The sequence below is a fragment of the Chlorocebus sabaeus genome, chromosome 11 (assembly GCF_047675955.1).
Source record: "Chlorocebus sabaeus isolate Y175 chromosome 11, mChlSab1.0.hap1, whole genome shotgun sequence".
In the NCBI taxonomy this organism is placed as follows: domain Eukaryota; kingdom Metazoa; phylum Chordata; class Mammalia; order Primates; family Cercopithecidae; genus Chlorocebus; species Chlorocebus sabaeus.
This window is the reverse complement of record NC_132914.1, coordinates 100,496,615-100,640,793: the sequence shown is the minus strand read 5'-3', so window position 1 is coordinate 100,640,793 and position 144,179 is coordinate 100,496,615. Positions and strand designations below refer to the sequence as shown.

General features: G+C 37.6%; 1 protein-coding gene across 1 annotated transcript; it reads left to right on the top strand.

The window, feature by feature from the left end:
- Positions 1 to 33,717: 33,717 nt before the first annotated feature.
- Positions 33,718 to 95,708, top strand: C11H12orf42 (chromosome 11 C12orf42 homolog). Its single transcript, XM_037996623.2, has 3 exons — positions 33,718 to 33,790; positions 90,727 to 91,098; positions 94,536 to 95,708. Exons 1-3 carry the CDS (start codon positions 33,733 to 33,735, stop codon positions 94,982 to 94,984), a joined length of 879 nt encoding a protein of 292 aa, XP_037852551.2. The 5' UTR covers positions 33,718 to 33,732; the 3' UTR covers positions 94,985 to 95,708.
- The last annotated feature ends 48,471 nt before the right edge of the window (positions 95,709 to 144,179 follow it).

Genomic DNA, 144,179 nt, shown 5'->3' with positions numbered 1-144,179 from the left:
CCAATCTTAACAGACTGGTTTTAGCAAATATTGGGCAACAGAAAGTCAAAGACCTTGAGGAGCATAACTAACTAAATAAAAAGCACTGAATTGAAAACCAGAAGTATGAAAACAAATCCTGATATTATCTTATTAAGGTTTGGTATTTTAAGTAAAATTGCAAGTAAGTTTCAAATCAAATGTCTGGTTTGATAGTTAAGTAAATGTGTTCTCTTCCATTGTGAGATCCTCAGGGGTTACCTCTTCTGACCTCCCTGAGTATATCTGTTGTATGTTTTGTATATTTGTTTCAGTCACAGGTATCTACAGTGATAATTCTGCATGCCAAGCAACTCCAAATAGGTGACTTTCAACAAGAAACATTCATTTCTTACTTATGTTCATGAACCTGTGGGTTGACTATGGCTGCATTGGGCTCAGCTGGGATGGGCTTCAGGCTATGGGAGGTACAGCAAAGTCACATGGCAAAGGGTGTAAATGTTTAATTCTATTTCATCCCAATATATCACCATATTTTCAAAATACTTTGTCCCTCTCTTTCATCACATGTATCAGAGTTAAAATTTTACATTTATTTGTGTGATTATTTCGTTACTACCCGTGGCTTCCTCTGGATTCTTGAGGATGGGAACTGTGTTTTGGGCTCACCGTTGTTCCCAAAGCACCTGGGACAGTGCTGTGGGCAATATCGGGTGCTCAGTGAATGAACAGCCATTGTTTGAAAGAATTAGCTTCTGATCTGCCTAGAAACCATCACAGGAATGGAAATGTTTCTTTCTAAGAATTACTGAAGTGATACTAAATGCCTTGTTTCTAATGTTTCAGAAATCCCCTTGCTACATTCCCATTGTGAGCAGTGCCACCCTGTGGGATAGAAGCACACCCCATGCAAAGGTGAGTCAGTGGAGTGTTATGTGCAGGGCTGCTCCATAGTGCCGACCTTTTGGCTTCAGTTGCTTTACATGTAAGCAGATTTGTTCCTTTGTATTTTTGACTTTATAACTAGTAAAGGATTTTTTACATTTTAAAATAAGAAGGATGTTAAAAGACATTTCCTAGAAAACCTTGGATCTCTGTTTGAGAGTCATGCTACCTCCTTATTCTTTACACACAGATATGTACACCTAGAAAAACCTGTATCATCCACTGATGTCCAAGAATAGAAATCACAGTACATTAGAGGTCTTTTCAGTGCATTTATGTGACCAACATACAGAAACTAGGGCAATAATTTTATCTTACCATCATCCATAAAAATTTACAGCTGAGTTCACTAGACAAAAAGTTGACTTGTTAGTAGTGTTCCTCTCCTGTACCATCTTCTACTAATTGGTTGCTAATGCTCTTTTTCTTGGTGAGAGCCAAAGTGAATGTTTGTCCCTACGATGTGCATATGCATGGCTATAAATGACTACGATGTGAACATGGAGATGGTCACCATGGCTGGCTAGTCCAGTTGTCATGGAGCTGTGGTAGCTTTCCAGATTCAGTCCCACCAGAGCTTTGTTTACAAAAGCAGGATTGGGATAAAAAGAACCTTTCGGCCAACACTGAAATTTACATCCTAAGGGCTTTAATCACCTTCATTTCCTTCCTATTTACCATGAAGGGAATTGCAACTTCCTCTAAAAAGGAACACACGGTCCAGCAACACTGATGAAATCACAACATCCCAAGCACATGAGGAGGAGAGAGTTTTCTCTTCTGTGGATTCCCTTTTTCAAAATTTGTGAGCAATATTGGCTTAAATTACAGCTTGCAGAAAAGTAGCATATGGTGACTGGAAATAAAATTCAAGAGTAGAAATCAAAGATGTAGAAAATCACATTTTAAGATTAATGGAAAAGGCCAATAATAGTAGAAAACATGAAAAATATGAAGTAGTTGAAAAACATGACCTAGTTTTCTCCCTGTTCTTACTTTGCACTAAAGCAGAGGAATGTATCTAAGTAAGGCACCTCCAATATGCTGTTTCATTAGTTATATGTCCATTTGGACTTCAAGGATCTGTGCAACTGAAGGATTCCATGACTCCCAGAATGGACTGTGTTGGAAAGGAAACAGGCCCCAGTAAAGTCCCTTTATTACTACTATTCCACAACTAGCATGTCAAGGCTCTTAGAAGACAACACTTCATGAAAAGGGACCACAGATCCATTCTCTCATCAAGGAGTAGTGCAGGTGACAATGAGAGTTGGCATTTAGCTCATACCGCAGCAAGATGATGCCTCTGGAACTCACAGACCAGTGCCCCCTTGGTGCCACTCCTTTCCTCTGACACCTTAAGTTAGATCGGGGAAGCGAGTGCAGTCCTATGTAGAGCAGGGCTTGGCATCAGCTAGATCCTCTTTCAAATTGCATCATCTCTTCCTCTCTCTTTCTTCTCTCTCTCTTCCTCTCTGTGTTTTTGTGGCTTTGGAGGAATTATAGAAGTAAGACTAAAAAATTTTAAGATGTATATCTTTAAAATACTTTCATATTATGTTGCATATAGTATATACTGTATATTGACTGCTATATACTTTATTACATATTATACATTGTATATTATGCACTGTACATCAGATGTTGTATAGCACATGTATATGAAACATATACTATGTATAACATACTATCATATATGTTAGATAACCTGTATTGTGTATGTGTGTGTGTGTCTTTGTGTGCCTCTGTGTCTGTGGCTGTGTGTATGTGTTCCAGTATTATACCTTATATATTGTATTTACTGACCACCTAGCAATAGTCAGATTCTAACAGCAACAGTAAAGAAAAAAGTATTTGCTTTTTAGGAGACTATCAATAGTGAAGAACATAAATAATGGGAAATTATCAGATAAATAATTCAAGTAATTCCAGAAAACTGCTTTGTTATGAAAACTGTAGATTGGAGGTAATGAGGTTGAGTGTCTCTTGGGGTGGGAGGAGGGTGCTGCTTTTCTACGGTAAGGTGGTCACGGAAGGCTCTTCTTCTTCTTCTTTCTTCTTTCTTCTTCTTCTTTCTTCTTCTTCTTCTTTCTTCTTCTTCTCTTTTTTCTTCTCTCTTCTTCCTCCTCCTGTCTTCTTCCTCCTCCTTTCTTCTTCCTCCTCCTCCTTTCTTCTTCCTTCTCCTCCTTTCTTCCTCCTCCTCCTCCTCTTTTCTTCTTCCTCCTCCTCCGTTCTTCTTCCTCCTCCTCCTCCTCCTTTCTTCTTCCTCCTCCTCCTCCTTTCTTCTTCCTCCTCCTCCTTTCTTCTTCCTCCTCCTCTTCCTCCTTTCTTCTTCCTACTCCTCCTTTCTTCTTCCTTCTCCTCCTCCTCCTTTCTTCTTCCTACTCCTCCTTTCTTCTTCCTTCTCCTCCTCCTCCTTTCTTCTTCCTCCTCCTCCTTTCTTCTTCCTCCTCCTCCTCCTTTCTTCTTCCTCCTCCTCCTTTCTTCTTCTTCTTCCTCCTCCTTTCATCTTCTTCTCCTCCTCCTCTTCCTTCTCCTCCCCCTCCTCCCCCTTCCCCTCCCTCTCCCTCTCCTTCCTTCTTCTCCTCCTCCTTCCTTCTTCTCCTCCTCCTTCCTTCTCCTTCCTTCTCCTTCTTCTCCTTCCTTCTCCTTCTTTCTTTTTCTTTTTTCTTTTTTTTGAGTTTGCTCGATCATATAGTAATTCTACTTGAACCCGGGAGGTGGAGATGGCAGTGAGCCAAGATTGCACCATTTCACTCCAGACTGGGTGATGGAATAAGAATGTCTCAAACAAACAAACAAACAACAACAACAAAAATAGACTTAATAGCCTTTAGAAGCATTTTCATTAACATAAAGAAAAACGCCAATGACTACTATTATTATGTCTGTTCAAAAATGTCCTCAGGGTTCAAAGCAATAATATACAGGGAAAATGTATAAGAACTGGGGGGAAAAGATAATGTTTATTATCTACCTGGAAATTCTAAAATTATCTCAAAATTATTAAAATATATAAATTATTAAAACCAAAACTATAAATTACTTTGGAATAAATTTAAAAAATTATAAGACATATATGGAGAAAAGTATAAAATATTATTTAAGGATACAAAAGAGGGTGCCCAAATAAATGAAGAGATAGTATGTATGTGAATGAGATGTCCATCTTAGTCTTTTTGGGGAAGTTAAAAGAAGACTGATCCTACAAGTTAAATGAAAGACCATAACTTGATCTTTCAATTATGAAGAAGAAAAAAATATGGGAACTTGTTTTTACCAGATATCAAGACTTTTTATAAAGCCTTAGTAATTAAACAGCATGCTGTGTGCTCAAGCGTAGGCCTGTGGAACTGAACAGAATATATAAATCTGATATACAAAAGAAAGGATATTAGATACTGATGGGGAAAGGAAGGACTACTCAGTAAATGGGGTAGGGACAGCTGGCTATTCCTGCAGGAAAAAAAAGGTAATATTATTTATCTATTCACACTAAATAGAAAAGTAAACTTTGGGCAGGTTTAAGAAAACAGTAACTTTTAGAGAAAATACAAAATATATTTTATGACCTGAGGGGTATAAAGGGATTTCCCAAGGTATAAATATCATAAACTTTCAAGATATATTGATAAATTTTACTACATTATAGATTAAAAAGTTTCCTTTACCAAGCTTTATAACAAAAATAAAGACAGGTTACAAGTTAACAACAAATATTTGGAGAGCAAATACTAACAAGTAATTTATTTCTATAATTTACATGGAATTCCCACCAATTTGTAAGAGAAAGATAGTTAACTGGGCAGAAAAATGAGCAAAGGATATGAATTGACAATTCACGAAGAGGAAACCTGAATATTCAATAAAAGTATAAATAAAAGTTTTAGCTTATTAGTGTCAAGGGAAATGCAGATAAAAACTGTAATGAAAGATGATTTCATACTTGTAAGTTGACACAAATGAAAAAGTCAGATGATAAAACATGTTGACAATGGTATAGAGAAATGGAGAGTCTCACAAAAGCTGCTGCAGAATCACGTTAGAGAGAATTTTCATGATCTAAAACAGTTGTAGAATGTAAACACCTTTTATTTTATTTTTGATACAAATATTTGTACATATTTATGGGGTACATATGTGATATTCAGTTTAATGCACTGACTATATAATGATCAAGTCAGGGTGTTTGGGGTGTCCGCCACCTTGAGTATTTATCATTTCTATGTGTTGGGATCATTTCAGGTCCTTTCTTCTGGCTATTTTGAAATATATAATACATTGTTGTTATTGATAGTCACCATACTCTGGTATTGAACATTAGAATGTATTCCTTCTATCTAAATGCATGTTTGTACCCATTAGCCAATCTTTCTTTATCCTTGCTCCCACCCTGATATGCTTCCCTGCCTCTAGTATTCATCATTCTGAAATGAAAACACATTTGACTCAACAATTTCCATCAAGGTGTGAATTAGAGACTTTGTACTCAATGAAGACACATAGACCAGCAGTCCCCAACCTTTTTGCGTTTTGTGGAAGATCATTTTTTCCACGGACCAGGAGGGGTTTGGAGGAGATGGTGTCTGGATGAAACTGTTCCACCTTAGAAGATCATCAGACATTAGTTAGATTCTCATAAGGAGCGTGCAACCTAGATCCCTCACAGTTCACGATAGGGTTCGAGCTCCTGTGATAATCTCGTGCCACCACTGGTCTTACAGGAGGCAGAGATCAGGTGATAACACTTGCTCCAAGCCTGCCACTCACCACCTGTTGTGCCTTCTGGTTCCTAATGGTCTGGGGCTTGGGAACCCCTGACATAGAGGACTGTTTTCTGATGCATTGATTTATAATGGAAAATTAAAAAGCACGTGTTCATTAACAGTAGAGTAGATAAATACATTGTGGCCTAATTTATGCAATGGTCTGTTGCAACTAGTTTAAAGGAATAAATTGACGCTGTACAGACCATCAAGGATAAATCTCAATAATCTGATGGTGATTGAAAGTATCAAGTTATAGAATTACTTACATATTTGGTATGACAGATACTGTCACTTAGAAGGTAAAGTTATACACCTTTGCTTTTCCCTCCCAGTTTGGAGCCATTTGAGATGTAGACACACAGATCAGAAAGATGGTGGTAAAAATATATTCCGGGTCAAAGCTGGATTGAAGAACTTAGTAATGTTTCCAAAAATATAAACAGATCATATTCTTCTGCTCACAAATTTCCAATGGGCTTTGATTTTACTCACAATAAAATCTGAAGTCTTTATCATGGTTCCAAGACTCTACATAACCTGGACCCCACTACCCTACTGGTCTCTTCACTTATATTTTACTCTCCAGCCCCTTCCTCTGCTCAGTCCTCCAGGCACGCTTCCCTCCTAGGTCCTTTGCATTTACTGTTTTGTCTACTAACAATGCACCTTCTTTCAGGTCCTGAGCCCCACTTGCCTCAGAACGAGTAGATCTGGTGTGGTTGTACTCAGAACCAGTACATCTGGGGTTGGTACTCTCCTAAGCAACTTGCCAACTAATGACCAAGGATCTAAATAATGGTGTCCAAATTTTAATGGCAAAAATCTAGCAATGATAAAAAATTTAGTGCCCATATCTCATATACATATATTTAGATAGATATGTACTACTCCATTCATTAAAAATGTTAGAAGTTATATTATAATGTATTTATGTTAGTATTAGTCTGCTTCCACACTGCTATAAAGATACTACCTGAGACTTGTGAGACTGGGTAATTTATAAACAAAAAAGGCTTAGTTGACTGACAGTTCTGCATGGCTGGGGAGGCCTCAGGAAACTTACAATCATGGTGAAAGGTGAAGGAGGAGCAAGTACCTCTTCACAGGGTGTCAGGAGAGACAGTGCAAGGGAAACTGCCACTTTTAAATCATCAGATCTTACAAGAACCCCCTCACTATCATGAGAACACCATGGGGGAAAAGACCCCCATGATCCAGTCACCTCCCACCAGGTCCCTCCCCTGATTACAATTCAAGTTGAAATTTGGGTGGAGACACAGAGCCAAACCATATCAACTATTATGTTATAACTATATAATATAACAAAAGTTATAACATAATAGTTGATATATGTGTATTATATATAGTATATATATTATGTTGTAACTATGTTTTATATATATAACTATGTTGTACCATAACAATATATAAACACTATACAATATGTAATGTATGTCTACATACTATATATAAGACATAATGCATTTATAGTATATATTGTTATGAATAGCATATATATAGTGTGTATTTTTATGACTATGTTATAACTGGACTACTATTTTATAACTATTATGTTATATATTTATGTTAATGTATATGGTATATGGTATAAAATAGTACTTTATATCTCATTTATTCAGTGGGATGTCCCGTTGAATTTAAACATAAAAGAGATCCATTATAAATGATTATCCTTTCATGTCTAATCAGATGCTTTCATACTATTTTTAATGAATATGCCAAGAAACATTACACACATTGTAAGGATAATGGGTCTAAAGCCACATTTCTACTAGTCTTCTTATTACATTTCAAATATTGTGACCAACTTCTTGAAAATTTATTTGAGATCATCATTCTTTTTACTTTGTAATGTGGCAGAGAAAGATATCATATTAGAAAAAAGGAAGTATGTTGGCTCAATCATTTTCTTCAGTTGATCAGTTCAACAAATATTTATTCAGTACCTACTGAATGATAGAACGTAAGCTCCTTTAGGGCATGTACTAGTCTGTCTTACTTTTTGTGGTGTCCTTAGCTCCCAGGAGGATGGCGGTACATTGTAGATGTTCACTTGATATTTATTGAATAAATGAATAAATGAGTGAGTGAGCACTTTGCAGGTACTAGAGGTACTCTGGTAAGCCTCTGTTCCTGCTTTTCTATTGCTGTGTTTAGTTGCTGTTCCTGGAATGACCTTGCTTTTCTCTGGAAGCTCCCACATTGTTATCATATCTCCCACCTGTCTTCCCCTTGTTCTCAGCATGCAGCCCCACACTGGATGGAATTTCTCTGCCACAATTTGGAGTCAGTCTCAGTTATCAGGCCTCTCCTTGGGGAATAGGAGTGGAAAGGGGACCCTATCTGTGCTTCCCAATGAACTGCCCACTAAAGCCACCCCTCCAGTGCTTGCTTTCCTGCTGCTCTGCAGGAACCCTTCTTGATAGAACTGTTCGGAAACAATTGTTAGTATTTGTGGAAAAAGTAAATTGCTTTCTGAAAAGTGTGTTCAATGGTTTTGTGTTTCAAACACATAACCAAATCAGTGATCCTATGTTAAACATGTATTTTAAAATTATATAGTGTACAAACCAAGGTTTGTATGGCTTAGCATGGAGGAGACACAGGAGAGTTGGTTGTAAACAGGTTAGTAACCTTGGACTGCATCTTTCCCACAGCAAGTGCTAAAGTGGACCTTTTAAAGAACAAGCCAGAATGCATCTAGGCCATGCGTGACCTGAGGACTCTAAGAAGTCAGGTAAACGTAGGGCAGGACAGACAACCTGTGGCCTAGAAAAGAGCATCATTTTCTCAGCAGGTGTGAGTTAGATTTATGCCGAAAGGCATTTTAAGATGTTTTATAAGAGAGTAATTTGAGAAATAGAGTGTCTTCATCTCAGCATGACATGGCGCTGAACTCATTCTCAATCTCCTTTCTGACTTTAGCGGGGATTAACTCCTGCTGTTTCTGAGATGGTCTGGAGATACCTTTTATATTCAACTAGGTGCTTCTTTGGCCATTTATATATGAGCATGGGAAGATTTTAGAAATGTTTGCTTTTTCTAATATCCAGTATGAATACCTGAAAGAAAAAGCGTCCGTTCACTTTGGCAAAACTACTAATAATTGGCCCAGAGGATAGCTCGCAAGTCAATGTCCTATGGAAATGATTTGAGGATCATATCAGCAAACCTGGGGAAGGTTCCCCTAGGGATTTCTCTGACTTCCAGGAATTTGCTCTGCCTAGAGTCATAGAGCATAAAACTAGAAAGAGTTGCTTTTCAGAGCTGAAATCATGGCACAGAGTTATGAATAAACACCATAGGTTTTGATTTCTAACAGATGTGTATTGTTGTCTGGGGTAAATTAATAATAATTAGGTGTTTCATTCATTCAATAAATTGTATTAAGTACTATATAGACTAGGCATTAACTTAGTCATATAGCAGTGAACAAAAAACCCTGACCTCATGGAGTTTTCCTTCCAGTGCGGCAGTGTGGGAATCAGACAATAAACAGATGATCCAGATAGTGTTAGTAATACTATCGAGAAAAAACAGGGTAAGGGAATGGAAGCATGTGTCATTGTTGATATTTGCCATGTAAGAGTCTTATTTGCAAGCAACAGAAGCTAGTATAGTTTGGCTGTCTCTTCCAAATCTCATGTTGAGATATAATCCCCAATCTTGGAGTTGGGGACTGGTGGGAGGTGTTTGGGTTATGCGGATGGATCTCTCATGGCTTGGTACTCTTCTTGTGATAGTGCGTTCTCGCGAGATCTGATTGTTGTAAAGTGTGGCACCTCCCCACCCCTACTTTTTCTCCTTCTTGCTCCCACTTCTACCATGTGAGAAGATTGCTCCCTCTTCCCCTTCCCACTGAAATGGGAGAAAACAGTTGTAAATCATATATATATACACACATACACATCATATATACTATTTTATGTATATAATTAAATATGATTATTATATATGATATGTATGGTTAATATCCAGAATATGTGATGAATTAAAAGTTATCATCACCAACAAAATACCAGCCCATTAAAAATGGGCAAAGGACTTGAATAGAAATTTCTCCAAGGAAGATGTACAAATGGCCAATAAACACATGAAAACATGTTCAACACCATTAGAGAAATGTAAATAAAACCACAATAAAACCCATCATAATGGTTGTTATTTAAAACATGAAAAATGATATGTTTTGGCAAAAATGTGCGGAAATTGAAACTCATGCATTGCTGGTGGGAATGTAAAATGTTATAGCCATTGTAAATACAGTTTAGTGGTTCCTCAGAAAGTGAAACATAGAATTACCATGTAACTCAGCAATTTTATTCCTAAATAATTGAAAACAGAGAAACGGATACTTGTATATCAATGTTCATAACAGCATTATTCAAAATGGCTAAAAAAAATAGTGCCATCAATAGGTGAATGGATAAATATAATGTGGTGTGTTTGTGTGTGTGTGTATATATATATACACACACACATATATATACACACACACACACACACACCTGCACACCCCTGTGAGCCAGTTAAACCTCATTTCTTATAAACTACCCTGTCTCAGCTATTTCTTTATAGCAATGCAAGAATGGACCAACATAGAAACCAATTCTGGTTGATTGACCAAAAAAGGAATTAAATAAAAATAACAATGAATGCTTTACAAGATCATCAGGAGGAGCAGAGAAGAACAGCCACGGATGGACTTCCGTTTTGTGGCTATATGCAATATATAGCCTTTGTACTGAAAGGCATTTTAAGATGTTTTATAAGAGAGTTATTTGAGAAATAGAGTGTCTTCACTCTATTTTCTCTGGAAGCTCCCACCTTTGTAACGTATCTCCCACCTGTCTTCCCCTTGTTCTCAGCATGCAGCCCCACACTGGATGGAATTTCTCTGCCACATCACCTACAAATGTGATGCTAAGGCTGCTGGTACCTGCTTTCAGGTGGCTACTGCATGAGTGTGTGACAAACACAAACAGAATAATTGGTTGAGGATAGTGATTATGCAGACAGACCCTAGAATCAGACAGCCTGAGTTCAGATCCTGGCTTTGCCAATTTATGTCCTGGGATTTTGTGAGAAATGTCTTATCTTTCTGCAACTCAGCTTTCTCATCTGCCTATGTGGTAATAATAGCACCAACCTAATAAGGTTGTTGTGGGAATCAAGTGAGTTAGATGTAAAATGCCTAGAACCGTACTGCCAGTCATGCTAGCTGTTACTATTATTTCCTTTGACCAATGTTGTTTATATTTGTGACTCTTTTTAATGAAGCTGACCCTTTTTGATCACAGTGATCAGCGTGCTATAGTCTTTCTGGTTGGGAAGTAGGTGAATAATTTTCTTTGAGGTTCTCTTTAAATCCATCAGCAAAGGTTGATTTTAAGCAAAGTGTGAGGGTAGCTTCCATGGCAAGTTTAGCCTTTGTCTCAAGTTACCATTCTCCTTACAAGTATGAAAAAAAAAAATCAAAATTAAACTTGGGTCAAATTTCAAAGTAAGATTTTATTTTTAAGATTTAAATCTGATTAGGCAAGTGAAAGTTAGAATTGTGGTAAACAAAAATGGATCATTCGCAGAAAAATAAGGTGAGATTCTCCAATAAAGAAGAGGATATCATTGCAATTTATTACCATTTAAAAACTTTATTGAGTATTATATGGATGTATTTATGAATATTTTACCTGAGAAGCTTTCATATGCTACTAATGGGTTACTTTTAACACAAGAATGAGTACATCTCAAGGAAGACCATATCTGGATTCATTACTCATCATAAGTATAATTATTGTTTAACAATATTATGAAGGGCTGGTGATGAGATGCAGGTGTTTAAACATGCAGTGCCAATAGATTTGACACGGTATTCAGTTCCAGGCGTATACATTTTTAAAGATTTCTATTCACCAAGGGGACAATAAAACCCCACACAATGGTAAGTATGTTTGCTAAAAACATGAAGTGGCTGGTTAATTTTAGTCTTTAGATTTTAAAATGGGATATTTCTTTTTTCAGCAGCAGTATTTCTTAACTTACTAGTCCATACACTATATTTTAGGGTAAAAAAAAAATGAAACGTGGATGTATTGATCAAGTCCACCAGTTTGGGGGTTTCAAACCATCTCTGGGTTTTGGAACAAACCGTATGCAGTTCAATTTCAGATGGAGCAAATGAAATACAAAGTGGAGGCTTTGACAAGCATTGTTACCTGAAATTATTGGTACTTAGGAAAGATGTACCCCAACCCTCTAGCTTCCCAGATGAGAAGACTGAGGCTACAGAAGACCATGATTTGCATGATTTGCTCAAGAAAATTTGGCTGGTGGTTCAGACTCCTTAGACACGAACTTGGATTTCCTAATTTTTATGTCTGAACTCTTCCCAGTGTGTTACATTGCCTCCTGTTAACCCTGAGGCTCTGATTGTTTGAATTCTTGATTCACTATATCCAGTCAATAGACATCTTTGCATACGTGTTGTGTGTTAGGTTCTGTGCATGTTCTAGCTCTGGGATAAGTGTGTAATTCCTTCACTTGATTGGATGTAACTATTCTGCTCTTTAGTCTCTGATTGGTTCATGCTTTCTTTGATGTATGCATGTTAATGTTTTAATGTTTGTGTCCTGTCTTGAATGGTTAGCCCTTAGTCAAGAAGGAGTGGGAAAAACCATCATTTACTTAATACTGCTGTGTATTTTACATGTGTTACCTTTATAAAAAGATTGTGAAGCTGGTACTTCACCCTAGAAAGATAAGCTAAATCACTTGATAAGGTTAAACATCTTTTAAGTGACAATGTGGTAGACTGGTTCACCCACCACTTAATGTAGTGACTGGTATACAAACCACTTTAATTGTGTTGAATGAATGCTGGGCTTTAAATCAGATCTAGGTGGCTCCAGTGTTCTTTTCACTATATTTAGGTGCCTTTTTGTTTCTCCTAGGGTCAGGAACACCCCACTTTTGTTTTTGAATGTCATTTAGCATGTAAGCGGTCATTTAATAAATACCTTTTGCTTACGATGATGTATAAATTCCTCAGTGCTTACATAGCTGCTATTACAGTTTTTAGAGAAGAAATCATGTACCTGTAAAATTAATTTTTGAAGTTGTCTTTGGAAGATCAAGACAAATAACAACACTTTGAATAGTGCTATGAATACCATTCAAAACAATGGAGCCATGAAAATCTACCCACTACATCCCTGTAACCACTGCTCTGGGTTTGAGACAGTTCTTTCTGCCTTGTGGCTCTCACACACTTTGGGTGATTTTCCTTGTCCATGATATGATCAGAGCACCTAGGCTCTGCTTATTTAAACAATTTACATGGATAAGTGATTTTAGCCCAATCATGATAGCTTACATTGCTCTGGACTAGGCACCTTATTGATATTATCTCATTTTAGTCCTTTCAACAGTTTTTCAAAATACTTTGTTATTTTATAGGCAAGGAAAGTTGAGTTCAAGAATGGTTAAGTATAGGCAAACTTCTATACTTAGCAGTTTGAACTGAGCAGGCTGAACTACTATGTCATTTATGTGGGCTGTGGTTTATTGCCACACTCCCAGTTATTTGCTCACTTATTCATTGATTTTCAAAAATGTGTATTAGTTGTTATTATATGATGGTGAGCCAGAGGAACACAAATCAATGTTTGCCAAGAGTGTATTTATACTCTCTCACATGTAAAGATATGCATGTACAAAATTTATTAATTGCAGCATTCTTTATCATAGTAATAAACCAGAAGCAACCTATATATTTAACAGCTGGGGATTGGTTCAATGCATTCTTAATATTATAGAATACTATGCCCTTTTTAAAAAGGACATTCTTTTAAAACAATGAGGCCAGGCACAGTGGCTCACACCTGTAATCCCAGCACTTTGGGAGGCCAAAACAGGTGGATCACCTGAGGTTAGGAGTTCGAGACCACCCTGACCAACATGGTGAAATCCCGTCTCTACTAAAAATACAAAACAATTAGCCAAGCATGGTGGTGGGCACCTGTAATTTCAGCTACTTGAGTGGCTGAGGCAAGAGAATTGCAGTGAGCCAAGATTGCACCAATGCACTCCAGCCTGGGCAACAGAGCGAGACTCCATCTAAAAAAAAAAAAAAAAGAGTCAGAATGCTATATCCTGAGGAACAAATTTATAAATACAAGAAACATGGCATAGACGGTAAGTATCATATTGTGACAAGGACAGTGTACAGGTGCGTATTCCTGATCTTGACCTCTCTGGATCTTGACTGGTCTTTGAAGAGCAAAGTGCCTTTGCTGCTTGGGCCAGCCATGTCAGGTTGGTTTGTTGGGTTAGTCAGTGATGGGTATAGAGAAGAAGTGAAAGAACTCTAGAAAGGCTAGTGATTTTGGAGTGAACTTAAGTGACTAAGGAAAAAGATATACACATAGGAAAGGCAGGAGGAAAGAGGGGGAAAGACTAGAACTAGAATGGATTGAATTTTGAAGAGACAGCTTTTTGGGATGGAAGAGAGAGAGAGGTAGGAAGAGACAGGAGAATGAGTAACTTTCCTTTGACAAGTTTAGCCACCTACTCTCAGCTATAATTTCTGCACCCGTGAAATAGGCACTGTACTCTTTATTTCATGGTATTGTAGCAAGCATTTGGTGAGTTGATTTAAACATCTAGCTCAGTGCCATGGAGGCTTAGGTCTATTTCTACTATATTTGGTCTTCTTCCTTAGTAGATCTCATTAGGGTCAAAGCAAAAGCATATGGGTTAAGGCCAGGGGTTTTGGGGCAGGAAATACACTGCTCATCTGCTCCACTTTTTTTCCGCTTTGTGTCTGCTACTGACTTGACTCTTTAGTCCTCTGCGACTATTGCCTTAGCATCTTTATAAACATAATCTCCATGAATCTCCAAAGTCCTAATAATCTAACATGGTTCTATAATACGGAAGTGGACATTTTGTTACTAAACTATGAAAGCGATGGGAAGTAGATGAAATCAGTCGCAGAAATTGTGAAGCACAATTTTCTGTTCTAGTCATTTGGCCAAAGTAGAAAGAGAATTACTAATTTTTGATGAGGATAGAAAATAGAAGAAAAAAAAAACCATGATTCCATCTTTTAGTTTGCTAGTACAATAACCAATGGATTGGCGGCACCTGCTACTCACAGCTCTCAATTGTATATATTTAGTGGTGATTCTGTCAGGCTACTCTAAATTCTCTATGAATATTGTCATTTAATTGTCATAACTATGCAATCAAGTAGAGACTATTATTGTCTTCACTGTACAGATGAGGAGAGGCAGAGAAAGATAAAGCAGTTTGCCCAAGTGCCAGATCCAGGATCCAATCTGGGCAGTCTAGCTCCAACATCTGTGCTTTGGTTCACTGCACACATTGCTTCTCAGTGCTGATGAGTACACCTATTTATTATTGTTGTTGTTGTCGTCATCAACAATATTTTCCCCTTTCTTTCCCCTCCCTCAAATAAACCTCGGCTACAAGTAAGAGCTCAAGAGAAGAGTAGGGAAAGGTGGGAAGTGTACTAGTTACCGATTCTGAGAGCTTTGCTTGGGACGCCTTCACCCTGTGCTTTCATCCTTTGGCAATTGCATTGTCCTGTCAATGTGCTCAGCTCTACAGAGCATTCCATACTTCTCAGAGATCTTTTGGACTCTCCATACTGTCTCAAGAACCATGAGAAGTAGGCAGGGAAGGGAACATTGTTCCTGTTTGACTGGTGTTCAGTTTAGTGATTTGCTGAAGGCTGGGGAGTTGTTAGTGCCTGAACCAGCAGTGTAACTACTCTGATGAGTCCTAATACATTTCCTTTTGCTTCAGGATGATGTCAGAATGAATATTGCTGTAATACAAGCAGATTGAGAAATATCACACAGAATAAGTTTTCTGAGAACCCAGAGGGGAAACATTATTTGTATTAGAGGTAAGAAGTTTGAGAGATAAAATGAACTCAAATTTTGAGGATGAATAAAATCAGTCACCCTATATATACAATTTGGAGTGATGGGAGCCAGATGGACAAGTTATTTAACCTCTCTGTCACTTGTTTTCCACATCTGTAGGCTGGGGATAATAAAGTACCGATTGCTTAAGGTTATTGTGAGGATTTGATGAGTTAAAATAGTCTAAAGTGTTTAGAACAATGCCTGGTCTGTAGCAGGTACTCAATAACATGTTAGTTGCTGTTAGTATATAATAAGCAAGAAAATAAAATGTACTTTTAAATAAAAAAATATACTTAAGGACAATAATGTTATTTTTTCTCTTTCAAAAGCATTTACTTCTTTATGGTTTGGAGAATCTCAGCCAACTTACCTAGCAAATTTTACAACTTGATTTTATTCATCCTTATAATTAGATTTGGTTTTATATAACAAAGTTCTAACTCCTTGTTTAAATAATTCCCCCACTCTGGGTTTCCAGCATTTATTCTTTGTGATACATACTGACATTACTTGTATTCAGCAATGAGCATTCTGACACCATCCTGCTTTGGCCAAGAAGTGCTTTTCAAATTTCAGATTTTTCCTGCAGCATAAGATTAAGAAATAACAGTTTACAAAAAAAAAAAAAAAAAAAAAAAAAAAAAAACTCACTACAGAAGCTTAACATCTGTTTATGCAATGACCTCGATAGGTAACTTTGAGTCCCCTTTAGTAAATTTTCTATGAAAATTCTGGCTGATCTACTTCTTATTTGTTAGAAATAACTTTCGCCGAAGGAAATCAGGCCAAAAACCTTGCCAGCATATTTAACTTCTTGTCCTTTAAGAAATTATACTTTGATTTTAGAGGTTCAACTTTGCTAGATAATGAAATTATCATGGTGGAACAAGCCATAGAAATAATAAATACAGTAATTCTTCTTTGCCTATTGTGTGCTTTTGCTATTCATAAATTTTAGGGTCTTAGATATTAGATACACTTACGTAAGGCCTCACTAACGGTAATTATCTTTTGGCCAAAGAAAAAGCCCAAACGAATGCTAAGCTGCATTATCGCTTGGCTTCTGACATGAGCTGATAATCAGATTTTCTTGCTTAAATCCATGGTGCTCGAACAATGCTACCCACTGTCTGTGCTTCCCGATATTACCCTTAATTAGAAAGAACAGAAACACAAATCTGAATTATTTCAAAATCTGGTTTCCATGGTCAGTGGTTTGAAGGGCTTAACTTTATTATAAATAAACCTGGCTTTATTGGCTAATGAAATCTGAAATGCGAAGCCTGGGATGGAAGGGAGGGTAATACTCTGATGTTTACACATCCAAATATCCAGTGTGGGCAAAGTGTATTGTAATAAATCATTGGATAATTGAATTATGATTCCTTTGTCCAAGCATGATCCAAACTCCATCACTACAGAGAACCTGGAAGGAACTTGAATTTATGTTTTCTTGAGAAGGAACATCTTTAGGTCTAGTAATATGTCTATCAATAGCTGTCAAGGAGATGTTGATCAATTTTATATTTTCTCCCAAGTTAGTATTTTTTTTTCCTTTGACACCTTAGGGCACATAGTTAGAAGCATGTAATGGTCTGGCCTTGTATCCATATGCATCTTCAATGTATCATTCTCAAATATTCACAATGAGCTCTTTTTGCAGCATAAAATAATGTGTGGGCTTGTGTCTTAGGGAGGCAGATAATGAGATGGGACATCAGTTGTATTTTTATTTATGGTCTTGTAAAAAGAAAGCTAACAATAGGTGAGGATGCCTGATCCCATTTGGGTGGATAATTAATAACTAAGTGGAGATAGTAACTTTGTGCTTCCCCTGGAAGACAACTTCACAAAGCTAATTTCTGGAACCATGATCACATATAAAACCTCAGATGATATTGAGAATTGTGATTTTTGTGTATATTTATATCTATATATCTATGTATCTCCTTCTTCTCTGTGGATGGTAGGGACCTAAGTGTCTATATGTATGTGTGTAAACTGTACCCTTGACCTTTTTTATTCACTGTTTAATTTTTTTAACACCGTATCTTTTCTTCATCTTCAAACATTATCTTTTCCCTTTCAATTTTCATTGATAATTTCTTTCCATTCATTTGCTTTCTACTTCTGTGGTTGCTTTTCCACTTAAACATTCACAGCAACAATTGTTACTCTTAAATCTCGTTTTCCAGATCAAGCTATTGAAGCTTAGGGAGGTGAAGTAATTTTCCTGGGATCACATAGCCAGTAGATGGTAGAGGCAGGATTCCAACTCAGGTATGAATTCCAAATCCCACAATCTAGAGCATATGTTATAATGCTCCAACAAGCTGTGTGTTAACTACTTTTAGATTATTCCCTTTGTCTTTATCACAATTCTGTTTTATTGGCTGAGGTAGAATCCCCTCTCTCTCCAGTGACTAGAGACCAGGCTGAATGTGTCTGAGGTCCAGGTACCTGCAACTTAAGTGATTCTTCATGGGGTCCAGGATTTGTCTTGGATGGGGATAGTGAGGTAAGAAGCATGGCAGTTACTACTTTCAGGGAGAATAATCATAGAGACAAGTTAGTGCCTATGGTTATCCTGGTAAAAAGAATTGGGAGGATGCCTTTTGAAGAAGCTGGTTGGATACTGCAGGACCACAAGATGGATAGCCATAGGAAAAAAAAAAATCATCCAAACCTAGACAGTGTAGACGAGTGAGCAATGAGGGTATCTGGTCAAACATGGTAGACTGGCCACACTTATTCATATCCCTTTCCCTAAACTCTGTAAAATTTGTGGTGAAACAGAGCCTCTAAATGGTATGCTGCAAATAGGCTGCATGTGGGCAGAAATATAAATTTATTGAGCCCTTTTGGTGGTCATGTAGAAGCTGGAGTAGCCAGGTCAGCTCAGGCTAGTTCCCCCTGGCTTTGAGTAGCTTCTTCCATTTGCCCCAGCATTCCCTACAACTATTATCCATTTTTAATGTCACGTGATTTTGAAAGATTGAAATACCCTGCTTTAAAACAAAATGCATTCACACACAAAGACAAAGACAAAGAGAGAAGACTATACTAGGTGAGGAATTTCAACAATTTTTGGAAAGCTATAAAGTTGGTTAAAAAGTGATAACTGAGTTAACAGAATGAAGTGACTCCCAACTTCAGTCTACACAGGGGCCTGATGAGGAGAAGTGAGTCAATTCATGCTATCCCCCAGAAAAACCTGGATCCTGAAGGTTCTCCATATCTTCTAAATCAGGGAGTGCACACAGGGCTTGGAACAGGGGCCTGGTAAGGGACTGGATGCAGAGTTCTATTTCCTCTTGGCTCACCCTGCAGAGTTGGGACAAATACTTATTATCTGGCAAAATAAGGCTAGGACTCCCAACTCATGGATGAGGTGGGGGCTCCAAGTAGGGATTTCTTGAAGTTTTATATCACGCAGGGCTTAGAACAGGGGCCTGGTGAGGGGCTGGATGCAGAGTTCTATTTCCTCTTGGCTCACCCTGCAGAGTTGGTACAAAGATTTATTCTCTGGCAAAATTAGGCTAGAAGGACTCCCAACTCAGGGATGAGGTGGGGGCTCCGAGTAGGGGTTTCTTGAAGTTTTAGATAGTGGCCTGTGGAACACTCAGGCCGTTTCCTCCTGCTCTCTTCCCAGAATGCTACCGGTCTGGTAAATACATTCTTGGGCTGGTGCTTGGAGGAAATACCAGGGGAAAGCCTTTCCCATTCTGATGGTGAGGGACCTGTCATTGGGAAGGTAGGCTGGCTACCCCATCATGCTTCAGGGAAGCCCACTGGTCATAAGCCCTACCTGAGTGAATCCAGAGCTGCAGTCAGCTTTTTAGTGCCTTTCTGTTATATATGAATGGCAGTCAAGGCTCTCAAGGATCCTTGAGGAAGGCTTTTAACATGAGATAAATGAAAACAAGCAGAAGAGAGAAGCTCAGACGACACTGAAACAACCCAGGGAACCAAACAATATGAACACAAATCTAACACTACTAAGGCAAACCCAGACCCTAAGATCAAAACACTCAGGAATAAGGGAAGAGAGAACATCCGTTAAATAAGAATAGGATGCCATATTTTAAAAAGTGACAACAACAAGAAGAAATAGACAGGAATTATATGTGTGAAAACCAAGATTTTTGAAAAGAGCAGCATAAGAGTGAAAAGATAAGTTAAAGGAAGCCCTTAGAAAGTAGAAAGGAAAAGCTTTAAAAATGGAAGACAGAGTGAAAGAGGGGAGAGAGCGAGAGCGAGAGAGAATAACACAGGGGAGAAAATTATTTCTAAAAAAGAAAAAATATTTATAGAATTGCAAGACAGGAATTTCCAGATTGTTACGGCTTACTCGAGTGCCCAGTATAATGAAAGAAAACCCACACTAAGACACTTTGTTATAACATTATGTCAATAGTCACAAAGAGATCATAAAAGTTTTCAGAGATGTAAGAACAAAGAATACAAATAAAACAAATATCTCCCAGATAGATCACAAACAAAGGAACATAATGGTATCAGACTACATCAGCTTTTGATGCTAAAAGACAGAGAAATTTTCTTCTTTTAAGTATTATTTTAAGTTCTGGGATGCATGTACAGAATGTGCAGGTTTGTTACATAGGTATACATGTGCCATGTCGGTTTGCTGCACCTGTCAACCCATCATCTAGGTTTTAAGCCCCGTGTGCATTAGGTATTTGTCCTAATGCTTTCTCTCCCCTTGCCTCCAACCCCCCTACAGGTCCTGGTGTGTGATGTTCCCCTCCCTGTGTTCATGTGTTTTCATTGTTCAACTCCCACTCTTATGAGTGAGAACATGTGGTGTTTGGTTTTCTGTTCCTGTGTTAGTTTGCTGAGAACAATGGCTTCCAGCTTCATCCATGTCCCTGCAAAGGACATGAACTCGTTATTTTTAATGGCTGCATATTATTCCATGGTCTATATCTGCCACATTTTCTTTATCCAGTCTATCATTGATGGGTATTTTGGTTGGTTCCAAGTCTTTGCTATTGTAAATAGTGCTGCACTAAACATATGTGTGTAAGATGGAATTTTCAAAAATACATGTGCACTTGTATAAACAATCTTCTGTCTAACTTGAGGCAATATATGGCCAACTGAATACACTCAGTAGATGGTAAATATTATTTTCTTTCAAAGTGGCAAGATATCGGTCTCATATTTTAAGCTTTGGTACGAAGTGATCTTGCAGCATAGGAGAAGGGCCACCTCCAAATGTCATGTGTGAGAAATATAGAGTTCCGTCATCTTTCTGACAGCCTTTGACCTTGTCCATTTGACTATGAGAATGTAAGGCTTAGCCTGAAAAATTGTATAGATACAGTCAGGGCAAGCTACACAATTTGTGGAGCCCAGTGTGAAATGAAAGCAGGAGAAAGGGTGGTTAATAATACTAAAATATAAAACATTTTTCTTTATAACTATGTTATTAATTATAAAATGTAATAGGGGTAATAGCAATACATGAATGACAATCTTAACCTACAACATGAACAAATTAACATTTTGGTGTTATAATTTTTTATGATGCAATAAATAATAGTATGTTGCTATGTGATATCTTAATTGATCATAAGCTGTGTTTCGGGGCTTGCTTTCTACACATTCTTTTACTAGGTCATTATATGTTATACTTTCAGCAATTTCATCTTTAAGATTGCAAATCTTTTTTGATGATTTTTACTTTGAGAAGAATCTTTTTCCTGATACAGCTGTCCCTAAAACTGCTGAGTATTTTACAGACTCCAACAACACTGGGATGCATTTCTGATAAATTATTCTGAAATGTAAATTAGTACATCTAGAGCTGATGATTCTTACCAAATAATTTTTCTAAAAGGATTTAAATTTTCCTCCAAATCAGTTTTGGATAACTCTGAATTTAAATTTAAATTTATAAAAGGTCATTTTTATGTTTCTTCTGACATTTCCTATAATTTTCAAGTCTTACAAGAAACTGAAAGTGGCTTTATGATTTATATATAATTTAAAGCAATTCCATGGAGATCTTGCTAATCCAGTGCAAATAGAGAGAGAGTCACTTCAGCTCATTACTCCATGGCTTACTACTTACATTGGCAACAACAAAATACTTCATTTTAGTTTTAAGGGTTGTATGTTATAGCAAATATCATCTCTTTCATTTTTGGAATACGTAAATTACCTAGAATATTTTGGCTTAAATGTTTGTTTGGAGATTGATGCCAACTAAGACAAAGTGAGCATTGTCCTTATCAGAATCATCTTTATCAGAACTGGTCAGTTTTATCTAGAGCAAGCGTGTCCAACCTGCTTGCTCTAGGTTGAACAAGAGCAACCAGGAGCAAGCCACATGTGGCCCAGGATGCAGCATGGACCACATGCAGCCCAGGACAGCTTTGAATGCGGCTCCACAGAAATTCATAAATTTTCTTAAAACATTATGAGATTTGGTGTGTGTGTGTGTGTGTGTGTGTGTGTGTGTTTTCTCATCGGCTATTGTTTGTGTTGTTGTATTTTATGTGTGGCCCAAGATTGGACACCCCTGACCTAGAGTGAAATAAACTTCCATAAACATAGACTACATTTTGAACCCTCATCTCACAAATACAGATCTCTTGACACCAGGCAGAATGGGCAAGAAAGTATAGCTTACCCAGCTCAAGCTAGCTTACCAGAGAAGTAATTCAAAGCCAAGAGACACTTGCCTCATGCTGTTGAAATAGCTGCAGCAGCCACAGACGCTACCATCTCTCACAATCAAACCTCAATCTGGCTCAAAATATCCCATTAAACCTCGCTGGTTCTGAATTCCAATTCATGCAGCCAATGGAATGTGATGTGCTCAGATCTGGGCATTTGCTTTGTCCAGACTATATGGATCAAGAACTGGGTAAGATTAAATCCCCAAATACTCGTTCATGAAAGTAGAATAAAATATGTAACAAAATGAAAAGTGACAAAAGTGGTGGCAGTAATAGAGGTTGCAGCGTTCCCTTTGAATTAGAGTTCAGCTTAGTGTAAGAGAGTGACTAAAGGTTTACACACAGATCATTTGTCTCCAGACCCAGTTTGCCATCAGCATTGATCAGATCATAATACTTGGCAGTAGGTTATTTCTCGTTAACACTGCATTGCATATGCCTCAGTGGTAAGAGATTAAGAACCATGTTTAAAAACACACAGGGCATGATGATACCACATCAAATTGATAATGTTCCACGTAGAGGAAATAATAGTTTGATCCAACATTTATATATTCAGACACTTGGATTTGTATACCTAGTGGCTATTCTCAATCACAAATTGATTTTCCACTTGCTGAAATTCCATTCTTGTCTTATTGTCCAGATCTTACTTTTCCACTAAAGAATGATTCTGGATTTCAGCAAAACCAATTTAGAAAACTTTCTGCCAAATAATAAGACTGTTGAAGAAACCTACACTTTTGGTTTTGGTCTGCAGTGGTGGTACATTTTTCATGATCATGTGGGACAAATACTGAGATGGAGAAACTCCAATTTCTTTCCTTGTCCTCTAATTACAGTTGCTGCTAGGTGTCCTAAAGTTGAAACTTCCTTTACATATTGCCAAGAGAGAAAGAAAATATGCCTTCATTGGCTACTGTACTTAGAATGGCTTCTAAAACCAAGCAAGAAAACCACACTGTTCTTGGCAGGCAAACAATTGAAAAGTACAGGTGCTGGGAGTGTGCACAACCCCAAAATCAACATGACTTGGGAGGAGAGGGGGTTAGATAACAAAGAAAGGTGCTTTTCATTCAGACAAATTTATTTCTTTTAAATATTTGCAATCTACAGCCGATAGCACATGAGACCACTTGGCATTATTTCCCAACAAAGGGGATGGCTGGTGGTAATGAGCAGATGCTTGAGTGGCCTGTGGCATGAGGTGCGCCATCCATCCAGAAGATCAATATTTACTGTTCTTGTATCTTTGTGGTGAAAGTTTGCTCATCTTAAAAAAGAAGGTGGGGTTGTGCTTTCATATATAGAGCATGGGTTTGACTTTAGGCAGTGAATCAACTAAAAGCCACAGTGTCTTCACAGAGAGGAATCAGTACCTGTCTCCCCTGCTCAACGAAGAAATGTAAGGTGTTTTAAGGAGTAAAATGCATCAGGTCCATGATATGGAGTGTCTTTGTCTGCATTCATTCCTTTTCATTTCAGTAAATCATACCCTGATGAAAGGTGCAATTTGAATATAATACTGCATTTCAAAATTTGTTTTAAAGCATACATTAATTCCATTCAGTCAAATTCAAAACATATCAATGAAGCAGCAGGATGCACCTAACAGGGACTGTGCTAGGCATTGGGCTGACCAAGATGAAGAAACTGAAACTCACTGCCTTCGCTTTTTGGTGCCTCAGTTTTCCTACTTTGTCACACTTGGATCACAGAGGGGAGAGTCCTGTGAGATGGGGTTGGGGGCAAGAGATAAATAGATGGTGGGTCATGACCAGCCTCCTATACCATAGAGTTTTGCAGTTTTGCATTTTGTTCTTTAGGTCAGAGTGTGATGGGCTGGGGATTTGTTAAAATTCAGATCCTGATCCAGTAGGTTTTAGGGTGAGGCCAGAGAATCTTCATATCTAACAAGCTCCTAGGTGATGTTGGTGATGCTGGGTCCTGAGCCACACTTGGAGAAACGAGAAGTTGATCACTTGTATCTGTCACCAGGATGACTGCTAAGAGTGCACATGCCTGGGCTTATCCCCTTAGACATATGTGAATCAAAATTTGCATTTTAACATGTTCACCAGGTGATTTTTATGCATGGTACAGTTTGAGAACCACTGTTTAAATGGTGGGAAATCAATGAACACTATTAAGAAGGCCAGTGCCATATTTAAACTTGGGTTTTAGAAAGATAATGCGAGAAAGAAAATTCAATGGAGGTGAACTGCAAGCAGGGATGTGGATGGAGATGCTAATAGGTGGCAGAGGACTGCAGATATGGGAATGGGACTGGAGGACATTGAGAGGGTGAGGTTGACAGGAAATGGTTGTGCATAGATCTGAGGGATAAGGGAGGAAGTGGAGCCCAGGGTGATCTTCTAGTTTCTGTTTTGGACACTTACGTTGGACACTTTCTGTTTTGGATGCTTTCTGTTTTGGACACTTAGGTTGCTGACTGTGAGGAGGCCACGGTGATCTTCTAGGTTCTTTTTGAATACTTATATTGTGCTTATTCTAAAATGGGGAAGCAGTATGGAATGGGGTTAAAAACATGGGCGTTAGAGTAGGAAAGAGTGGATTTGAGACTTGCTTTCAATACTTAGTACTTGCATAGCTTTGATAAGTTACTTAGTTTTTTATCTGTAAAATGGGGGTAATAGTTGTTGTGGGATAGCATTCGCCCCATTTTGTAAAGGTGGAAACAGGAATAGAGAAGGTAAGTTGCCCCGGCTTGTATAGAGAGCAGGGTGTGGAGATGAGGCTTGGATGTGGACCTACATGATTCTACAGCCCATGCTCTGAGTTATCACCTCCAAGATTGCCCATGCCCACATACTGTCCAGATGGACGGTGGCTCTAACCAAGTCAGGAAAACAGTTTTTCTCTCATTTCACTTTCTCTCAAGCCCTCTCTTGGAATCACAGCTGTTCCTGTGGTACTCTTCTCTCTTTAAAATGGTAGAAATTCTCTCCCTTTCACTTATTTTAGCTCATTTGTGATGATTTTTAAAGAAGACTCTACTCAATATCAAGCAAATATAAAGAAAGAAAATGCTAGCAGCAAAAAAGTCGTATAAAGTATAGGTTTCTGACCCTTCCTTAGTTAATCTCCCATGCTCCATGACTGGTACAACTGGACTGGGTCTCTCAAGTCCCAGCTGCCTCCTGCCATTTAAGAGATGTGTATCTTCTTAAGCTTCCATCTCTGCCTCCTTGATCCACAGTTATGGAAAAGAGAGAGTTCCCACTCCAGTGCCTTCCTAGGACCCTCTCACTTAGCTTACAGTTTCTGGCTTGAGACACAAACCTTTTCTTCAGGGAGTGGGTAGAGTTGGGTGAGTGATAGGCCGTGCGAAGTGACAAGATGAAAACCTTACCCTTTCAGTAAGATACTATTGCTCATGCAGGGATGAGTTGACCTTGTACAGACTCAGTAAATTAATGCTATCCTGAACACATAATATTCACAATATACAAACAGTACTAGCCATTCATTAATATCCAATATCCAAATTTATACAATATCCAAATCACGTGAATCAATAATGTCTAATCATATCCAAACAATAAAAATTACACATCAAACCAATGGGAAGTTGGTTCTGATTACATGTTTAATGACTGGTTTTTATCTATCTATATTATTATTTTTTAACTTTTATTTTAGTTCAGGAGTACATGTGCAGGTTTATTATATGGTGAACTGTGTACACCCACAGGGGTTTGGTGTACAGATAACTTCCTTACCAGGTAATAAGCATAGTATCCCGTCAGGTGTTTTTTCTGATTCTTTCCCTCCTCCCCCACTCCACCCTCAAGTAGGCCCTAGTGTCTCTTGTTTCCCTTCTAGTATCCATGTTTTTTGTTGTTTAGCTTCCACTTATAAGTGAGAAGATATGGTATTTGGGCTTCTGTTCCTGTGTTAGTTTGCTTTAGATAATGGCCTCCAGCTTCATCCATATTGGTGCAAAAAACATGATCTCATTCTTTTTTATGACTGCACAGTATATCATGGTGTATATGTATCACATTTTCTTTATCCAGTCCAACATTGATAGGCATTTGGGTTGATTCCATGTCTTTGCTATTGTGAATAGTGCTGCAATGAAGACACATGTGTATGTGTCTTTATGTTAGAATGATTTATATTCTTTTGGGTATATATATCCAATAATGGGATTGCTGAATCAAATGATAATTCGTTTTAAGTTCTTTGAGAAATTGCCATACTGCTTTCCACAATGACTGAACTAAATTACACTCCCACCAGCAGTGTATAAGTGTTCCCTTTTCTCTGCAATCTTGCATCTGTTATTCTTTGACTTTTTAGTAATAGCCATTCTAACTGGTGTGAGATGGTATTTCATTGTGGTTTTGATTTGCATTTCTCTAACGATTAGTGATGTTGAGCATTTTTTCATGTGCTTGTCGGCTACATGTATGTCTTATTTTGAAAAGTTTCTGTTCAGGTCCTTTGTCCACTTTTGAATGGAGTTGTTTGTTTTTTGCTTATACATTTGTTTCAGTTCCTCATAGATTCTGGGTATTAGACCTTTGTTGGAAGCATAGTTTGCGAATATTTTCTCCTATTCTGTAGGTTGTCTGTTTACTCTGTTGATAGTTTCTTTTCCTGTGTAGAAGCTATTTAGTCGCCATTGCTGAGGCTTAAGTAGGTAAACAAAGCCGCTGGGAAGCTCGAACTGGGTGGAGCTCACAGCAGCTCAAGGAAACCTGCCTGTCTCAGTAGACTCCATCTCTGGGGACAGGGCACAGCTAAACAACAACAACAACAACAACAACAGCAAAAAAGCAGCAGAAACCTCTGCAGACACAAACGACTCTGTCTGACAGCTTTGAAGAGAGCAGTGGATCTCCCAACACGAAGGTTGAGATCTGAGAAGGGACAGACTGCCTGCTCAAGTGGGTCCCTGACCCCTGAGTAGCCTAACTGGGAGACATCCCCCACTAGGGGCAGTCTGACACCCCACACCTCACAGGGTGGAATACACCCCTGAGAGGAAGCTTCCAAAGTAAGAATCAGACAGGTACACTCGCTGTTCAGCAATATTCTATCTTCTGCAGCCTCTGTTGCTGACACCCAGGCAAACAGGGTCTGGAGTGGACCTCAAGCAATCTCCAACAGACCTACAGCTGAGGGTCCTGACTGTTAGAAGGAAAACTATCAAACAGGAACGACACCTACACCAAAACCCCATCAGTACGTCACCATCGTCAAAGACCAGAGGCAGATAAAACCACAAAGATGGGGAAAAAGCAGGGCAGAAAAGCTGGAAATTCAAAAAATAAGAGCACATCTCCCCCTGCAAAGGAGCGCAGCTCATCGCCAGCAACGGATCAAAGCTGGACGAAGAATGACTTTGATGAGATGAGAGAAGAAAGCTTCAGTCCATCAAACTTCTCAGAGCTAAAGGAGGAATTACGTACCCAACGCAAAGAAACTAAAAATCTTGAAAAAAGAGTGGAAGAATTGATAGCTAGAATAATTAATGCAGAGAAGTTCATAAACGAAATGACAGAGATGAAAACCATGACACGAGAAATACATGACAAATGCACAAGCTTCAGTAACCGACTCGATCAACTGGAAGAAAGAGTATCAGCGATTGAGGATCAAATGAATGAAATGAAGCGAGAAGAGAAACCAAAAGAAAAAAGAAGAAAAAGAAATGAACAAAGCCTGCAAGAAGTATGAGATTATGTAAAAAGACCAAATCTACGTCTGATTGGGGTGCCTGAAAGTGAGGGGGAAAATGGAACCAAGTTGGAAAACACTCTTCAGGATATCATCCAGGAGAACTTCCCCAACCTAGTAGGGCAGGCCAACATTCAAATCCAGGAAATACAGAGAACGCCACAAAGATACTCCTCGAGAAGAGCCACTCCAAGACACATCATTGCCAGATTCACCAAAGTTGAAATGAAGGAAAAAATCTTAAGGGCAGCCAGAGAGAAAGGTCGGGTTACCCACAAAGGGAAGCCCATCAGACTAACAGCAGATCTCTCGGCAGAAACTCTACAAGCCAGAAGAGAGTGGGGGCCAATATTCAACATTCTTAAAGAAAAGAATTTTAAGCCCAGAATTTCATATCCAGCCAAACTAAGTTTCATAAGTGAAGGAGAAATAAAATCCTTTACAGATAAGCAAATGCTTAGAGATTTTGTCATCACCAGGCCTGCCTTACAAGAGACCCTGAAGGAAGCACTAAACGTGGAAAGGAACAACCAGTACCAGCCATTGCAAAAACATGCCAAAATGTAAAGACCATCAAGGCTAGGAAGAAACTGCATCAACTAACGAGCAAAATAACCAGTTAATATCATAATGGCAGGATCAAGTTCACACATAACAATCTTAACCTTAAATGTAAATGAACTAAATGCTCCAATTAAAAGACACAGACTGGCAAACTGGATAAAGAGTCAAGACCCATCAGTCTGCTGTATTCAGGAGACCCATCTCACATGCAGAGACATGCATAGGCTCAAAATAAAGGGATGGAGGAAGATCTACCAAGCAAATGGAGAACAAAAAAAAGCAGGGGTTGCAAATACTAGTCTCTGATAAAACAGACTTTAAACCATCAAAGATCAAAAGAGACAAAGAAGGCCATTACATAATGGTAAAGGGATCAATTCAACAGGAAGAGCTAACTATCCTAAATATATATGCACCCAATACAGGAGCACCCAGATTCATAAAGCAAGTCCTTAGAGACTTACAAAGAGACTTAGACTCCCATACAATAATAATGGGAGACTTCAACACTCCACTGTCAACATTAGACAGATCAACGAGACAGAAAGTTAACAAGATATCCAGGAATTGAACTCATCTCTGCAGCAAGCAGACCTAATAGACATCTATAGAACTCTCCACCCCAAATCAACAGAATATGCATTCTTCTCAGCACCACATCACACTTATTCCAAAATTGACCACATAATTGGAAGTAAAGCACTCCTCAGCAAAGGTACAAGAACAGAAATTATAACAAAGTCTCTCAGACCACAGTGCAATCAAACTAGAACTCAGGACTAAGAAACTCAATCAAAACCGCTCAACTACATGGAAACTGAACAACCTGCTCCTGAATGACTACTGGGTACATAACGAAATGAAGGCAGAAATAAAGATGTTCTTTGAAACCCATGAGAACAAAGATACAACATATCAGAATCTCTGGGACACATTTAAAGCAGTGTGTAGAGGGAAATTTATAGCACTAAATGCCCACAAGAGAAAGCAGGAAAGATCTAAAATTGACACTCTAACATCACAATTAAAAGAACTAGAGAAACAAGAGCAAACACATTCGAAAGCTAGCAGAAGGCAAGAAATAACTAAGATCAGAGCAGAACTGAAGGAGATAGAGACACAAAAAACCCTCCAAAAAATCAATGAATCCAGGAGTTGGTTTTTTGAAAAGATCAACAAAATTGACAGACCACTAGCAAGACTAATAAAGAGGAAAAGAGAGAAGAATCAAATAGATGCAATAAAAAATGATAAAGGGGATATCACCACCGACCCCACAGAAATACAAACTACCATCAGAGAATACTATAAACACCTCTATGCAAATAAACTGGAAAATCTAGAAGAAATGGATAATTTCCTGGACACTTACACTCTTCCAAGACTAAACCAGGAAGAAGTTGAATCCCTGAATAGACCAATAGCAGGCTCTGAAATTGAGGCAATAATTAATAGCCTACCAACCAAAAAAAGTCCAGGACCAGATGGATTCACAGCTGAATTCTACCAGAGGTACAAGGAGGAGCTGGTACCATTCCTTCTGAAACTATTCCAATCAATAGAAAAAGAGGGAATCCTCCCTAACTCATTTTATGAGGCCAACATCATCCTGATACCAAAGCCTGGCAGAGACACAACAAAAAAAGAGAATTTTAGACCAATATCCCTGATGAACATCGACGCAAAAATCCTCAATAAAATACTGGCAAACCAGATTCAGCAGCACATCAAAAAGCTTATCCACTATGATCAAGTGGGCTTCATCCCTGGGATGCAAGGCTGATTCAACATTCACAAATCAATAAACATAATCCAGCATATAAACAGAACCAAAGACAAGAACCACATGATTATCTCAATAGATGCAGAAAAGGCTTTTGACAAAATTCAACAGCCCTTCATGCTAAAAACGCTCAATAAATTCGGTATTGATGGAACGTACCTCAAAATAATAAGAGCTATTTATGACAAACCCACAGCCAATATCATACTGAATGGGCAAAAACTGGAAAAATTCCCTTTGAAAACTGGCATAAGACAGGGATGCCCTCTCTCACCACTCCTATTCAATATAGTGTTGGAAGTTCTGGCTAGGGCAATCAGGCAAGAGAAAGAAATCAAGGGTATTCAGTTAGGAAAAGAAGAAGTCAAATTGTCCCTGTTTGCAGATGACATGATTGTATATTTAGAAAACCCCATTTTCTCAGCCCAAAATCTCCTTAAGCTGATAAGCAACTTCAGCAAAGTCTCAGGATACAAAATTAATGTGCAAAAATCACAAGCATTCTTATACACCAGTACCAGACAAACAGAGAGCCAAATCATGAATGAATTTCCATTCACAATTGCTTCAAAGAGAATGAAATACCTAGGAATCCAACTTACAAGGGATGTAAAGGACCTCTTCAAGGAGAACTACAAACCACTGCTCAGTGAAATCAAAGAGGACACAAACAAATGGAAGAACATACCATGCTCATGGATAGGAAGAATCAATATCGTGAAAATGGCCATACTGCCCAAGGTAATTTATAGATTCAATGCCATCCCCATCAAGCTACCAATGAGTTTCTTCACAGAATTGGAAAAAACTGCTTTAAAGTTCATATGGAACCAAAAAAGAGCCCGCATTCCCAAGACAATCCTAAGTCAAAAGAACAAAGCTGGAGGCATCACGCTACCTGACTTCAAACTATACTACAAGGCTACAGTAACCAAAACAGCGTGGTACTGGTACCAAAACAGAGATATAGACCAATGGAACAGGACAGAGTCCTCAGAAATAATACCACACATCTATAGCCATCTGATCTTTGACAAACCTGAGAGAAACAAGAAATGGGGAAAGGATTCCCTATTTAATAAATGGTGCTGGGAAAATTGGCTAGCCATAAGTAGAAAGCTGAAACTGGATCCTTTCCTTACTCCTTATACGAAAATTAATTCAAGATGGATTAGAGACTTAAATGTTAGACCTAATACCATAAAAACCCTAGAAGAAAACGTAGGTAGTACCATTCAGGACATAGGCATGGGCAAAGACTTCATGTCTAAAACACCAAAAGCAACGGCAGCAAAAGCCAAAATTGACAAATGGGATCTCATTAAACTAAAGAGCTTCTGCACAGCAAAAGAAACTACCATCAGAGTGAACAGGCAACCTACAGAATGGGAGAAAATTTTTGCAATCTACTCATCTGACAAAAGGCTAATATCCAGAACCTACAAAGAACTCAAACAAATTTACAAGAAAAAAACAAACAACCCCATCAAAAAGTGGGCAAAGGATATGAACAGACATTTCTCAAAAGAAGACATGCATACAGCCAACAGACACATGAAAAAATGCTCATCATCGCTGGCCATCAGAGAAATGCAAATCAAAACCACAATGAGATACCATCTCACACCAGTTAGAATGGCGATCATTCAAAAGTCAGAAAACAACAGGTGCTGGAGAGAATGTGGAGAAATAGGAACACTTTTACACTGTTGGTGGGATTGTAAACTAGTTCAACCATTATGGAAAACAGTATGGTGATTCCTCAAGGATCTAGAACTAGAAGTACCATATGACCCAGCCATCCCATTACTGGGTATATACCCAAAGGATTATAAATCATGCTGCTATAAAGACACATGCACACGTATGTTTATTGCAGCACTATTCACAATAGCAAAGACTTGGAATCAACCCAAATGTCCATCAGTGACAGACTGGATTAAGAAAATGTGGCACATATACACCATGGAATACTATGCAGCCGTAAAAAAGGATGAGTTTGTGTCCTTTGTAGGGACATGGATGCAGCTGGAAACCATCATTCTTAGCAAACTATCACAAGAACAGAAAACCAAACACCGCATGTTCTCACTTATAGGTGGGAACTGAACAATGAGATCACTTGGACTTGGGAAGGGGAACATCACACACTGGGGCCTATCATGGGGAGGGGGGAGGGGGGAGGGATTGCTTTGGGAGTTATACCTGATGTAAATGATGAGTTGATGGGTGCTGATGAGTTGATGGGTCCAGCACACCAACATGGTACAAGTATACATATGTAACAAACCTGCACGTTATGCACATGTACCCTAGAACTTAAAGTATAATAATAATAATAATAATAATAATAATAATAAAGAAGCTATTTAGTTTAATTAGATCCCATTTGTCAATTTTTGTTTTTGTTGCAGTTGCTTTTGGTGTCTTTCTCATGAAATCTTTGCAAAGTTCTATGTTCAGAATGGTATTCCCTAGGTTATCTTTCTGGGTTTTTATAGTTTTAGGTTTTAGAATGAATAGTTTTTGATTTAAATCAAATTGGATCCTTACTTATGACCTTATTTCATATTATTTAACCAAGATATTTGTGGCTCTTTCTCCTCTTTATTTTCTGTTTTTGCTATTTCAAGGTGACAAAGCTTGATTTAAGAGCCTCCTCTTCCCTACCTTCTGACCCCTTTCCCTATCCCCTGCCTCTCCATTCTTTCACACACTGGCTGTTCCCAGTGCTTGGAATGACTCTCATCCAAGACCTCACATGGCTACTCCATCTGTGCCAGTGAATCTTTGTTTTCATGTCACCTTGTCTGAGAAGGTATCTCTTATTTTATGTTTTTCATCTTAGCAACAGAAAAATCACCATCCAATCTATTGTAGCTATATTTGTTTATTTTTTGTCACTCTCCCCTAATATGTCAATTTCATAAGGGCAGAGACCTCGCCTCTTGTATCCCCACTACCTAGAATAATATCTAGCCTATAGTGTAACTGAATAAGATTTTTTCCAATGAACAAATAATTAAGTTAATTAGCCTCTTTAATGAATACATAAGAGGAATGTGCATGTAAAGGTAACTAGAGTTAACTGTGATTGTTTTCAGAACTGTTTCATTTAAAGAATAAAGAAACAAAAATATTTAAAAAATATCACTCACTTTAGGGAAGTAAGAGTGCTAGGTGGCATGAATTATTTTGGAGTCATTAACCTAATTTTATTTTGTGTATTTTTCTCCTCTATCTTACAGAACATCCCTTGTTATGAAAGAACTTCAGTGACCTGCTCCAGATTCATTAATCACATGAAGAATTTCTCTGAATCTCCTAAATTTCGTAGTCTACACTGTCTAAATTTTCCAGGTAAATTAAGACATAATCCCAAGAAAGACCAGAGTTTCCAAAGAAACTCTGGAATATGTACAGGTAATAATCATAAAGATTTTATTGAGGAACAGTTACACTGTGTTTCAAAATGGCAACAAAAGAGGGAATTCGTTGGCTCATGAAGTTAATAAATCCAAAGGTGGACTGGCTTAGGGCATGGCTGGATCCAGTGTTCACCAATAATATCATGATTAATTTCATTTTATTAATTTCCCTGTTGTCTTCACTAAGTTGGGTTCATTTTCAAAAAGGATAGTAGTAACATGCCCTAGCAGCTATAGGCATATCTGATTCTTAGAGCTTGTAATTTCAAAAGTACAGAAACCCTCTTGTTTCATTCATCTATAACAGTTTCTACTGCTTATCCAATGGCTCTGATTGGCCAAACTTTGGTCTTGTGTTCACCCCTGGAATCCAGGTAGCTGGGAGAATGGAATACACCAGTTAACATTTGCTACTTCTGAGGCAGGGGAGGTGGGCCACTTGATTGACGGCTCCACTTAAATTACACAAAATGTGTGTGTGTGTGTGTGTGTGTGTGTGTGTGAGAGAGAGAGAGAGAGAGAGAGAGAGGCAGATAAAGAGAGAGAATAGTAAAAGGATGATTTCCCTAAATAAATTGATACAGGGCAAGCAAAAGAACATAATTTTGTGTCAAGCCAAAAATGATATATAATTGTATTAGTTATATTCCCCATAGTACTGTCACCATAGATGATTTTGACACCCTGCGACTGTCCATAAACTCCATTTTTAGGACCATTTCACTGACCTGAAACGATATATTTAAATGTACCTGTCCAATTTACTACCTAAGAGAAAATGTTTTTAGGACAACTGATAAAGCAGGTAACTGCTACATTTTCATTTGAACAATGCATTATTTTAGAATGTATTTATTCATTCACTTATATTTATATGCTAATAAAATTCATTGCATATGTATTCATATCAGGGCCATTGAAAGGTTTTGTTGATTTTATAATGGTTTCAAACTCTTGGAGTAACGTAATTTTAATGAGTTTTTTGAGAATCACATTGTGGTACACACTCAAATTCTACTTAAAAAGAACTGAAAATATTTTTGCGGGGGGAGTAATAGATTTACATCGCTCAAAACCCAAAAATATAAAGAGGTATATGGAAGACAGTCTTCTTCTTACTTCTGCTCCAATCTGCCTCATTCCCTTTTCTCCCATGGGAAAACACTTACACTGTTTTCTTGAGAATCCTTCATTATTTTCTCTAAGCAAATAAGTGTGTTTATGACAAATGAAAGTGTACAGGTGAGTAGCAGTATTCTGCACCTCAGTCTTCACTTATCACTATATCTTGGAGTTCTTCCCGCATCAGTTCATTGAGTGCTTTCTCATTCATTTTTCTTTTCTTTTTTTTTCTTTCTTTCTTTTATTTTTTTTTCTTTTAATTTTTTATTTCCATAGGTTTTTGGGGAACAGGTGGTGTTTGCTTACATGAGTAAGTTCTTTAGTAGTGATTTGTGAGATTTTGGTGCACCCATCACCACAGCATTATACACTGAACCCAATTTGTAACCTTTTATCCCTCACTCACTTCCTACAATTTCCCCGGAATCCTCAAAGTCCCTTGTATCATTCTTTTGCCTTAGCATCCTCATAGCTTAGCTCCCACTTACGAGTGAGAACATACGATATTTGGTTATCCATTCCTGAGTTACTTCACTTAGAATAATAGTCTCCAATCCCATCCAGGTTGCTGGGAATGCTATTAATTCATTCCTTTTTGTGGCTGAGTAGTATTCCATCATATATATATCAGTTTATTCACCCATTGATAGATGGATATTTGGGCTGGTTCCACATTTTTGCAACTGTGAATTGTGCTTATATAAACAAGGATGTCCAAGTATCTTTTTCATGTAATGACTTCTTTGCCTATGGGTAGATACCCAGTAATGGGATTGCTGAATCAAGTAGTAGTTCTACTTTTAGTTTTTTAAAGAATCTCCACACTGTTTTCCATAGTAGTTGTACTAGTTTACATTCCCACCAGCATTGTAGAAGTGTTCTCTTTTCACCGCATCCATACCAACATCCATTATTTTTTTGATTATGGCTATTCTTGTAGGAGCGAGGTGGTATCACATTGTGGTTTTGATTTGAATTTCCCTGATTATTAGTGACGTTGAGCTTTTTTTCATGTTTGTTGGCCATTTATATATCTTTTGAGAATTGTCTATTCATGTCCCTAGCCCACTTCTTGATGGGATTGTTTTTTCCTTGCTAATTTGTTTGAGTTTGTTTTAGATTCTGGATATTAGTCCTTTGTCAGATGTATAGATTGTGAAGATTTTCTCCCACTCTGTGGGTTGTCTGTTTACTCTGCTGACTTTTCCTTTTGCCATGCAAAAGCTTTTTAGTTTAATTAAGTCCCATCTATTTATCTTTGTTTTTATTGCATTTGCTTTTGGGTTCTTGGTCATGAAATCCTTGCCTAAGCCAATATCTGGAAGGGTTTTTCCAATGATCTTCTAGAATTTTTATAGTTTTGGGTCTTAGATTTAACTCCTTGATCCATCTTGAGTAGAATTTTGTATAATGTGAGAAATGAGGATCCAGTTTCATTCTTCTACATGTGGCTTGCCAGTGATCCCAGCACCTTTTGTTGAATAGGATGTCCTTTCCTCACTTTATGTTTTTGTTTGCTTTGTCAAAGATCAGTTGGCTGTAAGTATTTAGGTTCATCTCTGGGTTTTCTATTCTGTTCCATTGGTTTATGTGCCTATTTTTATACTAGTACCATGCTGTTTTGGTGATTATGGCTTTATGGTATAGTTTGAAATTGGGTAATGTAATGCTTCCAGATTGGTTCTTTTTGCTTAGTCTTGCTTTATCTGTGCAGGCTCTTTTTTGGTTTTGTATGATTTTTCTAGTTCTGTGAAGAATGATGGTGGTATTTTGATGGAAATTGCATTAAATTTGTAGATTGCTTTTGGCAGTATGGTCATTTTCACAGCATTGATTCTACCCATCCATGAACATGGGATGTGTTTCCATTTGTTTGTGTGAACTGCAATTTCTTTCAGCAGTATTTTGTAGTTTTCCTTGTAGAGGTCTTTTGCCTCCTTGGTTAGGTATTCCTAAATATTTTATTTTATTTTATTTTATTTTTGCAGCTACTGTAAAAGGAGTTGAGTTTTTTATTTGATTCTTAGCGTGATCACTGTTGGTGTTTAGCAGAGCTACTAATTTGTGTACATTAATTTTGTATCCTGAAACTTTGTTGAATTCGTTTATCAGTTATAGGAGCTTTCTAAAGGAGTCTTTAGGGTTTTGTAACTATACAATCATATCATCAGCAAACAGCAACAAATTTGACTTCCTTTTTACTGATTTGGATGCACTTGATTTATTTCTCTTTCCTGATTGCTCTGGCTAGGACTTCCAGTACTATGTTGAATAGAAGTGTTGAGAGTGGGCATCCTTGTCTTGTTCCAGTTTTCAGAGGGAATACTTTTAACTTTTTCTCATTCTGTAGTATGTTGGCTGTGGGTTTGTCATAGGTGGCTTTTATTGCATTGAGGTATGTTGCTTGTATGCCAATTTTGCTGAGGGTTTTAATCATAAAGGATATTGGATTTTGTCAAATGCTTTTTCTGCATCTATTGTGTTTATCACTTGATTTTTTTTTAATTAGAATTTTGATACTCTCCAATTTTTATTGCACTACTGTTTTTAATGATTTTTCAATTATGATATTTCATTCAATTTTTTTATTATACTTTAACTTCTAGTGTACATGTGCAGAACATGCAGGTTTGTTACATATGTATACATGTGTCATGTTGGTGTGCTGCACCCATTAATTTGTCATTTACATTAGGTATATCTCCTAATGCTAGCCCTCCCCCTTCCCCCAACCCCATGACAGGCCCCAGTGTGTGATGTTCCCCATCCTGTGTCCAAGTGTTCTCATTGTTCAGTTCCCACCTATAAGTGAGACCATACAGTGTTTGGTTTTCTGTCCTTGCGATAGTTGGCTGAGAATGATGATTTCTAGCTTCATCCATGTCCCTACAAAGGACATGAACTCATCCTTTTACGGCTGCATAGTATTCCATGGTCTATATGTGCCACATTTTCTTTCTTTTTTTTTTTATTATTATACTTTGAGTTCTAGGGTACATGTGGATAACTTGCAGGTTTGTTACATATGTATACTTGTGCCATGTTGGTGTGCTGGACCCATCAACTCGTCAGCACCCATCAACTCATCATTCTTAAACGTCAGCTTTCTTAAACGTATTGAGGCTTGTTTTGTGGCCTATCACATGGTCTATCTTGGAGAGAGTTCCATGCACTGATGAATGGAATGTATATTCTGCAGTTGTTGGGTAGAATGTTCTGTAAATATCTGTTAAGTCCATTCATTCTAGGGTATAGTTTAAATCCATTGTTTCTTTGTTGACTTTCTGTCATGATGGCCTGTTTAGTGCTGTCAGAAGAGTATTGAAGTCCTATACTATGATTTTGTTGCTTTCTATCTGATTTCTTAGATCTAGTAGTAACTGTTTTATAAATTTGGGAGCTCCAGTGTCAGGTGCATATATATTTAGGACTGTGATATTTTCCTGTTGGACAAGGCCTTTTATTATTACATAATGTCCCTCTTTGTCTTTTTAAAGTGTTGTTGCTTTACAGTTTATTTTGTCTGATATAACAATAACTATTCCTGTTTGGTTTTAGTGTCCATTTGTATGGAATATCTTTTTCCACCCCTTTACCTTAAGTTTACATGAGTCCTACGTGTCAGGGGAGTTCCTTGTAGGCAACAGATACTTGGTTGGTGAATTCTTATCCAATCTGCAATTCTGTACCTTTTAAGCGGAGCATTTATGTGATTTACTTTCGATGTCAGTATTGAGATGTGAGATACTAATCCATTCATCATGCTATTCATTGCCTGTATACCTTGGTCTTTTTAAATTGTATTTTCGTTTATAGTTCCTATGAGATTTATGCTTTAAAGAGGTCCTGTTTTGATGTTTCCAGGATTTCTTTCAAGATTTAGAGCTCCTTTTAGCAGTTCTTGTAGTGCTGGCTTGTTAGTGGCAAATTACCTCAGCATTTGTTTGTCTGAAAAAGAGTGTATCTTTCCTTTATTTATGAAACTTAGTTTCACTGAATCCAAAATTCTTGGCTGATAATTGTTTTGTTTAGGGAGGCTGAAGATAGGGCCCCAATCCCTTCTGGCTTGTTGGGTTTCCGCTAATAAATCTGCTGTTAACCTAATAGGTTTTCCTTCATAGGGTACCTGGTGCTTTTGCCTCACAGCTCTTAAGATTCTTTCCTTCGTCTTGACTTTAGGTAACCTAATGACAATGTGCCTAGATGATGACCTTTCTGCAATGAATTTCCCAGGTGTTCTTTGAGTTTCTTGTATTTGATGTCTAGGTCTCTAGCAAGGCCAGGGAAGGTTCCCTCAGTTATTCCCCCAGATATGTTTTCCAAACTTTTAGATTTCTGTTCTTCCTCAGGAACACCAATTATTCTTAATCTACCCCTTCTCTACCCCAGCCCTGACAAATGCTGACTTGTTTTACGCCCTTATGATCTTGCCTTTTCCAGTAAGTCATATAAATGAAACTATATAACATGTAATTTCTTAAATCGAACGTCTCATTTAGTGTAATGCATCCTTGTATACATATATTTGTAGTCCTTTTTTATGGCTAAGTAGTCTTCCATTGTATGAATTCACTATAGTTTATTTGTCAGCTGAAGAACATTTGGGTTGTTTCAGTTTTTATAAACCTTTTTGGAGAGTTCATTGAGGTGATGAAATGTTCTATATCTTAATTTTGATAATGGTTACAAATCTATGTGTTCAATGAAACACATATATATAGCTGGTCATTAAAAAGAGTGAATTTTACTCTACAAATTACACTTCAGTGAACCAGATCTTTAAAAGCTATATGCTTAAGATTTTTTTTAAAAAAAGGTAAGAAAAGGATACAAAAATAGATTATTGAATGAGAATAACCCAAGATTGAAGAGGATTGAGGCCATTTAAGATATGGAGGTCAGGGAAGAACTCTGAGGAATTGTCATTCGGCCAGAGAGACAAGATATGTGTATTTATGTGTCCAAAAATTAGAAAAAAAACCAGTGTAGCCAGAAGCAGCAAAAGAGTAGTGTGATTTGAGATTAAGAGGCAAGTAGGGTCCAGACTATGAAGAACTTTCTAGATTACAATGGGAAGTTTTGGATTTATTCCGGGCTCAGTGGGAGATTATTGAAGATTTTAGGTAGAGCTGTACCACTTCTTATTTACTTTAAAAAATGATCACACTGTTGTTGTTTAGATAATTAATTGTAGGGGGAACAAGTGAGGAAGCAGGGAGTTCACAGTAAAAGTCCAAGTGAGAGATAAAGAAGAACCTGATGATGATAATGACAGATGGGAGTGAGTGGGTGAAGGATGGAGATAATTTTTCATGAATAAAGCCAGTAAACTTCACTAATGATTAAGATATTTAGATAAGGGTGAGGTAAGCATTCACAATAATCCTTGAGGGCTTTTTAAAATTTTTGTTTATTTATTTATTTTTGGTTTGAAACAATATGGGTGATGGTAATGGTACTGTCATTTACTAGGTTGGAGAATTGTTAGGTGAGGACCAGTTTTAGAAAGAAACATATAAAGTAGAATAAGACTTAAGTCTTCTATGGACTCAGTCACAAAGTCTGGGGGCTTTTGGAGATTGCTATCTTGATTAGCTTGGATGAATTGCTCTTACCCCTGAAATGGCTTATTCCAGATGCTGCCCTTGAATAACTCCAGTCATCTCATATTCCTGGGATCTCTCTATTCTTCTTAGGACTTGATTAAGTAAAATGCCACGAAATTGCAAAAATGTCCGTGATAATTCATTGGCCATTGAATGTCACTCTTCCCATTAAGAGGTGGAGTTTATTTCTCTATCACTTGGATCTCAGCTTGACCACATGACTTGTTCTGGCTAATGAAACATTTAAAAATTACATAAGTAGGTAATTTAAAAAGTATTGGAGTTTTCCCTCTCACTGATGGAAACCCTTATGCCATTCTATGAATGAGCCTATGATGATGAGAAACATGAAGTCATCACCCCAACTGACAGCAGACATGTGAGTGAAGCCCCTACTATACCAACCAGTCTACCAATTTTTAGATATACAAGGGTGGTCATCCTAAAATATCCAGCTTAAGATGAGCAGACTCAGAGCAGAACATCCCAGTCAACCCATAGAATCATGTAAAATAATAATTTAAAAAGTTATGTTTTAGAATGGTTTATTATGCAGCAAATGCTAACTGATAACACCACCCCGAGTTTCAGTGGTGGTAACCAACCTCAGACTTACTGCTGCCTAAATTTGTTCCATGGATAACGTTGTTACTTGGCCTTATTTGTAAATGAATAGTAGAGCAAATATAGCACCTGGCTGAACTGGCCAATGAAAGGGGTTAAAACTAATTCACAAAAGAAACTTGGAGTTTTTGGTGAAGACTGATTCCATGTTATTCCCTCATCAGTGGGGCATCAGCCACTCATTTTTCTCTTCTGGTTATTATCATGATGTCAGATGCCAGGCCCAGTATGATGGCAGTGATCAAAGGAGTTTTCAGAGTCCCAAATGGCTGAGCAACTGGGACCTTGCCTGCAGCAGACAGATGGAGCATTCCTCTTATAACATACTTAACTCTTTGGTTAAAAGCAACAAATACGGGTTTACTTAAAATAACAAGTAGGGATTAGATTGCTATTTTTGCATTAAAAAAACCACCCCATGTGGCATGAAGAGAACAGAAAATAGAACATTATAAAACTACATCTAATTTCTTACCAGCTGAGCAGAAGTTTGCAAAGGAGACCATTTTGCCTAATATACCTGAATAGATACAGACATTCCAGTGGGCATGTTTAAAGAGGTTTTCATTTGTTTGTGACTTAGAATTAAGGTCTGAGCTGGAGTAAAAAGTTATGGAGTCATCAGGAGGTGATAAGCAATTCTTAAGAGTGGATGAGATGATCAAGAGAAGGGAGGAGGCATAAAAGGGAGGAAGCTGAGAAGCCATGTGACCTAGAAAGGTAGGGAAGGAACAGAAGCTAACAAGAGGCATTGTGGTTAGAAGCGCCCAGTCTGGAGTTAGACTTTTAAGTTTGAATTCCTAATTAGCCATTGACTTTGGGCTTAACTTCTCTGCACTTTACTTACCCTGAGTTGAAATGAGGATCATGATAATATCTAACTCCTAGGATTTATTGTGAGAGATGAATGTCACAATATAGTTAAAATCCTTGAAACAGTGCCTGGCCCATATTTAATGTTCAATAATTACTAGCATTGTTTTTATTGCATTCAAGGGATTTCATGAGTTTCAGAAAAGTGAAAGGATAGTTAGCATCCAATACTAAGGGAGGACAATTAAGAAATGTACTAAGAAGGCCCATTTGATTTAACAGCTAGGATGTCTTGCTAAAATTGACAAAAACTGTTTTTCTAGAGTCATGGTACTCAAACTAGGGTGAGGAGATATGAGGACTGAGGAGGTGGTAAAGTTATTGGGGATCCAGGCCTAGCTGAACGACTGGCCATGTGACCTTGTACAAACTGTTTAACGTCTCTGGGTTCATCTCCTTGGCTATACAGCAGGAGGAAGAGGTGGAGGAGGAGGCTGGATGATCGAATTCCCATTTAAAAAATATTCTTCAGTCAACTGATGAGAACCTGGATGGTCAACAAGCAGAATGTTGTAGAAATGATTTTCTTCCTTTCAGATGGGTGGGTCAATGACCAGTCAAAATGTAAGACATCTGACTTCTCATTTTCCTTCGTGCTGCTGCCTTCACAGCCGAATACATACACCAATACAGAAGTATATACAGATAAGAATGTATGCATGTATATGCAAACACACCTACACATACAAACACAAATCACACTCTTCAGAGATCCATATGATAAGCCTGCTCATAAGCAGATTATGCCATAGACCACAGATTCATCTGACACTTACTGACAACCTACCATGTGCTGGGTGCTCTGCTAGGAGCTGGGTATACACAGACACATTGGTCATGGTGATTTTTCTTAAAGGGGAAATACTCCAAGGATAAGGAAGCTAGCTGACAACGAGTTCTATGATACAGTTCAACAAATATTTATTATTTTTAAATTTTTATTTGTAATGGGTACATAGTAATTGCACATATTTGAGGGGTACGCTGTGATGTTTAATATATGTATTCATTTTGTAATGGTCAATCAGGGTAATTAGCTTATCCATCACTGAAACATGTATCATTTCTTTGGTGAGAACATTCAGAATCCCCTCTTCTAGTTATTTGATAATATACAATACAATATTGTTAACTATAGGCCAGGCATGGTGGTTCACACATGAAATCCCAGCACTTTGAGAGACCAAGCTGAGGAGATTGCTTGAGCCCAGGAATTTGAAACCAGTCTAGGCAATATAGTGAGACACCATCTCTACAAAACAAAACAATATTCTTAACTATAGTCACCCTACAGTGTAATAGAATGCCCCAACATCTGTAATTTTATACGCATTCACCAGTCTAACAAATATTTATTAAATGCTTACTCTGCACCAAACACTGTTTTGGGTACTGGGGGTAGCTATAGGAAAAATATGGATAAAGTCTTACAGTGTAAAATTATTTGTAAAAGGGAGGCCTCACAAACTTTCAGATTTCTGATGAATCGCATTGATTATTATCAACCAGGTGGTCTTGGAATGCTACCTGGGAGGTCTTCCAGCTTCTGATCTCAGTCTTTGCAGTAGCATAGGGACCATGACTTGGGAGAACCTGGGCAGATGGGAGGCCGAAAGGTGAGAGGGAAACTGAGATCTCATTTACTTGGGCTATTCCAGTTTCACTTGGAAGCCATAATTCTCCCTAGAACTGAAAGGCATGTGCTTCTCATGTTTCTAAATGTGCTTTGGGAAGGTGTCTGTGACTGTTATCATACACCATCATTCTGCTGGACTAACAGCAGCCTTAGATCAACTCCTTCTTTGAAAAGTCTCACAAATATTGGAGACTGCTGTATTGTAGACCACAGAGGTTTTGTGTAGATGACTCATTGTTGCTTCTCCCAGGTAGAATAAGAAGAGATGAAATGGATTCAAAACATCTTAGTTTGTACACATATACTTCATGCTAGGTTTCAGAATCACATTATAGGCAATGGAAGGCAGTGAAGCCTGATTGAGCCTTGCTGGGTAATTCTCTCTCTCTCTCTGATTCCCTGAAGATTTCTTTCTCTTTCTTTGGCATATCTGAAGGCTCCCACTCCTCTCACACTAAAGCTTGTGAGAAACCTCTCAGATGCTGACAGGACTCTTTCAGGTTGCTCACCCTGGTGAAGGGCTGGTGGTTCCCACTGGACCCTTGAATATTTCTGCATCATTCTCACCACTGTCTTGCAAAATGTTTGGAGTGGGATTTTTCCATCCCTCTCCTTGGTGAAAACCACTTTTCATAGGTTGACAGAAATTTGCATTTAGGGGGTAGATTTTAGTTGTTCAGCTTTTGAGGAGAAATGATGCAAATACAAACCCAGGGCTTAGTTCTTGGGAAATTCAGGAAGTGTCTCCCAGAAAGGGAGGGGGAGAGGGACATTTGTCAAAGTGCCTCTGCTACTGGTCCTCACGTAAACACTCTTTCTCTTTTGTTCGTGCTGGACCCTGAAGAATAAAACTCAAGCACAAAGCAGAAGAGGTACTGGCAAGTGAATGCAGCAGTTTCCTAATCCATGTGGATCAAAACATGCAGGTTTTGATTCTGTAAAGAATCTTCCTTAGCATCCTGGATTAATCACATGGATTAATAAAACACAGTCGCCTTCTCTCACTGGTGCCTTCAAGTCTTTGTACTTGCCCCCCACCCCCTGCTTTTTTTTTTTTTTTTTTAAATCCGATGGAACTCTATGGGAACAAAAGGGGTGACATTTTCTATGAGTACCATGGCCATCAGTCCATTGGTCCAAACCCTGTGGAAGGTAGGCTCCTTGCATTTCTCAGTGTGCAAAAATCTTGTTTTCTACCTTGGGAAAAACTCACGGTTTCTTTTGGACTCTACATTTTGTGTAGTTTTGCTATGAGTGAAAAGTACCACATTGAAGTTCTTTACTTGCAAGCAAAAGCAAAGGCTAAATGAAAGGCATTTAGTACATGGTGATTAGGGCCTTGGTTAGGTGAGTATGCATTCAGTCTGCTTACCTTTGATACACCTATACCTCTCTGTTTTTTGGGACAAGACCAGTTGGTCTATGTCTAATTCAACCGCAGAAACAGCTAACATTCCTTGAACTTGACTATGTGCCAGGTATTGTTATGACACTTTTTGTCAAGTGTCCATTTAATCCTCATAAAAAATCCTATGGCATAATCATATATTATCTCTATTTTCTGACAAAATAAGTAGTTGCATTGAGACAACTTAAATCTGGTACCCTTCATAGCCTGTGACCATAACCCTCGCTGCTATTCTTGCGTGCCTGAAGTCTGTTTATTTAAACCTATTTAATTGTGCATTCAACAATTAGATTCATGCGCCCACTCTATGTTTTAATGTTTCTTGGTGCATGGGGACTTTAAAGAGGTAAGATAATATGGTGGATCATTTCCTGTTTCAGCCCACTGTTGCTGTTATTCATTAGTTAGAAAACCCTTATTGAAAGCCTCATAGGAAAAAATAATACAGAAGGAGAAATGAATAGAGGGAGCAGCTGAAAATGGGAGAAAAGCAGAAGTCTTGAAATATACTAAGATATGTGGATACTTTGATATCTGGTGCTTACTTGTTTTAGTGCCATTGTGATAGAGTGAAGGTACTTATTTTTATTTCTTCATAGTCTCTATCCTGCACAGCACCATCCCCCTTTCCTTCCCTCCATAGTGAGAATTCTCTTTTTCTCTTAGCCTATTTGGCCTCTGTTTCAAATTTACAAGTAAAGAAGAATTCTGCCCTCACCAGTAAGCTCCTTGGCCTTTCTTGGGCAGATTGGGGCAATGGGTAAGTGAAGAACCAGAGAAACAGAGGAACCAGAAAAAATTCCAAGAGTAAGAGAAGAAGAATTACAATGTCAAGTAGGGTGAAGAGGAAGGGCAAGGGAGCCTGTGGTGGTAGCTGGGTGAGGGTGGGCTCTTGGGAGCATGGAGCAGGGGAGGATTGAGGAGAAGAAGGGAGGGACAGTTTCTGTGTATATGAAATAGAGAGTGATGGGGGAGAAAGAGAGGAAGAGGGTGGAGGGGAAAGGGGGATAGAGAGGGAGAAAATGAGCGAAAATTAAGAAAAGAGGCTTTTAAGGAATTTGTTGTGTCTTGTGAATCTAAACCTTCTTCAGTATTTCCTCAATAGACTGACATTAAGATTTAAATTAATCTTCAATTATTTTTGGACACCAGTTAAAGTTTAATTTATCAAGACTTCTAGGCACATCTAGGCCAGAAGGGAGCACGGGTGGGCTTCACTTCTTAGGGGTGACACATCTTAAAATCGCCAGACTGTGTGCATATGTTCTACCTGACTTCTTCTTGGTCTGACTCTGTCATTAAAGTAAGTGGGAAATGCCAGTTGTTTCTCCTCAGACGTGTGTGAGGTAGCTGATACATTTATTCAATTTCTGTTCAAAATAGTATGTGTTGAATGTGTAAACCAATAGTGAAGACGACATCTTCCTTGCCTTTTGATAAAAGAAAAACTTCAGCCAAATTAAATGTAAAGGAGTTTAATTGAGCAATGAGCAATTCATGAATCAGGCAGCCTCCGGGACAGGGTAGGCGCTGAGGCTCCTGTGCAGCCACGTGGTAGAGGAAGATTTATGGACGGAAAAGGGAAATTGAGAAACAGAAAATGGAAGTGAGGTACAGAAACAGCTGGATAGGTTACAGGTTGGTGTTTGCCTTATTTAAACATGGTTCAAACAATTGAATTGCTTGGTGATTTGCACAAGTGTAGGCTGTGGTCTGCTTACACCTCAACTTGTTACAGTTCATGATGTACAGAAAAACCTTTAGGTTGAACTTAAAATATGTAAGGGGGTAGCTTTAGGCTAAGCTTGATTTAACACCTTATAGAGCTTATTTTCTAGGGGAAGGAGCAGAAAATAAACCATTAAAACATACAAACAATGCAATTACAGATTGTGAAAGGGACTATAAGGAAGGTAAAATTGAAGTAACTCCCTGTGAAAGTGACAGTTAAACCTGGATCTGAAAAGTAAGAACCTAGTTATACAAAGAACTCTGGAGAAAAAAAATGTCTCTTAGTAATTTTTAGGGAAATAAGATTTCCTTACTTCTCTCTTTTTGAAAATCCAGGTAGTCAGACAGATTAGATTTACCTAATCTGAACAATATAGAGAGAAATAGGCTGAGAAAAAAAGAACGTTATCAAGGATGTGTGGGACAATAACAAAGTGCTAACATTTGCATTGTTGAGTTCCTGCAGAAGAGTAGAAGGTGGGACTGAAAAAGTACAAGAGTCCCGTCTTATCCAGGGGGAAATATGTTCCAAGATCCTCCCAGTGGACGACTGAACCTATGAAACTATGGATCTTATATATACTATGTTTTCTCCTATACATAGATATGATGAGGTTTAATTTATAAATTAAGCACAGTAAGAGATTAATAACAATAACTAATAATAAAATAGAACACTTATAACCTTATGCCAGTATCACTACTCTTGTGTGTTGGTGCCATTATTAGCTAAAACAAGGATTACTTGAACACAAGCACTGTGATATTGTGACAGCTGATCTGATAACCAAGATGGCTAGGAAGTGGCTAGTGGGCAGGTAGCATATGCAGCATGGATACACTGGACAAAGGTGATTCACCTCTCAGGTGTGATGGAGCCAGACGGCACGAGATTTCATCATGCTTTTCAGAATGGTGCATAATTTAAAATGTATGTGTGGTTTATTTCCAGAATTTTCCATTTAATATTTTCAAACTGTGGTTGAGTGTGGATAACTGAAACCATGGAAAGTGAGATGGTAGATAAGGGAGTCTTCTGTATTTGAAGAAATAATGGCGGAAAACTTCCTAAACTTGGTCATTACCTTATCTTCCTTAATTTGGCCATTAAGATAATGACCAAATTTAATCTTTTCCCAAATACATTTAATCCTTTCCACAATATTCTTCAATTTGTATTTTTATGATTGAAAAATTTATGAACAAGTATATTTTGACTCCTTTGTAAAGCAAGGAATTTTGTGGACTATACTTACTCCTAATGCAACGTCTCATTTTTGTTTATATAATTTAGAATTTGTACATTTTCAAGTAAAATTTTAAAGAAGAGCATTTATTTGGTATATTCCTGATCCCTTGCATATCTTAAAAAATATTTTACCATTGTATTTCCATGTGAATAAAAATTTAACAAGAAGTAAAGTTAGTGTTTGCAGATGTTAGGACATTGTCTTTGGCATTTGAAATTGCATAAAAAGAAGCATGGTACCAACCTTATTTTTGTATAGAAGTAGATGTTCTTTATTTTTCTACCAAGATACTTACACAGTTTTTCTTTATGAACAAAAGAGATGGAAAGTAAAATTTGCTAGCATAAGTTAATATAAGACTCCTTTAAATTAAGTTTACTTAAAACACAGTGAGCTCTTTTGGTTTGAATTATCAGGATTTTCACCTCATTATTTTTCTTAAATTCTATCTTTGCTTATTAATTGGATTTCAGTTACTCTTTCTATGTTGTCAACAGGCAACTCCGAAATTTCCTAGGTTCCTCATCCTCCATCATATTTTCTATTCTCTCACAACTTTCATTTCTTTGTTCTTTTTTCTTCATTAAAGGTGGGCTTCTCAAGTTTGTTTTGCATATCGGGGTTCTGCCAAGTACAACTAACAGAAGCTGCCATGCCCAATGTAGAGACACTGCCCTAGTTTCTCTACTCTTCTCAAGATGGCCTCACATTCTAGAACAGCCCTCTTCCTGTGTCAGTGAGCAGACTTTTCTTAGAAGCTCTCAGCAGACTTCCCCTCAGATCTCATAGACTTTAAGTCATGTGACCTCCTTTAAACTAATAACAGTAAGAAGAATGAGACTACCATTAGTAGAGACTTCCCCTTGAGCTGAGAAAAGGATGACTTCCTTGAGGTATGGATATTGAACAAAAGGTGGTTTCTGTGTGTGAAGAACATAATTTCTATTTGCATCAACAGTGTCTGCTCTATCCTTCTATTGATTTGATTTTTTCGTTGTGTCGGTTATTCAATTTACTCATCCATTTTGCTATTGGACATTTAATTTCCTTGCAATTGTTCCTTATCTCACCCTGCTCTGTTTTGCCTCTGCTGATTGGTCTTTGCTGTTCATCCTGTTGTTTTTAATCATCAAAAGCTCTTATATTGTCGTTTTATCATGTTCTTTTCCTGGTTTCTGTTCCTGTTCAGTAAGGCTATGTCTTTTGTATACCATTAAGGATGCCAAACTCTTTTTCAAAAATTCCCACAATGACTGGTTCCAGGACGTTTTTTGAGCCTTCAAGACAACCTTCTCTATTTTGCTATAGAAAAGTACCTATTATACTTATAGGTAGCATTGTATTAATTCACATTTTAAAAATCTTTGAACAGCAGTATCTCTGGTCCTTGGTGTTTTTTAGAAGACATGTAGTACAGATGTCATTTGCCTCTGTTCTTTGTTCACTTGGAAGTTATTTGAATCTTTCTTTAGTTGGTAAGTATAGGCTAGGCCTGTTCCCAGGGTTTTGCCTACATCCATCTAGTGTTGTTCTTCCAGAGTAAGGTGGGATCTTCCTCCACTGTGTTGTTTTCTGGTACTCATGAATTATAAGAAAGTTTACAACTCCAGGAAGCATGATTACCACGAGGCCTCTTACTGACTTAATGCTTCTCATGTAGATCTCTAGGTTCTGGGATAGACCATACAACTGCTGTTCTTATCTCTTTCTTATACATTCCAGCAGGGTTCAAGGGCAGGGATGGAGTAGTACATGGCCTGCCTTACACATCAGTGTGCATAATACATAGAAGTGACTATGATTTTTTGTTTTTATTCAGTTTTATTGATATATTGATATATTTTGTTTCTCCCTGTGAATAGTTATTATCATATAGTACTAATCATAGGGTATTTACAATTGCATGCTTTGCCTTAACATGCCACAACATCATTTTTTTCAATATTGCTTCATAGTTCAGTTCAATAAACCTATATACATATTCTTTTAATGACTCAATGATATTATACCCAGTTCTTTCAATTATTGAATTAACCACAGACCTTTGCTTTCTAGGGTTGGGTGTGTGGGCAACTGGTTGGGGTAAAATCTCTCCCTCCTGTTTTTTAGTCAATTGGGGATCGTTCGTTAATCTCTCAGAGTATGGCTATGTATGGCTCCCCACCTTGTTCTCATTCCAATTCTTTTTTATATAAATGTCTTTTAGAATCAAGAATAGCATATTTCTCAGGCTTAGATTTTAGTAGGAAGTGGGAAGAGGCTGCACCTGGGAATGATGGCTAGTAGTTGGCACTGTTCTTTGAATAATTAATTTTCACTTGATATTGTTGATTTTATGGAATTTTGCCATGTAACCTTGTCTACATTTCATAACATCTATAAAAGTGGTACTTATTCACAATAGTAAAGACTTGGAACCAACCCAAATGTCCATCAATGATAGCCTGGATTAAGAAAATGTGGTGCATATATACCACGGAATACTATGCAGCCATAAAAAAGGATGAGTTCATGTCCTTTGCAGGGACATGGATGAAGCTGGAAACCACCATTCTCAGCAAACTATCACAAGATCAGAAAACCAAACACTTCATGTTCTCACTCATAAGTGGGAGTTGAACAATGAGAACACATGGACACAGGGAGGGGAACATCATACAGTGGGGCCTGTCGGGGAGGTGGGGAGCTAGGGGAGGGATAACATTAGGAGAAATACCTAATGTAGGTGACAGGTTGATGGGTGCAGCCAACCACTATGGCACGTGTATACCTATGTTACAAAACTGCATGTTCTGCTCATGTAACCCAGAACTTAAAGTATAATAAAAAAAAAAAAGTGGTAATTACAAAAGATGGTGGAGACTGTCAGTGATACTGTGATGTCAGCTCTGGGAGGGGCTGACCAACAAGCTGTTCCACATTTCTCATTGCATGATAAATAATTTCTTTATTAACAATGAGCTTATTGCCACTTTCCTTAAGACTACACAGGTAAGCAAGAATGCATTTTTGATAGTATGTAGTTGGAAACTTGTTTTCAGCCATAAATACCTCATGCACTAGTCTTTGCTTCAACCTGCAGTTCTGTCAAGATGGTACCTGACTTTGGAATAGAATCCACAGGGCCGACAGCATATGAGAATCTGGATACAGATGGCTTATTGTAGTGCAACCATGTCACTCAGTTGCCAAGGGATTCTGCTTAGGAAGGGCAAACCACTGGAAACAGATGCATTTGTATAGGAGTGCCTCTTGTACTCGCACTGAGGCTTCCAGAGAGGAGTAACAACTTTTCTCTGCTAATTACATCTACTAGAGACCTACTTTATTTCAGGACTCTCTTGCGTGGCACAGAGATGATTTGGAAAAAGAGTGTTCTGCTATACATCAAATGGCATGACTTAGGCATTTCACAATGTATACCTGTGTTGGTACCTCATATTGTATACCACAAATATACACATTTTTTACCCATAGCTTAAAAATAAATTAAAAATAATTTAGAAAAAGAAAGTAAAAAGAGTATTCTCTGTTATATATGGCTAAGCGCTAGTGTTAATATGTTTATTCATTTATAAACCACAGTTATGTGCTGTATTGAATTAGGATGGAAATAACCTACTAGTTATAGCAGTAATAACATTATTTATTTAAAGATTTGACCAATTCTAATTTAATATTTAATGGCATGTAATTAAGGAAAGTGATTACAGTCAAAACTGTGGAGGATTATAATCTGCTTCCTCTATGTTGTAGAAAGAAAAATAATCTCTTTTCTATGAATTTTCTTGTTATTTAACATTGAAGGATTGTAATTAATAAGAGCGTCCTGCAGATATTTCAATTATTATGAAAAATTCATTTCAGGAAGTATGGTCAATGGAGTGAGAAGTTCTGCAATTTCCATAACTTGACAAAACTTATTGCTTTGAAGACTTTTAACTGTGCACTTATCATTGCTTTGAAGGCCTATAACTCCATGTGCATAGTTATTATCATACAGTAGTAATCATAGAGTATTTACAATTGCATATCTTGCCTTACCATTACATCTTTATTTCTATATTGCTTCATAGTTCAGTTCAGTAAACCTGTATACATATTCCTTTAATGGCTCAATGATATTATACCCAGCTGACTTACTATAATATTATTGAATTAAACACTTATCCCTTGTGGGACATTTAGGTTGCTTTTATTTATTTATTTTTCCTTTCATGAATAAATTTAAAATGCTTGCTTCTATAAAACTCAAGAACCATATTGAAATAAACTATTGCACTGGCTGCATATTTAATGGGAATATCAGCAAAATTAGTCCTAATGAAGCATCCAAGATTTACAAAGTTCTACACAGAGGACAACATAATGCCATAATTTTCTGATTAATTGGTTTAATGTGCAAAGGTGGTGATGGTAAAAGTGCTGTGAATGGATGGCACTGGAATAATGATAATAATGATGAGCACAGCATCATCAACAACAATAATAGTGATAAAACATTTACTGAGCCCTTATTATATGCCAGGCACTCTTCTAAGTGCTTTCTGTATATCAACTTACTTGATCCTCACAGGAATCCTATGAGTAAGGTGTTGTTATTATCCCCATTTATGGAAGAGAAAACATACAAAGAGAGGTGAATAATTCCTAGTTATTATAGAGCTAATATTTCTTGGATGCTTTAGGTTGATGACTATGTAACTGATTTACATATATTCCTTTATTTAATGATCCCAAAAATTCTTATGAGGGGTATAATTATACTCCAATTTTGTAGATGTAGTATTTGAAGCCAAAAGGGGCAAGTCAGGTGACTGAGGTCACAGTGCTTGTAAAGATCAGAGACTCAAACCTAACTCTGCCTAAATCCAAAAGTCAGGCAAAAGCTAAAGTCTCAGCTACTAAGTTGTACTGCCATCATGGGACCTGAATCCAGTGAAGTTAAATGATTCACCCAGAACTACCTTGTGAACAGTAACTGTCCTATACTGGAGCCATGTCACTTCTCCCAGTTCAGTGTCCTTTCTGATACTCTGTTGTGACTTCTCTTTTTTGTATCGCCCTTTCTCAAAGCTGCCTCTCTCTCTCTCTCTCTCTCTCTCTCTCTCTCTCTCTCTGTGTGTGTGTGTGTGTGTGTGTGTGTGTATCTTCACTTGCCTCACTCTTTCTGTAGACCAACTGTCTCTGCTCTGTTTGTACATGGACGATCATAGGCAGCCCAAAATGTGCCCTTGTCTCCCAGGTCATCAGACTTCCCAGCCAGTTGATCTAGCCCCTGTGCCTCAATTTCAGATTTTTGAGAATGAACAATTTAATTGATCCAATCCATCCCAAGGCTTACTCAATCACCTGTGTTTGTGTGTGTGTGTGTCACATGGTACCAGGCTATGGGTGGATCAGTTTCTCTAAGACGGGTATATAGGCAGCAAAGTAGGGGTTGACATGTCACTATGTCACCGATTGGAACCAGGCAAAAATCCAGAGCTTTCTAAGGAGGGGAAAGGGGCTGTGTGGGCCTTGTCATCCACCAGTGACTTCACTGGCCAGCCTGTGTGCAAAGTTCTCATGTATAATTCTGCATGGAGGGGTTTAATGTCTGATAGTTACCCCTCCTCTGTCATCTACATGGCCATTTCAGCAGCTGTCCTCTTTGCACCATGAGAACACAGCTCCGGGAAGTTTGAATTAGATTAATTTTCATCTTTGCCAATGAGGTGGGGAGGACTTCTTTATCTCGATCCAAGATTCAGCTGCCCTTCCATCCCTCTTTATTGTATAACAACAATGAAAACAGCTAAAATGACTAATTTTGCACAACTGTAGGAAGACCTCCAGCCTTTCTCTAATTTGGTCACATCAGGTGACATTTGGTAATATGCCTGGGCTTGGCTGCTGCTTCTTGGCTGGACTGGAAGATGAAAAAGATAAATGTCTTTCCTTGTAGATATGTACATTAAAAGCATCCAGATATACAAATTGATAGTGCTTAATTCAATTCAATGAATTTGTGCCATTAAAACTAACAGCCCTGGAGAAAAACAGTGTACTTTCTCTTCGTGTTTTAATTGGGGTATTAGTAAAAATTCTGGCATCTGAAATGTTATTAAAATGCATGTCAGGAAATGTTTCCTTCCTTCCTTCCTTCCTTCCTTCCTTCCTTCCTTCCTTTTTTTTTTTTTGTGACGGAGTTTCACTCTTGTTGCCAATGAATCAATGGTGTGATCTTGGCTCACTGCAACCTCCGCCTCCCCAGTTCCAGCGATTCTCCTGCCTCAGCCTCCTGAGTAGGTGGGATTATAGACGTGTGCCACTGTGCTTGGCTAATTTTTTGTATTTTTAGTGGAAACAGGGTTTCACCATATTAGCCAGTCTGGTCTCGTACTCCTGACCTCAGGTGATCCGCCCACCTCAGCCTCCCAAAGTGCTGGGATTACAGGCGTGAGCCACCATGCCCAGCCTCAGAAAGTGTTTTATTTGCACTGATTCCAGTGCCTCAGCTGACTGTATTGCTTCTTTTAAGGTGATTCAACTACATACTGACTTTTATAAATATTCTTTTTGAAATGAAAAACTTTATCTGTAGTCAAAGTTTTTAAAAAATCTTTGATTTTAGCAGGTTTCCCATTTTAAAGCAAGATTTTAGTTTTGCTGCACTGAAGTATTATTTTTATCAGGGCAAAAAAGTGGTTAATCAAAAGGAATTGATTTTGTGATTTAAATATCTATATAGAAAAAATTAAAGGAATATATGAAATGTCTCCATTTCTTACGGGAAGGCATTTAGGGGAATAATTTTGTGGTTTTCTTGGGTGTAGAAGTGGTTTGTTTTCACTTGTGAATGTTAGAATTTTAAATTTTGTTAAATCACATTGGCAGCAAACATTGATATTTTGAAAACGAATTATTCCGTTTGGATTTGTGCTAAAATTCTACTACTTGCATATTTTCTTTTTATTTATTAAATGGTAAAACAGCTCTGACAGCTCCTTAGAATTCTGCATGGTAGATGAAGTGTATAAGCTGTACACAGGGTGAGGAGGTAAAGGGTTCTCAAATAGCACCCTTGCATGTGCTCAAGCACTTGCCTGGTTATTTTCTTTCTGACATCTGGAAGAGCAGCAGAGACCTCTGTGTCAGGACAACGAAGTTTTCCTATCAGTGTCTTCCTTCAGAAACTGACGTAATTGCTCTAATTTAATGCAGTTCAGCTGTCCTTGCATGTTGTAGCTTCTATCATGAAGTTTTGTTTAAGAGTGAGCTTGTTTCTGTAGAAAGATGGGATGAGGGTGTGGGGAAATGAATATATAATCTTTCAATCTGGGTTTGCTTTTTTTCTTTTTTAAACTTAAAAGAGCTAATGTATTTTCTAATTTACAGGCTTTCTGATGAACTTTGCTTAAGCTTCTTCCATAGTCTGTAGTATGGGGTAATAATACTACACTCAGTCAGATTTGGGGATTAGATGAGAATTTATACATGGAACACCTAGTATAGTGCCTGGCATATAGTAGGTGCTCCATGCATATTTGTTTTTCTCCATCCCTCCTCTCTATTTGAGTACCTTTTAAAATGGAACCCAAGAAGGCATTCATCCTTGTTTAGGTCTCTGCAAGGGTAAAATAACATACCCCAGACTAGATGGCATAAGAGTTAAAGTCTTCAGTCACTTGATATCTCTACATCCTTTAATTGTTAGAAAATTTTGTTAAAAGGTTGAGGAGCCCATCAAGTTAAATGTTGAGGAGCCCATAAACTCAAGTTTTGAGTTTTATCATATGTCGGAGGTATCTACCTTTGCACCCCACTACCTAGAGGGTCTGTAAAAATGCAGATGTGCCTGCAAACTGGTCAGCTTGGTGTAGATATTTTATCTGTCTACCTGTTTATTGATCTATCTATCTATTTATAATAGGTCTCTCTCTCTCTCGACTCTGTCAGGGTTCTCCAGAGAAACAGACTCAAAAGCTATATATACATGTAGACAAGAAAAGATTTATTATAACTATTGACTCACATGATTATGGAGGCTGGGAAGTCCTCCTTATCATTGTTATCAAAGTTTCTTCATCTTTAATATTTATTTCTTTGAAATATACTTTTACATTAATATAAGGCACTCAAGATTTCTTTTGATTATGTTACCATGGGCTTTCTTTTTCTATGTTTTTACTTTAATACTATTTATGTCTTTATATTTAAAATGTGCTTTTTGTAGGCAACTTGTAGGTAGATCTTGCACTTTTAGTCAATCTGACATCTCTGTCTATTAACTGAGAGTATTTAGGTGACTTACATGGTGAGTATTACTTTAGTTCGGTTTAAGGCTATCATCTTGCTTGCTTTCATTTGTCTTATTTGTTCTCTGTTCTTTTGTCTCTTTTCTGTCTTCTTTTGAATTAATTGATATTTTATGATTCTATTTTATCATCTTTGTTGGCTCATTATCTATAAATCTTTGTTTTGTTATTTCAGTGGTGCTTTAGTGTTTGGCTCATTATCTGTAAATCTTTGTTTTGCTATTTCAGTGGTGCTTTGGGGTTTATGGTATTCACATTTAACTCTCTCTTTTGTGACCTCCAATTGTGCATGTACTGGACTTCTTAATATTCTTATTAATATTTTTAATTTTGGAGGAGGGTTTTTGCTATGTCACCAAAGCTGGGGTACAGTGGCTATTCACAGGTGTGATCATAGTGTAGTATAGCCTTCAACTCCTGGGTACAAACAATCCTCCTGCCTCAGCTTCCTGAGTAGTTGGGACTTATAGGCATGTGCCACCATGCCTGGCAATATTTTTAAATTTTTTAAAATTATTATTTTTTGTCTGATTTTGTTTTGGTTAATTTTTATTGCTGTGTCTTTTTTTTTTTTTGAGACAGAGCCTTGCTCTGTTGCCCAGGCTGGAGTGCAGTGGTGTGATCTCAGCTCACTGCAAGCTCTGCCTCCCGGGTTCATGCCATTCTCCTGCCTCAGTCTCCTGAGTAGGTGGGACTACAGGTTCCCATCACCATAGCCGGCTAATTTTTTTTTGTATTTTTAGTAGAGACAGTTTCCCCATGTTAGCCAGGATGGTCTTGATCTCCTGACCTCTTGATCTGCCCACCTCGGCCTCCCAAAGTGCTGGGATTACAGGCGTGAGCCACCGTGCCCGGCCTGTTGCTGTGTCTTTAGCTCAACTAACCTTTCTTTCTGCAATGTTTAATCTACCATCCAGGTTATTTTTAATATCAGATATTCTAGTGTCCATCTCTAGATCCTCAATCTGAGTCTTTTAAAAGGTCATTCTGTCTCTACATAACATTTTGAACTTATGGAATACAGTTATAACTGTTTTAATGTCCTTGTCTGCTAATTCTAAGATCTGTGTCATTTCTTGGTTCACATCGATTAACTGATTTTTCTCTTTATTTTATATTTTTCTACTCCTTTGCCTCCCTGGTAAGAATTGATTAGATGGCAAACATTGCAAATTTTACCCTTTTGGGTGCTGGATATTTTTGTCTTCTTATAAATATTCTTGTGCTTTGTTCTGTGATGCAGTTAAGTTACTCAGTAACATTATGATTCTTTTGGGTTTTGCTTTTAAGTGTTTTATTAAGTCAGGACAATAGAAGCAGTTAGTCTTAGGCTAATTCCCCATCACTGTAGCAAGACGCTTTTGAGCACACTATCCAGTGTCCCATGAATTATGAAGTTTTCCAGTTTGGCTGGTGAAAACAGGCATCATTCCTGGCCCTACATGAGTTCCCGTTAACCCTTTTGGATGGGTTCTTTTTAACTTAGTTTCCTCACTGCCATTCACTGATCAATACTCTGCTGAATACTTGAGGGGAACCCTCTACAGACTCCTGGATAACTCACTTACTTTAGTGCTCTTCTCTTAGTATTCTCTTCCAAGAACACTATCCATTTTGTTCTCCCCAGCCCTACTCTTTCTCCTCAACTCAAGGAGTCCGTGAGGCTCTGCCGTGGTTCCCCTCCCTGTGTCACAGCAGTAAACTTCTTTCAAGGGGCCAAGCTAAATAATCTTAGGGATCACCTTGTTTTCTCCCATCTTTCTGGGTTCACTGTGCTTTTAGATTGACACGTGATTTTTTTTTTTTTTTTGTAGCATCTGTTAAGAAGTCTTTTTTCTTTCTCAGGAACTTCGCTAAGTATTTTCTAATTTAACCGTAGTTTATTTTATTTAAATTCCAAGTGAATTATTTGAGTACAGATGAACTTCTGAATATAACTTGAAGTTCCAAAATGCTATGATCTTGTTAGAATATCCATAGCACCTAAATGAAATATAACAAAAGTGTGTTTGATTTTCACTCCCACCAACAGTGTATAAGTGTTCATTTTTCTCCACAATTTCACCGACATCTGTTATTTTTTGATTTTTTAATAACAGCCATTCTGACTGGTGTGAGATAGTATCTCATTGTGGTTTTGATTTGCATTTGTCTAATGATCAGTGATGTTGAACTTTTTTTCATATGATTGTTGGCCACATGTATGTCCTATTTTGAAAAATGTCTATTCATGTCCTTTGCCCACTTTTTTATGGACATGGATGGAACTAGAGGCCATTATCTTTAACAAACTAACACAGGAACAGAAAAGCAAATATCACATGGTCTCACAAGTAGTAGCTAAATGATGAGAACACATGGACACATAGAAGGGAACAATATATACTGGGGCCTTTCAGAGGGTAGAGGGTAGAAGGAGGGAGAGGATTGGGAGAAATAACTAATGAGTACTAGGCTTAATACCTGGGTAATGAAATAATCTGTACAACACATCTCCATTACACAAGTTTACTTATGTTACAAATCTGCACTTGTACCCCTGAACTTAAAAGATTTTAAAAAGTGTGTTTGAACTTACCTAGTAATATATGTGTCTTAATATGTCATCCTGCCTTTGGGAGCCCAAATGCAAATAATATTTATGTCTTGAATTGTTTTTATTGTGAAGGTTAAGAAAAGGAAAGGATTCTAAATCTAATTTATTTGTAGTTTAAAAATTAGTAAAATGATGAAACGTGAGCAATTATTTATGTTAATGTGAATGAATGTACTTTTTAGTGTATCTTTAGACGAGATCAAGATATGCTTGTGCCTTGTGGCTAGGTGGCTGTGTCGCAACAGAAGTGAATTCAGCTCAGGATTTGATAAAATGCTCAGATCAGTCAAAACGGCTCCTCTCTTTCTCCTCCTTTCCTGCTCCCACTCCTGCTGAGCTACATCCCACCCCTTTCTGCAAATACACACGTCACTAGTTTTTGTGACCCTGGGGATCAGCCAGAGAAGCCACAGAGCGTCTCTCTTATTTAACAAGTGCCAGGGACCCAGAAACTGTAGGCAATAGAATAAATCTATGCTCTAAAAAAATAGAAAGGGCGAATATGTTGGGAAAAAATAAAAACACTTTAGGAGGCTCTTACCTTGTGGAGGGGCTCTACAAAGATATATAATCTGGCAGAAGATAATTGTAAAGATTAAATACACTGCAAGAATTTCGAGTGGCCAGGAAAACACTTCTTCAGGCCTTCTTAGGAAAGCTTGCTGTACCGGAGCCAGACACGGCTCCAAGCTTTCCCAGGATAACATCAGTTTCAAGTGCATAAGCACAGCAGGAAAATGCAAAATCTGCAATGTTGAGTTTCAGGTGTTGTTGAGAGAGCTGGTGTGGAACTTCAGAGGAAGATTGAAAGCATGGGTCTGTTTCTTAATTCTGTTAGAGAGCTGTGGTCCTTCTTTGCATAGAGGAGATAAGCAAAGTTTTGAGAGAGGTGATGCACAAAAGAGATAGAACTTTATGACTATACCACTGGATATGATATGGAGCAATTTAAATGTATGTTTTTAAAAATAAGTAAAATTTAAAATTCAGTTCTTCAGTTGCACTGGCCATACTCAAGTGTTTAGTAGCTACCTCTGACTGGTGGCTACTATATTGGAAACCTATTTCCCAAAATTTGCTGCTAAAGGGAAAGCAGAAGATAAGATTGCAACTAAATAGAACTAAAAGGGTATAGTCATTTACAGAGATAAAAGAAGAGTTCAAATTTTCCAGTAGAAACATGGACAATTAATAATATAACGTGGTCTTGGGAGAAGTATTAAGGGATGAAATGAGGTCAGGTAGAGACTTGATTGAATCTTGGCAAAGAAAAGAGCACAGATAAAAAAAGTGGATAAGTGGAGACAGACAGTAGAGGGGTATGACGGGGTTCATGCTGAATAGCTTGCTCTTCTCAGTGGTATAAGGATTGGGCTGGGAATGAGGTCTTGTTCTGAGGAGAAGAGAGAAAGTTTGCATGGCTACCATACCAGGATGTGTGTGGCTTATTAAAGGATACCCACGTAGAAGGATATGGTCTGTGTCAAATATTAAAATCCCTTGGCCGGGCACAGGGCTCACACCTGTAATCCCAGCACTTTGGGAGGCCAAGGCTGGCAGATCATGAGGTCAGGAGATCGAGACCATCCTGGCCAACATTGTGAAATCCCGTCTCTACTAAAATAGAAATAAAAATTAGCTGGGCAGGGTGGTGTGCACCTGTAGTACTAGCTACTTGGGAGGCTAAGGCAGGGGATTCACTTGAACCTGGGAGGCGGAGATTGCAGTGTGCCAAGATTGCGCCACTGCACTCCAGCCTGGCAACAGAGTGAGACTCAGTCAAAAACAAACAAACAGACAGACAAACCTTGCCCCCCAGATTTTCCGTCTGTTCTTCCTCACAGTCTCAGACCCTTGTCCCCAGGCCTCCACTGGGACTTATGAGCCACTAGATAGGAGCAAACTTTTCAACTGTGCACAAAGCGGCAAGTAGCACATGAGACAAGACTATGTCTGCAGGCAGTTACTTTCTAGTTTACAGTTGACTTTTATTCCGGCTTCTTCTTGACTAATTTTTGATCATAGACCACTCAGAACAGCAGCTCTGCTTCAGTAAGTTTTCAATCAAATGCAGCACAATTTAACCGTAATATTGCAGGATGACATTTTTTGGTTAATCAGCAGAAGTGTTTCCCTTAAGTGCGGTTTCCTTGGTGAAGCCCCTTCACCCTCAGCATAGCCTTCTTCCTTCAAGGGTTGTACCTAAAACCGGGTTTGACATCCTCCAACTGGATGAAGGTGGGATGCTGGAACCTTGAGAACCCTTTGTTCAACCAAGTTATTGTTATGCTCCTCAGGGTGGGGAGCAAAAGGAAACTCATTTCTAATGCATTGTTTGGGCCGTAAAGGGAGCCACTTCAGGCTGCGGATTTATCCCAGCGATGCATTTTTAGTGTTTGATGAGTTGATGCGTCTAAAAAAAAGGCTTTGCTCAAATTAAGAGGGCCAATCCCTAATCCCTTTATGTTTGGTCAGTGTTTATTAACAGTTCCTTAAAATTTGAAGCTTTTATGGTCCCCAGGATTACGTATATTTGATGCTTTTAGGATATATTCATTGATTGACACTCAGAAATAGCCACATTCTATAGGAGATCTACTATGTGTCAGGCCAACTTACTTTCTAACTCACAAAATGCTGCAAAATAGAAATTATTGTTTCCTCTCTCCTCACTCTTTGTAAATAGATGAGAAAACTGAGGCTTAGAGGAATGAAGAGAGAGTTAGTCAGTGGTGAAGCTTGGAGTGAATCTCAGGATGTATGATTTCTAAATTATGCCATTGCCCCTAAGCTTTCTGATTAAAAGTGTGTGGAAAACACCAGATCAGCTGCTTTTTGATGAAAAATGAAGCTTATATCTTCTGAAATTAAGATTTTAGCACAGAAAGACATAAAGACTATAAATACAGGCCAGTGATAGGACAATACTAATTAGATGAAATTAAAGATGCCACTAGGCGCTATGTTCAGTATCACCTTACAGTGCCCACTGGCAAAGGTTCTCCAGCTGTGACATACAAAATGCCAGTGTTTCCTAGGGTGGTCTCTTATAATATTCAAGATTGTTTAGAGTAAGGTATTTACTCAACAAATACATGTTGAAAGTTTGTACATTGTATTCCCAACATCCAGTTGGGTACTGGGCTCTAGGTGCTGAGGACACACTGTGAGCAAAACAGAAGCAATTGTATCCTCAGGGCGTTTATAGTCTAGAGGGCCATGCAGATATTATTCTAACTGAGTCAAACATAAAAAGAAAATAACAGTTGTCATTGTGTCTGGAGCTAATTCGTATTTTGCTTGTGAGATTCTTCTTGGCTGTCTCATTAAATCAGCACCCCTCTGCTCATTTATTCTGGCGAAACATTTCTTTTTCAGCCACAAATAGGAGGGAGGATCTTTGGGGACTTCTGCCATGGTAGGATGGTCTGCACACTGAAGATATTTGAGAACCACTGACCTATAGCAAGATTCTTTGAGAATTGCATTAGGGAACATTTCAATTGCCTGTCTCTTTTTCTCAGGGTTTGTATGTCTGCAGGCAGAGAATGTGAAGGCCAAGGTCAAAAAGCAGTTAGCTTCAAACTTCAGTGGGCAAAATCAGTGTTGCCTGATTCCAGAAAATGCAAAAATAGATGCAAACTTAGGTATTTTTATCTTGCACCATATGTGTTAAATAAATGTTTATTTCTGACCACACAAAAATATTTCCCTCTTGAGAGCAATTATCTGCCTATTAAGGCTTCTATTCTTGGGATAGTGAACTTGAAGCCTTAACTGGGTTCTTAAATCTTTATGCTAAAAACATCCTACGTATTTTCCATTGGAGTGTGGAGGTAAGTGTTTATTTAAAGAAGCCAAAAGGGTGCATCCTTTTTGAGCACAGGCACTAATGTTATCCTATAAATTTATACTCTCCTCTTATGCATCAATGGCAGAAAGCACTCTGTTGCTCAACTCTGATGTCCTGATCTTTATATGAACTGAATTCATCATTTTGAGCAAAAGAAGTTTAAAGATATTTTGTTAAAAGATAGACATTTGGCTGTTAAAACTGGGCATCTCCCGTTGGATTCCAGCCTCTCATAAAACAAAGAAATAAAAATAAAAACAAAGCAACGAAACATACAGTTTACTCCTAAATGCTGTGGACTCCAGACTGTTACCTACTTGAAAGGGGGCAAAACAAAGGAGAGAACAGAGTTTGAAGCTGGAAAAGAAAAAAAAAATTCAGAACTTTTGTTAATGTATAGGCATTCAACTCCCACTGTTCATTAACACACATATTGCTAACGCTTGGCAATGAAGCGGACATTTTTCTTGAGTGGGGTCGAAAAACTAATTATTCACCATATGGTGGTTGGCTCAGCAACAATTGCTGAAGCCGTGGAAGCAAAGGGAAGTTGGCCGAGTGATTTCTTTGGGCAGTTTGCACAGCTCTGACTCTCTTGACATATGCCATTCACGTGGCCTCTGGAGAACAGATGGGCTGGGGCTGGGAACGCAGGGGAAATCGTGGCTGGGATCTAGTGGCAGCCCTGTCTCTTTATCCTTCAGAATGACTTGAAGTCACATGGTGTGTGAAAATAACAAGTAGGGGATTGTACTCGGAGGATTTCCCTGCCTTCTTTTATAAAGCCACAGCGTAATTTTGACTGCCTTTTCGTATTTTGTTTATTAAAGGGATCAGGGTTTTAGATGAAAGAGATTCCTTGGTTTTGGGTAGGGGCTGGTCTATGCCAATGACACTTGCTCATTGTCAGTAGGAAAAATGCTGGCAGTTTGATAAGGGATAAGAAAATAGAGGGGTTTTTAAATTAAAATTTAAATTACTCCTTATTTGTTCTCTTCCTGTTTGTAAATCTCACATAGGCAAGTTAAGATAAGAGCTGGTTTAAACTCAGAATACGCCAACCTCCTGAATGAGTTTTTGTGGGTTGTTATAATTTTTTTCTTCTTCAGAGGTTCTGATGCAGCAAAGTTGGAAGTAATATGAACATTGTACAGGCACAACTTGGATGCTTTTTGGATTTTACATTGTCCCAAAAGAAACAATATGGAAAAAGGAGGTGAAAGTTGCCAATTAGAAATTAACTCAGCATTCATATGCATAAAAGTACAGATTAAGCTAAAATTGTTCACACTCAGTAACTTAAATTTTAATTAAGAAGGAGCGCTTGAAGTTAAGGCACTGAAGTTACAGCCCCAGGCAGGTACTTACGCTGCTGTTATAACTCTGGTTCTTGTAGTAAATATGAGGCATTGTTCATGGTCTTAACTCTGGAGATTGATTTCCAAAGCTAACTCCCCACAAAGAAATGAGTGTCCTGGATACTTACGACAGTGACTCACATATTGTGTACTTTTGAAAGCAAAGTGGCTTGATTGAAGAATTAGAGGCCTATTTTTTTTTAATCTTTTTACATTTCAAAATTCTGCCTTTGAAAATTTGGTTCTAGTACAACCAGATAATATTGAAAGAGGACCCTGACCCTGATAATTTTTCAACTCATCTTGGATGTGATGTTCCGAGTTTTTAGAGCCAGCGCACAGTTTACCTGCTATAGCTACAAAGGGAAAAAGTGGTTTTATTCTTCTTTGTTTCTTCCTTGCTTCTGAAATTGATTTTTAACTTTCGGTAAGTCTAATATAATTTAACTATTTGGAAAATTAAAGCTGTGTTTTTCTAAAGAGTGAGCTTTATAGTTCCTTATTATGTGAATTAAAGTCAGGTAAAATTCTAGTTTCTGACAATAGCAATAATGACTGGCATTTATTGAGCGTTTGCTATGTAACAAATACTCTATAAAAACTATACATACGATCTCATGTAACCATCACAACCACATATGTGGACATTGAGGCCCAGAGAGAGTAACTAACTTGCTCAAAGTCAGCCAATGAGGAATGGAGAATCAATTCAAAACTAGGTCTGTCTGATTTCAAAGTTCATCATCTCAATCACTCTATTATACTGCCTCCTTTCTGAAGGAAAAATGTGGCAGCATTAGAGGTTGGGGTAATGAGATGTAGAACCTGCTCAGATTGTTATTAGGCATAAGTTCATCACTCTGTTCTCAAATTTGTGCCATTTTTTTTTTAAAATTTATTTATTATTATTAAACTTCAAGTTGTAGGGTACATGTGCACAACGTGCAGGTTTGCTACATATGTATACTTGTGCCATGTTGGTGTGCTGCACCCATCAACTCGTCATTTACATCCGGTATAACTCCCAATGCAATCCCTCCCCCCTCCCCCCTCCCCATGATAGGCCCCGGTGTGTGATGTTCCCCTTCCCGAGTCCAAGTGATCTCATAAGGCCTGATGGGACAAGCATAATTGGCATTTTTCATCTTCATTGCTTACTATCTGAAATTCTTCTCTTTGTGTACTAAGCCTTCGGCTTATGTGTTACACAGTTTAAAGTGGCTTCCTAAATGTTCGTTTGATTCTCAAAACAGAGGGGCAGACCTGCTAATCCAGGGTCAGCAAACTTTTCTGTAAAGGTCAAGATAGTAAATATGTTAGGATTTGCAGGACGTTGGTGAACTGGATTTGGTCCATGGGCTTGTAGATTACTTACATCTTAATTACATCTGTAAGGACACTATTTCCAAATAAGGTCACATTCACAGGTACCAGCAGTTGGGACCTTTACATATCTTTTGTGGGGACACAATTCAACCCGGCGTATAGCCTGGGACAGGCATTACTGAGGATACATTGGCAGACAATCTAGACACAATCTTTCCTTTAAGAAGCTCTTGTTGAATGGAGACAGACAAACTCATAACCAAAATATTTTCAGATAAGGATGAGTGCTATTAAAGAAAATCAAACATGGTCAGAGCATTAAGACTCGGGTGGTATTACAGCTGGTTTGGTGAGGACTCTTAAAATGGGTGTGTCAGCAACATCTCTGTGCTGTTCTCAGTCTCCCATTTCAAATCCCCAATCTACTCTGCACTTCACTGTCTAAGAAATTGGCTCAAACACCCAATTCTACCACGCTGACTTATGCCTTTGGGAATCAATTTACATGGTGAGTGTGCTGGACAGGATACCACTTACTTTATGAACTTGGAGCAAGTTACTTTAAAAGAAAGCTTCAGTTTCATTATGCGTGAAATGGGATGATGGTGAAGGTTAAGCAAGCTAGTGTGTGTCAAGTGCTAAGTCCAGATGCCTGTTCTTAGGTCCTCAGTGAACAGTCACTACCCATTGTGAATATGGTTTCATGTTGCTTTTTCATTCTCTTTTTCTACACCTCCTTTCTTTATACTTTTTCTCAAACCACTTTCATTGTCATGCTCTTAATTTCTGCTTCTGTATATTAACTAGAATTCCCTTTTCCTAATTTCTGTTAATCAAGGTCCTCCCCATTCTCCAGAGCCCAGCTCCATTGCTGTACATTTTCTCCTGTTCTCACTATTGCATAGAACCAACTCTTCCTTCTTCTAACTCTCCATAGGAGTTCATGCTTTCTGCCCATACTGCTATCCTGTGTCTTCCCCCTTGTGGGAAATGACTGTAAATACCCTCCTTATCTATTTAATTCCTTGTATCTAGGCTGCTGACACCCTTGACAATGCCCAGCCTCCTGGGAGGTGTCCTGGCTCCCATGCTGCGTGGTCTCAGAGTTGTTTTGTTCAATTTTGCATTGTCTCTATAGCCTGCAGTCCTTCAAGACGTAATTCCCTCTTCATCGTAATTCTTGCCAACCCTTTACATGAGTAAACTGGGGCCACATGTTCTGCCTCTGTTTCCCTTCAGCTCCCTGGACTTGCTTTACCTTTACTTCTTGACAGTGTGTGAAAATTAATGTCCTTTCACCAGACTGTAAAGTCAACAAGAGCAGAACCTTGCACAGTCTCTGCCACAAAACAGTTACTCAAACATTTGATGAAGGAATGAAGAAATGAATGAATAATTCCTTGCAGTTGAAGTAGCTGATGATTGGATCAGGGTTAATTATGAAATACTGTAGACGGTCCTCGACTTTACTGATGGCTGGATTTACAATTTTTTGACTTTATGGTGAAGTGAAATTATGGCAATATTGACATATAATATACAATATTCAGTAAACGACATGAGCTATTCAACATTTTGTTATAGAATAGGCTCTGTGTTAGGTGATATCGCCCAACTGTAGGCTAATGGAAGTGTTCAGAGCACATTTAAGGTAGTCTAGTCTAACCTGTGACATTCAGTAAGTTAAATATATTAAAGGCAGTTTGACAGGATATTTTCAACTTATGATGGGTTTGTTGGCACACACCTCATGATAAGTCAAAGAGCATCTGTATATCTTTTATGTAGAGAATTGGTTTATTTTATTAAGGAATTAGCATGAATTAGCAGTTATGAGTCTTGAATATCATTCTAGGCTCCCTGATTATCTTTGGCTACTTTCTGTACTTTTGTGAGATAAATATTTATTCAGTAGTGGACTTCAATTTCATTTGCCTTATCAGGTATTTGCTATGTGTTAGAACTGTGTTTGAAGCTGTTGGTATGATATATTAGTCATATTCTCTTTCCCTAAGGAATTCATAGGCTATGGTAAACATAGATAATCCTTGCAACCAAGAGAGCCCAGGTAAGAACGTAGAGAACTATAATTCAAGATGATATAACTTGTGAAGAGTAAAGCTCTATGGGGAGTTATAACAGAGAGGGTCACCAAAAAATAATACTCCTGGAAAGCAAGAGATTTAAGAAGATTTGTGATAGTGGACAAAGGCCTTTGTCCTTTCACATGGACTCATGCTTTTCATGGCCAGCTATCTGAAACAAATTCGGTCCCATATACTGCCTGTATGTTCTGAACCCAAGTAGCCAACCACTTCAGGTTATAGCTAATGGTCACAGATTATCCAGAATTTAACACTGAGGGATTTATTGAGACTAATGAGGCTAATCCTGTTAGAATTCCCTATGTACCCCTGGGAGCAATTCCCTTACCTCCAACAGAACTCCATCCTCATTCTTAAATTTGCAAAATAAGATAAAACAATATGACAATTATTAGTGGCATTTAACACAGATACAGTGTCTAAAACCAAGAGTCAATTCCTTTGTACACAGGTTCATCTGGAATTGGGTAGGCTTCTTAAATTCTTTTAAATAGATTATTAAAAGTGACTGATATAATCCCAATTAAAGACTATAAAAATAATAAATAATGCATGCTATTGGTCTGAATGTGAAGAAAGATATTATAAAATTATGTGAGGGTTACTTGCTAATTATACTTCATATACTTCTATAATTGGAGAAGTAAATGAGCAAAGGAAGTCCCACATTTTTTTCTCTCCAAAAATCTTCAAAGAATATGTATTGGCATGGGAAATGTCTAATGATGCGAAAAATAGAATATGAAATTATCTGTATTATTATATGTATTATACAGATATGTCAGTGGATATACATATGTATCATACAATTTATATATAATATTAATATAGATTTATCACAATTTTGTATTAATATTTGTCTATTTGTAGCAATAGAAAGGAGGAAGGCTGGAATAAAAATAGCACAAAAATGCTTATAGTGGCTATGTACTTTTTCCCCCTTTTCCATGTCTTTTCTTTGCCAAATTTTGTACGATGAATATTTAGGCTTCTATCATTAGAAACTAAAAACCTTTGTGTTTTGTAAAGAGCAGCGGCATCATTTAGTTTAGTCTCTTTGGGACTTTCTTTCTTTTTTTTAAATAAACAGGCCTGAGTCCGTATTTTGAACACACAAGCGAGACTTTTAATTCTTTTTTTAATTTTAATTTTAATTTTAAGTTCTGGGATACATGTGAAGAACATGCAGGTTTGTTACATAGGTATACATGTGTCATGGGGGTTTGCTGTACCTGTCAACCTGTTGTCTAGGTTTTAAGCCCCACATGCATTAGGTATTTGTCCTAATGCTCTCCCTCCCCTTGCTCCCCATCCCCGACAGGCCCTTGTGTGTGATGTTCCCCTCCCTGTGTCCATGTGTTCTCACTGGACTTTCTTAGTAACCATTGAAACGGCAAGGTGACATGCTGCAAGATGTTAAAAATACTTTCATGGAAACATATGGCCCCTGCATGATGAAAAGGATAAAATGAGAGCCTTCTCTGTGTCCCTGATGGGTTATGTGCCACCTCTTCGTACTGCCATAGCTCTGAATGCATGCTTGCATCCCTGCGCTTATCACTGCATGTCACCATCTCCTCTGAATTTATTTCCACCCTCACTAGATCAGGATATTCTGAAGGACAGGAATGGTGCTTTAGTTATCTTCATATCCCCAGTATTTGAAATAGCACCTGGAACAGAGTAAGGGCTCAATCATTATTTTAAATTCAGAAACATTCAAGAATACGGAGGAGGCACATCTCTCACTCCTTTCAAGGTACTGAACTCCCACTGTTGGAATTAGGCCATTTCCACTTTCACCCAGACAGACTGCCTTCCTCAACTTTCTTTCAACAACATGACTTGCATACTCATGGAGATGGAAAACCACTGCTCTGAGAGGTCATTCATTTCACTATGGCCCACTGGTATTTACTGGAAAGGTTATCTTTCTAGACAATAAAAATGTTTTCTGTTCAATAAATGCTTTCACTCAATGGAACTGAACTTTGTGGGAAGGATTGAGTTTTAGGGGAGGAGAAGAGATGCATCTTCCTATTGTGAAAGAAGAATTTGCTGAAGAAATGGTGAAGGATGTACTGGATGAGGATGACTTTAATAAAATCTTGTTATCCTATATGATGCTATTTAATATAGCGGACATAGATCGAATTTGGATATAGGACAGTCTGTTACTTTTATCTGCTCAGAAATTAATATTTCATTTTTTTTTTTCAAGTAACATCTCCCTCCTCCTCGACTCTCAGTTCCTATAACTTGGGTGAGGCTAAGCCTACTCCTAATTTCCAGCAATAAAATGAGTACATAACTTAAATGAGTCCTATTGGAGCATTTAGTTCTCCCTGCATTGTGATATTGGTTCAGGGGTTGATATCTGAAGGCAGGCCATAAGATGTTATCTTTGCATTTTTGCTGAAACTATTGAAAAGGAGGGATATTTTTCCCCTGGTGAGATTGCTAACATGTTATGATGTTGACCTGGAATACTGGTGACTGTTTATCACCAAGAAGAAGGAGGCTGCTTGAGAATTAGGCCAACCTGAAAAAATAGTGCTGAGAGATGGAGCTCAATCCTAATGATATCACTTCTGCACACTTGAATTCAGCCATTCCTGAGTCAGGACCTTCCTGGAATTTTCAGTGCAAAATAACAAACTCAATTTTTTGCTCAAGCCCATTTGAGTTGGATTCTGGTTACTTGCAATGAATGGAGTCCTGTTCAATACAGAGGAGGTCTGTTCTTACTCTTTCCCAGATACTGAATTTCTGGTGTTGAAAATGTCTTTGGAATTGACATTTCCATTCTCTACCAGAACAGACTCCCTTCTTCAATGTTCATTCAATTATTTTAACAATATGGCTTGCATACTCCTAGAGATAGATGCTGTGAGAGGTAACCCATTCCACCATGGCCTACCTGTATGTATGGTAAATATTATCTTTCTCCAGAGAATCAAAATGCATTATCTGGTGACTTCAACACCTGGTCTTAGTTCTGTCCTCTAGAGCAGCAGAGACTAGAAGTTCTTTTTTTTGTATATTTGTATGTCACTATAAATCATTACCTTTCCTCAACCAACCTTACTTTCTCCAGACTGAATATCACTTCTTTTATACAATTTTTCTCCAAGTGTGGTCCACAGACAGTGTTTTCAGATATAAAATAGTCTATTATTTAGATTTTTTGTATCAGTATGTCACATGTAATATATTCATGGCTTTTCTGAAATTCAAGTTTAATTTGGTTCCCTATATAGTTTTATTTGTTAAATTTGGCAACCCTATGCCCAGAACACCTGGATCAGAATCATGCTTGGGGCCTTTTACCTAAGAGGTCCTGACACGAAAGCTGTACTCCTGTTCACTGAAGCTTGAAAACCACTTCTTTAGGGAGAAACCTGAGGCATGGGGGTAGGGAGGGGACAGGAGAAGCCTGAAGGCCCCAGCCTGAATATTCCAGGAACCTGAGATCTTTGGCTTCCATCCGCACTGCCCCTACCTTGTCCCCTCCCTGCCAGGAATGTAACTATTTCTTATACTCCTACATGTCCTACTTTGGGCATTCTGTTATTGATTCATGTTCCAAATTTTTGAAACTTTTAAAATAAAACAATTTCTAGCAATATTTATTGAGTGCTTTTAATATGCTGGACACTGGTCTAGGCAGTAAACAAAAATACCAAGGACCTTGCCTTATGGAGCATACATTCTAGTGTAGTAGCTAGACAGTAAACAAGTAAACAACAATTTTAGGCAGTGCTAAGTCTTATGAATAACAGTAAATCAGGATCAGGGTAAGGAAAGAGCAGTGCAGTTCAGAGACGTCATTTTAGAAAAGGTGACCAAGGAAGGCCTCTCTGAGGATATAAGTTTTCTGCGGCTTGAAGGAGACAAGAAGATTGAGCCAATGTCAATGTCTGGGAAAATAGCATTCTAAGCAGAGGGAACAACAAAAGCATGGAACCTGGGGAGGAACAAACTTGGAGCAGTCAAGAAGCAGGAAGAACGCCACTGTGGCTGGAGTGGAGTGCAAAAGGCAGAGGGTGGTAAGGTATGTAAGTAGAGAGGTAGGAAGGGACTAGATCATGTAGGGCCTTGTGACCATAAAAATAAATCTGAATTTTTCTGTAAGTGTAATGGGAAGCCATTGGAAGGCCTTGAGCGAGGAAGTAACGGGATCTGATTTAACTTTTAAAAGGATCCCCCTGATGGCTCTATGGAGAATAGACTAAGGAGTCTATGAGTGGCCACTGGACCTTGGTTGTGAGGTTATTGCAGAAGTCCTGGCTTTTACATTTGGCAAGCTGATCTTGTCCTGCTGAGCTTTTTCCAATTCTGTCAAGAGCCCCATAATATAATGGCGAAAGAATATTGGTTCTGAAGCCCAATTGCCTTGTGTTTGAATCCTGACTTTGCCAATTAGTAAGACATCAGCCAAGATTCTTAACCACCATGGGCCTTGTTTTCTTTATTTGAAAAAATTGAGGGTAATGATAACCTCATCAAGTTCTTGTGAGGAAATTAAATTCATTAATACAAGTAAAATAGTTTGAACTGTTCCTGGCACATCATGAGTGTCCAATAAATATTATTATTATTATTATTATTATTGAGTACAATGTACTCTTTCTTGTCTTAGGATGCTATTGTTCATTTTTCTCTGATTCATCAGGTTAAGTTTTGCTCATTCTCCATGCTTTAAGTTGTCATAGGAAGCCCTCCATATCATTTCTGCCATATTCTATTGGACAAAAGAAGCCACAAATCCAGCCCAGATTAAGGAGGAGGAAAACAAACTCTATCTTAATATGGGGCAATGTCACAGTGCAAAGGAAGGGTGAAGAATTGGGGCCAATATTGCAAGCCACCTCCACAGATGCCAAGACAACCATGCTGAGAGAACCGTTGACAAACGCTTGCTAAAGCACACACTTATGGCTATTAAAGATCCAAAGAACCTTGTCCCAAGACAGCTTCAGCATGATGCCATGACCTTCACCCTTAGTATTACAAGACTCAGTCCTCTTGTCATCCAGAATACTGGCTGTTTGCTTAGCCGTACTTGCTACCCTCTAAATGGTAAAGCGGTCAAAAGCAGTCTGGGAGGCTGATGATGCGAGAGAGAACCTGTAGTTGGGCAGGCACATGCGCTTTGAGTCACATAATTATTTATTGGTAGAGACTTCTGTGGTTGGATGCCAGATCTGAGCAGTGTGGGGACGCAGAGCTTAAGGTCTGTAAGCATCAGATGCTTTCAGTGCTTCTGTTCTTGCTTTGCCACAAGAACGTCCCTCAAAAAGGGAGTCCTCTCTGCCCATGAATAAGGCCTGCCTGCCAACACCAGTTCCAGCTGTGAACATGAAATCAGTTCTTCTATGGCCCCAAAAGGGTGATCCCAGAGGCCTAAATTTAATTTTCATGCATATTTGTCTTCTCCCTCTACTTTATGCAAACACTACTTAGTTGCCAACACAGGCTCCAACCGTTTTGTTTGGATAATTGCTCGAAGTCTACCCCAACTACCGGCAGCTTTCTTTTACAGAAAGTACATTTGGTTAATTTTTGGTTAACCAAATTATATCTTCCTTCAGTACTTCCTTCAGGGTTTCACCAATGATTTTTGCCAATATTTGATTTATTTTGAAATAGTTCAACACCAATGTCAAGTTTATTACCCTCCACACTAGGTCGTTGGAATGAGCAAGGGAAACATGAGCTCTGCAGCCCCGCGGATCATCTGCCACTGAAGTTTCTTCTTCCAAATAATTCTCTATTCGTCTTGCCACAATCAGCTGGTCCTAGAGTGGCTGTGAGAACCCAAGTGGAGGTTTGTGGCCATAATAGGGATGAGGGGACAGGGAAAAATGAGCACTTGTAAAACAAAGATCTTATTTTTATGGAAATGAATAGAAACTCTGAAGTAAGGATGAGACATATGGAATCGCATAAAATATGAACAGAACATTTTAAAATAGCAGGTCCTCAAAAATACTCCATATGGCCCAGTAGTATTTAAGGTAACAGAAAACAGTTCATGTTGCAGCTGCAAGCGTTCATTCCTGGGGTTCAGGACTCAGTTCACAAAACTATACTTTCCAATTTGTTTTCAAGAATGCTTCCTTTGTCTACCTCTTGGGACTAATTCTTTTAGGGTGAGTGGGAGACTTAATAAGTTATTAATTAAGATCTATAATTTTAATTGTAGTTTATTCTTAATAGAGTGATAAATTACTCATAAGTTATTATCTCTTCTTCTACTCTGCTGAATCAGTAGTTATGAAAACAATGCAGTTTTAGAGCCTATTTAGAGTTTATAGGCTCTAAATGTTACAACATAATAATATTGCAAGTACTTATGGTTAAAACATAAATCTAAAAATGATACAGGACATTAAAATGACATTTCCTAAAAGCACAGTTGACACATATACACTTCAGTGATAATCAACAACTGCTACCTAAGGAGTAAAAGATTACACATTTTAAAGAGGATTTTCTGATTGTTTTGCCACAGTATTAAAGAGGATGTGGAAAAATCAGTGTGAACACCAAATGAATTTCATTATGTAGAACTCTCTATAGATAAAATACATTTCAATATACTTTGTGCCCTGTAGAAAATAAGGTAATATTTAATTCATCAAATATGATACTAAGTCATGTTGAATGACTGCATTATAATATGTTATATGCCAGACTTACCAAAGGGAGTGTTTCTTTTTAATATCCCGGGCTGGGGTGTAACTCAGTTCTTTGGATACTAGCTTTCTTTTTTTCTTATTTTCATTTTAAATTTGAATTCTAAAAATAGAAATATCAGAAGAAAGAGAGAAACGTATACTCTCACACAAATGTAATGAATCTACTTTTGCATATTCGACAGAATGTCTACTTTTCTGATAGCACCAGAAGTCTCATTCTTACTCCTTTCTTTAAGTTTGTAAACTCTGCCAGGACTATAACTGTGCTATTGTGTTGACATTCACTTCTTCATTTTATTTTGTCTGCACAGTCTTGATCTGCTAATTTCATTTTTCCTGTTGCTAAACTGTATTTTTTTTTGGATGAATTGACTGTATGTTTGGCTTTGTGTAGACATAGCTGCACTGTAAGTTGGCCCCTTAGTTCAATAATTCACCATGAAGACTGGTTTTCATCCTCACTGTGTTGAACAGGCATATAATCAACCATTAATTTCCTTTTTGTTGGATGAGCATAATAACTATTTCTGTCTTTCTTTCTGATGGGAAACAGAGGCAGAGAGGATCATGGGTTGCCCTAAGTCAGAAAGGGAGGCTGTAGAAATCTGCTTCAGGAGTTGCCCTGATAGCATTTAGGAGTGATATAGCAGGAAAAGGCCAGAATTCGGAGGTAAAAAAAGAGTTGGAGGAAAACTAATGGAAATATATATATATGCATCTACAAGGCACTAGACATGGTTCTAGGCACTTTATAGCCAGCATAGAAGATTGCTTCTACCAATGAAAAGTTGGGCAGCCTTAATTTCTGTAAGCCTATTTCTTCATCATCTGCAGAATGGAACAAATAGAATGGAACTGAGCAGTATTTTATAACCAGTAGGAAATATGCAATTATGCATTATTGTTACCTGGGGTGTTGTCATTGTTACTTTTGGTTTTTGAATTCATTAAGAGATGGTAATAAGTTTGGCCATATTTATGAGGATAAAACAGTCTTCACAATTATTGAAGTATCTTTTTCATAAACATTCCATTTTTTAAGAGAAATAACAGATGAACCTAATGCATTCTTATGAATGTGGACATTTGTGGTGATGAGACCAGTTTAAACGTTTTTAAAAAATGCAGTTTTAGTTAATGAAATACAATAATAGCAACTAGTTTTGTTAAAGTTATTTCGATTAGACATTACAGAGATCTATCTGAAGTACACTGGCCAAAAATGGAGGTGGCTTATACATCCAAAGCACATGGAATTCGGGGTGAGGTTGGCCTCAGGGAGGCTCTGAGCCAGGATCTTCAGCAGTCCTGAGACCTGCATCTGTGCTTCTCATTCTTCCTACATGTCATCTTCTTTTGCTCACTGTAGCCTCTGCAGTGAAAACAGTGAAATATGAAAACATGTCCTTCAATAGCTGCCAGCATCTGCCTCCAGAAAGGAACTGAGATGTGGTCTGTTAAGTCCTAAGGAAAAAAAATTCATCAAAGGAGTCTAATTGTCCAAGTATGAGTCACTTGCACAATCTTGACCAATCAACTGTGGACAGGGGGTAGGGTATCACCTTGTGTGATTTTCCCATTGCAGCCAGAGAAGGGAAGACTCTAGAGTAAGGAAGTTCTCATTTAAACCACTTAGAGTAGTAGGATCATTGGCTTAAAGACAGTTGTGTGTGTGTGTGTGTGTGTGTGTGTGTGTGTGTATGAGAAGACAGAATAAAACATAATTATATGTAAGTTTAATAATGCATTGCCAACCAGAATTTTTTTAAAAAACCTCCTTAAGTACTTACAATTGTTGTTTGTATGTATTAATGCATTTATTTAACAACTATAGAACACTCACAGAGTGTGGCATGCTAGGCACCGGGCTGGATTCAGAAAAGCATAAAGATGCATATTCTTCCCTCTAGTAATTTACAACTTTTTTTTGACAAAAAGGTATACTCACCTAAGACATTCAGTTACAATGTGTCCGGTGAGGATACAGCAAGAAATAACTGGAGTCATTCAGAAGACAGGGAGATTGTTGTGAGCATAAGCAGCAGATTAGATACATGCTTATTCACTAATCTTTTCCTAGTTTATTTTTTTTTTCCAAATCTCTTAACTAGAAATAAAGTTCAACTTTTAAAAAACATGATATTTAATAACCAGAACCCCGTATCTCTAATACTGAACATAGAACTGTCTCTAAGCACAATTGTCAGTTAAGAAAGCTTGCTATTTGCTGTTAGGTTTAGTATTGAAATCATGTGATATAATTGAGCTCCATTCAGTTCTATCATTATAGTTTGCTTTGCATAACATTTAACCAAACGAGGCGTTGTCAGTAAACTCAGGCGTTTGAGTAAGTTCTCTTTTACTAACTGTATCAACAGTGTAGTTCTTACTTGTCGAAATTTCATGGATTTACTGGTCTTTACCATTAAGAAGATGCTTGAAGGCTCTGAGGTGTTAAAATATGTGATTTCTCTTCTCAGTGTGGGAAATTGTGCCTGTTAGGAGGAGATACCATTTGGTGTTATGATTACATGTTATTAAGTTAATATTTCAATTGGGTTGCCTGGTTATTCTAACCCCCTGTGGCCTTGAGGTATATTCCTTAACCATTATCTCTCACCATAATGTCTGCTGCTGCTTCAAAGAAGTGAAAGGATGCTTGTTGAAAGAGGATATCATCACTCAAGATCATCTGCCTTGTTGGAGTCACCTGTCAGCCTAACACATTTATGTGGACAGCAGTAGGTTCTGACAGAACTTATAACGTTTTCTTTCTCGGTTGTGAAATATGATGGATGTGCCATACCAGTGACCTTTACACAAGGCCACATGTTAATATTCAGGACCTCCCTTTTGTTGGCCTTGAACAATGGCTGTCATTAAGGAAGCTTGGTTTGCCAATATGCCCTCTGTTAGGATGCTGGACCACTCCTGATTGGTCACCAGGAAGTATCATGTGCCTTTGATGGAAATGACATGGAAGATGTATGGTCAAAGTGCTGTGCTCAGCACCACTGCTGTGCAGAGGAGAAAACCACTATGACCCAAATAGCCCTGCACTCAAACAATGTCGCACCAACCAAAGACAACATATTGGGAAGAAAAATGCTTGTAAACCGCGTGTGTTAGAAGATGTATTGGCCAGACGGCCATAGGGCAATCTTTGAACTATTGAAATCTTTAGAAATATTGTTTGGTTCTGAAACAATGCTTACAAACCTAATTAATCAAGCATAGATGGTTTATTTTCAGGCTTTCCACAGTGTGTTGCTTTAATGCAAGAATAGGGTCTGTCGGGTTCTTTTGCTGTTTCACAGGGGCATGCAAAAACTCAGCATGGGTTTTCTTGTTCATACAAGTTGAAGCTCTAAATTTCAAAATAATATCTACGTAGATCTCTGGTGATCCCTTCAGCAAAGACTAGGGTTGAAGGTAGCCTGGATTTATTTTTCAATTGTTTCTGACTCCCTGTGTGACTCTTTTCCCACTCTTCTGCTTAATTTTATTCATCAGAATTATTTATCCATAGGTTCATTTAAGAAAGGTCATCATTCCTGTTGAATTCTCTAGCATGAGGGGAAAACATTTTAGCTTTTTTTCTTAAAGAATAAACACAATGAAGGGTTGGTTTCCTGAATATGTGCTGTTGAATGATGTGATTTAAAAGGTTCACATATACACCCCTTCGAATTTTAATATCAGCCCTTTTCTCATCTTAATATCATGTTTTAAAAGAGTCAGTGAGAAAATGTATGTTCTCAAGTGGGGAGAATGAAAGACTTGGGAACAGCCTCATATAAGAAAGCTAAGGTGTTGTCTGGACTAATAATGTAGGCAGGTAGCACAAGCCTTTTGTGTCTCTAGCAAGCTGTGGTTGACATAAGTTAATCATTTAGATGAAAGAATCATTCAACTACTTAATTGCATGCAAAATAGTGCTTCACCGGAGTTTTAGCACGATGTGAAATATTACACTGGGACATGGCAGTTGAATTGTGTGAGTACAATTCCTGAAGGTCAAATCCTGGTTATTCATTTAGAGGCAGATTATTGACATTGTGGATTCTCCAAGAGCTCCCCACTGTGTCCTCCAGGGCTATGTCACTATTCACCAGCTGGTTAGAATACACAGGGCAGCAGAAAGGAAAGGGACTGAAACTCAGCCCACAATTATGCAGTTTGTAAGCAATTCAGATGAAAGATTTAGTGGGAGGAGAGATGCTCAAGTTCATTCTTTGTTAGGAAAATACATATTAAAACCACAATGCAGTGCCATTTTCTACCTGACAGAGGCAAAAATTCAAAAAACAATTCAGGTAATAGCAAGTGTTGGCAAGGATATGGAACAACAGAAAACTGCATTCACTGCTTTTAGGAGTGTAAATTGGTATAAACATTTTTGGAAAACAATGGGTATTCTACAATAAGTGAAGATATGCACACCTCATCACTTGGCACTCCTTGAGAAACTAGGGCACATGCACAAGAAGACATATACAGGGGTGTTCATAGAAGCCTTGTTTGTAATACTTTTTTTTTTTTGAGATGGAGTCTTGCTCTGTTGCCCAGGCTGGAGTGCAGTGGTGTGATCTCACTGCAACCTCTGCCTCCCATGCTCAAGCAATCCTCCTACCTCAACCTCTGGAGTAGCTAGGACTACAGGCACATGTCACCACACCTGGCTAGTTTTTCATAATTTTTGTAGGGACTGGGTTTTGCCATGTTGCGCAGGCTGGTCTCAGACTCCTGGGCTCAAGCAATGTACCCACCTTGACCTCCCAAAGTGCTGAGATTATAGATGTGAGCCACTGTGCCCAGCATGTTGGTAACATTAAAACAAAAACAACATAAGACTGGGCTTCACTTCACCCCTATGTCTGTCAGTAAGAGAATGGACAAATACATTGTGGATACTCATATAATGAAATTGGGTGAGTCTGGGGCTATTTATTTTCTTTATGTATATGTTAGCATGTGTATATGTATACCCTTTTGTACATATGATATTAAATTGTAATGTGTGAAATGGCCTATATTTGACCATTTTTGACCTACAAAATAACAATTTCATGTGGTAACATAGTGCTTCAAAAAATAAATAAATGAAGTTCATTAAAGAAAAAAGTGCTCAGTGTAGTTAAAAAAAAAAACTACTCAGAAACTCATAGGCTTATTAAAATTGGAGAAGACTTTGGAAATCATTTTTATTTTTCTGTAGATGGGGAAACCAAGGCCTAGAGACATTCATTCAATGAATCAATGTATCAACGAGAACCAAATGCTCTGGCTCTCAGATCAGTGTTTTTAAAATTATATCTCATGTTTGAAACAGTTTGTAGTCTAGCCCAGACATTTAAAAATAAAACATTCCAATATAAATCTATGTCCCTAGGCTGGAGATTTTCTGTGATTTACAGGCAACTGAATAAGGCTGATGATGTCACAGGGAAGAGGTGATATCGTGGGAGGAGGATGAACTACATCTGAATACTCTGCAGTCATCTTCTGTTGCACGATGAGAGGCTGACCCATGTGTCCCTTTACTAGGAGAGAGGGGGTGGTTGAGTGATGTTTGGAGAAAGAATATACTTCTCTCAGAAGAAGAAAAAGGCACATTTATACTTAGCAGAGTACCTGAGCTATGAAAAATGCCTGTTCCTCTTGTAGCAACTTTACTTTCCCACATCCATGGCAGACATCAGTAATTGCTCCAAGACACAGCCCTAGAACGCTTCTTGAAAAATTGGTGCCACAACTAATTTTGGGGGACTGGTGTTTGAGACAAAACTTGTTTGCCACCTTTGATGGGGGCAAGCCACTGTGGTGACTAGAGCTGGAACGAGTAACTATGATAAACTGAGCAATGTGGACTAATCTCTGAGGAAAGAGAAGTGAAGTGGTTATCCCCAGGGAACTCTGCAGAAGAGGACGGAGATGATGTGGCAACATGGAGAAGGGTGACACTATAATGCTGAAGAGCATTCACTGGAGAGATGACGGATTCATTCATTTGCTGTTTTTTTTTCCAGTATAAGTTTTTGAGAATTTACTATGTGCCAAGTGCTTGTGATATGGCTCAGAGCTGGTACTTACCCTCATGGTGCTTACATTCTAGTAAGGGAAATGAACATTAAACTTGTGAACAGTTACACTTATGGCATATGGTTAATCAAATAAAAATAAAGCAGGAAAAGGAGACATGATGGAGGTCACAGGGGGCTTTTTTGGAATGAAAAAGGCAGTAAGCTCTTGAGGAGCACTTACCTTTTAGATCAATCAAGAAGGAGACAAAAAAAGATTTCATATTATTTATTCCTTCTCCAAGTCCTTTCTTTTTTATTTAGATGAGTTTATGATCTATGTTATTTTCCCTTTTCCTGAAAAACTTCTTTTATCCTCTCCTGTGGGCAAGTAGGCTGGCAATGAATTTCTCATTTTTGTGTGTATCTAAAACAGTCTTAGTTTTTCTTTTAGTGCTGAAGGATAATTTTACTGGATATAGAATTCTGAGTTGATGTTTTCTGTTTTTCAATAGTTTAAATATTTGATTCCACTATTTTCTTGCTTTCATGATTTCTGATGAGAAGTCTACTGTAATCTGTTTTTAATTAAATTTTAATTTGACAAAAATAGTGTGTGTGTATATATGCTATTTATATCAGTATATATATTGGTATCAGTATATATATATACATATACACAGTACTATATGTGTATATATATGTATATACTGTATCAGTACTGTGTGTGTGTGTATGTATATATACTGCATCAGTGCATGTGTGTGTATATTTATAAAAACATTTTGTCTGTGTGTGTTTATAGTGTGAAGTGTGATGTTTTGAAATATATATACCTGTGGAATGGCCCAATCAAGTTAATTAACTTGTGTATTATTTTACATACTTATCATTTTTTGTGGTGAAACCACTTAGAATTTACCCTCTTAGCGATGTTCGAAACACAATACAATGTTATTAACTGTAGTCACCTTGTGGTTCAGTAGATCTCTCACTGTAACTGTTATCCTCATTCTTCTATAAGGTGTATGTCTCCTGTAAATTTTCTAAATGTCCTCTAAGATGTCTGGATCTATTGTTTTGTGCCTGTCATTAATTTTAGGAAGTTCTTAGCCATAATTACTTTATATGTTTTTTTCTGTTCCATTCTCTTCCTCTGTTTCTCCTTCATATATTCCAATTATGTATATGCTGCACCTTCGAAAATTGTCCCACAGTTCTTGTATGTTCTGTTTTTTTTTTTTTTCTTCCTCTTTCCATTTTAGTTTGGGAAGTTCGTAATGACCTATCTTCAAGTTCCCTGATTCTTTGGCCATGTCTAATCTACAGATGAACCCATCGAAGGCATTTTTTATTTCTGTTACAGTGTTTTTATTTTTAGCATTTCTTTTTGATTCCGAGTTTTCATCATTCTGTTTACCTTGCCATCTGTTCTTTTATGTTGTCTACTTGTTCTGTTAGAGCCCATATTAATTGTAGTTATTTTAAATTCTTTATTTGAAAATTCCAACATACGTGTCATATCTGAATTTGGTTCTTATGCTTGCTTTGTCGCTGTAGCCTGTATCTTCTTGTGCCTTTTGGTATGCCTCATAATTTTTATTGAAAACCAAGGGTGATGTAGCAGGTAACAGAAACTGGTTACCTGCTAATCTTTAGTATGAGGTTTTATGTTAATCTGGCTAGATATCGGGTTGTGTTTAATGTTTGTTGTAGCTGTAGGGGCCAGAGGCTTCAAATTTGTCCAGTGTTCTTTCTTTTTCCTATTTTCTGGACTTTGAGATTCCCTAACTACCCTTTCACACAGAAAGGCTGCATCTTGCAACATATTTAGTTGTAATCCACTGTTATTCTGAATCCCTGTGGGTGTGATGATAAGGTATGGATTGAGGGGAAAGATTCTATAATCTTGTAATTAAATCTCAGTCTTTTAGTAAGTGTGCCTGTGACCTTCACACGTGTTTCTTAGCATTTTTTCCTCCCTCTTAGATAAGTAAGACAAGAAGGCTAAAGGGGGCTGGAGTGGGAAAGATTCTCTTCCCTCAGCTAGAATAAGGCCCTGATATGCTTTTGTTATGAAGAATTCCCTGGCCATGTTTCACAATGATTACTCTTCTCTTCCTCCTGTCAAATCCATGAAGGAATCTTTTTCAGACTTTCACCTTGGGAAACTGGTGGAGTTCCTTGAGGCAAAACTCACTAAACTGTAGGTTCTCTCTAAACCTGGTCCCCAGAAGATTTTTATTCTCAAGCTACCTCATAACTAGCCTCCTACAGCTCATCAAATTTACCTTTTAAACATTCCTACCAGTTTACGGTTCCAGAGGCTTCCGCTCTAGGTAAACAGATCCTGGTTTGACTATTTGGATTCACCATACAAAACTACCAGGCACATCAAAGTTGCCATCACCTTTTACTGGGCAACTGCTGACTGCCTTCTAACCTGCTTCTGCTCTCAAAACCCTTGGTTGCTTTCTATTGCATGTTATGCAACATCCCAACACCTCTCCTGCCCTTTCCCTCCATCCATCAGGACTGTTCTCAGTTCTGAAAACACATCTGTCTTTGTCAGGCTGGGATACTCTTTTTTCCACTCCTGAAGTGACTAAACTCTTTTCAGCCTTCAGGCTCGTCTCAGATTAAATATCATCTTCACTGATCTCCACTCATATTTCTCTGTCTCAGTGCCTTGTTTTTCATTAATATCACTCACTACTATTTATAACCATGTAATTGTGGCCTGCTTTTGCCACCTTCCCCTATAGATTGCAAGCCCCACGAGGGCATACGTTTGCCTTATTCTGTCATATCTCCAGGGTCAAGTACAGGACAAGGCACATAGTAGGCATTCAATAAATATTTTTGAATGAAGATATGTATAAGATGAAGCAAATCCTGCATGGATGAAAACGATATAATTTTCTACTTGAGTCCTTGCTACTGAAAGAGGTCATTCAGGAGCTACAGAGGGAGAGAGGAAGGAATAGTTTCAGTAACAACAACAACGATAGTAACAGCTAAGACTTGTTGAGTATGTCCTATGTGCCAGGTACTGCTCCAAACTCTTGTTAAGTTTAATTCATTTAATCTGCATACCAATCATGTGTGATAGACATTATCATTATTTTTATTTTATGAATGGGAAAACTGAGGCAGAGAACACTTAATTAGCTGGGCCTAGGTAACATAGCCGGGAAGGGGAAAAGCATAGATTTGACTTGAGCAGTCTGGGTCTAGTGCTCGTGCTCTTGGCCTCCAACCTCTGCCACCTCTTGGGTGTGGTGTATCTCAGACTCTTCCTTCGCTTCAGCCCTATAAACTTAAAAAATGACTTTCACTCCCTAGTTAGCTGAAAAGCTGAGTAGGAGATGGCAGCCTTCATTAAACCCCATTATGTGGTCTAAGAATACTTTCTAAAGCCTAACACTGGAGTTTTAGCATGAATAGAAAACCCATTTGAGGTTTATGTTGAACTTTAGATATGCTGGAGATGAAATAAATTAGCTTCAAACTCTTATTTGTGCCTAGAGAGAAAGGCAAAATGAGCTTTGGGGAATTAATTGTCTCTGTTTCATTTCTCCTTTTAGGCCAATTGCCTTCTAGTTTTTTCATAACATGAACATGCTAGAGTTACAAGCATGAGACAGAGGAAAAGACAGAATGGAAAAATGAACACATAGAAGTTATTTTTTAAGGGATGACTACAAGAAGTGGGTGTGAAGTGATCACCTCGCTAGTGTCTCAGAGGGGCTGAAAGTACAGGAGTTATCATACTTGTCTTTTTCTATTGAATCAAAACTGAAAATGAATACATCGGCATTTGTCATGATTTATCCTGAACTGCTTTGCAGCTCAAAGGGAATGAGAAGTTGTTTCTGTAAAATACATTCTTTATTTTATTGTACCTTGAAATCATCTGCCACAATATTACTTCAAATAAAATTGGCAACAGATGGAAGTCCTGTGCTGCAAAATAAGACACAGAGATGCTTACACATTAAAAGAACCGGTAAAACTTGAATATTCGGAAGAATTTTTTAACAACCAAAACACCAAAAAAAACCCCAAGTGTATCAGTAGTTGCGAAAAGTCGTGCCCTTGTGTCAGTAGCCTGAGGACGCTGGAGGACACGGTTAAGAATGTTGGACCTTGAGAGGCAGATAGTTTAAACTCTGATCCTTCTCATTTTATTCATTGGAACTTTGGGCAATGTAGAGAGTACTAGACTTTTTAAAGATATCATTTCTTCTTCTGTATGTTAGAAATAATGCTCATAGCATTTTCTGTGGGCCAAGGCATGGACAATAGAGCAGGGCCTGGCCAATGGTCACTGCCCAGCGTTTGTTAGCTGTTAGCACCATGACCACTTGCATCCACCTCACTTCATGAAGCCCAGTTCATGGGAGTCACGCATATCCTCTGGCACTACTGGCATTGATTGTGTAGTAGAAAACAAAGCTATCCCCAAATTTTAAGACCTGGATCCTAAACTCAGCTTCTTCAATGCCTAAGAAGGGGGTGTAACAAGACACTTCCTCTCTTTGAATCTGTTTCCTCCTCCGTAATGTAAGCCAGAGAGTTTTTGTGAGGCTCAAGTGGAGTTACTGGTATGAAAACAAAATCTAAAGAAACATGCAAGTTGTAAAGGAGCAAATAATGCTGGTTTCTGAAATGAGGACCATCTATAGAAAGATACCTGAGGAGAAAGACTTTACCGATTTTATAGCTCTAGTGTATTCATGATTGTTTGACTGAAGAAAAATGATAACAGCCCCTGAAATCTCTGATGAGTGACTGAGATCAGTAGCTCCCTGCCCTGATTATACGTTTTCATCGCTGAAAGACTTAGTGTGAACAGATACTAGGGTCCCACTCTCAGTGATCGGTCAAGGATGGGAGCACATGTTTATATTTTTAAAAGCATGTCAGGTATTGTCTGATGTGCAGCCAGGATTGAGAAATACTGTATTCGATGCAAGAGATGTGTCACGTAACAAAAAGCACTGGACTTTAAGTCATGGGCTATGGATTTTGGCTCAAGTTGTCACTATCTAGAATGGTAGATTTGAAAAATTATAAATAATACTATTAATAAAAGCCATTGGAGATTGCAAAAGGACTTTCCATTTCCAACAGCCTGTTTCTGGTTGTTTAATGCCAAAACAACTGGTTGCTCTAGCCACTTAGGCAACCTGGTAGTTGTAGTTGTATCATAGAGGCAATCCAAAATTCATTCAGGGGTCTGAGAGACTAGAAGGTTCTGGTTTGCTGAAGTTCATTTTGCAATAAATCAGCTGATCAACTTAGTCTTAAAATGATCACTTCTATTGGCCTGGGTAATCATTGGGGTAGTACCTAGTATATGGTAGAAGCTATAAATATTGATTGAATAACTAAATAAATAAGCGCAGTCATCACCTGTCCCAACATCATACCTGGTGGCTTTAATAATTATTCCCTATACTTAAGTATAAGGAATACACACACACATACGCACACACACACACATAATGCCTGTTAATATTGCAAATACAAAGTGACTTTCTCTTCTGAGAAGCAGTGAAATCTTTAATGCACAGGTCATAAGATCCAGTTCCCTGGAGGTATTTAAACAGAGGTGGATATTGAAGTTGGTGGGGGCTCAGCCTCAGATGACTTTTAAGGTCTCTTTCAACCATAACTCCTGGAATGTGAAAGTGTATAAAGTACCTCAGGCCTTCCATCTTGTTCATGATATTTGAACAGCAGAACAAGGGCAGATAGAATGCTATTGGTTCTAGTGTTGTTTGTTTTCCTTTAAGATCAAGAGATCCAGTGCTACTGTTTTGAATAATTCTAAATGTTTCTCTGCATTTGGGAAAACCTGCTAAATTTGTCTACCATTTCACATTCTGGTAGACATTTTTTAAGATGAAATGAGGCAACCGATTAAAATGAAAATGAAAAGCCTAACGTTTTGGAGGTAGACCAGATTTCTAGAGTTCTAAAATCTGCTTGCGCACAGGGTTTGCAAATGCATTCCCACTGTTCAAAGCTGAATATTTATAAAATCATGTTCTGGAGTGAAGATTCTATGAAAGGAGGTAATTGATAGTGTGGCCTTTACAAGGCTGGCATAGGCCAAAGACACAAATTGGTGGCCTCTGATGATTCCAAGAGCAGTTGTGTTTTGTGTGTCTCACACTATGTTAAAAAAATCCAAAATATTACCAACATTTAAAACTCAGAGGTTTTCACATGCATAAAAATATGTATTTCTGCTTTTCCTGAAAATCTGGAAAGACTATTATGCATTGCTGTAAAGAAATACCTAAGACTGGGTCATTTACAAAGAAAAGAGATTTAATTGGCTCCTGAGAAGAGGAAATAGGCAAGTCCCATGGCAAAAGTAGGAGCAAGCGAGAGAGAGAGAGAGAGAGAGAGAGAGAGAGAGAGAGAGAGAGAGAGAGAGAGTAGGAGAGGAGGGGAGGAGGGGCCACACACTTTTAAAAGACCAGATCTCAGGATAACTCACTCACTGTCACAAGAACAGCACCAGAGTGATGGTGCTACACCATTCATGAGAAATCTGTCCAGTCACCTCCCACCAGAGCCCACCTCCAACACTGAGGATTGCAATTCAGCATGAGATTTGGGTGGGGTACAAATATACAAACTATATCAACTGTCTACAGTGGACCCACATTCTCTCATGGCAATAAAAGATAGGATCTGAAGGTCTCTGGCCCCTTATACTGGGACATACCACCCCAGGGTATCCCCACTTGGACCCTTCTTTCATTTCTGTCATCTGCCTGGCCACTGAAGGCGTTTGCTTTGGTTTCCCCTCTCAGACAAAACTATGACTCAGGAGGGCTGGCATGGCCAACACCCTTCTTGCCATTTGACTGTGCCTTGAATGCAGGGAATATATGTCTTGCTACAAGTTGTTACACTCCAGCACCATTGCTTCTACTTGGTAGAACTCAAGAACTCTCAACTTATCCTGCTCCCATTTCATACCTACCAATTCCTGGTTTTCCCTCTTTTCTATCCCCCAAATCTGGGCACTTTTTTTTTCTTTTCTTTTTTAGTGAAAAGGGCTGGTATTAATAATTATGGTTGACCCCTGAACAAGGCAGGGGATAGGTGCTGACTCCTCATACAGTTGAAAATCTGCATATAATTTTTGACTCCCCCAAAACTTAGCTACTAGTAGTCTTCTGTTGACTGGAAGCTTATTGATAACATAAATAGTCGATTAACATATTTTTTGTATGTTATATGTATTATATACTTATAATACAATAAAGTAAGCTAGAGAAAAGAAAATGTTTTTAAGAAAATCATAAAAAATATATTTACTATTCATTAAGTGGAAGTGGATCATCATAAAGGTCTTCAACTTTGTCTGCACGTTGAGTAGGCTGAGGAGGAGGAAGAAGAGGAGGGGTTGGTCTTGCTGCCTCAGGGGCAGCAGAAGCAGAAGAAAATTCCCATATAAGTGGACCTGCTCAATTCAAGGGTCAACTGTACTCTGGGACAACATGTGTAAATTGGAGCTATCGTAGGTGTAATAGTTTTCTAGGGCTGCTATAACAAAGCATCACAAGCCACCTGGCTTAAAACAACATAAATTTATTTTTTCACAATTCTGGAGACCAGAAGTCCAAATTTAGGTATCAGCAGGGTCTTCTGTTTCTGGAGATTCTGAAGGAGAAAGCCGTTCAGTGCCTCTTTCCTAGCTGTTGGTGGTTGTTGGTGGTACTTGGGGCTCCTTGGCTTGCAGGTACACCCCTCCAATCTCTTCCTTCCTTATCACATGAGATTCTTCCTGCATGGCTGTGTGTCTGTTTTCTTTTCTTATTAGGACACCAGTCATATTGGATTAAGGACCACCATTTTAGCTTAATTATCTTTACAAAGACCTGATTTCCAAATAAGGTTATAGGTTACAGGTTACAGGAGGTTAGGACCGCAACGTATCTTTTAAGGGACACAATTTATATCATAGCAAGCTAGGTCATTTGTTCATGCTACCTCAGGCCCAGTGCTTTCCTGCAAATTGCCCTTTATTTGTCCAGACAAGTCTGCTCAACACCTCACCCAATCAGATCCCAAAGCTCTAAACACTTATCCTTCCTCATCCTGCTTCCTCCATGAATGGTCTCATTCCATGTTACTGTTAGGCGACAGGTCATCAGATTAAATAAAGGTAAGGAATGCTAACCTACATTGACTCTCTAAAGTTTATCTGCACTGTCTAATTAAAGATGATTTCTGAATTATAAGAGTAAAACATATTCAGTGCATAAAATTTGAATATTACATAGAAGCTACCCAGAGTTTGAATTATACCTCTGAGAAACAACTGTTAATTTGATTTTCTTCCAGTTTTTATTCTTTGCCTTTTAAAAATCAAAATTGTATAATTTTATGTGTCGTTATAATTAAGCATTTTTTCCATGTAAACTCTAGTATACTATATAGTGTTAAATATTTGTTAAGTGTTTTCTAAATGCCAACTACTACCCTAAGTACTTTATGTGCATTATCTAATCTACTATTAATAGTTATAATATTCTTAGTGGTAGATATGATTATTCCTATTTTACAAATGAGAAACTGAGGCAGAGTAAACCTAGAGAATTTTTTCTAGGCTACACAGCTAGTATTTCATAGAATCAGGATTCAAATCCAGCTCACCAAGCTTCAGAGCTTGCACTCACAGCACTGTGAATATCTTAACTTAGAAACGAACCATAATTCATTTTGATTTACACGGAAGCAAGAATCTCAAAAAGAATTGGCTTGGGTAATAAGGAAAAGGCAAATGAATCTTGTATCTTTTCATTCCTTTTACAGCACCCTTCTCCCCAAAAGAGATCTCAACACTCAAATCTCAATCCTACATTTGCATGCACACACAAGCACACACCTACACACACATGTGCACACACATGCATGCCCCTCTACCATTCATCTAGTTGTAAATCTAGGGAATTATTCTTCCCTTTTTCTGTTTGCCTCTTCCTCCCATAATCAACCCACTACCAAATTGGCTAAGAAGCCAGATTTGCTTCTTAGATACATCTTTAAATGGTCTTATCTCCATCTCCTCCAGGTCACCATCACCGGAGGCAGGGAAATGTGGCATTGCACCAGCTCTGCTCATTAATATCTTTGACAGTTGGGAACTTTTTCTCCTATTTACTTTCTAATGAGAAGTTAGAAATGTAGATATGAATGGTTCGAGTTGACACAGTACGCTGTCAGTTTCCCAATGGAAATGAATTAGGTAAAGGAACCCACATCAACTGCTGGATAAGAATCAATGTGGGTGGTTTTGCTCTTTTCTCTCTGTGCTCTTTACAATATTCTAAGGCAGTTTTAAGCAATTGAGATTGTTTTTTACCTTCTGACAGTGCATCAAAAGGAGTGGCTTGAGCAGTCAATATTGGGCTATGGGGTTGACAGATCTGGATTCAAGTTTCAACTCGGCTAATTATTTGTGTGACCTTTAGCAAGCTACTTGCTGTAAGCCTGTATTGGTTTCTTAGGACCACTGTAATAAATTACCACAAAATTGGTGACTTAAAACAACAGAAATGTATTCTCTCAGTTTGGGAAGCTACAAGTCTGAAATCAAGGTGTTCACGGGTCTGTGCTTTTTCTGAAGCCCCTAGGGTAGGATCTTCTTTGTGGCTTCTTCCATCTCCTGGTTGCCCAGGTGTTCCTTGGCTTACAGCAGCATATCTCCAGTATCTGTCCCCATCTTCACCTGGGTCTTCCCACTGTGTCTTTGCCTTCACATGGCGTTCTCTTGTGTGTCTCAGTTTCCTTTTCTTATAAGGACTCCAGTCTTATTAGATTATGGCTCACCCTAATCCAGAATGACTTCATCTTAATTTGGTTATGTCTTCAAAGACCCTATTTCCAAATAAGGTCACATGCACAGGTGCTGGGGGTGAAGACTTTAATATATCCTCTTTTGCAGGAAGAGGAGAGGGTGAACACAATTCAACCCATAAGCCTCAAAACTAGCTTTCTGACCTGTGCAAGAGAGATAATAATACTACCTGCTAGATATGGTTCTTGTGAGGATTCAGTGACACACATGTCTGGGCCCTCACACAGTACCTTCAACATAACCAGAACTCAGCACAAACATCCCCAGTCTTCTACCTCCCTTTCCAGACCCTCCCCTCCTCTTCTTCTCCTACTCAGCTACCCCAGTCTGTCATTTTTGTTTACTCAGAGTAGAAACACAAAACAAGCAACCGTAAGTTTACATATTACCTGACTCCATCCTTCCTGCCATTAATTTAGCAGGTGTTTTTGGTGAATTTTTCAAACGAATGTGTTTACCTTTCACAGTGTTTCCAGAAAGGACTCAAAGTTCAGTGGCGTGTAAAAGACTACTTTGTACTTGCCAGTACATAGTCCCCAGGTCTTCTGTAAGCACAGTTTCTTTGGATGAAAAAAGCTGTGAAGAAGCCCGTTCCTCTCCAGCACCATCTGGTGAAACTGATGAGGCCCCATTGATTTTCACTGCCAGTGGAGAAACTGAGGAGAGAGCCAGAGGAGCATCCAAGCAGGCTTGGAACAGTTCATTTTTGGAACAACTGGTACAAAAGCCTCGTTGGGCACACTCAGTAAATCCAGTTCACCTGGAGGCTCAGGGCATACACATCAATAGACACACCAGACCTAAGGTCCAGCCCTTGAGCAATCCCAAGAAAACTTCTGGTAAGTATCACATTGTGGTTACTGATTCTCCTTGTTTCAACTGGTCACATTTTGTTTTCAACTTCAATATAAACAGAAAAAATATTGATTTCATGGCCAGTCCTATTCTAGAAGGTACCATAAGAACTACAGTAGCCAGTCCTCAATGAAAGTCTGCTTATTGCCAAGTACTATATTGGAGGAGAGAACAGGTGTGAGTCGATGACAGGTAATTTGATGATTCAGTTATTGCACCTGACAATGACAGCTATTATATCACAATTCCAGCCCCACTTATTAAGCTTTCACCATGTGCCAGACACTGTGCTGGGCATTTTATATTATTTTATGAAATCTTAATATAATATTCAGGCAGATCATACTATTTTCCCCATTTTACAGACAAGGAAGTTGTGAATTCATAGCACAAGATATAGGAGGAATGGTTCAAAGTAAGGACATGGCCCAGAAGGGATAAGTTTTGGAACCAGAAAGAACTGTGCTCAAATATCAGCTCTCTCCCATCTCAGCTCTGTAACCATTATCAAGTCCCATAAATGTTTTTGCAACCCAGTTTTTTCATCTGTAAAAAATGACAATTATTACTTCAAATTAAATGATTTATATAAATAAAATTTCCTGAGCATAGTAAGGACTTAATGGGGGTGGTGATGATGGTCGTGGTACTTATGGTGCTGATGTTCAGACTGGAGGAGAGAAAATCTAAGGAAAAAAAAAATGCAGATCTCCAAATATTCCAAGAGCTGTCATGTAGAAGAGGGATGAGACTAATGTTACATACTCTTCTCATTTATAGCAAGCTTGTCCGACTCATGGCCTATGGCTTTGTATGTGGCCCAACACAAATTCGTAAACTTTCTGAAAACATGAGATTATTTGTAAGTTTTTTTTTTTTTTCCTCATTAGCTATCATCAGTGTTAGTGTATTTTATTTATGGCCCAAAACAAGACACTTTTTTTCTTCCTATGTGGCCCAGGGAAGCCAAAAGATTGGACAGCCCTGCTTTATAGGGACCTTTTGAGGTAGGTTCCCTCCATATGTTTGTACAGTTTGTTGGAATTTACTAGAAGACAAAAGAGATAGATTTTGACTCAGTATACAAAGGAGAACTTTCTTTGAACTAGAAGAGAATATACTGCATGGGTTAGAAGTGCTCAAGCAGGGGACTGGGAGACCTTCTTCCAGAAAGGCTATGCCAGAGATTCCTTTGTTTCTGGGAACTGGGCCTGGTGATGAGAAACAGAAGATGCTGGTTGGCTAACACTTTTGAATTCTTACTATGAACAAGGCAATATGTTGAAATTGGAATGTATATCTTCAGTTTTGATCCACATGACCCTCCTCTGAGATACAAACTGTTATTTTCCTATGATTTAGTGCAGAATCCAGGTCAGAGTATTTCTAGATCCAGGTTCTAAATATGACTATAGTGACTCTTGAGCACTGAGCACTTACCATGTACTTGATGCTCAACATTTTGTCAGGTTCTTTCCTCCAATTCTTAGCTAGTTTCCTTTCTCATTTCAAGTCTTTGACTTGAAATGTCACCTACTTAGCTCTTTCTCAAATTCCTGTCTCAGTTTAATTTTCATCATAGGATTTATTTACCAGCTGGCACTTAAAATTTATTCATTCACTTACTTGTTAGTCTGCTTCTCCTCCCTACTTTTTATTGCCTGCCATGCTCCCTTTGTATCCCCAAGGTCTAGAATACTGCTGAGCACATAGTGGGCATTCAAATATTATTAAATGAATGAACAAACTTAATCTCACTAGCAACCCTGTGAAGTAGGTAATATAACTCCCATCTTTCGGGTAAGGACAAAGAGACTTAGGCCAGGTCATGTGCCAAGATTTGAATCTATGAAGTCCTGACCCCAGAGCTTTATTTCATTATGCCACACTGTCCCTTTAAGATAGTTTGTTGCAAAATGTATCATTACTAAATTGCTTTCAGGGAAGGACATTTCTTTTTCTTTTTTTCTTTTTTTTTTTTTTGGCTCAAAACATAGGAAAGCATATCCTGTCTAGGTCATGCCCTGTTGCTCCAAACTCCAAAGCTACATCAGTGTTCTCTACTGGATTCTTCTTGCACTGAATATTGTTGGCAGTGAATGGTCCATCTGACAAGGCCAGAAATCCAAATCAACAGCTATTAAGCACCTAGTGTTCACAAAGCAACACGCTTGAAAGTTTTCATTTACTTGGAGATATTAAAATGCCATTCTACCTTTATTTCATGAAGTGATTCCTGCATTGGAGAATTCAGATTCACAAAAAAAATTTCACTGTTTGACTTGGGCATGTGGCATGTGCAGAGGGAGGTACTCAGTACGTACTAGGCATAGAACAGAGTGTGATGAACTAAACTGAATTACATATAGACAGACTGACTGACAACCACTGTTAGGAAGGTACTATTCATTTTAATTCTTTTACGTATTTTTTGAATTTTGGAATGATCTGAGTTGCTCCAAATATTCTAGACATCTATATACTATTAAAAACCTTTTGAAAGCTTCTAGAAAGTGATTTAAAGCACATAAATTATCTTAAGTCACTAGTGAAGAATTAGACTTTAATTTGTGTAGGTCAATGGGCAGAATTTCTCAGGTAAAAGCTTCATGATTTATATATGTATTTATATATAAATCTTGAAGTTTATATATGCAATATATTATATAATATGGAAGTTTATATATATATGAAAATGTAGGTAAATATATGTATGTGAATATATATATATTCACACACACATATAGCAGTCTTGGCTATGTTGTAAGAAAACCACATCTTTTGTATGGAAAAATTATCTCATTGGACAAAGAAAGAAAAAAATCAAACTTATTAGTATTAGTGGATATGTTGTGTGTGTTATGTAGACCCAGTTACTGTTTGTTTTAATCTTCAGCTGGTTTGAAGTTTCCAATAAAACTAATGAAGTAACAGCCTCTTATTTTTTAAAAAAATCATCAGTTGACAGTCTACAGGGACTGTAGACACATTTGCTTTCACATATCCACTAATAACTCCACTTGACAATTTTCCATTCGCAAACTTTCCCCTCATTTAGAAGTTCGAGCCCTATTTTAGCCACCGATTCTTCTGTCTCTCTCTCTTTGTGGGTTTTGAACAGTTTTCCTTAAAATAGAAAGTTTTCTGAGGATTATGCAAAAGCTATATATATATTGAGGCGTTGGGGAGGTGGTTTCAAAGAACAGGAAGGGAATAGATAGTATTTTTGTTTTCTTAGAGAAATATGGGGAGGCAGGTGAGGATCATGTCAGAGTTGTATTTATTTATGTATTTATTTATTTATTTTTCTTTCCCCTCTGAGCACATTACAAATGTCGATTTCTCAGATGTCCAGTTGTCGCGGGGGCGCGGTGTGGTCCCGCACACTTGAGCCTCATCTCTGTCCTGCTTTGCCTTCCAGGTTCCACCGCCAGACCTTTCACTGCCATCGGCCTCTGCAGGAGGAGCCAGACCCCCTGCACCCTGCAGAGCGCCGGCCCGAGTAACGCAGAGCTGGAGCCGGGGGAGAGGATGGCAGCCCCAGCAGGCTCTCAGGCACACCCGGACATCCAAAGCAGACTCCTGGGCGCGTCCGGAAATCCCGTCGGAAGAGGCGCGGTTGCCATGGCTCCGGAGATGCTCCCCAAGCATCCTCATCCCCCGCGGGACAGGAGGCCTCAGGCGGACACCTCCCTCCATGGCAATCTGGCAGGAGCGCCCCTTCCTCTGCTGGCCGGTGCTTCCACCCATTTCCCCTCCAAGAGGTTAATAAAGGTTTGCTCCTCAGCACCCCCCCGCCCAACCCGGCGTTTCCATACGGTTTGTTCACAGGCCCTTTCTAGGCCGGTGGTGAATGCTCACTTACATTGACCGCTGCGAGGGAATTGTTCGGCGAGTGCTGCCCATCTTCAAATCAATGCCTGCTCAGAACAACAGAAAGGGCCTCAGATGTACTGGTTTCCACAGAACCATTGTTAGGCTTTTGTGAAGCATTTTTGAACCTAATAAATAATGTCAAAAGTCCGTAGCGCAGCCAAAAATGTTCCTTTTGAAGCATCTCTAATAGTATTTTTGTTCTGCGGTGTCTCCCAGTGTTACAAAGAATTTGTGCCTCACAATAGGGATGGGGTACATCGCGTGCCACTTTGCAACGTGCCTCGTGGGATTGTGAGGACCCCTCTTTGTTTTGCTTTCGCAGGTAAACGGTTTCACTTGCCAACTTCGCCTTTAGCTTAAGGATGTTTTCTAAGGGCCTTTAGAATTTCTAAACAGCGATTGGGAAAACATAATTGAATGTCTGTAATTTAATAATTTACATGAAATTTGATTACTCCTGATGTGCCCAGGGGAATTTTTCATGTCGTATTAAGGGTTTAATGTTAGAAACCTGAAGCTGGACACTAGTTTGAGGCCCTGAAACACTTGGAACCAAGTTTAATGTGAAAGAGGTTGCTGATTTGTAATACAAAATACTGGAGCAGCTTAGGGAACCTTTTATCAAACTGGTAATTTTAGGCAATACCTTTTATTTTGTTTAATATAGCAGCTTTTCATCATGATGAGATGCTGATACCAACTTTATCAATTGATTTGATGAGTTTAGGTTTTCTCTTTTTAATATAGTAGGTTTTCTTTTCCCTTCAGAAACAAAGAGAAGTCAATGTGACCGATATGCGTATATGCAGTTTTGCACTCAAGTTCCTTGGAATTTTCCCACAAGCTTAGATTCACAGAGTTTGATAGATGGAGGTTGTCAAATCTTACTGCATTTAAAAAACTTTTTTTTTTTTTGCTTTCGTTCAACTTAATATACATAGTATGATTACACTTAAGACAGCATAATGTCTCAAGTCCAAATTTAAGTCTCAAGGTTTTGAGAGGAATGAAGTGTTATCAGCAATAACTTCCTAACATTTAAGAGTCTGTTTAGTCCTTTGGAGACTGAAGACTGTTTGCTTTTTTTTTTTTTTTAATATTAGCATGCTTTAGGAATAATGCACTTTAAAGAAAAATGGTATCCCTAAACTTTAGAGCGTTCTTGGTTCCAGATTAATATGATTTTTATAATAAATATGCTTTTATTTTATTTATTAATATGGTTTTATTATAAGACAATGTACAGGTTATCAATGTTGATTTTTGTGGTTTCTTGAAGATATACTGGCATCTGCTCACCAGAGTTCATGTGACAATCATAAATTCAACTTCATGCCATTTGGTTGGAGATTAAGTGTGTAGGCAAACTCATGGACTTATATAGAAGTTTGATTCTGGGATATTTTAATTTGTTATTTAATTATGAGTTAACACAACTGATGTTTTTAGGTCAAGAAAGCATTAAGTTATTTTAAAACAATTAACCAAAAATTTGTAATGGTCAATTTCAAGAATAGAAAATGTACTTGATGTAATAGATGGATTCCTTCAACTGTAGAAGTGCAAATTACTGAATTTATCAAAAATACAAAACAGAAGGAGAGATCTTGTTCAGAATTCAGAAAAGGAATACAGGCTACAGATATAAAATATGTTGTATTCTAAAGAAGTTTCCCAAAGTGTTTTGTGAAACACTGGTATAAGAAAGATAGTTTGTGAAATGGAGGGTCCATAGATAAATATGTCTGAGAGACGCCCACTATGCATGCTCTTAGAGAGTCATAGTAACATTAGGTCCCTGAGAAATCCCATAATTAAAAAAATCTGATAAACTCTGTTTAACCCAATGCCTAGGAACCTTATTTAATCATGGAGTCCTGATAGATTGGTGTGTGTGTATATACATATACGTGTTTTTGAAAAAATCCTATCAGTACTTTGTACCACCAGTGCCCTATGCAACACACTTGGGAAAACATTGCTCAGAACTCTGTTCTAAATACACCAAAGTCTGTGTAGATTTGTAGGGTTCAAAGTAAGGATTTCTTTTCACATTGGTGAGGTAAAAATCAGGGCTAAAGGAAGAAGCACTTTGAGACCCTATTCTTCCTTGGAGCAGTGTAATGAACTGTCTCTGTTTATTTGTCCTCATTTTGGATGCACATGTCTGGGAGAAAATTAGCTGATCCAGCCCTGATCATGCTCTTTAGTGATGGATGAGAAGCATTTTCAACTCTATCATTGTCATGGGCTGGAGGGATTCAGGTCCTTTGGAATGACAGCTTCTTTTGTACTATAACTTAGACACAAATGCACCAAGGTAAATGTAGTGAATTCTTTCCCAATACCATTTGTTCTGAAAGCAGTGCTAAATTAAACAGTCATAACCGAGGATGAATCCATTTAAGGAAATAAATAACATATTTTTATATGTAGCATAGGCAGTGAGGACTAGAATGAGGCCCTATTGTATAAAATAATTGTTTCACAGGTTCTGAGTTACAGTTTGCCTTTATTTCTTTTGTGGTTTGACGTATGGTTATGTGGTATTACCACATACTATAAGTATCTTTAAGGAACATAATATGCCACTTCATAGAAAAATATTTTTATGAAAGTTGCATTAGAAAATAAATATTGACAAATATAAAAATTTGGTGCATTGAAGAAACTAAGTATTTAGGATAGTCTCTAGTGAATAATGTTTACAAATAAGGACTCTTTTTATAATATATAAAATAACAATTATTATAACAGCTAATATTTATTGTGTATTATACTAGAGACTGTCCTGTTTAACATGTGTTAATTCATTTAGTCCTTATAATAGCTTCATGAAATAGTTACTATTATCTCCATTTCATAGATAAGGTAGCTTCATCTTTAATGATAATAATGATAACATATACATACATATACAAATATGTTTTAAAAAACTGTGTGTTATTTTATATATGGTACTGTATTATACAATATATTATGAAAGCTAGTATATATGCATATATGTTTGTGTTCCACCTACATCTATAAATCAGTTTTTATACCCTGCTGTTGGTACATAAGTGAGGTGAGAATAGAGACTCTACTCATATCCTATCACCTCCTGATTATATAGTAGAGAACCAGAAGTGATAATTATGGGTTGACAACATAGCATACATTTGAACATTTGAACTCTTTGAAGAACAAAGCATAAGAGATTATTGTCACATAGTTCTTTTTTTTTTATTTTTTTATTTTTTTTTTTAATTTATTTATTATTATTAAACTTCAAGTTGTAGGGTACATGTGCACAACGTGCAGGTTTGCTACATATGTATACTTGTGCCATGTTGGTGTGCTGCACCCATCAACTCGTCATTTACATCAGGTATAACTCCCAATGCAATCCCTCCCCCCTCCCCCCTCCCCATGATAGGCCCCGGTGTGTGATGTTCCCCTTCCCGAGTCCAAGTGATCTCATTGTTCAGTTCCCACCTACGAGTGAGAACATGCGGTGTTTGGTTTTCTGTTCTTGTGATAGTTTGCTAAGAATGATGGTTTCCAGCTGCATCCATGTCCCTACAAAGGACACAAACTCATCCTTTTTTATGGCTGCATAGTATTCCATGGTGTATATGTGCCATACACAGAGTTCTTTTTATTTGAAACAACATTATCCCTGTGAATGAAGGCTCAGAAAATAAGGGAAGGAGAGGTTGTTTTGAGGTTTACAAAAGATGGCAGCACTTTTAAGATTATTGGAGCTGACCAAAATCAGACTTGTGAAAGACATGGGATGTTGTAGTGGGAGCATTAAGGAAAAAGCTAAGGTACTGGGGTTGACCCAGATCTCAGGAGCCAAGGGTGCATTCCTATAAATGTGACCTGAACTCAGCGTCACTCCTAACACTTGGCCAGAGTGTCTTCGCTGTTAAATTGGGATTACATGTTTGTTTACTGCATAGGATAACTTGGGGACCAAATTTGCTATTAAATGAAAGCATTTTGAAAAGTAAGAGTGGTATACAAATTCAAATAATTATTTTATGACTAATATAAACAATAATTAGTACATATATTATCATTATTTATGCAGGGCTGATATAAGAGGTTATAGATCTAACTGCCTTACACTGACATTGAGCACTATTTCTGCTGTCTGTGTCATCATGTTCCTCTCTAAGAAGTTTTTATATACTATATCCTTTACCTTCATTCCAATACTGTGAGGTCAGTAGTGTTATCCCATTTACCAGTGAGGAAACTGAAACACAGGGAGACAAAGCAATTTGGTCAATGACTACCTCCATCACTCATGCTCACAAACATTACACTACAATGTCTTATTCAAAGCAAGTTATATGTTAAAAAAAAAAAAAAAAAAACAACAATGTATGCAGTTGATGAATTTACAAACTATTCCGTACAGAACCTCCAATTTAGAAAAGTTCAGATTGGGTACAGGATGCCATGTGGTATCCTCCAAATGTGATCTTCTAGTTCAGCTCTCTATAAAAGACTCTAAAACTACCCAGACAAGGGAAGGGATAAGATAATGTTTTTGTAACTACAAATGTCATGTTGAGGATTTGAAGTCACACAGGGACACAGGAAAGAGGTTGTTGTCAAGAGAAGACTCAACCTCAATAAAAATGCTCCAACCCTTTACCATGCAGTAATATGTAGCCATAAAAAAGAATGAGATGATGTCCTTTGCAGGAACATGGATGGAGCTGGAGGCCATTATCCTTAGCAAACTAACACAGGAACAGAAAGCCAAATACCCCATGTTCCTAGTTATAAGTGGGAGCTAAATTATGAGAACACATGAACACATACAGGGAAACAACACACACTGGGGTCTTTTGGAGAGTGGAGGGTGGAGGATGGGAGGAGGGAGAGGATCAGGAAAAATAACTAATGGGTATTGTTATGCCTAATACCTGGGTTATGACATAATCTGTACAACAAACCCCCATGACACAAGTTTACCTGTGTAACAAGCCTGCACATGTATCCCTGAACTTAAAAAAAAGAAAAATGCTTCAGAATTCTTAAGGTGTGTCCCTCTTGCACAATCCAAGATTTTTTTTTTCTTTCCTCTTTTTTTTCTGCCATGTTTAGGCTTCCCACTCTTGCTTCCTCCATACTCCCATGCTCTGTGTTTTCCCTCCTCTATGGGAATCAATCTGATTTTGTAAGTCATGATATTGAGAGATATTGAGATCATGAAGTGTTAATTGGGTCCTTATCATCCTAGGTACTCTGAGAGAGATTTGAGAAATTTGATTCAACTCAACCAATAGGTATTGTACTCACCATGTGCAAGGCACTGGCCTTGGTGCTGGGGAAGTCTACTGAAAAGGACACGGTCTTCTTCCTTGACTAGCTCAACCTAGTGCAAGGCTTAGTTCTTTCATTTATTCATTCTGAAATATTTACTGAACATCTGCTATGTACTGGATATATTTTACTGGAGACAGAATAGTGAAGAGCCATTTTAATTAAGTGAGACCTAGATAGTGAAACGTGAAAAATGGCACAATGATATTTAAGTCCTTTGATGATCATCCTTTAGCCACAATTGTGAGACCCCAAATTTCTGAAAATTAAAAGTGCATTTTTCTGTCAATTATGAGCCAAACTGAACACATGAGTATTTTCACTTTGTGGGAATATTCATGTATTTCAGTGAAGATGTAATAATATATTTGATTATGTAGTTCTGCCTTGGACCCCCATGGAAAGTGTTAAACAACACGTGATTTATGCACCATTCCATAATATGTAGCTTACGGCCGTAACATAGAAAAAATTCTAAATTCTGAACTCAACCAGCCTGGAGGGTTTTGAAAAAAAGGATTTTGAAGTTTTAAAGTGAATAAGTGCAGTAGAAAGTTAGAGAAGGGAGGGATCAGTTCTGGTTGGAATAATCATCGAAGGCTTCCTGTAGAAGAATTTGAACTTGATTTTGGAGTGTGGAGGATTTAAAGGGACAAAATAGTGGATAAAATGGAAGTAGCAACCAGGGACTGATCAACTTTCGTGGTACCTGAAGCTTATACGTTTTGAGGGGAGCTCTTTCAGGAATAGAATACAACATTATAAATATAGTTGGGTAGAGGAAGGGGTCCTTACAAATAAAGGACTCTTCAGCTCATTTTATTTGTTTTTTAATCTATCTCTGAGTAAGGCAAAAGACATGGGGATTTACCTTATAAAGTGAAATATACCTGCAGATCTATGTTGATTCATGGAGGAGAGAAAGAGAAGACCAAAGATGGGTTCCTGAAAGGGAGGGGAATTAATCTTATTTATTTTCTTTTTGAATTGTTTGAGATTTTGGAAATTGATAGCCAAAACAAGACATCTTTTTAAAAAATTTGGGCATAGTGGCTTTTGGAAAATAGTCTAAAGAGATTTTAAAGAAGGAATCAATTTTTCATTGAATTCACTTCAATGAATTCTATGGTATTTTTCAGAGTGAGTGGCCTTTTTTAGTTCTCTCATGTTTGACTCTATAGCTAGTCAATTGCTAACATTTAAATATTTGTCAATCATAATTATTTTAATGTAGTTAAATGGAAAACTCTTTAAAGAAGAGAAAAAGCTGCATTTCATTTTGAAGTTTACCTTTTTAATAGACTATTTAGGGATATATTTTCTTTAGATTTTGAATATATGCATGAATTTCAAAATATATTTAAAGATGAATACTTTAAAATTAAAATGGAGATTTCAGTCTTACTATTAGTCACTATATGTAGCAATACTCTTTTCCAAAGCATTTTCAAAGCTATACATAATAATTTATATTTACTAAAAAGAATAGTGACATCACTGAGTGGTGTTAAGAACCAATAAAAGGGCCGGGCGCGGTGGCTCACACCTGTAATCCCAGCACTTTGGGAGGCCAAGGCGGGCGGATCACAAGGTCAGGAGATCGAGACCATGGTGAAACCCCGTCTCTACTAAAAATAGAAAAAATTAGCCGGGCGCGGTGGCGGGCGCCTGTAGTCCCAGCTACTCGGGAGGCTGAGGCAGGAGAATGGCGTGAACCCGGGAGGCAGAGCTTGCAGTGAGCTGAGATCCGGCCACTGCATCCCAGTCTGGGCGACAGAGCGAGACTCCGTCTCAAAAAAAAAAAAAAAGAATCAATAAAAGTAACTAAATAATACTGATAGTGTTGATTGCGTCCTTACTATATGTTAGGCACTCTTCTGGTTCCTTTATTGCAGAATCCCTGCTTCCTTCCTCCTTTCTTTCTTTTTGGTCTTCTTTTTTGTTTTTAAACCACAAAGATTTGATTATTATTCTTGCTTGGTTACTTTTATTTATTTATTTTAACAGCTTTATTGAGACATATTTATATATCATATAATTCACCCATTTTAAGTGTTCAGTTCATGAGTTTTTTGTATATTCAAAAGTATGTGAATTTGAATAGAAACCCTGTACCCTTTAGCTGATACCCTGCTTTCCTCTGTTACACCCAGCCCCAAGCAACCACTATTCTACATTGTCTCTATAGATGTCCCTATTCTGGACATTTAATATGAATGAAATCATATAATATGTGGTCTTTTGTGACTGACTTCTTTCACTTAACATGACTTTTTAAGGTTCATCCATATCGTATTGCATGCCAGTACTTCCTTTTTTTAATGGTCAAATAATATTCTACTGTATGGACATACCACATTTTGTTTATCCATTGATTGGTTAATGGACATTAGGGCTGTGTCCACCTTTTGACTATTATGAATAATACTGCTATCACCACTCATGTACCAGTTTTTGTGTGGACGTAAGTTTTCCTTTCTCTTGCATGCAGTGCTGCGGTAGGAGATCAGCAGGACTTGTTTTCCAAGTACCAGTCATGACCCCATTGATCAAAACAAGATCTGGTTAAAGCAGGATGCAGTAAAGAAACCAGCCAAAACCAGCTAAAATCAAGATGGTAACCCCTAGTTGCTCTCACTGCTCATTATACACTAATTATAATAGGATAACATGGTAAAAGATACTCCCACCGGTGCCATGACAGTTTACAAATGTCATGGAAATGCCCAGAAGTTACCTTATATGGTTTAAAAGGGGAGGAATCCTCAAGTCTGGGGACTCCCCACTCCTTTTCTAGAAAATCTCTGAATAATTCGCCCCTTATTTAGCATGTGTTTAAGAAGTAGCTATTAAGTATAGCTAGCCAGCAATCTGTGAGTGCTACTCTGCCTATGGGGTAGCCCTGCTCTGTCTGTGGAGCAGCCATTTTCCTGTGCTCTGTTGCTCTAATAAACTTGCTTTGCTTTCACTCCTCTGTCAGCTTGTTCTTGAATTCTTTGCTGCATGAAACCAACAACTGCCCTGGGCTGAGGCCCAATTTTCGGATTCCCCTGCATTGGTATCTCCTTTAATTTTGCCAACACTTCTATGGTGTATTGGTGTTATCCTCTTCTACACAACAGGAAACTCAGAATAAAGAGGTTACTTGTCCAAAGTCACACCGTCTGTTCAAGGCAGAGCTGGATTGTAAGCCTAGGCAGACTGACCAGAATTTGCCATGCGCCTTTTCTCAGTATCAGAATTTCTCAGATGGGCTTCTAAGTTTTCTTTACTTAGGATATCTAAGAAGTTGCACAAAAGTCTGCTGTTTAAATATACCCACCTACCTCTAGCCATTTGCCAGTCATCTGACTAAATACTATATTTTCTTTTTTAAATATTTTATAAACTTAGGGGTGCAAGTGCAGTTGTGTTACATGCATGTGAGGCATAGTGGTGAACGCTGGGCTTTTAGTACATCCATCACCTGAGTAGTGTACATTGAACTCAATAGGTAGCATTTCATCCCTCACTCCCCTCCAACCCTTCCACCCTTTAGAATCTCCAGTGTTCGTTATTCCACTTTGTATGTCCATTCTACGCATGTTTTCTAAAGCGCATCCAGAAAATAGAATTCTTAAAAATGTATAGCATGCATGGAATTAACACCACTTACGTATTTTACGTTTTTTGTTTTTTTATTTTTAAACCAAATTTTCTTACTTTGCCCTAAATTGCACTTATCTTTCTATACTGTGTGGGTGGATGTTAGAATGGCAAATACCACCCCCAAACTGTCTATTAATTAATCCTCTTGGGGTAAGTTCCCTCCCCCCTTAATTCTTTGGGATGAAATCAGAAATCAGTATTGTGTGTCAGTTCCTTCCTTCCCACACCTCCTCTAGGTTAAAGTTGAATTCTTTGAGATCAAGATTTTTTGTGTGTGTGACTTTAACAATGTTCTCTTCACATGTCCTTGCATAGGCTCAACAATTGCTTGTTGACCCATTTTAACCTCTTTTGAGCGTCATCTTCAAAGTGTAACTGTCCTTGACAATGAAAGAGACCTTCCTATTGTCTGGTCCTTCCAGGCAATCTTTAGCATGGAGCTCAATGGCTTTCAGATGGAGGAGTTGGCTAGAGGAAGGAGACAAAGTAAGCTGTTGTTCCTGAGTGACTTTGCTAAAGTTTCCCTTTTCTCTCTTAGAATGGTGCATTTCTATAGAAGATGACAGACGTTTTGACAGGTGCAATATGCTTTGAACTGTTGTGTCTGATAATTCTTTTGTCTTGGGTTTTCCCAGCAGAGTGGTACATCTTAGGATGCTGATATGCATATTGTTTGCTTTTCATTTAGTGTGGTGAAGCCGTCCTTCTTGCTTTCCTTCCACTTCTCTCTTTAGACCCTCTGCCTGCATGTCACTAACCCAGATGGGGAGGCAGGCATTAGAGCAGGAACCTTTCTCCTACCCTTCCTTCCCCTTTTCCTCCTCAAAATGGAAATCACTTTTTGCATAGTCTTCTCATTGTTTACAAAAAGACAGAGAAAAAAAGAAATTACCAAAAGGCATTAAGGAAAAGCAGAAATTATCTTTAGCTTAATAACCTAATGAAAACCACTGTTTACATTTTGGAGCATATCCTTTCATACATTTTTCTTAGCATATTCACATATAGAACTATTTGGCAGGAATGAACTCTTACTACACACATTGTTCCATAAGCTGTTTTTTCCCCCTTAACAATGAACTGTTGACATCTTTGCAATATCAACAAACAGTGATCTACATTAGCATTTTAAACACCTACAGAATCTTTTATTGCATCATTGCAGTATAATTTAATTAACCAATTCATTATTTTGGGACATTTTAATTATTTGCAAATTTCACCATAGGAAATATTTTTATGAAGAGTCTGATGAATATATTTTAAGTATAATTGTTATCTACTCTTCTAATTACTTTTATAATGTGAATTCCTAAGGTTTAACTTTTGGTATCTTTTCTGTCCAAAAATATTCCTAAGTATTTTGTCTGATATGCTCTTTGACTCACAGAACTTAAAAAAATGGTGATATTAGTTAGGAAATATTTGGTCCAAAACAAAAATGGACATCAGAGATCCTAAATAACATGACTTTGCCCCTTTGTTTTGTCATGATGAATTAGATCTACACAGATTTTTCTGCTTTGGTGTAAATGTGGTAGAATTTTTATCCAACAAATTAGAGGACTTCTCTTCAGGCACTAAGACTGGGGGCTTCCAAATATGTAATATATTAGTACTACCTGTTCTATGTCAAACCGATAAGATAATAGAACCTTAACACTGCTCAATTGGTTTTTTCAAGTGATCTTATATGTATTTCTATTAAATGTGATTGTTGTCCAACACCTTGTTCCAATTATGTCTAAAAACAACACACTGAACCAAGATACGAGGAAATTGTTTATAAAAGAAAGTAAAAATAGCCCTGCTCCTTGTAATGAGTGATTTTACATTTTTTGTTCAAGTTTATGTTATTCTTTAGTACTAAAAATTTCTAGAATCTGGCAAAGAATGAACTAATAAATAGGGAGTTCAGGATTTGGGGTTTTTGCTAATAAAAAATAGTTATAGGAGATTTTGAGATGTTTATCCATCATTCAGAACCTTCTGAAGATACTCTGACTTACAAATAAAGCATCTTGCCATGTAAGCAGTATCGGGGGACGTGAATGAAAGGCAAAATCTTTTACAAGTCTGACATAGTGGGATGTGGTTTACAGAGCATCTGAAAAAATAAAAATATTGTGCTCTGTGGAAAATGATGGGATATAACATCTGTGTTTTGGATTAAGAAAGGATGAAATTATATTTAAATGTTTATTAAAAGTGACAGGTAAAAGTACTTGCAGTTTTCAAACAAGAACACATTAAACAAGGTAAGGTGCTAAATGTAATTTTTATTTATAACTTGGTACTTTCTTGTAAACTCTATGATCAATTTATCCTGTGTATTTGGTGAGTCCTACCCCTCCTTTACCAACACTCCCTAGATTTTCTTTGTTTTACTCAGACTCTACACAATTTGCACTGAATTCTCGTTATGAAAAATCAACTGAGATTGTAACTTCTGTTAAGTTACAAAATCCCTTATACTTTAGTTTATGCAGCAGGACACCAGGAGTTCGGAGTACTGTGGGTCATGTGATCAATTGACCTCTATCTGGGTTCTGTGACTCTGCCTAGTAACAATTGATTAATGGTGTATGGTAACTTTGGAAGAATATCTCATCAGTTCCCCTGAGTTTGAAGACTTCCTCATTATCTTGGGCCTTTCACTGCTGCCCTTAGAAAATTTTACTCACAAATTAGGTTGAACAAAGTCTTCTCAAAGAAATTATTTTCGCTGTTTGGTCGTCAGGGAGCAGAAGGCTTGATGGTCATTTACAGCATTGAAATAGGGAGGCAAGTGGCCATTAGAAAGCGGGGACATCATTCAGGCTTCCTTCTTTGCTCCAGCTCCAGGCTTTCAGAAGAAGCAATGTAACAAAAACTATCACTCCAGTGACAAGTTGGTCTCAAACTTTCTCTCTCTCTCTCTCTCTCTCTCTATTTCTCTCTCCTCTGTGTGTCTGTGTGTGTAAGTTTAGAATTTCTGATTTTTGTTATGGGATAGAGGTTATGAGCACATTTATTTATTGAGTTTTAGCATTCAGTAGCTACCTGAGTTCATGACAGGCACTGTTGGTCTTTTATCCAATATCTATTCTCCTCTTATTAACAGAATTTCAGTTTTGTTTGGGGCATCAGTGTACTAGGTTTAAAATATTCTAATCTTCATACTTTTTTGTAGCTGGAGTCACTTATTAACCTGTTCTAGTCAACTGGATGTAAACAGAACTCTACTGGAAAAGCTATCATTTTCCTGATTAAAAGAAATGAATTCAGCTGGTTTGTTCTTTGTCCCTTGTTATTTTCTCTTCTTCCTGCCATGACAAATGCAATGGTCGGATGTGGAGCAGCTATTTCCTGACCGTGAGGATAACAACCATATGCTAAGAATAGTGCAACCAGAAGCTTGCACTATTATATTTTAACTTGGTACTTTCTTGTAAACTCTATGATCATGAGTTCATAGTTCATAGATCATGAGTTCATAGATCATGAGTTCTATGATGGAAACCGGGTCTCCGATGACTTCCTGAGCTGATGCACAGCCCTGATTTCTCTACTCTTGGATTTCTTGTTATGTAAGAAAAAAACTAAACTTGTATTTGGTTAAGCTACTGAAGTCTGATTTCTGTTACATATAGTTGAATGTAGCCATGACTGACCCTGTTCCACCTGAATGGTACTTTCTTCATCATTTCCACTTGTCTAATACTCAGAACCTCAGTTTCCTCATCTACCAAGTGAGGTTGAAAATCACAGTCCCTACCACAAAGGATGGTTGTGAGAATTAAGTGAAATATACAATGTATATTGATGTCTTATCATAATATCTGATAATCTGAAGGTCTCAATATATATTATTATTACTATTAGGGTTTCAAATCTGGTGGCTATTGCCTCTGACCTGCCACTGTGTCTTGTCCCTCTCTAATGTTCAAGTTAATTCCATCTTTTTAGAATCTGAAAGATAATCATATATTTATGGTATTTGTGTTGAGAAGCCTGTAACACATCACTTCTCTCCCACCCATTGCATACATACCTAGTCCATGGACAAATTGGTAAATCAAAGACAGAAAGTCACATCTAAACTATTAAATATTAGATTATAATCTCTGAGTAGTTGATATGGTTTGGCTCTGTGTTCCCCCCCAAATCCCACCTTGAATTGTAATAATCCCTACATGTCAAGGGTGGGACCAGGTGGAGGTAATTGGATTATAGGGGCTGTTTGTCCCATGCTGTTCTTGTGATAGTGAGTGAGTCTCATGAGATCTGATGGTTTTACAAGCGTCTGGCATTTGCCCTGCTTGTACTCACTTCGTCCTGCCACCCTGTGAAGAAGGCGCTTGCTTCTCCTTTGCCTTCTGCCATGATTGTAAGTTTCCTGAGGCCTCCCCAGCAATATGGAATTGTGAATCAATTAAACCTCTTTCCTTTATAAATTACCCAGTCTCAGGTATTTCTTCATAGCAGTGTGAGAATGGGCTAATACAGTAGCTGTTTCTATTTCCAGGGGAAAATAAACTGGGCTTTTTCAAGTGGAAACAAGTCATGATTTGAGCCTAGATCACTTGAATATTTATTGAATTAGAGATTCTCTTTTGTCATCAGGTGCAAGGAATCAAGCTTTCAGTTTGAGACTGAGCTCATGCTATAGGTAATGAAGGCTTTTGTAAGCAATGTATGTCCATCAGGAATTTGTGCCACTCAACTAAACAAGAAGCTTTGGAATTTGTTGTTAACACCAAAAAACTTCTATTTATTAATGTTTTTATACCAGGATGGAAGGACACCTATATGGTGAATGCATAGTAATTGATTTCACAAATAATTGTAGACTATTTTAGGTATTTCATTCCTGATTATCCTTAGCATGAAGTTTTTTTTTTTTTTTTTAATTTATTTATTATTATTAAACTTCAAGTTGTAGGGTACATGTGCACAACGTGCAGGTTTGCTACATATGTATACTTGTGCCATGTTGGTGTGCTGCACCCATCAACTCGTCATTTACATCAGGTATAACTCCCAATGCAATCCCTCCCCCCTCCCCCCTCCCCATGATAGGCCCCGGTGTGTGATGTTCCCCTTCCCGAGTCCAAGTGATCTCATTGTTCAGTTCCCACCTACGAGTGAGAACATGCGGTGTTTGGTTTTCTGTTCTTGTGATAGTTTGCTAAGAATGATGGTTCTAGAACTAGATGTACCATATGACCCAGCCATCCCATTACTGGGTATATACCCAAAGGATTATAAATTATGCTGCTATAAGGACACAAGCATGAAGTTTTTAAAAAAACTTTTGAAAATCTGGCATAGGCTTGAGGAGACCTAAGTTCCAATTGAAATTCTGTACCATAAATAAGTTATTTAACTTCTCTGAGTCCTCCTTTTGTCATTTACATAATGAGAAGGACTTCCAGAGATGATCTTGTATGATTCTACACTTTTCCCAGCTTTACTAACCTCCCTTTACTGTACCCAACACATTCCTGTTTAGAGTGCTTTCAATTATTCACGACCATCCTTTCTTTTTGCTAGTTTCTAGGATATATCAACTTATTCCAATTTGCTTTCGTATTCTATGATCCATTTCATTTTATCTTTATGTCAAAACTTGTAAAAGAGGGACAAATACATCCAGAAGTTGAGAGATATTTTGATTGTAAAAACACCACACACATTTTTCCTCTCTATTGCAAAATAATAGTGATAATAACAATAATAGTAATAATGATAATAATAACAGCTAAAGTATACTGATTATTTACTATGTGCTAGACTCTCTGCTAGGCAGTTGATACATACCTCATTAACAAAACTTGTTATCTTGTCTTTTAATAACCTTGGGTAAAATATTCCCAACACCCCAAATTCCTGATCTTAGAATAATTTTCTTGTAGTCTGGGTATTGCTAGGCCCTAGTGCCTCTCTGATGATGACTTGTCTTTGCTACCAGGCTCAGAGAGCTACCTGTGGGCAGACAATGTCAGTCACTCATCCTTGTGTCTCCAAGTGACAGGTAGAGCTCTATAAGGTTGGTAGAATGATTATCGAATGTTTCTGTGTGTTTCATTTCCGGTTCATTCCGCTTTTTTTCCCCCACCAATTTGTCCCAAGTCAATACAAGGATTATCATCAATGGATGTACTTGTTAACAAAACATTCTTTTCTCTGTGCTTCCAAATATAAACAATGTACTAAAAATAAGAACTCCAGATATTTATATCTATAGCAATTTTGAAATTTCAGAAATAAAAGAAGCCCTTGCCATCTTATATAATGTTCTTCGCGATAGCCCTAATTAGGAGCACTCAGGCGTCACACTCAGGTGTAGTAGAACTTATGATAAGTTCTTTCACAAGTTATTGACAAGATTCTGCCACTCAAAATTTCTTCTCATCCCAAAAGTAACTAAATGGTGTCTTAAGTGAAGCTGACGGGGTGCTTTCATGCTATTTTTTCCTCTCGTGATAATTAAAATGGTCTTTGAACAAAATATGTATTGCATTTGCCCAGAAAATGGTTCACGTTATTTTCTCTTGTTCTGTGCCTGAAAGGAGACAAGCTATTCACTAGCACATTCATCCATTCAATCATTTACAAAACATTTATTGAGCAGCTGCTATGTTTCATGGAAGGAGTTTGGCGCTAGAAACAAATTGGTGCACAGACGTTGCCTTTCTCCTTAAGGAGTTTGTGCCAGTGTGGGGAAGATAGATGATGCTGCCAGAAAGCATAATAGGAGAAAATGACTTAGTCAGAGGCCCCAAAGGAAGGAAATGGGAAGGGGAAGAGTATTTCAGATGTGAGCACTGGCCGGTCCAAGACTGCAGAGAGGAAAATGAGCTGGCATGCTGGAGGCTAGCATGCCTGGAACACAAGGAGTGAAGGGATTGTGGTCAGAGATGAGGTTGGATGAATTAGTGGAGGCCAGACCCCGAGGGCCTTGACACCTTGTTAAGGATTTTTATTTTCTTCTAATAGCAATGGAGAGTCACTAAATGGTTTTAAGCAGTGGGATGGGCTCTGAATACAGAGCAGAGTAGATTAAAGCAGAAGCAAGCAGTCAGCCTATAGTCCATGCACTGTGGTCCAGAGAAATGATAATGGCAACTTGGACCAAGATAGTGATTGTAGAAATGGACAAATGGATTCGTAGATACCGTTCACTAACTTTGATGTTCTCTGGCAGCACCTTACTCCATGCTTATGTGGTATACTGATGACACGCAAAGGCACAGGATAAAATGCTAGGAAGCTTTTATAATTCCAGATGGCAATTTAAAAATTGTTTTATGTTAAAAAAATAGAATACGAAATAGAACAAAACATTCATTTGACATTTTAAACCTAAAACAGAAGACTTCAAAGATATTTTCTGTTTGGGCCAGGATCTGTTAGGCTAAACCTCCTGGTTTCCCTTTGTGTGTGTGTGCGCATGTCATTTGCCTCTGACAGTTATTTCTATGGAATAATTTGAAAAATGCTGTGTTGAGGTGCTACCATCCTCCGGACCTTGGGTGGTTCTTGTCTCTTGATAAATGAATCTTGAAAAATCCAAAGGTTTTCAAAACTCAGAGTGTCTCTTTCATGGGAAAATACCAAAAATTGGAACAGAGGATTCAAGAGTGCCACTCACATTACATTGCAGTAGCAGGTGTTCACTTTAAAGACAAAGCTGACCTTCTGCTTTACATACTTTAACTAGAGTCCTTATCTCTTTTTTCATTGTACAAATCACCATAATAACAGCATATAGCCATGTGTTGCTTAATCATGAGGATCTGTTCTGAGAAATGCATCATTAGGTAATTTTGTTGTCTTGTGAACACCACAGAATGTACTAACACAAACCTAGATGATAAAGCCTTCTACACATCTAGGCTAGGCTATATGATATATCCTATTGCTCCCGGCTTACAGACCTATACAGCATTTTACTGTACTTAATACTGTAGGCAATTGCAACACAATGGTAAGTACTGTATCTAAACATATAAAAGGGACAGTAAAAATACAGCATTATAATCTTAGAGGACCTTCATTGTATAAGCAGTCTGTCTTTGACCAAAATATTGTTATGCAGCACATGACTATATTCTTGGTATTTCTCCCATTTCACTTCCTCTCTCATCTTGCTTTTTAAGACAACAAGGTCTTTATTTATTTGTTCTGTTATTTAGATTTGTTTTATTTGAGGATTTTCTTTGAAGTTAATGTTTAATGCAGGTACCAATTTAACTTAATTATCTTACAGAATCAGAGACTCCTTAATAGTCATTACATCATTTAGAACTCTCGATTTTAAATGGACAGAAGTGCAACTCTAATAAACATAACCAAAGAAGAAAGCTTATTGGCTCACATAACTCAAGAATACAGGGATAATGGAGGCATGGCTAAATCTAAGAATTCAAGAAATATCATGAAATTTCAGGATCTCTCTTTCTCTTGCCCTCTTTCTTTCTCTTTTCTCTCTCTCTTCATAATCTAGTTGAATTAGTTGTGTGCTTTTTTTTTCACACTAGCAGGAAACAATGGCTCACACATGTAATTCCAGTGACTTGGGAGGCTGAGGTGGGAGGATCAATTGTACCCAGGAGTTTGCAGTTGCAGTGAGCTATGACTGCACCACTGCACTACAACCTGGGCAACAGAGTGAGACCCTCACTTAAAAAAAGATACATTAAAAGGCCAGGCACGGTGGCTGACACCTGTAATCCCAGCACTTTGGGAAGCCAAGGTGGGCAGATCAGGAGATCAGGAGATCAAGACCATCCTGGCTAACATGGTGAAACCCCGTCTCTACTAAAAATACAAAAAATTAGCCAGGCGTGGTGGCGGGCACCTGTGGCCCCAGCTACTTGGGAGGCTGAGGCAGAAGAATGGTATGAACCCAGGAGGTGGAGCTGGCAGTGAGCTGAGATCGTGCCACTGCACTCCAGCGTGGGTGATAGAGCAAGACTCCATCTCAAACAAACAAACAAACAAAACATTAAAATGAGAGAACAACAAACACATCTGGATGGTACAAAAGTAGCATAGAAGAAAAATTATAATTCCCATATTTATACTTATTCATTTTATAGAGAAAGACAAGGAGTACAAGGGTGGAGTAGGTGAAAAGTCATTTGGAGTCTTTATTTTACCTCTCTCAGACCTGGAGATAATCTCAATTCTCTTCCCAAACATTAAGATTCTTGCAATTCTGGGTAAAGAATCTCATAAATGTAGAATTACTCTTTCAAATAGACATCATCTTAGTAACTGATTACTTGGGTAGAAAATCGTACAGTCACCTCAAATATGAAGTATTAGCATTTTATTTCTATGTAAACTTCAACTGTCAGTTTAGTTCCTCCAGGGTCTTCCTAATCTACCTCCCTCTTACCCTCCAGCAAGGTTGAGTTAGCGGCCTTTCCACGTTGAAGAGTAATAGTTCAGCATTTGGACTTTGGAGATGAAGATTTTAGTGTTGGAAGTCCACATTTTCCTCTCAGTGGCTGGGTGACCTGCAAGTCACTTTCTCTTCCCTTGGTATCAGTTCTCACTCCATGAGCTGAAGAGAACAACTCTTATCCATAAGTTCATGTGGTGGACTAAATGGGAAAACCTTGGTAATATCTTAGCACCATGCTGACTGCTCAGAGCAAAACACTCAATAATAAATAGTTTTCATAATTAGTATTATTTATTTATTGTATTTTATCCTCCCCTACCATTCAAGATTTTTTTTTTTTTTTTTTTGGAGATGGAGTCTCACTCTGTCACCCAGGCTGGAGCGCAGTGGCGCAATCTCAGCTCTCTACAGCCTCTGCCTCCCCAGTTGAAGTCATTCTTCTGCCTCAACCTCCCGAGTAGCTAAGATTATAGGTGCATGCTACCATGCCTGGCTAGCTTTTTGTATTTTTAGCAGAGATGGGGTTTCGCCATGTTGGCCAGCTGGTCTTGAACTCCTGCCCTCAAGTGATCTGCCTGCCTCGGCCCATCAAAGTGCTGGGATTACAGGCATGAACCACCGCACCTGGCCCCATTCAAGATTTGAAAAATGAAATATAGCTCTTTTCTGTTGTTGTTGTTCACAGCACAGACCCTGTCACTGGATTACATGTGAATCCCTGCTCTACTACTACAATCTATGTGACCCAGAGCAAATCACCTAATCTGCAAAGCCTCCAGTTCCTTGCCTACAAAGTGTGGGTAATAGCAGTATATACTTCTTAGGTTATTGTAAGAATGAAGTGAGGTCATATTTGTCAAGGGCTCAAAAGAGTATATGGGACACTGTACATATTCAATGTTAATTATTAATATTATTACTGTTGATGTTGTTAAATTCCTAATGCCTCTATTAGTGTTCAGTAAACAGTTGGGCATCAATAAATGTTTCCTGATCAATGAATGGAAATTTTATACTTACCCTGTCATATGCTTTTACTTCCAGTCTTAGTTCCCATGTTATTAGCCTAAACAGAGCACCATGAAAGCAGAAAAACTGTTCTCCAATTAATTACAACTTATGTCTAGGTTACCTGCTGTCTCCATGTCATGGTGTCCCACCTTTCAATACAAGAGAGAGAAAGCTGGACTCTTTCTCCTGCCTGTATTCAAACCCATAAGAGCCATCAGCTTTAACATTTCAAGTTAGCGTTTCAGGAAGAGTAAATTCATCTTCAACCACACACCTAGTCATTATGCTGACATCTCATTTCCTGGTCTCTCATGACACTGGTTTTTCTCTATCAGTGATTTCTGATAGGAACAGTGAACTAGCATGTGTGGGAGGTGAGTTCCTGGGGAAACCAATTTTGTTAGCAATATTTCTTTCTGCCAGCTGTAGCTTCCAAACATTGCCTATATTTTTGCTTTTATTTCTATATTTATTTTATATAAACATAATACAAAATATATACATCAATAAATATAGAAATACATATACACATGTATATTTAATAGCTTTATTGAGATATAATTATAACAAAAACATTGCATATATTTAATGTATACGTTTTGATGGGTTTGCATACATGCGTACATCTGTGGAACCATTACCACAATCAGTGTAATAAACATCCATCACCTCCAAGGTTCCTCCTGCCTATTTGGTGTGTGTGTGTTGTGGGGGGGGGGGCAGTAAGAACACTTAACTTGAGATCTACTTTCTTAAGAGCATTTTAAGCATACAATGAAGTATTATGGACTATAGGCACGATGTGGTACAGCAGATCTCTGGATCTTATTTTGTCTTGCATCACTGAAACTTTATACCTATTGATGATGGAATATTATTCAGCCTTAAAAAAGAAGGAAATTCTGTCTTAGGCAACAATGCAGATGAGCCCAGAGGCTTATGTTAAGTGAAATAAGCCAGGCACAGAAGGACAAATACCGCCTCCCACTTATATAAGGTATCTAAAGCAGTCAAACTCAGATGCAGGGAGGAGAATAATGGCTGACAGGAACGTTCAGGAGGGGAAAATGTGGAGTCTCTACATGCCTATTCATCAAAACTTGGCTGTCAGGTGCACTCACAGTGGTAGTCCTGAGAGAAGCCATTGGATTTATTTTGGATGAATCGCTATTAGATTCTTTGGAAGGAACAGGCCAAAAATACTGAGTGAGTTTCCCCACTTAGAGTCCCTGTGAAATGTCCACGTTGCTATTAATACATGAGCAATGGAAGAAGAGCCTGTCTTGTTCACCTCTCCTGCCTGCTGTTTCATGTCAGCACATACCAAGGGGCGATGAGACCACTCACCCAGCTCACCTGTGCTGACTGGCAGGTGCCACCTGCCCAGCCACAGCCCAGTGCAGGAGTGGAGATGAGCTGTCCCCATTTTGTCCCAGCAGCTCTCCTCAACACAGCCCCTTCTAACGCTTCCGGCATCTCCCTTCCATATGACTGGGCAGATCGCAGCTCTACCAATCACTGAACGCTCGCTCTGCAGTATTACACTCCTGGGCTTTTTTTTGTTTGTTTTTGCTCTTTTTCCTATCTTACTGGAGAAAAAATAGATGATTTTTAAAGTGTATTTTGGTTCAGTGGAGGAAAAATGATTTCTAAAAGCATCTTTTGAAATGAGCTAATTTCTTTTTCACAGAAAATCCACATCGCTAAGGTGGATTTTAAAAAAACCCTTAATATCTGGTAGACATAGCCCCCATTTTTGCTCTTAATCTCTGGTAGACATAGCTGCCCCATTTTTGCTCCCACACCGTATTTGTTATTTGAGTACCCTTTTTCTAAGGTTTTCATTTTTGAATAAAAAATCTTGCTGAAATTCTGGGTGCAATTCCTTTTTTTAATACATTGAGCAATTTTCAGGAAGAAATTTACTTTTAAAAATGTTACGTTATTCTATCCATGAATGTGATTTATTCTTCAACTTGTTTAGGTATTTTCTTTATCTCTTAATAGAATTAAAAATTGTGATCATCGGGCACGGTGGCTCACGTCTGTAATCCTGGGACTTTGGGAGGCTGAGGCGGGCGGATCACGAGGTCAGGAAATCGAGACCCTCCTGGCTAACACAGTGAAACCCAGTCTCTACTAAAAATACAAAAAATTAGCCGGGCGTGGTGGTGGGCGCCTGTGGTCCTGCTTGCTCAGGAGGCTGAGGCAGGAGAATGGCGTGAACCCGGGAGGCGGAGCTTGGGTGAGCCGAGATCGTGCCACTGCACTCCAGCCTGGGGCACAGAGTGAGATTCCGTCTCAAAATAAATAAATAAATAAATAAATAAATAAATAAATAAAAATTGTGCTCATCAAGGTCAGATGATTTTCTATTATATACCAGTGGTTCTCAAGCGTAATCCAGAAACTACCAGAGATCTCTGATACCCTTTTAAGGAGTCTGTAAGATCAAAATAATTTTCATATTTACATTAAGAAATTATTTAACTTTTCATTCTCATTTTCCAGAAGCTAAATGAACCATAATGCAGAAGCAGATGTGATAGTTTAACCAAACATTAGAGATTTGCAAAAATGTAACATAATGCCATTCCTCTGTTTAATTTTTTTGGAAAATACAGTTATTTTTCATTAAATAGTGTTATTTGTGTTATAGATTAATAAGTTTATTATAATTTTTGAATTAATGCACAGTTATTCTTTCTATCCCCCTTTCCATATAGTACTTTTTGGAAGGAAGTCACCATGGGCAGGCCACACAGAAATTACAGGGAGCTGTGGTTCTTCACCTTGAAGAGGGAGTATTGGTTGGTATGATTTTGCCAGTATAAGTTATTGATTTTTTTGTTTGATTTTGTATCCAGCAATCTTCCCAAACTTGGTTAGTACTAGTACTTTGAAAAATTCCTGTGTTTTTATTATAAATAATTATACTAATTGTAAAAATTTTATTTCTCTTTCAATCCCTTCTCTAATTTTTAAAAATATTTCAAAAACTAGCACTAATCTCAACCCTACTTCAAGTCTCATCACCAATTGACCTAAAAGTAAAATTAATTATCACATATTATCAATTCTAGAAGGAGGATGAGGAGGATGAGGAGGACTAAATCAAAAATACCTCTGAAAAATGCTAACCTGTTCATCAATTGCACAAATAGACTGAGTAACAGCCATCCTAACCTACAATGCACTGTATTGGTCAGCTTTCATTACGTTATGATAAGATAATAAATCACATCACTCCCAAATCTCAGAGGTTTGCAAGATCAAAGATTTATCTATTTTTTGGTCACACTTACCTACCCCATTGGCTGTGGTTGACAGCAGCTTTGTCTCCTTTCTTTGGGATCCAGATGGAAGAAGCAACCCCTAGCGGAGACATGGCCTTCTTATGGCAGAGGAAAAAGCATAATGGCAGAACCACAGGGTAATTGTTAATGCTTCTCCCTGGACAGTGGATGGTCGTACTTGCGAACAATGGGATGGGAAGTTCACTCTTGCAATGGGGAGAGTACCAGGGAAGAGGTCTCTAGAGGTGGGCCTAGTGCAGAGGGTGGTAAGTAATTATGAAGGATGAGTATTAGAATCTTTCACAAACACTAGGAAGAATAATGATTATGGGAGTCATCAACTTTGTTTGTTTCCATCCTTAAAGAAAATGAGTGAAAAGCTTTTTCATTAAGTATAATGCTTGTTGTAAGTTTTTGGCAGATAGCTTATTATCATGTTACAGAACTACTATTTGCAGTTTTAACTTTTTAAAACATGTATTACCTTGACACTAAAATGTATTAAAAGTTTTTCCCCTCTTTATGTCTATCTACTAAGGTGACTATGCAATTTTTATTTTTTAGTACATTAACATGAATGAAATGGAATTTTGTTTTCTGGAGACAGAATCTTGCCTGTCACCCAGGCTGGTGCAGAGGCACCATCACAGCTCACTGTAACCTTGAACTCCTGGACTCAAGAGATCCTCTCACCTCAGCCTCCTGAGTAGTAGGGATTACAGGAGCATGCCACCATGTCCAGCTAATTTATTTTTATTGTTAGTAGAGACAATGTCTCCCTATTTTGCCCAGGCTGGTATCAAATTCTTGCCTCAACCTCCCAAGTCGCTGGGATTAGAGGTGTGAGCCACTGTCCCAGTCAACAAAATGGATTTTTAAAAAGTTTGTCTGTCTTGTTTTCCTGAGTAAAAAAAAAAAAAATCCTACTTGATCATAATACTTGATCAATATTCCACTGAATTCTGCTAGCTAGTATTGTATTTAGGATTTTACACCTATTTTATCAAATGAAATTGGCGTATAAGTTTTCTCTATTTGTATGCCCTTCCTTAATTTTTGGTATAAAATTATAGCCTCATAAAAGGAATTGGGCTGCTTTTCTTATTTTTCTGTGTTTTGGAGCAATTTATCTAAGGTCAGGATTACTTGTTCCTTTGAAGTTTGGCATTAAACTATCTCAGTCTTGTTTTTAGAGGGGAGAGAGAGGATGTTGTATATTTAATTTCAATGTATTTCATAGGTTTGTGCATTTAAGTTTTTTGTTTCTTGTGTCAGTATTGGCTTTTTACATTTTTTTCCAAATTTAATATAGGTTTCAAAATTATTGGTGTATGGCTGTTCATGATACTCTTTTACAGTTTTAAAAACATCTGTATACAATTTTTTACTAATTCTATCAACCTGTTTTATTTTTCCTTTTTGTAAGATTTTTTCAGCAAAATCAGTATCCCTGAAGCTTTTGAAGATTATTTACTCATAGAAACAAGTTTTGCTTTTTGGGTTATTGACCTCAGGTTGGTTGTAGTAGATACCAATAAAAATATATATTTAGTATTTAAGGATTGAAATTCAACTGAATTTAGGCAACACATTTACTATAAAGCTTGTAAATAAAATATCGATGGGAAAAAGAGTCATGATTTTTTTTTTCTCCAAAGGTCATCTCTTTTCTCATGAATGAAACTTTAAAATTACTAAATGTGGATAGAACCAAGCAGTGAAGATATCAGGAGGAAAGATAATTCAATTCTGGCATATCAGTTAGGAGCTTGAAAACTAAAGGAAGCAAATTTTAAAGTGAGCATAAAGTGTTTGGCCAGATTGAAAGCATAGCAGCTGGAAACTTCTGTTTATCAAATGTAAACAAGCTGTATTCTGTTTTTCTGTTTTTGTTTTCTTTTTGGCAACAAGTGCTGAACCTTGAGAAGGATTCATTTATTCAGTCAATATGAAAAAAAGTGTAAAACAAGAGCATGTTCATGTGCATGCATACTCACACAGACATGCACAGACAGACATATACAAACACTAGAAAAACAAAATACCTTTTTCTATACCCAGGTGAATCAATGTATAATAAACTAGGTTCCCAAAATCAGCCACAGTGAGAAAGGGTAACAAATGAGGAATATCTATAAGAAGAATTCTAGCTCTATAGACTGAGAAATGGAGAGATTTAAATGGAGACTTCTAAGGGAAAGAAAAAAAATTATTAAGCCCTCCATATATTCTAAGTATTATATATATTTAATGCTCGCTACAACCTAGGGAGGTAAGGTTTACTGTTCTCAGTTTAAAGATGTACCCACAGTTAACCATCTCATCTGGGAAGGACACAGGAGCATCTGATTCCAGAGTTCCAAGTCCGTGTTTAGGAGCACAGACATCACAGATAAACTGTCTTGAGTTTGAATCCTGCTCTGCCGCTTGACAGCCCTTGGCTGTATTACTTAGTCTCTCTCTGCCTCAAACTCCTTTTCTGTAAAATAGGATTACTAACAGTACCTATTTCCTAGGGTGTTACGAAGATTAAATAAATGAGTACATAATAAAGCACTTAGAGGGGTTTCTGTCCCTGAATAAGCCCTTAGTAATAACTTTTTGAGTGCCTGAAAGGCAGAGAGGAACTAAAAAAGCAGGGCAGGGCAATAGGAGTGCGCTTGGGGGAATTTTTCTTGACCATGGACAGCACACTGAGTACTTACTGTGAGTATGCGAAAAGCACTTTTCTGCTTTCCCTCCTTGGACTTTGGCTTTCTAGGTTAAATAGCCACTATGAGGAGACCTACTGTGAGTGTGTCAGTCTGAAACTGCTGACATATTAATGCTGACTCAGACCCATGAAGTCATCAAGTAAAAGACAAGCGCTCCTCTTTCTTTTTCTCTTCTCTTTCTCCTCCTTTTCCTTCTTCTTTTCCCTAATTTCTGGTTTCCTAAAGTAATTTAATTGTGTTATACTCATACCGCCTTATTCTTCTTACCTCTTGGGTCTTTAGACAAAACATCCTGTATATTAGTAAACTTGACATGGTATCAGAAATTTAAGAGTGCAGACTTTTCATTTCACAGATGAGATAATACCAGGAGAGTCAGATGGTGGCTCAAGATTATGGAGTTGGTGGTGGAGGCAAAACTACATAAATGGAATGTGTCCTCTAGTAGTTGGAGTGATTTACCCTCCATTACAGTCTACAATGGCCAATATACAATGCTGTGTTTATTCTTAAAAAAGCTATTTAAAGCAATCATTATGTTCATTAAAATTTTATTTATGGTTTTAATTATATAGTATATACATATACTCAAGACATTCTTATGATTTTGTTATAACTTTTTAAAAAAAATCATAGTGACCCTACATGAAAAAAGAAGGCCACATTCCTTCTTCTTTCATGAAACTGAACCTAGGCGAAGTCCTCCCAGTGGTCACCTAACAGGTCATTGGTGGATCTAGGCTGAAAATATGGATTCTAGCTCCCAGATGGTCCCAGACTGAGTCATATCAGCATAGAAAGAATGACTAATAGTGTAACAGCTAAATGTCATCAGGGGTTGAAGATGTGGGAGGAAAACAACCTGTGTTAAAAATGTTCTTCTACTTCATGTCTATTAGGGAACACACAGCATAAAAATAATAACTGGAACAAATGAGCAAAGTAGTCTTTGGTGCGAATATAATGAACTTGTGATTTACTGGAAGTGGAGAGTCTGGAAAAGTACTGAACAGAAAACACACCTGGTTGACATTCAAGAGACAGAAAAGCAGATCATGTGTTAGTTAGGAGGCCTGAGCATTCCTTCTTGCCGTGGCCTCTGACTAGCTGCATGTCCTACAGACTGAAGTTAACCTGCCTCCCTGGGCCCCAGTTTTCTCCTGTGTGTTTGGAAATCTTCAGATTTGCTTGTTTCTAAATTCTCTTTAGAAAAAGAGACTCTCGGTGATTCAAAGTCTAAAGTTCTGTCTTGCACTATTTTCTTTGAGCCCATTTTCATTGAAAAAGAAACCCACTACCATCTCTGTATCAGGTGTCAAAGGGAGTGGATTAGAAAATAAGGATGCTCTTTCTTGAAAATGTATTAAATGAAATCTAGCTTTCAAAACAGTTTCTCATGAGGGGCAGCTCAACATAATGGTTATGTCCTCAAGTCATGGAGGCAGATACCAGTCAGTAAGAAATCGAATGATCTTCATCAAAGAATGAAATTGTTTTATGGGCCTCAGTTTGCTCAGTGGTGCTGGGTAGGGAGTAAATAATTTTGCACAGTGCTTGCCATATGGTAAACACTAAGAGCTCCTGTCATTCCCTTTCTTGGTCTAAACATGTTCAACTGAGCAAATTGCCTGAGTGGCTCCTTTAATGCCAACATAATTATGATGCTAGAGACCTAGAAATAAGACTGCCATGGTCAATGTTTTGCCCCAGGAGAGTGTGTTCCTCTTCCTACCTGTGTTTATTTCACCATGCTGTCTAAAGTAATGCTTAATTTAGTGACTCTATTTCCATATCACCTCCTTGTTCTCACCTCTTAGATCTTTAGGTACAGCTTCCTGTATATTAATAAACATGAGAGTTGGCCAATCATGTAAACGAGCAGTCTAGATCTTTCATTTCATAGATGAGAAAACATGCCAAAGATTTAAATGATGGGTCCACAATTACAGAGTTGGTAATAGAGCTAAAGTTACATTGTCAGCACATGCTTTCTAACAGTTGGAGTGATACATTCTCCATCATAGTAGAATGCAGCTAATATCCAGTGCTGTGTTTGTTTTTTAAATAATTATTAAAATCTGTCAGCAAGGTAAAAGCCAATCAAACCATTCAAATGCATATGTTGAGATGAGTAATGGTTGCAGCATTTGAGTGGGGGAACAGAGGCCCCAGAGTATTATATCTCTCAGTGTCTTGTGTCCTTAGCCTTACTCTTCATGGTCATAGCTTGCTGTCATTCTTCTAGAGCTTCCATTTACTTAACGTTTTTCTCAGCTTCCATCACAGTGCTAAGTGCTTTACCTACTCTGTCTCATTTACTCCTAATAAAAACCTAGTGAAATTGGCATTACTGTCCCCATTTTACAGAGGGGGCAAACTAATGTTAAAAGAGAATATCTTGCTGGAGTCACACAAGTAGTGAATGGCAGAACCAGGATTACAGCTGATAGGTCTCACTCCTTCCCATTGCACGTTCCTGCCTCTCACCCTGTATGAAAGCCACTGTCCAGGGCTTCCTGTTTGACATAGCTACATATGGAAATTCAAAGGGTTGTCTCTTCCACTAATGAAAATTGCATCTAAACATTGTATCTTCCCAAAGACAATTATTTCATAGTGGTTTGTTTGTGAGGCTGTTGTGGTTAAGCTGCTGTTGTACTTGAAGTATACAATAACTGATTCTTAACTTAGGGTGCACACAAAACACCTTAGGTGGGTAAGCGCTAAACCTCAAATCCAGAGGAGGCCTCCCAGTGCCCCACTTTACAGGGGCCACTGTGGCTTGCAAAAAGTCACACAGATGTTGCCTGATACATAGCAAGATGCTGTCCTGCTATTTTGGAGCTGTGAAAAAAATACCCAGAATTACTGCTTTGCCCCTGGCAAAGCAAATCATATAATTCTTGTTTCTGGATGATTGGTTTTGTGTTCTATTTCATAATTCTTTCCTACCTTGTTCTGGGAAACTGTCAAAATTATCCCTGATATTTTGATATTCTGATATTATCATAACTGAAGAAGGTTATTATGTTATATTTTGATAAAGTGAGAACAGATTACAACTCCTTTATCAATCTGACATATTTTGAATGTTTTTCATTTTATAAGATCTAGATGTTTTAGATAGTTAAAAACAAAAAATCAATAATAAAAATCTAAATGAAGTCTACATCGTCTAAATCAAATCAAGATTTTCTTTAGATTTTCACAGCTTTATTGAAATGTGTTTACAATTTTCCTTCTTTCCTTCCTTTCCTTCCTTCCCTCCCTCCCTTCCTTCCTTCCTTCCTTCCTTCCTTCCTTCCTTCCTTCCTTCCTTCCTCCCTCCCTCCCTCCCTCCTTCCCTTCCCTTCCCTTCCCTTCCCTTCCCTCCCCTCCCCTCCCCTCCCCTCCCCTCCCCTCCCCTCCCCTCCCCTCCCCTTCCCCCACCTACTCCCATCTAGTAGAAATGCTCTCCATTCCCTTTCTGCCTGGAAACTCCTATTGATCCTCTGAAACTCATCTCACATGTGGCTTCCTCTGGAAGCACAGCCTTACCCTCCTCCTTTTCTGTGTTTCTCTAGTACTTAGGTCATGTTTTCAGCACAGTGTCCACTATGTTGTACTGTAAGTATTTGTGGCCAGATGCTATTTGATCATATGGCTCCCCTGCTCAAAATTCTTTAGGAACTTCCCATTAGTGTCAAAATAAATTCCAAACTCAGTCTGAAACCCAGAATCCTTTGTAGTATAAACCCTGAGACTCTTTCAGTTTCATATCTTACCATCCATATGTTCATCCTGAGTTCTAGACACAAAGCTGGAAGGTTGTAAATGACTGCGTTATTCACATCTACATCTCTAGCTCATTCTTTCCCCCGTGCCTTGAATATCCCTCTCCTCCATCCTTTGCCATTTCAGATGTCATCACTCCTAGAAGCCCTTTCCTGCACTGCCGGGCTTCTCAGATGAGTCTTCCAAACTCTCTTGTGACACCCGTTACATCCTTACCATATTACTGAGCACATGGCACTGGATTTGTCCCTCTCCACTAGAGCATGAGTTTGAGGGGAGGGACTGGGTCTTCTATCTTTATATCCCAAGCACCCCGCTGAGTGCCAGGTACATTTTAGGAGCTCAAGAAATTCTTGTTGAATTTAATAAATTAAGAATAGTCCATTGCCAGTGGTGATTCCAATCGAGTCACTGATGAATATTAAACACTGATTGATCCATTTGTAATAAGATAACAGAACAGTCAACCTGCAGGCAGGAGATATTAATGAAATAGACTGATTCCAAACACCATTATTATGATCATGACTATTGTTATTCTTTTTACTCTTCTGAGTTTTGGGGGATGAAACACAATATCAATATGGCCCTGTCAATGCGGTTGATCTGGGGCAGACTGCTTCCTCTAAGTCGAGCCCAGGTGCTCCCTCCAGTGAAGCTGCAGCCACACTTCACCTCTGCTTTACGTCATTTGTCTACTGATGTCATCTGCTTCCTTCCTCTGAACAGCCCCCTCTCAACTCTGATTTTTAAATTTGACCTCAGCAGATGTAATAGAATATTTTGAGGCAGTACATGATTGTTTTAAAATAGCACTTTATTTTGTAGGTTACAAAATGAACAGAGATCCTTAAAATACTACAAAGATAATGAAGACAAAAAATAAACATCTCTGAAGTTGTCATCAGAAGTCATTTCCCTCCTTGTTTCTGGTTACTCTCCCTCACAGTTCCTGGCAGCCCTGTGCTTGTAGAGCTCTGGTCGCCAGCACCAAATGGTAATTTATCATCTTTCTTGGCAGGTTTCCTGCTTCATCCTGCACCTGCCTTCTTGAAAGAAAACAAGACATCAGATACTTATTCAAATAATGGAATAGCTGATCAACAGGGTCTCCACACAAAAGAGAGTTATCCATGATAAAAGAACAACTTTTTCATGCATTGTATGTGACATATGCATGCTTTCTCTTAAGATTTATGAACCCATGACTATTAGTATTGTTAATATAACCAAACATTTTACAGCCTCACTCCAAAGCTTAAACTTATTATCAATTGACTTCTAGAGGGGAGTCAATCAATTTCATAAGTGCTTAAACACCTGCACTCTCTTTGAATTGGGGAAAAATCAATACCAAGTCCTCATTTTCTCCAAGTATATAGTGCAAACAAATCTTGCTTACAAGTTCAAGAGGACTTGTGATTCAACAATCACACTTTAAAGACGTCATGAGCTTGATCCTGAGTGATGGTGGGGTTTTGTTTTTTTTTTTAATGAAAAATTATTAATTCATTTCTGGATGTTAATGAAAAAACAAGTCACTGTGGGGAAAAAATAAAACAGACTCTGCTAATACTGCTTAGGAGTAACTCCTCTGCTTGTGGTCTGTGTAGGTGTGTTTTGCAACAAACACAAATCACATACCATTAACCAGGCATGGTGCCAGTCTCTGAATATACAGAGGTGGCTAAGAGAGGACCCCTGCCTTCAGGATGGTCATGATCTATTAATGGAAAAAGATGTAGAAACAGCTTACTCCAATTGTTATACAAAACAACAATTTAATTGCTGTGTAGGGGGATAAAAAAGAGGAGATAGAGAAAAGGAAAGAAATAAGAAAAGAAAAGAAAAGAAAAGAAAAGAAAAGAAAAGAAAAGAAAAGAAAAGAAAAGAGACAGTGTATTAGATGCTTATTGCTACTAGCCAGGCTAGAACTTCCAATTCTATAATCACTCTTGATTTTTACAATATGTTGTAAAAACACAGAGGAAGGCATATTTTCAAAATACTATTAATTTCTTTTTTGTTATATACTTTTCTTCTCTGTTATTTTGATACGAATTTGAAAGGTAGAGTCTAATATAGGAAGGATTGTTTATTCATCACAATAACTCAACTAAAGTTTATGTTTTGCCTTCTCGGCTTTAGATTTTGTTTAAATATAAGAACTGGAAAACCACAGGTAAATTTGAAGTCACATTTGTTCCCATTTCCCATTCCATTCTACTTCCTCTATCCCTGTTAGATGTTACTCCTTTCTTTGATTTTTAAATTTATCCTTCCAGTTTATGTGTTTATAAGTTTACCTCACTTGCTCACTCCTCAGCTTTGTCATCTGTAAAACACCTTCACTGAGAAACTAAGTGTCCTTCTCATCCCATGGGGCTTTTCTGGACATCAAGTAAGATACTGATACGAAGTGTTTTGTAAGTTATAAATTAATTCCTTTGAAAGGTTTATTATTATTTTATTAATTCTAATTGTATTTATAATCAATTGTTATACTATTTGTTTGCTTATAATTTACATAAACTGACATACACATATAATTTGTGTAATTTCACATTTATACATATTACATATGTATATGTATGTATACATATATGCTACAATTGTCTGTTTTTCTCAGAACTGAGCTTTGATACTTACATAGATTCATGGGTATTACTAGAATAGTGCCTGGCCTACACTGAGCACTCAGTCAGTATTTGTCGAATGTGTAGGGTCTCTCTTTCCATTAGACCCTCAGCAACTTGAGGCCAATGTCTCTTTTCATTGCTGCTGATCCCTCAATTCCGGGCACAGTGTTGGTGAACAATAAATATTTATTGAATTGACTTGAACCAGAGAGAGCTTCCTGGAATTGATGGCTTTTTATCTGACACCTGAAGGGCATGCAGGATTTACACAGGTGGGTGAAGAATGGACCAGCCATGCATGCTGAGGAATAATGTGAGCCAAAGCAAGAGATGGTGAAAATAGGTGCCCATGCTTCTGCTTTGCTCCCTGTGTGCTTGTTTCTGGATTTGGAAGCTGTGCCTAATTAGCACATATCTTCCTAATACTCATAGTTTTTTTGTAGTCAAGTTAAAGCAAAATGTCTGCCATAGGTTAAAATAATCACTGTCTGACCTTTCTTGGAATTTTCCCCAGATACCCTAGAAGGTTATTTTTCCACTTTTTACACCTGGTGTGCTGTTTGATAGTGTGACACCTGGTGACTGGAATTTTCTAGCTCCCCACCTGCTCACAAAATATGTTATTTCTTTAATCTAAAAATACTCTACTTTTTAAAAAAGATGTAGAACAGAAAGGAACCAAATTAAAAAGTTTAAATAGTCAAATTAAGCAAGAAATATTCAAGGTTAGCCTGGGCTCCATCTGCCTAGTTTGAGTTTTTGTACAACCTTAGATACGGTTAAAAAAAAATGGAAGAGATAGCTCCCACTTTTATACATGCTTACCTCGACCAAGTTGACACTCCTTTTCTTTGCTTTTTGCTATTTCTTTTAATTCTTCAGAATTTAAAAACCACAAGGGGTACAAATTTAGCTACTTTAACTGTAGAGAAAAAGGGGACTGATCAGATCAAATAATATAAAAGGTATTCTCCAATTCTCCATTTCTGACTCCTCTGATAACAGAGTTTATACACATTTTCCTAAATGATATCATCAGCCGGAAAGTCCAGGGGCTGGGCCGTCCACTTTCTAAAATAAAGATACAGATATAAATACAACCAGTCTTGGGCTTTTGTTTTATGTATCTTTCTCTTTTCCTTCTATTTTGGATATCTAGTTCTTGGAGTGCTGGTATCATTTCCAAATACAATTTTTCTTATACTTTGACTATCATAATTTGATATTAAAGAGACCTCTTCAATAATACACTTTAAAAAATGCTTTTAGAAGCATTGAGGAGGCTAATAAAAAGAAGACACATTGCTTGTCCTCAGAGAGCATAAACAGTACCTCAGGTGACACTGGTAAACTTTTACAGGCAATGATTTTGTTCTCTCCTTGCAAGGGTGTCTAATCCAGTGGTAGATTATGCTGTGAAAGAGGCCTTCCCACTAAATGCCTGTGAGAAGGTTATCCATTTAAGAAGAACATCAAAGGTGAACTCGATCAACACACCCAAAGACAAAAGATTCAAGCATGGCAGGTAATAGTTATTGCAGCAGTATGTGCCCATTGCAAACAAAACAAAACAAAACAACCTAAGAAATTTCCAAAGCAATCATGAGCAGTGTGCCTGAACTCTATTTTCCCATGAGATGCTGGCTGCTACCTTCTCTTCCTGACAGTTTCCAGGTCCCCCAACCCATGTGAGTCTGTTTCTACAAGTCCTTGGAATGGCTCCTGCTAAATGCCATGAACATTTCAGTGTCTTGTCTTTGTCATCTGTAAAATGGCATTAGAACTAGTCCTTCTTCCTATCCTATTGAGCTTCTTTGAGCATCAAATGAAAAGCTGAATGTGAAACTGCTTTAATAATTTTAAATTGCTAAATATTATTTTTATTATTTTATTATACAATTCTAATTCTATTAGAGCAGAATAAAATTGATTCAAAGTAGGTAAAGCAGTTTTCTATAATTTCCATAGAAGGAAAGCAGGTCAGGGACATGATCAGTCTTGGTTATTGTTGCATCCCCAGCACCTACCACAGTACACAGTATGTAGAAGACATTTGATAAATACTTGCTGAAAGAAACCAAGTACTGCAAGTAATGTGTTATGGACTGAATGTCTCTTCTTTTCTCTTCCCTTATTATACATGCATATATGTTTATTTTATAAAGTTGAGTATACAAAAAAATTAATAAATAAAAAGAAGAAAATGAAAGTACTGATCATTGTAATACTCAGAAATAACTAGAGTTATAAATTTGTTTATTTTCCTCAGGTTGGAATGGACTAGTGCACACATCCAATTTCAATGTACAAAACTGGAATTAAACCGTATGCAATGTACCTTTTTAAAACCTAACATTAAGTATATTTTGACACATAATTACACATCTTTTTTTTTTTAAATTTATTTATTATTATTAAACTTCAAGTTGTAGGGTACATGTGCACAACGTGCAGGTTTGCTACATATGTATACTTGTGCCATGTTGGTGTGCTGCACCCATCAACTCGTCATTTACATCAGGTATAACTCCCAATGCAATCCCTCCCCCCTCCCCATGATAGGCCCCGAAACTATCATAATTACACATCTTTGAAAATGCATAGAATTCCACCATAGAAGTGTATCATAATTTATGATTAGACATTTTGATTAAAAACCAGCAATGCAAACCTTTATGTGTATCTCTGACTGTTTCCTTAGGATCAATTCCCCAAAGTAGAATTATTGAGTTGAAAGGTACAAATAATTGTAAGTTTCTTGACTGTGATCTTAAACGTTTTTAATACAGATTTATTTCTCTTCTATTAAAGTAGCACTATTATAAGTAGTGACTAGTAACCATTTCCAGGTGCAAACCATGACATATTCTTATGAACTTCATATCTATAACCATACTTAAAATTTTTAAAAATAACTAATGACAGAGCAAGTCCTGGCAGCAAAGTCAACAGGTTTGGCTGTTAGTGTTAGTTCCCTTCTGCACCAACCAGCTGTTTTCCCTTCAGCTCAGCTATTTACTCTTGCAAACTTACTTTTACAAACTCTTGCAAAATTTATTCATCTTCTCTAAAATAAGTGTGTTGAATGGTAATCCTCAAGTCTCCTTCTAACTGTAAAATTCTATTATTTTACTCTTTGTAATTTTGTCATAAAAATTGTTTCAAAAGAAAAACAATGTTATTATATTTCTGAAACAGAGTACAGGCTCAATAAATATTTGTTGAATAAGGGAAAATGAAAATTATAAAATGAGATATATAAAATTAAGTTAAATATTTAAAGAATGTAATTAAACAAATTTAATTCCACTAGAAGAATAATTTACTGAGTGTCTCCTTTGGGAGATGATCTATGTTAAGTATTATGGAAGACTGAAATATAAATAAAAATGTAGTTCCTGCCCTGAAGTATTTTTGCAAGAAAAACCATACTTTCTTTTTTTTTTTCAAACAGAGTCTCACTGTCACCCAGCTGGTTTGCAGTGGCATGATCTCAGCTCACTGCAATCTTCACCTCCCTGGGTCACGTGATCCTCCTGCCTTAGCCTCTCCAGTAGCTGGGACTACAGGCATATACCACATAGCCCAGCTAATTTTTGTAATTTTTTTTTTTTTGTAGAGATGGGGTTTCACTGTATTGCCCAGGATGGTCTCAAACTCCTGGGATCAAGGGATCCACTTGCCTTGGCTTTTCAAAGTGCTGGGATTTCAGGCATGAGCCCCTGCACCTGGCCCCATACATTAATTTTGATGGGGGAAATTTATAATAAATAAGAATAGTACCAGTTGCTCTTAAGGTGTTTAGTCTCATAAAGAGACCCAAAGTTTGTGTACTCATATGAAATAACACTAATAAAATGTCAAGAAAAATTTTAAACAATTTTTAGCAAAAACAATGCAACTGAGAAATTTCATAGGAGGTGTTATGTTTATCATAAGTGCAAAATATTAGGATAAAAATATCAGAAAAAAATAATAGAAAAACTGTTCTCAGTGACTACTCAGGGGACAACTAACAGAACCATAAATCCTATATCAGAGTTTAGTACTATTCCTGAGTCTGAAAATACACCTTCACACTTACAACTATATTAAAGTGGCAAAACTCACGTTTTACGCATCTTGGAAATGGTTTCTGCATAAACTATGCAAAAATATATATGCATGTGCATGGTATGCCTAATTGTCAGTTTCCTATTTTGCCATCGCTCTGAAGATCATTTTGGCCACATTCAGTGAAAACAACATGATATTCAGCAAATTAATCTTCTGGATGTTTTAACTTGGGCTCTTGTGGTTTATTCTTGTTGTTAACAATTTTTAATTTGCTAGGTCACTTTGTACTCTTTGTCACTAGTTAGCATATCCTAGTTTTCCCAAGAAACACTTGAGTACAAAACCATTACTTAAGACCCAACCTTAATGCCCATGACTTAGAAGGTTCACTTGGAAGCCAAAAGAGCAGAACTAATATACAAAGCTTGGTGTATCTGGTTGCCTGGGCAAGTCGACTTGCCTTGCATATGTGAAGATATTAAATTCCTATCCAGTTAATTAAAAAGAGCTTCTTCATGTGTCAGTGCAAGACCTTCTCCATAAACACGGCATTAGGAGTTTACTCTTGTTTCAGGAAACAGCATTCTCTCCAAGTTTCTCACACATTTCAAATTTGTTGTTTTTTAGAAGTAGCTACTGGTCCCCTGTATATTTCTTGTTAGCTGACTAAATTATAAAGAAGCCAATTTATTTTATAAATATGTTTCTGGGAGATATAATTAGTTGGTTTTAATTAATTCAGATTGTACAATTTTTTTCTTCTATTTTAAGACTGAAAATGTACTAGTTCAATTTCAAGCAGGTTAATGACAATATTTTTTAGAGAGACATTGTGGAGTAGCTATTAAGAGCTCAGGAGCTGCTATTCAATAGATACAAATACAAGTCCTAGCTGCATTTTTTTACTATCTGATTGACCTGAACCTTGGATAAAGTTATTTAACTGTTCTAAACTGGAACGTGCCAGACATGAAACGAATTGTACCTGCCTATATGGTTGTTTCCAGAATTAATGCCTACAGTCCAGGTACTGCCAGGTGTTTGGTGCAGTGTCTGGAGCATGAGAAAGGCTCCAATAGCAGTTATTATTATTACTTATAGAGGAGTATGTGAGGTAGAGGGGTATGTGTGAATTTTTAAAGTGCTTTTATGAACATTATTCATCTTATCCTTAAATGAGAAAAGAGGGGTGGAGTCACTCACAGTGAACCACTGACAAAAGGCAACACTGACATTGACATTTCCTGCCTGCTATGCCAAGGTTTTCTCACGCTGTCTTACGAATAGTTAAAAAAAAAAAAAGCCTATATAAAAACTGAACATCCTGAGATTTAATGTTAAGGTAAGATGGCCAGGTACGGTGGCTCATGCCTGTAATCCCAGCACTTTGGGAGGCTGAGGCAGGCGGATCACCCAAGGCCAGGAGTTCGAGACCAGCCTGGCTAACTTGGTGAAGCCCTGTCTCTACTAAAAATACAAAAATTAGCTGGGTGTGGTGGTGGGCACCTGTAATACCAACTACTCGGGAGGCTGAGGCAGGAGAATTGCTTCAACCCGGGAGGCAGAGGTTGCAATGAGCCAAGATTGCATCATTGCATTCCAGCCTGGGCGACAAGAGTAAAACTGTCTCAAGAAAAAACAAAGGTAAGATAAGAAATTGACTCCAGGAGAACCGTTCTTGTTATAATCCAATTTCAGTTCAGAATCTTAGTGTAGTGAAATCTGAGCCCTGACAAAATATTGAATTAACTAAAACAAAATCTACTAAAGTAGAATTATGGCTTAGGCTTTAAATTTTTCAGATATGTATTTCTCTTTCTAGGTTCTTTGCCCTATTCAAATGGTGTGTTTGCCTATCCATGTTCCAAGAACACCTTATCTTAATTACCACAACTTTCTATGTCTTATAGGGCAAGAACACCACCTTGTTTTTAAAAATTGCTTGGCCATTTTTTCTGTTATGAGAATTTTATAATCAGCATGTTAGTGGGGTTCAACTTAAAATTATGTCAAATTGACAGATAAATTTGAAGAGGACTGATATCTTTATGGTGTTGAATCTTCCCGTCGATGAACATAGTGTATATAATTCTCCACTATTTCAATCCCCTTTTGTGTTTTTTGATTTTTTCTTCATTAAAATCTTGCACAACTTCAGTTATATTTGTTCCTAGGTATCATATAGGTTTTGATGCTATTTGCAAAGGTACCTTGAAAGAATACATATTCTGATTGTTTTTGTTGATATATAGAGACAAGTTTTTTCTGTTCATTGATCTTATATACAGGACTTTTTTGGATCTTTGTTAGTTCTAATGGTTTATATAGTCTCTTGGACTATCATGTCTGAATTATAATATTTTATTCTTATTTTTTTATTTATCTATATGTTTATATATATATATATATAAATCAAAAAACAAGAGAAATGTTGTAATTCAATGTAATACCTTTGCACTATTGTGCTGGCTTGGACCACTGGTAAAATGTTGATGTGGTGATGGGGCATCTTTGACCTGGTTATTACTTTAAATTGAATGCTTACATTATTAATTATACATTTGCTGAAAATTTTTGTTAGATGACATATCTATTTCTACTCTGATCACATTTTTTAGAGCAGGTTACAATATCCACATGATCACAGCATTCATCCATTGGCTGCTCTGCTCTCTTCTTAAGCTATTATTTAGACTTAGTTCTCTATTTTGACTGTTTAAAACTTAGTTATCTAGTAAAGTCCTCAGGAAGGGCTCACTAGGATAATATTCCATGTGTTCTTGAATGTTGATGATAATTTGTGTGTTTCTTGTATTCTCTAAAGTCTGTTTTAATGACAATAAAACCCTCAGTTTATACTTCCTTGTTTTAAACAGCTTACTGATGCTACTCTATTTTCTTCAGAAATAAAATGTTGCTGTTAAAAGTCTGGTAGAAATCTAATTTTATTTTCTTTAAAAGCCACATGACCTTTTCTTCTAGGTGACCATAGGATTTTTTAGAAATCTTTACTAATTTTACTAGAATTTTTTTGATATTGGTCATACTGGGTCAATAGTCTCAGGTAGTCAGTATGTTGTTTCAATATGTCACTTTAAATCTTTTTTTAAATATCAGGAAAGTTTTCTTTAATTATAATTTTATTCTCTTCTTGCTTTGTTTTTTTCTTCAGGGACTCCTAGTATCTTTATATTAGATATTCTTTGCTATTTTTGTATTTGTTACTTTCTCTTGAACCCCTTTAACCTCATTATTCCCCTTTGACTTTAAGAAATGCTCCTTTCTGCCTTCTGTTTCCCTTAACTATGTGTTTTTCCACACTGTGTCCTAGTTTAGTCTTCATTTTCAAAATGATATGTTCTTTTATCTCTAATTATTTTCTATCACTTCAGTTCTCATCTTTAAAAAATCTGATTTTTATTGTTTCTTCATGTCTTGTATACTTTTCTTTAATGTCTTTGAATTGATTTTGAAATGGAAGTCGTATTTTGTTTTGTTTTGTGGTATAACTTTTCAGCATGCTTTAATCATCTCTGGAAATAATACTGAGTTCCTTATTGGCTCATTTCTTTTTTTAACTTTATTTTATATTCAAGGGTGTATGTGCAAGTTTATTAAAGTAAATTCGTGTCATTGTGTCATGGGGGTTTGCTATGCAGATTATTTCATCACCCAGGTATTAAGCTGAGTACCCCTTAGTTATTTTTCTGATCTTCTCCCTTCTCCCACCTCCACCCTTTGAAAGGCTCCAGTGTGTGTTTTTTCCCTCTGTGTCCATATGTTCTCATCATGTAGCTTCTGCCTGTAAGTGAGAATATGCAATATTTGGTTTTCTGTTCCTGCATTAGTTTGCTAAGGATAATGGCCTTAGCAAATGCAAAAGACATGATCGAATTCTTTTTTATGGCTGTATAGTATTTCATGGTGTATATGTACCACATTTTTTTATCCAGTCAAAACTACAATGAGATACTATCTCACACAGTCAGAATAGCTATTATTAAAAAGTAAAAAAAAAAAAAAAAAAAAAAAAAAAAAAAAAAGATGCTGGTGAGGTCGTGGAGAAAAAGGGAATGCCTATACACTGCTTGTAGGAGTGTAAATTTTATGTAATGTTGAAAAAAAAAAAACCTGCTTGTTTCTTGATATTTCTTGGTTATCTTCCCCAACTAAGAATCTTCTGTTTTAGGCTCTGTTTTCCCCAACTTGTTCATTTTTATTCTAGTTCGAGTGGTTTCTCCATAGGTGTTTCCTGTATTAGAAAGGAGCCCATTTTGGTTTTGAGATTTCACAACAGTTAACCTGCTCCCACCCCTTTAATCCTTACTTCATGCTCTTTGAACTTGGTATTAGGAGAGAAAAATCTGTTTTCAGTTTCATAGGTGTTCTCAAATTGGCCCACTGTGGTTTTCAGTAAATAACTGTTGGCTCTTATGGGGATCCATTCACCTTCAGACATGGCACCATTTGATTTCCTCTACTTTCTCCTGCACAGATGCCAACACCATGTGGGTCCTGGGGCTCTTGGTTGTTTGTTTCCATTTGTTTGTATTAGGGCGCATACCTTGTTGCCTAGTTTTGTTGTAAACATTGCTCATGGATTTTTGGTTTTGCAATTTAATTGCTCTATTTTAAAGTGAGGATTCAAAAATATTGGAAACTATACTGTCACTATCATCATGATCCTCCCAGAATCTCTAGATTGGATTTAAAAAGCAGAAACTACAACTACTACAATAAATTTAGTTATATATTCTTTATAATAGATATAATAATGACATATTTAAGCAGAAACTTTTGAAGTAAAGTGATAGAAAAAATGTACTAGGCAAGTTTAAATCAAAATATGGGTGGTTTAACACATTAATTTTAGACTAGTCTTTAAAACAAATGATAAATCAGTTTTAAAAAGAAAGAAAAAGAAATAGTATTATTAAATAGAAAATATTCACTAACAGTATATATAATAATGAACTTGTATACTCCTAGGAAAAGAGTTCTTAAAAATATATAGAGGAATAAATGGATAATTTCAAGGAGAAATAAACAAATCTAAAATTTAAATGGGAGATTTTAACATGCCATTCTTTTAATTATATATACATACACACATATTTTTTTGTTTTTGTTTTTTTTGGTGAGATGGAGTCTTGGTCTGTCACCAGAATGGAGTGCAGTGGTGTGATCTTGGCTTACTGCAACCTCTGCCTCCCGGGTTCAAGTGATCCTCCTGCCTCAACCTCCCGAGTAGCTGGGACTACAGGCGCGCACCACCACACCCAGCTAATTTTTTGTATTTTTAGGAGATATGGGATTTCACCATGTTGGCCAGGATGGTCTCAATCTCTTGACCCCATGATTTGTCCTCCTCGGCCTTCCAAAGGGCTGGGATTACAGGTGTGAGCCATTACACCCGGCCCACATATTCTTTATGATAAAAATTAGTAGGAGAACAGAGAGCTTGACAATACAATAGTAAAAGTTGATGTAATGACTATATAAACAGAATCTTGCATAAAACACTTACAGAAAATGTATTTTTTGAAGGGTGCATGAAACATTTATAATTTTTAACATTTTTTTATTTCTATTTTAAGTTCTGGGGTACACATGCAGGATGTGCAGGTTTGTTACAGAGATAAAAATGTGCCATGGTGATTTCTTATACCTATCAAACCATCACCTAGGTATTCAGCCCAGAATACATTAGCCATTCTTCCTAATGCTCTCCCACCCCCACACAATCCCCCAACAGGCCCCAGTGTCCATGTGTTCGCATTGTTCAGCTCCCACTTATAAATGAGGACATGCAGTGTTTCGTTTTCTGTTCCTGCATTAGTTTGAGGATAATAGTTTCCAGCTCCATCCGTGTCCCTGTAAAGGACGTGATCTTGTTCCTTTTTATGGCTGCATAGATGGTTGTAGATGTGCTATATTATTCCTGAGTTCCCAATTCTGTTTCACTGGTCTATGTGTCTGTTTTTGGACCATCACCAGCTGTTTTGGTTACTGTAGCCTCGTTGTGTAGTTTGAAGTGAGGTAATATGATTCCTTCAGAGGCCAGCATCATTCTGATACCAAAACCTGGCAAAGATGGAACAAAAAAAGCAAACTTCAAGCCAATATACCCAGTGAACATTGATTTTTTAAAAATTACATTTTACTTTAAGTTCTGGGATACATGTGCTGAATGTACAGGTTAGTTACCTGATCTTTGACAAACCTGACAAAAACAAGCAATGGGGAGAGGATCCCCTATTTAATAAATGGTGCTGGAAGAAGTGGCTAGCCATATGCAGAAAATTGAAACTGGACTCCTTTCCTTTCTTACACCTTATACAAAAATTAACTCAAGATGGATTGAAGACTTAAATGTAAAACTCAAAACTATAAAAACCCTAGAAGAAAATCTAGGGAATACCATTCAGGACGTAGGCATAGGCAAAGAACTCATGACAAAATCACCAAAAGCAATTGCAACAATAGCAAAAATTGACAAATGGTATCTAATTAAACTAAAGAGCTTCTGTACAGCAAAATAAACTGTCATCAGAGCAAACAGACAACCTACCGAGTGGGAGAAAATTTTTGCGATCTATCTATTTGACAAAGGCCTAATATCTGGAATCTACAAAGAACTTAAACAAATTTACAAGAAAAAACAACCCCATTAAAAAGTGGGCAAAGGTTGTTTATCAGCTTAAGGAGTTTTTGGGCTGAGACCGTGGGGTAAGAATTTGACTGAGGGGAATAAGGCAGGGGAGAATGAGGCAAGTTTTAAAGCAGGAGTGAAAGTTTATTTTAAAAACTTTAACTTCAGCAAAGTCTCAGAATACAAAAATCAATGTGCAAAAATCACAAGTGTTCCTATACACCAAAAATAGACAAGCAGAGAGCCAAATCATGAGTGAACTCCCATTCACAATTGCTACAAGTAAAATAAAACACTTAGGGATACAATTTACAAGGGACGTGAAGGACCTCTTCAAGGAGAACTACAAACCACTGCTCAAGGAAATAAGAGAGGAAATCAATGAATGGAAAAAAAGTCCATGCTCATGGATGGGAAGAATCCATATCGTTAAAACGACCATAATGACCAAAGTAATGTTTAGATTTAATGCTGTTCCTATCAAGCTGCCACTGACTTTCTTCAAAGAATTAGAAAAAAAACTACTTTAAATTTCATATAGAACAAAAAAGAGCATGTATAACCAAGACAATCCTAAGCAAAAAGAGCAAAGCTGGAGGCATCATGCTACCTAACTTCAAACTATACTATAAAGCACAGTAACCAAAACAGCATGGTACTGGTACCAAAACAGATATACAGACCAACGGAACAGAACAGAGGCCTTAGAAATAATACCACATATCTACAACCATCTGATCTTTGACAAACCTGATAAAAACAAGCAATGGAGAAAGGATTCCCTATTTAATAAATGGTGCTGGAAAAACTGGCTAGCCATATGCAGAAAACAGAAACCAGACCCCTTCCTTATACCTTGTTCAAAAATTAACTCAAGATGGATTAAAGACTTAAACATAAGACCTAAAACATTAAAAAAGTCCTGGAAGAAAACCTAGGCAATACTATTCAGGACATAGGCATGGGCAAAACCTTCATGACTTAAACACCAAAAGTGATGGCAACAAAAGCCAAAATTGACAAATAGGACCTAATTAAATTAAAGAGCTTCTGCACAGCAAAGAAACTATCATCAGAGTGAACAGGCAACCTACCTGTTGGGTAGAATGAGAGAAAATTTTTGCAATCTTTTCATCTGACACAGGGCAAATATCAAGAATCTACAAGGAACATAAGCAAATTTATAAGAAAAAACAAATAACCCCATAAAAATTGGGCAAAGGATATGAACAGACACTTATCAAAAGAAGACATCTATGTGGCCAACAAACATATGAAAAAAGATCATCATCACTGGTCATTAGCAACATGGAAATCAAAACCACAATAAGACACCATCTCACGCCAGTTAGAATGGCGATCATTAAAAAGTCAGCAGACACCAGATGCTGGGAAGGATGTGGAGAAACAGGAATGCTTTTACACTGTTGGTGGGAGTATAAATTAGTTCAACCATTGTGGAAGACAGTGTAGCAATTCCTCAAGGATCTAGAAACAGAAGTACCATTTGACCCAGCAGATCCCATTACTAGGTACATACCCAAAGGATTATAAATCATTCTACTATAAAGACCCATGCACACATATGTTTATTGCAGCACCATTTACAAAGACTTGAAACTGTCAATTATAGACTGGATAAAGAAAATGTGGCACATATACACAATGGAATACTATGCAGCCATAAAAAAGAATTTTTGTGGGGAGAGAGAGCATTAGGACAAATACCTTATGCATGCAGGGCTTCAAACCTAGATGATGGGTTGATAGGTGCAGCAAACCACCATGGCACATGTATACCTATATAACAAACCTGCACATTCAACACAGGTATCCCAGAACTTAAAATAAAATAAAATAATTGTTTATCAATATATCTCCTGCCCCAAAATAATTTCTGTCTTAAAAGACACCTTGGTGGTCACTCTTAAGAAAATTTATATTTTTATTTCATTACATGGTGAGGGTCTTATATGCTTATATATAGTATCTGATCTAGTGCAGTGTATACAGTGTGTAGCAATAAGCAATCACTTGTAGCAGTTGTGAAGATTAATTGATATATATGAAAACATTTAAAAATTATAAATCATTGTAAATGTGAAGGATTCTCATGATCAATACTGGTACTGTAAGTCCTAGTAGATGTCATACTATGCAGGCCATGTTCAAAATTAGTTAAGGTAATGAGAGTATATGGTCAAGTTCCTCTTCCTGTGTTTGAGCAATCTCTTGTCCTTTCTATAGAGGGTATAGTGGGGGATATAAAACATACTATTAATATATAAAATCCTTGGGTTACAGACTCTGCAATTTTCAGTCAGGGTTCAAACAAGGAAGCAGAACACTGTATGAAGAGTACAGATTAAGGAATGTATTATAGAAATTGGAATTTCCCCAATGCAGAAAGAGCTGGGCATTAAAGTTTGTGTAGGGGAATTATAGGATCAAAGAAGAGGCACTAACCAGCCATCTTGAGGAAGAGATGTCAATGGACAAATCAAAGCTTGCAGAGAGCTCTGGAAGCTAGGCACATCTAGGTGCTATAGTGGGGTTGGGAAAGGGGGATGGTGTAGAAGCTGGTTGCTGTTTGTGGGCACTGACTACAAATTTGCAACCAAGTGTCTGATGGTGCCAGGCTTTCATGCCAGAATGACTACTCCATGAGGTCAGGAACCACTTCTTGTGTTTGCTTTGTTGTCATCCTAGCATATCAAGTAGTGAATGGCATATCACAGTTGCTTGATAAACACTAGGTGAATGAATGAATGAGTGATTGTCACTTAAGTGCCAGAAAGGGCTGGTCTTTGGGATTACCAAAGAGGGGTCTGAATTTGAAATATGAATTTGAGTAATGGTTGAAGTCATGGGAGTAGATGGACTCATTCAGACACACACACACACACAGAGTGATAAAAGAATCTCAAGGGCAGAATCCTGAAAGAACACACTTACACTCAAGGGAACAGGTGGGAAGGAAAAAGCCTGTGAAGGATTCTGAGAAGAAGCGATTAGAGAAAGAAGAGAACCAAGAAAAAGTGGCATTGGAGAAAACAAGAAAGATAGAAAATAAAACGTTCTGTTGAAGTCACGTGACTGCTATAAGTCAATATCTACAGGAATAGTGAACTCTTTCTCACCTAACATTTTTTGAAGATCAGTTTAATTTGCTTTTACTCTCTCCCTCTGTCCTTTGGGGGAGCTCTTGAACAATATTTCATGAACAAGAGCACTGGACATTCCTTGTTTGCCTTTCCCTTCCCTGGGTTAGCAACATTTTGCATCCCAGTGGCCATAATGATTGGTTTATTCAGGATGGGCGCAGTTCAAAGCTATACCAATTGTACTGCATCTCTGTGCTTTAAAATGTAGGTGCTGTTGGAGAAAAGGTTTGTGCTTTTCTACTGGATGTGAAGGTGAAAGATGTTAGCTCTGGGGCTGTGGAAGCCATCTTGCAACCACAACATGAGAAAGGAGCCAACATGGAAGACAGAAAGAATACCAGGGTCTCGTGTTGTAATTGGAACCCCCAATTAAAGCATTCCTGAAGCAAGGCCTATCTTAGTTATATGAGCTGATAAGCTTCTTTGCATTTTAATCTCAACCTAAAAACTCTTAGCTGACATTCCAAGAAGTAAAACATACTAGATTCCTTTAGAAGGTCAAACATATATATAGACATCTTTGATTTCTTAAACGTGGAAAAATATTATTTACATCAACCAAGATCAGGAGTCTAACTGCAGAAACTGATGTTCTACAGGAAATATTGTCATAACTTGAACAAAAACCTTAGTGGGAAAAACATAACTTTCTTTTTGAATAACAACCAGCCCTGGTGAGTCAATGTTGACATTTGTAACTCTTTCCTGGAAGGTTAGAAAATCTAAGGATTGACTGGTTTGCTCACTCACCCTGGCTTTTGTTTCCTAACGAATGGGTAATATTAGTCTTTCAGCATGATAACATAAAGCAGACTGATTTGCATCACTAGGTATTGTCAGCCCTGTGTGTTTGAGTTTGTTCTCTTATTTAATATGTGCTGTACTGAAACTGGGTAGTCCCTGTTTGTTCAGCAGCCTCTTGTGAGTGCCTGCCTTCTCTCTCGGATTGAATTGAACTAGGGAAAACAGATATGGGATAGTGTAAGAATAGGAGATTTTCTTATTTATTCCCAAACTTTTCACCACTCCAAGGACTTCCAATAGGATCTTTGCTATCTTTAGAAATCTAGACTGAGTCTAGAGTTGAAACTAAAATTATTTTAGTTTCTTCCTTCACTTATGTTGAGATTCTGGACCAGCTGGTCTTAGTCAACCATCATCTTTTGCTGTTTTTGACTCATGGTAGCATATTATTGTCATATTTATTTATTTTCTGGTATTCATATGTATAAAAATTAATAATTACTCTTTAAGTCCTGCCTTTTCATTATCTGTAAGGTAAGGACAGTTATATGTAACTCGAAGGGTTACTGAGGAGTTTAAATGAAGAAACATAAGTAAAGAAAACTTGCTTACAATCTCCGCAAGTATTCACAGGCTTGGATTGGCTTCCCCAAACTCACTCCAATCCTCTGAACTTTTAAGACCCATCTTAAGCATCTCCTTCTAATATGACCTCCCTCAGGGCTCCTACTCGAGTCTGATTCCTCCCTCCACTCTGTGGTCATCTCTATGGCAACACATCTAATGTTGCATTTTATTAGTTGGTTTTCTGATCATTCTTACGCACTAAACTGTGGACCATTTTGGAGGCCAAATTCTATCTTCAATCTATGTATTCGCCAAGAATGAACCATATCTAGAATATTAGTTGGGGTTCAACAATTGTATGTAAAACTTTCAAAGGAAAGGAATTAACATTTAAAAAAATAGTCAACCATATACCAAACACTGTGAAAGGCACTTTCACATATATAATTGCATTTAATTCTTTCCAGAAACCATTTTTACAGATGGAGAAATTAAAAGACACAAAGAAGTTAAGTGGTTTGTGCTAGGTCTCACAGCTAGAGGGTGTTGGACCAGGATCCTATTCCATTTCTATTTGGTTCCCAGAAGGCTGTCTCAAAGTACTACAAATTCACTTCCTTAATGACTTCTTTAATCTTCGGAATTTTCTCAATCACTGTCATGTCTCTATGTTTTTCGAAGGGGTCAGAAATATATTATGTATGTAATATATGTATAAATATAACATAAATATGTTTAACAACACTTGAAAGACAACTTGATTTTTGAATTAGAAATGCTTTCTTCACATAGAACCTTTAAATGCATAATTGCCTTGACTTGAGTGGATTATCTGAATTATTGGTTGACTCTGAACACTCTGCTTTAGAGAGTTTAAGTCAAATTATTTTGAGTACTTTACTATTGACTTGCTGTAATATCAGGCCATAATGTTTGCATTGTGAGTGTTAAAACATAATCATGTTGATTTCCATAGATGTAAACGAATAATGGTGGTGTATGCCAACAATTCATTGTATAATGGCTAAACATTTGCTAAGAAAAATGGATTCATTGTTTTACAAAGAAAATGAAGTTGTTTTCTTCTCATAAATCCTTCTTATAAATTTCAAATTTACAACTCAAAGGAATTTTAGGTCTTAAGCACAGAATAAGACCCTAAGGAAAATAAGTGCACCACGGTAATTAAGGAAACAGACTGAAGGCAGAAAGACCTGAGTTGAAGTGCTTTCTCTCTCTGCTAATTACTTGCACCATGACTTTGGGTGTATTACTTTTCTTTTTCAAGCCTCAGTTTCCTCATTGGTAAAATAGGAATAGTAAGAGTGCCTACCCTATAGGATTATTGGGAGAATGGAATGGCATCCATGCAAAAGGGTTGAGCATAGTGCCTGGGACCCTACTGAGCATTTAATAGCTATTAGCTACTGTTTCTCTTCATAACTGTCTTACAGTTCAATTATGGCTACCTGACCATTTAAAAAAGCTTTAAATTCCAACCAGTATGGCCAAGCCTAACCACTAGAGACGCGTACAGAGGAGTCAGGAAGTTTGACCCAGTTAGACTAGGGGCAATTAGGGTGAGTCCCGTACAGAAGGCAATGAGTAAAGTGAATCTTAAAGGGAGAAGAACTCCCTTAGAAAGGAAAAGAAGAATTGATGTGGGTGTGAGGAGGACAAGCTGGCCTAGGAATACTCCTGGGCACTAGAGGGTCAGAGATTTACTTTTGCTTATTTGTTTCAATCTTATAGCATTCAAACATTTTATCCCTAAATAGAAAGATAAATAGTTCCTTTTTGAAACTGTACAAGAAATATTGATGTCATAAACAATATCTCATTATGTATAAAATTTTTTGACATAAAATGCATAGACTATTAGACAAATTTATTTACCAGCCTTCATACTGTTTTATGAGGTCTAGAACAAATAAAAAAGTTTGTTCTTGCTCTATTTTTTTCAAGCAGGAATGAGTCTGAAAAACTGCAAAGAACTTTGTTGTTTTATGTTTTTCTATAATACTTACATTCTTATTATATTTTCCCAATATGATCTTAATTTAATATTAACTCGAAATATTAAGGTGATGACTATTGATGATGATTTTTTTTTGAAAAAATGGTACTTGTTGCAGTCAGAACCAACTTGAGAATTCATAGTCTTGAAATTTCTTATCAAATGTTGATTTTATACTTTGTTCC

What these genes read in the sequence shown, in the direction of transcription:
- C11H12orf42 (XM_037996623.2), top strand. Translation starts at nt 33,733, where the DNA reads ATGAAGAATTTCTCTGAATCTCCTAAATTTCGTAGTCTACACTGTCTA. An exon ending in ACACTGTCTAAATTTTCCAG is followed by an intron (nt 33,791 to 90,726) that starts GTAAATTAAGAC and finishes TACCTTTCACAG; the next exon opens with TGTTTCCAGAAAGGACTCAA. An exon ending in CAATCCCAAGAAAACTTCTG is followed by an intron (nt 91,099 to 94,535) that starts GTAAGTATCACA and finishes TTTGCCTTCCAG; the next exon opens with GTTCCACCGCCAGACCTTTC.